Raw genomic sequence first — 101,930 nt, forward strand, 5'->3', positions numbered from 1 at the left:
CAAAACCTTCTGTCTTCTTAGAGCTCACATTCAAGTGTGGCTGTGCATGTTGGGGAGAGGGAGACTTAGCAGTCAGAGGTTCTACAAAAAAAAGTGAAACAAGAAGAATCAAGAGTGTCGGGGCTACCGTAGGATGAGTTTGAGTGAACTCGAAGGCAGTGAGGGAGGAAGAGCACTCCAGGCAGAGGGAACAGCCAGTGCAAAGGCCCAGAGGACAGGCAGGGCTGGTGTGGCCAGGGCAGTGTGGCTGGTGAAGGATGGAGGTGGGGTCATGGGAGATGAGTGCAGGAGGGTCCCCTGTGGGCCATCAAGGGTCCTGTGGGTCTCACCCTGGATGAGAGGGGGAGACAGGGAGAACTCTGCTTGCTGTAGGGTTCTTTCCACTTTATGGCTATTAGGGACATGCTGCCCTGGCTGGACACACAGATGCAAGCATTGCTACTGGAGTCTGCTGGCTGGGTCATCAGGTATGTACGTGTTCAGCTTCAGTTGATAACGTCAAATGTTCTTCATGAATCTTCACCTTCCATCAGAGATGAGAGTTCTTTTGCTTGGCAACTCTTGGTGCTATCAATAATTTAGCCATGTTGGTGAGTGTAGAACGGTATCTCATTGTGGTTAATTTTCATTTCCCTGATGATGGAAGATGCTGATCACTTTTTCATGTGTTTGTTGGTTATTCACACATCTTTTTTTCTAAAGTGTCTGCTTATATTTTATTCATGTGTTAAATTGATTTGTTTTTAAAAATTGTTTTGAATTGCAAAGTTTTTTTTTATATATTCTGGGTACAAGTCTTTTGTCAGATGTGTGGATCGCAAATATTGTCTTCAGTCTTTCTTGGGTTTTCATTTTCTTAATAGAGCTTTTTGAAAAACAAAGATTTTTAATTTTGATGAAGTCTACTTTATAAACTTTTTTTTCTGGTTGGTGACTTGTGTGTCCTGCTAGGAAATCTTTGTGGACATCAAGGTTGCAAAGGTTTTTCCCTATGTCTTCTTTAGTAGTTTAATAGTTTTAACTTTTGTTTTCAGCTATGTGATCCATTTTGACTTGTTTTCTTTTTTTTTTGTATGATGTGAGGTGAGAGCTGATTGAGATTATCCTTTCTACACCAAATTATTTTGGCACTTTGTCCAATTGGCCCATATGTATCAGTCTATTTCTGGACTTTCTATTCTGTTCTATAATCTACATGTCTGTTTTAACACTAGTACCACACTATTTGCAACTTTATTGTAAATATAAAGTAGTCTAAATCCTCCAAGTTCATTATTTTTGAGAATTGTTTCAGCTGTTCTAAGTCCTTTGCATTCCCATATAAATTTTAAAATTAAAATCAAATTTTACAAAAATAATGTCTGATTGGGTTTTGATAAGGATTGAATTTAACTATGGATGAATATAAAAGAACAGATACCTTAAAAACATTGAGTCTTCTAAGCCATAAATATGGTACATCTTTCCATTAAACTGAATTCTTCCTAATTCATCTCAGCAATATTTTGTAGTTTTCAGTGTACAGGACTTAGACACATTTTATAAAATTTATTCCTAAGTATATCATGTTTCTGGAGACTTTTATAAATCTTTGTTTTTGTTTGTTTGTTGCTGGTTTTCATCTTCCAATTGTTGCTGATACAGGTTGGTGCAAAAGTAATTGTGATTTTGGGCCACACATTTTAAATCATTATGACTAGGCTTGAACAACATCTTTATTAATCAAAATAGGAACCATTACAATCAACACATTATTTCCAATGAGAAATAAGTCTATTTATTTCTGTAGTGTAAAAATCTATGCTTTGGGATTTGGTGAACTCTTGGAAAGCATTTTCTTCATCCTGTTGATTGGAAGTGTTTTCCCTGCAAAAAGTTGTCCAGATGCTTGGAAAAGTGGCAGTCAGTTGGCAAGAGGTCAAGTGAATGTGGCAGACGAGGCAAAACTTCGTAGCCCAATTTGTTCAACTTTTGAAGCGTTGGTTGTGTGATGTGTGGTTGGGCATTGTGGAGAAGAATCAGGCCCTTTCTGCTGACTGAGTCTGGCTGCAGTTTTGATACATCTTGTGGATTTGCTGAGCACACTTCTTAGATGTGATGGTTTCCCGGGGATTCAGTAAGCTGTAGTAGGTCATACCAGCAGCAGACCACAGAGACCATGACCTTTTTGGTGCCAGTTTCGGCCTCAGAAGTGCTTTGGAGGTTCCTCTTGGTCCCGTCACTGAGCTGGAGTCCAGTTGTCGTATAAAATCCATTTTCCATGGCACGTCACAACCCAATCAAGAAATGGTTTGTTGCTATGTGGAGTAAGGTAAGATGGCACCTGTGGTTCTCAACCTTCCTAATGCCTCAATGTATTTTTATTGTTAAAAAGGGGTGGCAACCCACAGGTTGAGAACCACTGGTCTAGACCAATCTATGCCTTTAGATGATGTATTTAGTCCATTTTCATTTAATATATAATATATAATTATTGATAGTTGGGATTGAATCTTCTACCTTGATAATTTATCTCATCAATTATTTTGTTCCTTCTTCTTTTCCCTTTTTTCCCCTTTTGGATATCTTAAGTATGTTTAAATTCTATCTTCTCTCCTCTCTTGACTCATCAGCTATACCTGTCTTTAATGTTTTTTGTGTGTTCTGTTGAGATTATAGTATACCTCTCTGTATCATGGTCAACCTTAAACACTATTATACTACTTACAATGTAAGAATCTTCAATAATATGCTTTCATTTTTCTCCTTTACATTCTTTATGCTATTCTTTATTCTTTATGCTTTATTGTCACACATTGATTTCTACATGTATTATAATCCTCTACAGTAAATTGTTGTTATTTTTGCCTTAAACAGACAAATTCATTATAAGATATTAAAAGCAAGAAAAAAGGCTTTTATATTCACCACACATTTGCTGTTTACAGTGGTCTGCGTTACTTTGAATAGATACAATTGCTATGTGGAATAATTTTTCTTTTTAATATTTTTATTGTTGGGGATTCATTGAGGGTACAAGAAACCAGGTTACACTGATTGCATTTGTTAGGTAAAGTCCCTCTTACAATCATGTCTTTCCCCCAAAAGGTGTGGCACACACCAAGGCCCCACCCCCTTCCCACCTTCCCTCTCTCTGCTCTTCCTTTCCCCACCCCTCCCTCCTTCTTTCTCTGCTGGAATCATTTTTCTTCAGCATAAAGAACATTCTTCATTTTTTGTATCACATGTCAGCTGGTAACAAATTCTCTCAATTTTTGTTTGTCTGAAAATGTCATAATTTTGTCATTTCATGTTTAAAGATGTTTTCTGAGTATTGTGGATTCTAGATGTTATTCCACTTCTGCGGTTTCTGATAAGAAAGAACTCAAATAGTGCTTCTTATCATTATTTATCTTGTTTGTCATCATTGTGGAGGTCTGGTCAGACTTCATGTCCAGCCCTGTGAAGTTTTGAGAGTTTTTCAGACTATTGGACCCACTAATACCTCACAGAGTCTCAGACACCTGCAACTTAGAGATGAACCAGAGACTCAAGGAGACCACCATGCAGGTTTCTGGTACTCTTTTCCTATATGGTTGTCCCATCTCTGGTATTTTGTCCATGTGTGTCTGTAGCTTCAGCTGCTCTGAACTCTGGCATCCTCTCCTCAGCTTGATCAAACCATTGTGCTGTCTTTGAGCTCCCCACCTGCACTGGAGCCAGGATGTACCTCCATGGAGTAAGCCAAGGTGCACAGGGCTCACTTGTTGGCTGCCTTTGTCTCAGGGTCTCAACCCTGCACTGTCATCCATTATTTTTTTTAATTAAATCATAGCTGTGTACATTAATGCAATTATAGGGTACAATGTGCTGGTTTGATATACAATTTCAAATACTTTTCATGACACTGGTTAACATAGCCTTCACTGAATTTTCTTAGTTATTGTGTTCAGACATTTATATTCTACACTTAGTAGATTTAACATGTACCCTTATAAAATGCACCATATGTGTGGTCCCACCAATTACCCTCCATCTACCCATCCTCCCTCTCTCCTCCCCCCCTCTTTTCCCTTCATCTTGGACTGTGGCTGGGTTATAGCATTCATATGAAAGTGTGGGTATTTATAAATTGGTTTCATAGTAGGGCTGAGTACATTGGATACTTTTTCTTCCATTCTCGAGATACTTTGCTAAAAAGAATATGTTCCAGCTCCACCCATGTAAACATAAAAGAGGTAAAGTCTCTATCTTTTTTAAGGCTGCCTAATATTCCATAGTGTACATATATCATAATTTATTAATCCATTCATGGGTCAATGGGCATTTGGGCTTCTTCCATGACTTAGCAATTATGTCATCCATTATCTTAAAACAAGTGTTTCTTACTTTTTTCTAACGCTTTGTGGTAGGAGGAGCATCTCATACCAGAAAGTCTTTTGCAGACAAGACTGAAAGTTTCTTCTTCATGTTTCTTAATTTTATTTTTATAGTTTCTGTCTCTTTGGGTCTCTGGTCTGGATCCTGGACGAATTCTTTAGATCTTTCTTTAGGCTCATTAATTCTATTTTTATCTTTGTCTAATCTGCTGTTTAGTCCTCCAAGACTTTAATATTTTAGTTATTGTATGTAATATGCACTCTCCCTCATCTTGTGCAGACCACTGGTACTGGATTACTTGATAAGTCTGTGGTCATTTGCCTTTCCTGCCCTCCCAACTGTGTTTCTACATCCTCTTCCCAAATCCCAAAACCTACGCCTTATAACGAGCAGGGGCCTTAGGTCCCCTCCATATGAGGGAAGCCAAGGACATTAAGACAGGGCTTCTTTCCGCAGCATCCCCTATGGATGTGAACCCCAGGGGTATTCTGCATGATCCCTTTGTCCTCAAGCTTCCTTCTATGCCCAGATCCCCTTACTGGCCTCATCCCTGTGCTCAGCCCCACATGGTGGGTCCCTCTCTTCAGCCTTAGGCTAACAGTGGCCTTCTGGACTGCCTGGGCTTCTCTCCTGTGTCCTCCAATATCTCTGCCATTATATCACCCTGGCCAGCTGCTCCATTTAGCTCCAGTCACATCTTTTTGTGGCTGGCTCTGCTCTTCCTTGACTACCACCACCCACTGGTACCACATGACTTTCTCTTCATCCTGCTTGTCTGAAAACTAGCCTCACTCTGGTCCTCATGACTGTCAATTCTTGGCCAACTTGGCAGTGGCCCTTCCCTCCTAATTGTGCCTTGAAGTCTCCAGGTCAAGGGAGTCGCTTCCCAAGGCAGATGGAGTACTGGCTTGGGCAGAGGAGGGGCTGGGGAGAGAGAGGGGGCCATAGGGTGGAAGGAAGGTAGCTGCATGGCCTGGCAGTCAGGAGAGGCTCCTGAAGGGAATGCTGGCCATGAAGGGTCTGGGAGTGGGTACACATTGCGCAGGCCCAAACCAGTGATGGCCAGAGTGACCAAGGGAGCCCATGTCACCAGAGGGACAACTGCTCTGCCATGGCTCACAGCTTGGTCAGTGGCCAAGCTAGGATTCAGTTCTAGGACTCTGGCCCTGCCTCAGGCTTTGGTGTCTTTCTTCTCATATTCAGGGCCATTCAACTGTCCTCACACCCATCCGGGCAGTTGTTTAGGGACTCTGGGATTTCCCTACTCATACCTACCTCTTCTGGGCACAAGGACTCAATACTCCTGAGTTGTCCTCAGTGCCTGCCTCCTAGACACCACCAGAGCCACCTTCTCCTTTAGACCTCAGAGGTGCCTCCCATTTCTGGGTATGGTCACTCCTGGGAATGAAGGTTAGTCCACTAAGCTCTGGGTCTAGCCACTCTCAGGGCCCACGGTATACCCCCTGCCCCTGCCCTGTGCTCTCCATGATTGTGGCATTTGTCAGGGATTTTGCCCCAGATTCACGTTGTTTAGAGATGGATCTGTGGCAACTGTGCTCCTCTGACCCCAAGCTGTGGCCCTGAGCCTGGGAACTGCTGTGCTAGCCAAGTGTCCAGTGTCTGCGCCCCAGGGCAAGTCCCACACCTGCCACATCCCTCCAGCTTCAACTCTGTAGCCAACGGGTGATTTCTCTCTCTTCTTTTTTCTGCTCACACCCTGATTCATCATCTGTTTATTAAACACGTGGATTTTTTGATTCACAGTTTTGGGGCTGTGAAGGCCTAATCCCACAGCTGTTTACCATCTATCATTAGCACAAACAGCTCCCACATGGTCATTATGCTGGCTTATGCCTGGGAAAGAGAAGCTAGGTCTCCAAATATTGGACTTCCATCTTAATAAATGAGTGTGGTTTTCAGCATTCACATCCCCAGAGTGACAGAAAATTTGTATATTCTCCTTATTTGCTTGCACTCAAGGTTTGTATCACAGTCAGGATGTTATTCTAAGTAGGTGGCCCCCAAGAAACAGAATCAGTTGCTGTTACCTCAGCATTAAACTGGGGGAGCCAGGCACAGCTTTCCTGGAGAGGTAGAGAATTCAGGCTCTGATGCCATCCAGTGGGGACTGAGCTCGGAGGGCATCGCTCCACCCATGATATGTAGCCCAGGGCAGATGGAGTACAAGCCTGGGCAGAGGAGGGGCTGGGAAGAGGCTCCTGCCTTAGTCACCACTTCATAGCCATAGGCTTTTCCTGATAGACAAATGGGCAAAGGCCATGAGTAGATAGTTCAGAGCTATGAAAATCCAAATGGCTAATATACACATGGAAAAAAAAACTGTCTCACCAGTAATGAAAGAAATGTGAAGCGAAATAGTAGGACTCTGGCATTTTGGCTTGCCTGAAAGCAGCCCCTGTGCAAACCAGGGCGTGGCTACTGAGAGCCAATGGCACCACCTTTGGAGAAGGAACCTGCAGCACCCCGCAGAGTTGTCTGTTCTATCCTCTGTAAGTTCCCCAGGAGATGGCAGTGGCAAAGGTTAACGCACAAATGTGTTCTCATAGCGCTCTCTATGATCAGCAAAAATAAGACACATGTAAGTAAATTCCTTAGTGCCTCACAGAATAATCAGAGTTGTTGTACGAATGTATGGCAGAGCTTTATGCAGCACAGAAAAATCACACAGAGGCCAAGGTCTGAAGATTGTGGGAACATTTGTGAGGACATCAAGAGAAATGTACAATGGGAAAACCTTTCAGTGGTTCTCAGAAGCGGGTCAGGGGAGGGTGCCTGCCACAGGGGAGGAAGCTTCCAGATGTTGATGAGGTTAGTGCTGGACACACTTGTCAAAACTCAGCAAACTGCTCTTAAGATCTGTGCTTGTATTATATGTAAATTATGCCTTCATAAAATTGATTAAAATGTAAAACGATTAAAATTGATGTAAAATTATATATACAGACTTCCTTCGTATGAAAATATATAGGGCGAGGAGAATACACCAAAATACCATTAATGGTTCTTTTGGGACAAGGGGATTTGGAGAGCTGGACAATTTCTTCTTCACACCTTGTTTTCCATAATAGGTATTGTAGTATGTTGAACAGTGGCCCCCCAAAGATGCTCATATCTTAGCCTCTGAATTTGAATGTGAACATATTGGGAAGAAGGTCTTCATAGCTCTAATAAAAATGAGATCATCCAGGATTACTTGACTGAGCCCTAATGCAATGACAAATGTCCTTGTAAGAGACAGAAGAGAAAAAGACACAGGCACTGTGGAGAGAGGGCCACATGAGGAGAGGGTTCTCCTGGAGAGCCTCTGGGTGCAGTGTGGTCTTGCTGATACCTTGATTTTGGGCTTCCAGCCTCCAGAGCTGAGAGAGAACAAATTTCTAGTATTTTAAGCACTCCCTAGCTTATAGTCATTTGTTATGGCAGCCCTCGAAAAATAATACAGGCATATAAGACCTAGAACTAGAAAACAAAATGTACAACTGAAAAAGGCAGGAAAATATACAACTACACTATGTTCCAGGGATAAGAGGGGTGATATTCTGAGGCCACAGCCCACTGGAGAGGGTGGCCACCCCTAGAGCCCACCCCACACCTCCACTGGCTTGTGTGGTCCCTCCTTTGGGTGTCTGCTTCTTTTTCTAGCCTCTGCTATCTCTTCTCTCTCCCTCTTTTTCCTTCTTTTGTCTTTCTTATCTTAACTGATTATTATACAGAATAAAATTGTAGTTTTACGAGTACATTAAAATGGGGCGGCGCCTGTGGCTCAGAGGAATAGGGCGCCAGCCCTATGTGCCGGAGGTGGTGGGTTCAAACCCAGCCCCGGCCAGAAACTGCAAAAAAAAAAGTACATTAAAATGGACCACAATCCATTCACCATGATCAAATGGGATTTTATCACTGGGATGCAAGGAGGTTTCAACAAATGTAAATCCATAAATATGATGCACCTCATTAACATAATAAAAGAAAACAACATGATCATCTCAGTAGATGCATAAAAAGTATTTGACAAAATTCAAGGTCCTTTTGTAATAAAAATTCTCAACAGATTATATTTTCTTTTAAACTGTGGTTGCCCTTGAGTTTACAATATGCATTATATAGCCAATCTGTAAATCTACTTTTAAATAACACTATATGGCTGCATGGGTTGTGCAAGTATCTTATAATAACTAAATTTTTCTAATTCTTACCCTCCTATGCCTTTGGATCATGGCTGTCACTCATTTTATACATGAACATGTATGTCTAATGCATACACAAATACATGGTTGTTATTATTTTGAATTAACTGTTCTCTGTTAGATCAATTAAGAAAGAGGAAACTAAGGTTTTTTTTTTCTTTGAGACAGAGTCTCACTATGTTGCCCTTGGTAGAGTGCTATGGTATCACAGCACACAGCAACCTCAAACTCTTGGACTCAAGCAATTCTCTTGCCTCAGTCTCCCAAGTAGCTGGGACTATGGGTGCCCGCCACAACATCTGGCTATTTTTTGGTTGTAGTTGTCATTGTTGTTGTTGTTTAGCAGGCCTGAGCTGGGCTTGAACCCGCCAACCTTGGTGTATGTGGCCAGTGCTCTACTCACTGAACTACGAGCATCGAGCCAGAAACCAAAAAAATTTTTTTTAGAGACAGAGTCTTACTTTGTCGCTGTTGGTAGAGTGCGTGGCGTCACAGCTCACAGTCTCTAGCAACCTCCTGCTCTTGGGCTTAGGCGATTCTCCTGCCTCAGCCTCTGGAGTAGCTGGGACTACAGGCACCCACCACAACGTCCGGCTATTATTTTGTTGCAATTTGGCCAGGGCTGGTTTTGAACCTGCCACCCTTGGTATATGGGGCTGGCGCCCTACTCATTGAGCCACAGGTGCAGCCGGAAACCAAAAATTTTATTTTACCTTCACCTATTGATTCTCCAGTGCTTGTTTTTTTATTTTTTATTTTTATTTTTTTGAGATAGAGTGTTACTATGTCACCCTGGGTAGAATGTCGTGGAGTTATAGCTCATAGCAACCTCAAACTCTTGGGCTTAAGTGATTCTCTTGCCTCAGCCTCTCAGGTATCTGGGACTACAGGTGCCCACCACAATGCCTGGTTATTTTTTTTGTTGTTGTAGTTGTCATTATTGTTTAGCAGGCCTGGGCTGGGTTCGAACCCACCTGCCTCAGTGGATGTGGCCAGCACCCTAACCACTGAGCTACAGGTGCCCGAGCCAGCTCTTCTTTCTTTATAGAGATCTGGGTTTCTGACTTATAAGATTTTCCTTCTCTCTCAGGAACCTATTTTAACACATTTGCTAGGAAGGTCTACTGGCAACAACTTGCCTCAATTTTTGAGAAAGTCTTTATTTCTCTTTCACTTCTGAAAGGTAATTTCACAGGGTACTGAATTCTAGTTTGGTGGGTTTTTTCCTTAGCACTTTAAATATTTCAGTCTATGTCCCTGACTTGGGTAGTTTCTGCACTAAGTCAGATATAACACTTATCCCTACTTCTGTATAGAGGTGGTTGTTCCTCACTGAAAGGGGGGGAATGCACTCGACCGGCAGAGATCTCATAGACCACCAAGGCTTGTACGAAAGGTCATTATTGGTGAGGGAGGGATGTTGCAGTGCTGAGTGCTGGTTAGAGCTCCTTGGAGGATGGCCACAAGCTGATGTGGTGGTGAGTGCCGGGAGTGCAAGAAGAGGATAGGGAGCCCCCAGGAGCTAAAACCCCATGGAAGGGGTATTAGCTACCCTTGGGAGCAGTCCCTAATTTCATCCCGCTTCTGACACCAGATGAAATGGTGGGGATGCACTCTATTGTCAGAGATCTCATAGACCATCAAGGTTTGTACAAAAGGTCTTTATTGGTGAGGGAGGGATGTTGCAGGACAACAACAAGGAGGAGTGAGGGAAGAGAGAGAGTAAAGAAAAGTGCACCCTTATGTACGGTTAGGGGAAGTCTTAGAATGGTAATGGTTGAATAGCCAATAAGGATTTACTGCTCTGGTGGGAAGAGCTGTTAGGGGCAGGCCATAAGTTTGAAATTTTTAGTGTGTAATTGGGATAGGGAGATGAAATAAGTTTTGCGGCTGGGAGGCAATTCCCTGTTATTTAGAGGGCAACTTCCTGCGCTTAGAGAGCTGTAACTTTGTAGAAAGCAGGGAGGGCTTTCTGGGGGAGGGACTTTCTCTGGGGCAATTACCTAACACCCACCTCACTCTGGCTTCTTTCAAGATTTTTTTCTTTATTTTTGATTTTTTGAAGTTTGAAAATGAAATGCCCATGTATGATGTTTGGGGTTATTTTTGCATCTGTGGCTTAATGTTGGACATTAATTTGGGGAAGTTTTCGGTCATTATTACTTCAAATGTTGCTTGTACCCCACTCTTTCTTCTTGTCCTTATCATATATCACTGCGCCTTTTGCAATTGTACCACAATTCTTGGATATTCTGTTCTTTCATTTTAGCCTTTTTCTTATTTGGTTTTCAGTTTTGGAAGTTTCTATCACTATATCCTCAAGCTCAGAGTTCTTTCTACATTGATGTCCAATCTACTAATAAGCCCATCAAAGGCATTCTTTATTACTGTTACAGTGTTTTTGATCTCTAGCATTTCTTATTATTTCTTAGAATTTTCCACATCTTTGTTCACATTACCTGTGCCTTCTTACAATTTTTGGTTTGATAATTTCAACATTTCTGCCATATATGACTCTGGTTCTGATTCTAGTCCAGTCTTTTCAAACTGTGTCTTTTGTTTTTTAGTATACCTTGTAATTTCTTGTTTAAAGATGGATGTAATGTACTGAGAAGGAGAGACTGCATTAAAGCCCCCTTTAGTAATATAGTGGTGAGGAGAGCATTCCATAGTCTGATGATCAGGTCTTAGTCTTTTAGAGAACCTATGCCACCTAACGATGAACTTCACCAAACCTTTTCAGGTTTTACCCCCCTTAAAGGTTGGACAGGATGATTAGAAGGGCCAGGAGTTGGGTATTTGCCTTCCCCTAGGGCACTTGGGCTCTGATCAAACCTCAGTAGGTGAGGCTCTGGTTAAATAGCTTCTCTTGAGGGCAGGCCTTGTTAAGAGGAACAGAATGCAGTGGCATAATTTAAAATGATTCCTTCTTCCCTCTCCTTACTGAAAACACAGGGGACTTTTCTCAATATTCACTGTGAGAACCTCACAAAAGCAGGCCACCCCCTCCCCACAAATGGGTCTTTCTAGAGTTTTTAACTACAAGCTGTGCCCTGCCCCTCCCAGGCCACAGTGCATCAGTTATAGGCAGGGTGTCCTTGCCCCTCACCCGCTTCTCTGGAGGTCTCTGCTTGTGGCTTTGCTCTGCTAAGTTGTGATTCTCTGTATACATCAGTGGTTCTCTTCAATATTGAGGGCAGCAGATTTTTTCTGTGATCTCAGTTTTCTGAAAGAACTAGGAAGAGTTGACTTTTTAATTTATTCAACTTTTTAATTATTAGGACAGGGTGGCCATCTCTAAGCACATTGTATTTTTTGTTTTTATTTATTTATTTATTTATTTTTTGATTATTATTTTTATTGGTATTTCTCAGCTCTGATTTTAATTCACAAATATTCCCCTTGGCCATGCCTGTTCTGCCTTTTTTTTTTTTTTTTTTTTGCATCCAGGTACACAGTTATGATTTAATAAAAAGAAATAAAAAAAAAGAAAACTGGCCCCCTGGAATTATCCTTAAAGGGTAAGATATGGAGGCGCTGCTCTTCAGTGCACAAAAAGTGAGTAGTTGAGGCTGAATCTGCGTGACAAGGGACCTCCAGCTTTGTGAGGGCTGCAGGGCCTGGAGCTCTGTTCATCCTGTCCCTGTGATTCTTCACGTTTGATCTGAGAAGTCTGCTCTGCACCTTTCTCAGATTTTCCCTCTTTTGTAGCTTTGGCTTCATGGATCTGTTGGCTTTCTTTATTTTTTTTTTATTTTTTTCTTTTTTTTTTTTTATTGTTGGGGATTCATTGAGGGTACAATAAGCCAGTTACACTGATTGCAATTGTTAGGTAAAGTCCCTCTTGCAATCATGTCTTGCCCCCATAAAATGTGACACACACTAAGGCCCCACCCTCCTCCCTCCATCCCTCTTTCTGCTTCCCCCCCCATAACCTTAATTGTCATTAATTGTCCTCATATCAAGATTGAGTACATAGGATTCATGCTTCTCCATTTTTGTGATGCTTTACTAAGAATAATGTCTTCCACTTCCATCCAGGTTAATACGAAGGATGTAAAGTCTCCATTTTTTTTAATGGCTGAATAGTATTCCATGGTATACATATACCACAGCTTGTTAATCCATTCCTGGGTTGGTGGGCATTTAGGCTGTTTCCACATTTTGGCAATGGTAAATTGAGCTGCAATAAACAGTCTAGTACAAGTGTCCTTATGATAAAAGGATTTTTTTCCTTCTGGGTAGATGCCCAGTAATGGGATTGCAGGATCGAATGGGAGGTCTAGGTTGAGTGCTTTGAGGTTTCTCCATACTTCCTTCCAGAAAGGTTGTACTAGTTTGCAGTCCCACCAGCAGTGTAAAAGTGTTCCCTTCTCTCCACATCCACACCAGCATCTGCAGTTTTGAGATTTTGTGATGTGGGCCATTCTCACTGGGGTTAGATGATATCTCAGGGTTGTTTTGATTTGCATTTCTCTAATATATAGAGATGATGAACATTTTTTCATGTGTTTGTTAGCCATTCGTCTGTCGTCTTTAGAGAAAGTTCTATTCATGTCTCTTGCCCATTGATACAAGGGATTGTTGGCTTTTTTCATGTGGATTAATTTGAGTTCTCTATAGATCCTGGTTATCAAGCTTTTGTCTGATTGAAAATATGCAAATATCCTTTCCCATTGTGTAGGTTGTCTCTTTGCTTTGGTTATTGTCTCCTTAGCTGTACAGAAGCTTTTCAGTTTAATGAAGTCCCATTTGTTTATTTTTGTTGTTGTTGCCATTGTCATGGCAGTCTTCTTCATGAAGTCTTCCCCCAGGCCAATATCTTCCAGTGTTTTTCCTATGCTTTCTTTGAGGATTTTTATTGTTTCATGCCTTAAATTTAAGTCCTTTATCCATCTTGAATCGATTTTTGTGAGTGGAGAAAGGTGTGGGTCCAGTTTCAGTCTTTTACATGTAGACATCCAGTTCTCCCAACACCATTTATTGAATAGGGAGTCTTTCCCCCAAGGTAAGTTCTTGTTTGGTTTATCAAAGATTAGGTGGTTGTAAGATGTTAGTTTCATTTCTTGGTGTTCAATTCGATTCCAAGTGTCTATGTCTCTGTTTTTGTGCCAGTACCATGCTGTCTTGACCACTATGGCTTTGTAGTACAGACTAAAATCTGGTATGCTGATGCCCCCAGCTTTATTTTTGTTACTAAGAACTGCCTTAGCTATACGGGTTTTTTTCCGGTTCCATACAAAACGCAGAATCATTTTTTCCAAATCTTGAAAGTACGATGTAGGTACTTTGATAGGAATGGCATTGAATAGGTAGATTGCTTTGGGAAGTATAGACATTTTAACAATGTTGATTCTTCCCATCCATGAGCATGGTATGTTCTTCCATTTGTTAATATCCTCTGCTATTTCCTTTCTGAGGATTTCATAGTTTTCTTTATAGAGGTCCTTCACCTCCTTCGTTAGGTATATTCCTAGGTATTTAATTTTCTTTGAAACTATGGTGAAGGGAGTTGTGTCCTTAATTAGCTTCTCATCTTGACTGTTATTGGTGTATACAAAGGCTACTGACTTGTGGACATTGATTTTATATCCTGAAACATTACTGTATTTTCTGATGACTTCTAGAAGTCTTGTGGTTGACTCTTTGGGGTTCTCTAAGTATAAGATCATGTCGTCAGCAAAGAGGGAGAGTTTGACCTCCTCTGCTCCCATTTGGATTCCCTTTATTTCCTTGTCTTGCCTAATTGTATTGGCTAGAACTTCCAGCACTATGTTGAATAGTAAAGGTGACAGAGGACAACCTTGTCTGGTTCCAGTTCTAAGAGGAAAAGCTTTCAGTTTTACTCCATTCAGTAAAATATTGGCTGTGGGTTTGTCATAGATAGCTTCAATCAGTTTTAGAAATGTGCCACCTATGCCTATACTCTTCAGTGTTCTAATTAGAAAAGGATGCTGGATTTTATCAAATGCTTTTTCTGCATCTATTGAGAGGATCATGTGATCTTTATTTTTGCCTCTGTTAATATGGTGGATAACGTTTATGGACTTGCGTATGTTAAACCAGCCTTGCATCCCTGGGATGAAGCCTACTTGATCATGATGAATGACTTTTTTGATGATAAGCTGTAATCTATTGGCTAGGATTTTGTTGAGAATTTTTCCATCTATATTCATGAGTGAGATTGGTCTGAAGTTCTCCTTTTTGCTTGGGTCTTTTCCTGGTTTTGGTATCAGGGTGATGTTTGCTTCATAGAATGTGTTGGGGAAGATTCCTTCTTCCTCAATTTTTTGGAATAATTTCTGCAGTACAGGAATAAGCTCTTCCTTGAAGGTTTGATAGAATTCTGGAGTGAAGCCATCTGGACCAGGGCATTTTTTAGTTGGAAGCTTTTTTATTGTTTCTTTGATCTCAGTGCTTGAAATTGGTCTGTTCAGGAGGTCTATTTCTTCCTGGCTAAGTCTAGGGAGAGGGTGTGATTCCAAATATTGATCCATTTCCTTCACATTGTCAAATTTCTGGGCATAGAGTTTCTGGTAGTATTCAGAGATGATCTCTTGTATCTCTGTGGGATCAGTTGTTATTTCCCCTTTATCGTTTCTGATTGAGGCTATTAGAGATTTTACTTTTCTATTTCTAGTTAGTCTGGCCAATGGTTTATCTATTTTATTTATTTTTTCAAAAAACCAACTCCTTGTTTCATTAATTTTCTGAATGATTCTTTTGTTTTCAATTTCATTGATCTCTGATTTGATTTTGGATATTTCTTTTCTTCTACTGAGTTTAGGCTTAGATTGTTCTTCTTTTTCCAATTCCATAAGATCTCTTGTGAGATTGTTGATGTGCTCTCTTTCTGTTTTTCGAATGTAGGCATCTAAAGCGATGAATTTTCCTCTCAAAACTGCTTTTGCAGTATCCCACAGGTTTTGGTAGCTTGTGTCTTCATTGTTGTTATGCTCAAGGAAGTTAATGATTTCCTGTTTTATTTCTTCCTTCACCCATCTGTTATTCAACAGAAGATTGTTTAATTTCCATGCCTTTGGGTGGGGTTGAGCATTTTTGTTAGAGTTGAGTTCCATCTTTAGTGCCTTATGGTCTGAAAAGATACAAGGTAAAATTTCAATTCTTTTGATTCTGTTGATATTTGTTTTGTGTCCCAGGATATGATCAATTTTGGAGAATGTTCCATGGGGTGATGAGAAGAATGTATATTCTTTATCTTTGGGGTGGAGTGTTCTATATACGTCTATCAAGCATAGTTGGTCTAGGGTCTCATTTAAATCTCTTACATCTTTGTTTAATTTCTGTTTAGAGGATCTGTCCAGCTCTGTAAGAGGTGTGTTAAAGTCCCCTGTTATGATGGTATTATCAGATATCATATTGCTCAGACTGAGTAAGGTCTGCTTCAAGAATCTGGGAGCATTTAAATTGGGTGCATAAATATTTAGAATTGAAATGTCTTCTTCTTGTAGTTTTCCCTTGACCAATATAAAGTGACCATCTTTGTCTTTTTTGACTTTAGTTGCTTTAAATCCACATGTATCTGAAAATAAGATTGCAACTCCTCTTTTCTTCTGAATTCCATTTGCCTGAAAAATTGTCTTCCAACCCTTGACTCGGAGCTTTAATTTGTCTTTTGAAGCCAGGTGTGTTTCTTGCAGACAGCAAATGGATGGCTTGTGTTTTTTAATCCAGTCAGCCAATCTATGTCTCTTCAGTGGGGAATTCAAGCCATTAACATTTATTGAGATAATGGATAAGTGTGGTAGTATTCTATTCATCTTATTTGGTGAGAGTCCATTGCTTAGTTTTATCTTTTGCATCAGTGTGGAGGTTAGGTTCTGTCCTTTGGTTTCTGAGTTCTTACTTTGCTGCTGATCCATTGTGGTGGTCAGTGTGCAGAACAGGTTGAAGTATTTCCTGTAGAGCTGGTCTTGTTGTGGCGAATTTCCTCAATGTTTGTATATCCGTAAATGATTTGATTTCTCCGTCAATTTTGAAGCTTAGCTTAGCAGGGTACAGAATTCTGGGCTGAAAATTGTTCTGTTTAAGTAGATTAAAGGTAGATGACCATTGTCTTCTTGCTTGGAAAGTTTCATTAGAGAAGTCTGTGGTAACTCTGATGGATTTGCCCCTGTAGGTCAACTGGCGCTTACTCCTGGCAGCTTGCAGAATCTTTTCTTTTGTCTTGACTTTGGACAGGTTCATCACAATGTGTCTTGGAGAAGCTCGGTTAGAGTTGAGGCGACTCGGGGTCCGATATCCCTCTGAAAGCAGTGTGTCAGAATCTTTGGTGATGTTTGGGAAATTTTCTTTTATAATATTCTCTAGTATGGCTTCCATTCCTCTGGGGCATTCTTCTTCCCCTTCTGGAATTCCTATAACTCGTATGTTGGAACGCTTCATAAAGTCCCATAATTCTGACAGTGAACGTTCTGCTTTCTCTCTCTTCTTTTCTGCCTCTTTTACTGTCTGAGTTATCTCAAGAACTTTGTCTTCTACCTCTGAAATTCTTTCTTCTGCATGGTCTAACCTGTTGCTGATACTTTCCATTGCATCTTTAAGTTCCCTAATTGACTGTTTCAGTTCCTTCAGCTCTGCTATATCCTTTTTATATTCTTCATATCGTTCATCTCTTATTTGATTCTGTTTTTGGATTTCCTTTTGGTTATTTTCCACTTTATTAGCAATTTCCTTCATTGTTTCCATCATTTCTTTCATTGTTTTCAACATGTGTATTCTAAATTCCCTTTCTGTCATTCCTAACATTTCTATACTGGTGGAATCATCTGCAGTAGCTACCTCATGGTCCCTTGGTGGGGTTGTTCTAGACTGGTTCTTCATGTTGCCTGGAGTTTTCTGCTGATTCTTCCTCATGAGTGATTTCTTTTATCTGTTTGCTTGCCCTAATTTTCCTTTCACTTCCTCTTGCTCTTTAAGTTCTTGTGCCTGTGGACTAAAGGTTACAGGACCAGAAGGGTGAGAAGGTTGAAGAGCAAAAAAAAAGGGGATGAAAGAAAGGAGGACCGAGTGATAAGAAAAAAAGAAAGATAGAGAAAGGAGAGGGGGTGGGTATAAGGAATATTGACAAAAAGAAGAGAGGCACAGAAAGAGGGAGACAGGGCAATATAGGTGTACAGTAGGGTACTTTGACACAACCTTAAAAAACCCCACCTTCTGGGGGTGCCCAGTTGCGTGGTTCCCTTGAGGTCAGCAGCTCTTTGCTAACCTGATCAGACACAGTACCCCACCTCCACCAAGTAGAGAGGAAAGACAAAAATGCTATAAATCAAACCAAAAGAAGCAAACAGAAAACTTTACAGGGATAAAATTGGGTGAAAAACCAAATTATATCGGTAGAAACACTAGCAAAAATGAAGTTGAAGTTATTAAAAAAAGCAGCAATGGGAAATTATAATTAAACTAGGAAAATTGAGAAAGAAAAAGGGATCTGTGTGGAAAAGATTGAAATTAAAAAAACAAAAGAATATCAGCAACGTCAAAATAAACAAACAAAAAAAACAACCAAGCAAAAAAAGAAAGAAAAAAATACACAACCAAAAACAAAGCAGTTTGTATATGTTATTGAATATTGTCTGGGCAACACGTGGTCTTCTGGGGTATGAGATGTTAGTCACAGTTCAGATACGACTGGAGGCTGCTGATTACTCAAACCCCAGCAGGTAGACACCCTGAATCTCTCTCTCTTCAGCCTACTTAAAAGGCACTTCGAACTTGTAAACTTGTTGAGCAGAAGCTTTCCCAGCTTTCTTGCTAGAATGGCTGCTGAAGTGGCTATCCACTTACTCAGTGTGCCAAAACCGGTCTCACTCTGCCCCTGAGGGTTAGGGCTGCAAGGCGGCTCAGACCCCACCCTTAGGCTACTTGGTTGCTGGGTTACCAGCTCCCACCCGTTTCTAGCTCTGCGACCCTGAGGGCGGAGCTTGCCGGGGCAGATCGCTGACAATGGATCCGTGTGACCCACCGCCAAACACTATTAGCTCCGTCTGGCTCAGCGGCTCAGACTGGGGCCCTAGACAACAGCCAAAGTTCTCGCACTCCCGCTCAGGCCTTCCCCAAGGCAGTTCAACTCAGTGCCAAGTCCAAGGACATCAAAACAGTTCACAGGTAAGGCCTTTCTGGTTTGCAGTCTCGCTGCTACTGAACTTACAGTTGTGGGCGGGTTTAGACGGATTGAACACACGCGACCACTTGCCGGTTTTCCACGGATTTAGTCCTCCTCTTGGGGTCCAGAAGTCTCTCGCTGACTCCCTGTATCCTCATAGGAGTGGTGATAGGCAGTTCCCACCAGCCAGAGACGCCTGGAGTCCTATCTCCCCAGACTCACGGTGCCCAGATGCAAGGAAGCTGTTACTCGGCTGCCATCTTGCTCCGCCTCTCCTGTTCTGCCTTTTAATCTGCTCACTGAGTTTTTACTTTTAATGTCCATACTTTTTCTTTTTTTATTGTTAAATCATAGCTGTGTACATTAGTGCAATCAAGGGGTACAATGTGCCGGTTTCATATACAATCTGAAATATTCTCATCAAACTGTTCAGCATAGCCTTCATGGCATTTTCTTAGTTATTGTATGTAGACATTTGTATTCTGCCTTTAGTAAGTTTCGCCTATACCCATTCTAAGATGCGCTGTAGGTGTGGCCCCACCCATTACCCTCCCTCCACCCTACCTCCCCCTTCCCTTTCCCTTCCTTGGCCCTTTCCTCATAGTCTTGTGCTATAGTTGGGTTATAGCCTTCATGTGAAAGCTATAATTTAGCTTCATAGTAGGGCTGAGTACATTGGATACTTTTTTCTTCCATTCCTGAGATACTTTGCTAAGAAGAATATGTTCCAGCTTCATCCATGTAAACATGAAAGAGGTAAAGTCTCCATCTTTTTTTAAGGCTGCATAATATTCCATGGTATACACGTACCACGATTTGCTAGTCCATTCGTGGGTCGATGGGCACTTGGGCTTCTTCCGTGACTTAGGAATTATGAATTGGGCTGCAATAAACATTCTGGTACAGATGTCTTTGTTATATTATGATTTTTGTTCTTCTGGGTATAAACCTAGTAAAGGAATTATAGGATCAAATGGCAGGCCTATTTTTAGGTCTCTAAGTATTCTCCAAACATCCTTCCAGAAGGAATGTATTAGTGTGCATTCCCACCAGCAGTGTAGAAGTGTTCCCTTTTCTCCACATCTACGCCAACATCTCTGGTTTTGGAATTTTGTTATGTGGGCTACTCTTACTGGGGTTAGGTGATATCTCAAAGTAGTTTTGATTTGCATTTCTCTGATGATTAAGGATGATGAGCTTTTTTTCATGTGTTTGTAGATCATGTGTCTGTCTTCTTCAGAGAAGTTTCTCTTCAAGTCCCTTGCCCATCCTGAGATGGGAGCACATGTTCTTTTCTTGCTAATATGTTTGAGTTCTCTGTGGTTTCTGGTTATTAGACCTTTATCGGAGGTATAACCTGCAAATATTTTCTCCCATTCTGAGGGCTGTCTGCTTGCTTTACTTACTATGTTCTTGGCTGTGCAGAAGCTTTTTAGTTTGATGATCAGGTCCCAGTAGTGTATTTTTGATACTGCTTCAATTGCCTGGGGAGTCCTCCTCATAAAATATTCACCCAGGCCAATTCCTTCAAGAGTTTTCCCTGCACTTTCTTCAAGTATTTTTATAGTTTCATGTCTTAAGTTTAAATCTTTTATCCAGTGAGAGTCTATCTTAGTTAATGGTGAAAGGTGTGGGTCCAGTTTCAATCTTCTACAGGTTGCCAGCCAGTGCACCCAGCACCATTTGTTAAATAGGGAATATTTTCCCCACTGAATGTTTTTAACTTGCTTGTCAAAGATCAAATAATGGTAAGTACCTGGATTCATCTCTTGGTTCTCTGTTCTGTTTGAGACATCTACTTCTCTGTTTTTGTGCCAATACCATGCTGTTTTGATCATTATCGATTTATACTACAGTCTCAGGTCTGGTAGCATGATTCCTCCTGCTGTGTTTTTATTGCTGAGTAATGTTTTGGCTATTTGAGGTGTTTTCTGATTCCATATTCAACGAAGTATTATTTTTTCAAGATCTTTAAAATATGACAATGGAGGGTGGTGCCTGTGGCTCAAGGAGTAGGGTGCCGGTCCCATATGCCGGAGGCGGCAGGTTCAAACCCAACCCCGGCAAAAAAAAAATATGACAATGGAGCTTTAATAGGAATTGCATTAAAATTATATATTGCTTTGGGTAGTATAGACATTTTAACAATGTTGATTCTTCCCAGCCATGAGTATGGTATGTTTTTCCATCTGTTAACATCTTTAGCTATTTCTTTTCTTTAAGTTTCACAGTTCTCTTGGTAGAGATCTTTCACATCCTTTGTTAGGTATACTCCCAAATATTTCATCTTCTTTGGCACTACTGTGAAAGGAATAGAGTCCTTGACTGTTTTTTCGGCTTGGTTATTGTTGGTATATATAAAGGCTACAGATTTGTGGGTGTTGATTTTGTAGCCTGAGACATTGCTGTATTCCTTGATCACTTCTAAAAGTTTTGTAGTAGAGTCCCTAGTGTTTTCCAGATATACGATCATATCATCTGCGAAGAGTGAAAGTTTGATCTCTACCCTATGTGGATACCCTTATTGTCTTTTCTTCCCTAATTGCAATGGCTAAAACTTCCATTACAATGTTAAAGAGCAATGGAGACAATGGGGAACCTTGCCTGGTTCCTAATCTAAGTGGAAATGATTTCAATTTAACTCCATTCAATATGATATTGACTGTGGGTTTGCTGTAGATAGCCTCTATTGGTTTAAGAAATGTCCCTTCTATACCAATTTTCTTAAGCATTCTGATCATGAAGGGATGCTGGATATTATCAAAAGCTTTTTCTGGATCAATTGAAAGAATCATATGGTCCTTATTTTTTAGTATGTTTATGTGCTGAATTACATTTATAGATTTACATATATTGAACCAGCCTTGAGACCCTGGGATAAATCACACTTGGTCATAGTGTATAATTTTTTTGATGTGTTGTTGGACTCTGCCTTTAGTAAGTTTCGCCTATACCCATTCTAAGATGCGCTGTAAGTGTGGCCCCACCCATTACCCTCCCTCCACCCTACCTCCCCCTTCCCTTTCCCTTCCTTGGCCCTTTCCTCATAGTCTTGTGCTATAGCTGGGTTATAGCCTTCATGTGAAAGCTATAATTTAGCTTCATAGTAGGGCTGAGTACATTGGATACTTTTTTCTTCCATTCCTGAGATACTTTGCTAAGAAGAATATGTTCCAGCTTCATCCATGTAAACATGAAAGAGGATCTTATTGAGTATTTTAGGATCTTATTGAGTATTTTATCAATATTCATTAGTGATATTGTTCTATAATTTTCTTTTCTTGTTGGGTCTTTCCCTGGTTTGGGGATCAAGGTGATGTTTGCTTCATAGAATGTATTGGGTAATATTCCTTCTTTTTCTATATTTTGGAAGAGAGTTAGTAATATAGGTACTAGTTCTTCTTTAAAGGTTTGGTAGAATTCTGACATAAAGCCATCTGGTCCTGGGCTTTTCTTTTTAGGGAGATTTTGTATAGTTGATGCTATTTCAGAACTTGATATAGGCCTGTTCAACATTTCCACTTCATTCTGGCTAAGTCTTTGTAGGTGGCGTACTTCCAGGTATTGGTCGATTTCTTTCAGATTTTCATATTTCTGAGAGTAGAGTTTCTTGTGGTATTCGTTAAGGATTTTTTGAATTTCTGAGGGGTCTGTTGTTATTTCATCGTTACCATTTCTGATTGATGAAATTAGAGATTTTACTCTTTTTTTCCTGGTTAGGTTGGCCAAAGGTTTATCTATTTCATTGATCTTTTCAAAAAACCAACTTTTGGATGTATTGATCTGTTGTATAATTCTTTTGTTTTCAATTTCATTTAATTCTGCTCTGATTTTGGTTATTTCTTTTCTTCTGCTGGGTTTGGGGTTGGAGTGTTCTTCCTTCTCTAGTTGCTTGAGGTGTCCCATTAAGTTATTAACTTCCTCTCTTTCCGTTTTCTTGAGGAAGGCTTGCAGTGCTATAAATTTCCCTGTTAGGACTGTCTTTGCAGTATCCCAGAGGTTCTGGTAATTCGTGTCTTGATTGTTGTTTTGTTCCAAAAACAAATTTGGTGATTTCCTTCTTAATCTCATCTATAACCCATCTATCCTTCATCATAAGGTTGTTTAGCTTCCATGTTTTTGTATGGGTACGCAGGTTCCTGTTGTTATTGAGTTCAACTTTTATTCCATGATGGTCTGAGGAGATGCAAAGAATAATTTCTATTTTTTTAAATTTGCTGAGGTTAGATTTGTGGCCTAGGATGTGATCAGTTTTGGAGTATGTTCCGTGGGCTGATGAGAAGAATGTGCATTCAGTTTTGTTGGGATGAAATGTTCTGTAGATGTCTGTTAAGTCCAGATGTTGAATAGTTAAATTTAAATCTAAAATTTCTTTGCTTAGCTTCTTTTTGGAGGATCTATCCAGCACTGCTAAAGGGGTGTTAAAATCTCCAACTACTATGGAACTGGAAGAAATCAAGTTGCTCATGTCTGTTAGAGTTTCTCTTATAAATTGAGGTGCGTTCTGGTTGGGTGCATAAATATTAATAATTGAGATCTCATCATATTGAGTATTGCCTTCAACAAGTATGAAGTGTCCATCGTTATCCTTCCTTATTTTGGTTGGTTTAAAGTCTATTGCATCTGTGAATAGGATTGCAACTCCTGCTTTTTTCTGCTTTCCATTTGCCTGGAGTATAGATGACCCTCCCTTCACCTTGAGTCTATATTTGTCTTTTAATGTAAGATGCGATTCTTGTATGCAGCAGATATCTGGCTTGAGTTTTTGTATCCAGTCAGCCAACCTGTGCCTCTTTAGAGGACAATTTAAACCATTCACATTAATTGAGAATATTGATAAGGCTTTTGAGAGTCCGATGGACATTTTTAATCCTTTTGTGACTGTGGAAGTTGGAATTTAATCAAAATTTTCTGGGTGGGTTTACTTTTGTGGTGGAGGATTACACTGGTCTTTATGGAGAATAGGTCTGAGAATATCCTGGAGAGCTGGTTTAGTTATGGCAAATTTCGTCAACACGTGAATGTCATTGAAATATTTAATTTCTCCGTCATAAATGAAACCCAGTTTAGCTGGGTACAGGATTCTGTGTTGAAAGTTATTTTGTTTTAGGAGATTAAAAGTCGATGACCATCCTCTTCTAGCTTGAAAGGTTTCAGCAGAGAGATCTACAGTTATTCTAATATTCTTGCCCTTGTAGGTGATGGTTTTCTTTCATCTGCCTGCTTTCAGAATTTTCTCCTTCATATTAACTTTAGTGAAATTGATTATGATGTGTCTGGGGGATGTCTTATTTGGGTTGAGTCATGCTGGAGTTCTGCAACTGTCTGCTATCTGAATTTCAGAATCTCTTGGCATGTCTGGAAAGTTCTCCTTCATAATCTCATGGGGAAGAGACTCTGTGCCTTGTGAAGCCACTTCGTCACTTTTGGGGATCCCTATAAGACGAATATTGGTTTTCTTCGAATTATCCCAGAGTTCTTTGAGAGAGTGATCTGTTTTTGCCCTCCATTTCTCTTCGTGTTTGAGAGTTTGAGAGTGTTTGAAAGCTTTGTTTTCAATGTCAGAAATCCTTTCTTCTGCTTGCTCCATTCTGTTACTGAGGGATTCTGCTGTGTTTCTCAGATCTTTGATGGCTGCAACTTCTTGTCTTAATGTGTCAAAGTCTTTGGTCATTTGGTCTTTGAATTCGTTGAATTCTTGAGATAACTTTTGGGTTACTGCTTGGAATTCTAATTCGATCTTATTTGCTATCGAGATTCTGAATTCGATTTCTGACATCTCAGCTATTTGTGCATGGGATCTTGTGCTATGTCTGCCCCATTGATCCTTGGGGGAGTTGATCTACTCTGATTATTCATATTGCCAGAGTTTTTCCCGTTGATTTTGCCTCGTGATTGTTTTTCTCCATTGCCTCTGGCCGTCCTCAGTGTTGGGGAGGTGTCTCTCCAAGATTAGACCGCAGTGGGATCACTCTATTGTTGCTGGATCTTTGTAGGGAGTGACCCTGTGTAGTTCCTCTGGGGCTGCCCCAGCCAGGGAGTTCTGGTTGTGTAAGCAGCTCCGGAGTGTGACACACCTGGATCCAGCAACAGGGCAGGAGGTGGTGCGCATGGTTCTGAGAGTGCCTGGCGCCCAGTGACTTTGGCACAGAGAGCCCAAGCCTCCAGAAGTCTTGGGCCAGGAGAAGGGCTCTGCGCAGGGGCAGGGAGGGCTCCGGAGGGCACGTGGCTACCAGAGTCCCTGGCCAGACAAGCGGGCCAGTGTGGAGGCAGGGAGGGTAGAGGAGGGAGGACTCAGGGTTGTGTGGCTCCCATGGTTCCTGTTCAGGGCAGGTGGAGGCCTGGCGGACGCAGATCACAGATCAGGGGTCGTGGTGCAGCTGTTACGGAGGTCCGGGTGGCACCAAGCTCAGGAGTTTGAGGTTGCTATGAGCTGTGATGCCACGGCACTCTACCCAGGGCAACAGCCCAAGGCTCCAGTGTGCCAAAACCAGTCTCACTCTGCCCCTGAGGGTTTAGGCTGTAAGGCAGCTCAGTCCCTGCCTTTAGGCTGCTCAATCACTAGGTTACTAGCTCCCTCCCGATCCTTGCTCTGCGACCCTGAAGGTGGAGCTTGCCAAGGCAGTTCTCTCACAATTGCTCCCTGCGGCCCACAGCCTAATACTATTAGCTCCATCTGGCTCAGCAGCTCAGTTTGTGGCCCTAGACAATGCCAAAAGTTCTCCGCACTCCTGCTCAAGCTCTCCCCAAGGCAGTTCAACTGAGTGCCAAGTCCGAAAACACCGCAACAGTTCTCAGGTAAGGCCTTTCCGGTTTGCAGTCTCACTGCTGCTTGTACTTATGGCTGCCTGCGGGATTAGGTCGATTGAACACATGCAACCACTTGCCAGTTTTCCACAGTTTTTGTCCTCCTCTTGGGGTCCAGAAGTTCCTTGCTGACTCCCTGTATCCTCAAAGGGATGATTATAGGCAAATCCCCCCAGCCAGAGATGCCTGGAGTCTTATCTCCCCAGACTCACTGTGCCCAGTTGCAGGGAAGCTGTTACTCGTCTGCCATCTTGCTCCACCTCCATATTTTTTATTTTTAAAACTCCAAATTGGCTCTTCAACAAATCTATTAGCCATTTTGATAATTTTCTGTTACTGTAGGTATTTCTAAATTGGTCTTTCACTTTTTTAAGCATAATAATCATAGGTAAAGATAATCTGCTGGATAACTCCATTCTTTGAAGTCTCTGTGGATCCGTTTTTCCTTACTACTTTTCCTTCTGAATCTAACTTTTGGTGCCTTATTTCCTTATATATTTAGTTATTTTTGACTGTGAGCTGCTAATTTTCCTTATAAAATTATTTGAGGGAATTTTTTTATTCTGAGGGGAATGTACATCCCTTCAGAGAAGACTGAGTTTTCTTTCCCCAGGCTTCTGGAGCTCTGTCTGTTTGGGTTTTTTAAAAACTAAATTCACAACTTTAGTATTTTTGAACTCCCAGGAAACAAGGTCTTTGTTCCTGGAGGTGGCTGTCTCTTTCACACAAATGGAGCCCATGACCAAGGCCTCTTCTGGAGCTGAGTATGGGCAGGGAGAGATGTGATTACAGTGAGATGGGCCTTCCCAGATCACTGACTTTGCCAACACTGCACTTCGTCTTTCATGGGCAATGGGAACTTCCATTGCATCCTCATATTAGATTCAACATGGAAAAGCAAGGAGGGAGGCCCAAGGACCAGATCCTCACATAAGTGTTCCTATTTCCAAACCTCATTCCTGCCTTGGATTTCAGTGGTGCTGAGGCAGTGGGTCACCTTGGGCCTAAGCAGGGGAAGGGGGAAGGTCCCTCTGTCTGGGTGTGGGAGGCCTCAGCAGAGCACCAACACCTTCCTGACCCTGAGAACAAATGCAGGGGAGAGGGAAGCATCTCTGCACAGGTGATGCCACATTGCTAGTTGCTTTTTATGCACTCAGATTGGAAATGAAGAAGTAAAACTATCCTTATTCACAAATGGCATATAGAAAATCCTGAAGAATCCAGTAGAAACCTATAGCAACTAATAAATGAGTTAAGCAAAGTTGGAAGATATGGGATTCATGTGTAAGCATTTCTATACTCTGACAATCTGAAAACAAAGTTAAGAATACATCCACTTGCAATAGCATCAAAAAGAATAAAATACTAAGAAATAAATTTAACACAAGAAAAGCCAAGTGGCAAGGTTGTCTTTCTATTATCTAATGTATCCCTAGTGCTACTCTGAACACAAGAGAAGCAAGGAGTCCTTGAGAAGGCTGGAAGACTCCAAGGCCTTGGAGTTTTAGATCTGACTGCTGCATCCCTGAGGGGATCCCCCATTTGAAGTTAGGTAGATCTGGGTTCAGGCTTTTCCTACAGCCCAAGGCAAATGGTGCTTTGTTTGGCACAGAGGAAGTACCTGCACACATCAGCACTTATCACACATGGGGAGTCACTGTTGTGTTTTGTTTCATCACATGATAAGTATTTAATGTTTATTACATAAATGTTTGTTCATTGGCATCGACTGTAGTAACATCAGTTTCTATGTGAATGCTCAGAATGGCTCAGGGAGGAGCCATCATCATCATCAGAACAGAGGATCAGAAGGGGTTGGACTATGGGAGGAGGACAATGGCTGAAGCTTTGCTCTTGATTGGGCCTGACCAGGACACCTGTGGACCCATCAAACTTTTTCTTGTATTCAGCAGGGGCACTGGCCCAGGACACCCTTAGGGGACATCGTTTCTGACTCATTTTCCCACTCTGGGGGGCAGATGCCATTAGGACTATCTGTGAGTAGATAGTCATGAGTCATGCCTGTTGATCAAACCCAGTGCTGCTTCAGTGTGGTCCACTGGGGCAGAAACAGTGATGATGCCATTTGGTTTCTCCATCTTCCTAGGGACCCAGTGTAGGTCAGTCCAGAGCCCTGAGTGCAGATCAGTAAGCTGGACCTTCAGCCAGTGGACCTGGTCCTCATTGTCCGTGGAGGGCCTTTGAGGTCAGGACATGTGCTTGCCAAGGGTGGAGGTTTTTATTAAAACCTTGCTGGTTTTAGGTTTTTATTAACCTTGCTGTCTTCCTTTTGGCATCTACTTACAACCTAGTTTAGGGCTCACTACATACTCTGAAACCTGTACCTGTTTTAGGCTGGCTGAGTAGGTTACATCACAGCCCACCCATGGGCTGGCTGGCCTTGCTTGGCACCCTGAGCCCTCCTCACATAGCCCAGCCCTTCTCCTCCCTGTGATGCTACAGAGGAGCTCAGGGTTCTGGAGGATGTAGCTGCAGCTAGAGGCCTCTGCAGCTATGTATGTGGCCTGCAGCCTCTTGTTAGCCTAACCGGGTCCTTGAGGAGTCTTGGTGGTCTCAGTGGTTGCAGTGAAGCCAGAGAACCTGGGATGTGTGGTGTCTGGCTGTCTGTTTTCTCTGGTTCCTCTTTCTGAGTCACTTTCCTACCTGGTGAGCGTGTCTCTGTTGGCCCACTTGAACCAATGCTGGACATCCCCCATCCACCCTGCCACTTCTTCCCCTCACTTGCCCACCCCCCGGCATGTTGCTGCTTGAATAAAGCCCTCAGAGGCTGGTGCCTGATGACATACTGTTGCCCTCCTCATCTAGACACTTGAATTTATTTATTTTATTAAATCATAACTGTGTACGTTGATGCATTTATGGGTTTCAGTGTACTGATATGATTGATATACAATGTGAAATGCTTACACTGAACTGAGTAACACATCCATCACAATTAAACTCTTCTCTTAATAGTATTGAAATGTACCATTGCATCATGCACATTAGGTGAGGTTCCCCCAAATACACTCCCTGCTCCCATCTCACCTTTCCCCTCCCCTCTGTTTCCTCTTCCCTTCTACTTTCTGGACTATAGTTATATCCATACCATTCATATGAATGTTAAGTGATTATATATTGATTTCATAATAGTATTGAGTACACTGGATACGTTTTTTTCCCCATTCTTGAGATACTTTACTAAGAAAAATATGTTCCAGCTCTATCCAGGTAAACATAAAAGATGCGAAGTCTCGGGGGGGAGGAAAAGCAGAAAGAGGGATGAAGGGAGGGGCATGGGGCCTTGGTGTGTGTCACACTTTATGGGGGCAAGACATGATTGCAAGAGGGACTTTACCTAACAATTGCAATCAGTGTAACCTGGCTTATTGTACCCTCAAAAAATCCCCAACAATAAAAAAAAAAAAAAGATGCAAAGTCTCCATCTTTTTTATGGCTGCATAGTATTCCATGGTGTACATATACCACAATTTTTTTTTTAATACCACAATTTGTTAATCTATTCATGGGTCGATGGGCACTTGGGCTGTTTCCATGTCTTGGCAATTATGAATTGGTCTGCAATAAACACTCTGGTGCAAATGTCTTTGTTGTAAAATAATTTTTGATCATCTGGGTATATACCTAGTAGAGGAATTGCAGGATTGAATGGGAGGTCTACTTTTAGTTCCTTGAGTATTCTCCAAACTTCTTTCCGAAAAGGTCGTATTAGCATTCCCACCAGCAGTGTAGAAGTGTTCCCTTTACTCCACATCCACGTCAACACCTATAGTTTTGGGATTTTGTGATGTGGGCTAATCTTACTAGAGTTAGATGAAATCTCAAAATGGTTTTGATTTGCATTTCTCTGATGATTAAGGAAGATGAGCACTTTTTCATGTGTTTATAGGCCATATGCCTGTCTTCATCAGAGAAGTTTCTGTTCAAGTCTCTTGCCCAGATAGAAATGGGGTTATTTGTTCTTTTCTTATTGATTAGTTTGAGTTCTCTGTGGATTCTAGTTATCAGACCTTTGTTAGAAGCATTACCTGTAAAAATCTTCTGCCATTCTGAAGGTTGTCTGTTTGCTTTACTAACTGTGCTCTTGGCTATGCCACAGACACTTGAATTTAACAGGTAATATTAGCAACACAATCTAAGCCAAAGGAATGAATCTATAATGGTGAGATAGTGGCTGATTAGAAGGGAGATTTCTGAAAGGAGAGTCCTTCAGCCCTCCTCTTCCCCCTTGCTCATCTAGGGCCTGAGGGCATAGATAGGTCTAGGGAATTGACTTCCCAACTCTGAAGGGCTAGGCACATGTGTGATGGGCAGGCACCAGAGCTTGGCTCATTTTCTGCTTGGTCACTCTTTCAGTTTATGTGATTTATTTGTGACAATATTTGCATAATTCCAAATGTGGTGACATAGCATGCAGACTAAATGAAATTAAGGTAGAGCAGATGGTTTTGAAAGAGGAAGAGTCTGTAGAAAAGGCAGGGCTGAAAGTGACATAACTGGGCCCCCAGGCTAAGCCCTGAGGCTGCTGGCTGCAGGTCCCTGGACACTCATTTGGGTGGGAGGGGCTAGGATGGTGCTGGACCCCAGGCCTTCCCCAGGAACAGACCTCACAGCCACCCCAGTACCCACCTCATTGGGGGCAGGACACCTGGTGACCCCCACACGCAGGGTGTTCTGAGCTAATGCCATACTCCCTGGGCCCCAGATGGCTGGTCCTGTCCTGGGTCTAGCTCTCTGCCTTCTGGGTCTGAGGCTTCAGCTGTGATGTTGTCCTGCTTGCCTGGAGGCCAGAGGGGCATGGGGCTCTTGTGTGGCCAGAATTTCTATGGCTGCAGGGTTTCCATGATCAGTGAGATGCCTGATCCTCCCTGAGACTTGGCACCCAGGGTCAGAGACCCTGACCCTCCATGTGTGGTGTGTCCCCAGTTCTGGCCCCCAGCCAGCGTCTTGACTGCTTAGGCATATTCACGAAACAACAAATGAGGTTTGGAAAGAAGACAGGTCCACTTACACTTGACCTCTGAGAGGTAAAGGAGGGTATGCATTATAACCTTATTCCCTAGTGAGGGCAAGGAGGGGGGACGACGGCTTTCTCCTGAGGCCCAGTTGTGGCCCTTGTCCAGCTTCCCAAGCTCCCATTGATGGGGCTCCTTGGATTCTGGTCACCCAGGTCTGTGGCCATGAACTCAGGCCCTGTGAGTGCCTCAGATCCCACTGTAGCCTTTCTAGAAGCTGAGGGGTAAACTGTCTTCCTGTCACTAAGAGAAAAGGCTGGGCAGCCACCTCTGAGGAGGACCTGCTTGGTGGTCTTCATTTGGACGATTTAAGTGCAAGTAACTCAGAAACACTTGGGTTTTGCATCTTGACATGAGTGATGCAGGAGGCAAGGAAGGGGTTTGGCCCAATGAAACATGGCCTTGGGCTGAGTTGGCACGGGGAGCTAAGTAGGGGAGGTGTCCCGAGCCCATAGGCAGGCATCGGTGGAGCTTGGGTCACTTGGGACTGGGATTCTTTGCAGTCTCCATGGTCATATCCCATCTGCCACAGACAATAGTCAGGGCAGCTTTTTTAGCATTGCGTCTTTTAGCCCAAAATAGCACTGAGATCAGTTTCAGAAGCCAGGTTTCTGAGAGCTGAGGACCCACCCAAGGTCTCTGGCAGGTTGGTCAGGACATGGGGTCTTCAGGCATGATGCCTGCCCCTTTCTCCTGGGAGCACAGCAGTGTGTGCTGCAGCTGCAGGGGAAGCCGCTGTGAGGGAGACATCTGGTGCACATCCCGAGCAGGCAGCCCCATTGTGGCCCGTGAGTGCTGGTCCCTGGCAAGGGCTCAATGACCTGTCCAGCAGCCTGTGGCATCCTTGACCCCTAGAAGCCAATTTCCTTTTGTGTCCTTCATGGTCCATGAGAGCAGGCCCTGTGTGTGGGTGTATGTACCCTGAAGACCTGTGTCTGAGGACATGTGGGACTGGGGACAGATGGGGACTCAGGAAGATATGCCCAGCTAGGGCCTGGCACCCGGAGATGGTGGCAGAAACAGATGCTGGTCATTGAGCAGGAAGTCTGATGCTGCCCACCTTACCCCTGCTGACAGTGTACCCTGCAGTGCAGCTTGGGTGGGAAAAGCTGCTGGGGAGCCTGGGAAGTGGCTTTTGCTGGCAGCCTGCAGTTCAGGAAGGTTCTACAGGAGACCGCTGGCTCACACCAGGCTGCCCTTTGGCCCTTCCTCTGGGATTGCACTGGACTGAATGTTTGTGTCCCTCTAGACCCCCCAGGTGATGGTACTAAGAGGTGGAGCCTTGGGAGGTAATTGGATCATGGAGTGCAGCTTCAGAAATGGGATGAGTGCACATGGTGACAGAGTGAGAAAATGGAAAATGGCCCCACAAGAGCCCAACCACACTGGCTCCTGGGCTTCACACTGCCAGTCTCCAGAGCTGTGAGAAGCAAATTTCTATTATCTATCAGCTGCCTTGACCGTGGCTGTTGTTACGGCATCCCCCGCTAAGGCAGGGCTCTTTCGTTCGTTCCCCCACCTGGCCCTCCAGGACAAGGCCTCAGCAAGTGAGCAAGTGACTTCCAGCTTTGTGGGAAGCTAGTATAGAGTTGCCTCTGGGGTACCTGGTACCTGTGAGAACCGGGTGTGTCTGTGGGGCTGCACTACCGGTGGAGCCCCTGCTACCTGTGCATTGTGGGTGTGTTTTTTGGGGTGGCAGGGCAGCCTTTGAGGCCTCGGCTCCCGGACTTGGGCATGCAGGGCTGTGTCCTGAGCATCTACAGGAGGCCACCCTCAGGGCCCCTGCCCCCTATTGGTGGGGAAGGCTCAGGGGTGAAGGCTTGCTGTGGCCGCAGGGGTGCCGTGAGGAGTGCCCTAGTGCTTCTGTTTCCTGAGCAGATGACTCCAAGTGTGCTGTTTCCTGGCAGAATGGTACTCGATTGGTAGAAATGGTAGCACAGCTATGCAGCTCTGAAGTGTTTCTACTCTCAGTTTCCTCTGCTTCTAAATACTACCTCACATCTTTCTTTCATATGGACAAGGATAGATGAGGCTGCTGCTCTCCCAGCTCCCTCTTGGTATAGCTCCCTCTTGGAAGACATCATATTTGTTACCATTATTTTAGAAATTTTAAGCAACAATCTCCAACATCCCACAAAAGCACAGAAAGCTCGGCAGCCACTTTCCCTGACAAACATGTCATGCTGCCCCAGGTGTCCTCTGCCCCTGGGCCAGCCGCCTGTGACTCAGGCCCAAGTGCCAGACTCACTATTTCGTTCTGTCAGCACAGTGGAAAACATTGGCTTTCTGGGAGATTGACCCTGCTTTCAAGAGTCAACCTTTAGAGAAAATAGGACATGGACCCCAGTTTTGGATGAGAGGCCCTGACACAGAGTACAGGCTGCACGGGCCCTGCATCCCTCTCACACCTTCCTTTCTAGCTGGCTCAGGAGCCCCTGGGGCTTGAATCTGTCCAGAAACTCCCCTTTTACCTGTAAGAGAAACTCAGTGGCTTTTAGCAGTGGCGGCAAGGCTCAGCCACCTGAGTGCCCATGTCCCCCTGGCCACTGTGTTAATCAGCAGTGTCCCCCATGCCCATACTGTAGGCTGCTTCCTCTTCTGGGCACCAGCAGTGATTTGGTCAGGTAAGTTTGATGGCCCACAGTGGGTAAGGGACAGAGGGCTGCGGCATCCCATGCAAGGCCTGTTCTCCTGCTAGCTTTTCACGTGCACTGGGCTTTGGGCAGACAGAGGCCTGCTGGACTTCCCTCAGCTCCCCAGGGAAGTGGTGGGGAGGTCACGGACTGTGGGCCTCAGGCCTTGTGGGCAAGTCAGAATGAAAAGCAACACTTTCAGTCTAGCTGCTGACACGAGAACAATTTTAAGAAGTTGTCCCTGAATTTGGTCTTTCGGGCATTTCAATGAAAACAAAAGCTCCTTCTATAATGCCAGAAGCAGCATTCAATAGGTATTGAGCTTCCCTGTGGGCATCTCAGGGCGCATGGTTGTCTCCACTGGGGCATCATAGTGGAGCTTTGTAGAGAAGGGACCAAGCAAGGACTAACAGAGCCCAAGATCACTGAACTGCCAGGGACCTAGGGCATGAGCGTAGGGGTAAGACTGGCTTTGTCTTGGCTGGTTTGGGGTGAGTGGAGGGGACAGTGCAGCCCTCACATCTGAAGTTCTTATTTACATAACCAGAAGGCACTGGGGAGGGGTAGTTTTGAGGGGCTGGATGGGTTCAATTTTGTGCCATCTTGAGATTGAGGTATCTGTGGGGCCTCCAAATAGAGACATTTTTAAGTGGGAAGAGCTCTCTGGGGACCCTGCAAACCCTAAAGCTTGGGGAAACTCCTGGTCCTAGTGATTTCCACTGGGGTACAAATCCTTACCCTCCTGTGCCAGTTTTCCTAGGCCCACATGTAACCTTCCTGCGGCCCCAAATATCCCAGCCTACTGGGGCCCTTGTGCCCCTGACCCTCCAGACACCCAACATGCAGAGAAGAGCAGTGGGCCCTTCTTAGACTGAGATGTTAGACTCTCACCCTGCAAGGTCCTAGAAGATAAACAAGGCCTCCTGAGCTGCCTGAGCTGAGGGCTCATTTGGCAACTGGGCACCCAGAGTTAGCTCAAGATAGGGGCAGGGAAAAGCCTTCCATGCCTGGTGAGAAAAAGGCCTGGCTTCCATGCCTGGCAGGGGGTAGTGTCCAATACGCAAGTGCCAGCTCTGCAGCATTCCTGGGGGGTATCTGTCTGGACCCTCATCTCCTGGTTGCAGCTTCACCATCTTCCTGGGCCTTTCCTATGCTGGGGGACAGTCTCCAGGGTGGATTCCTCCAGGGAACTCTTGTCAAGTGACCACTGTGTGCTGGGATTGGTGAGGGTGACATAAGAGAGATGCCAGAGTCACAGCTGGGAGAGGACTCTGTCACCTACCATGAGGGCTACTTGGAGAGTTGGACAATCTTGTGCACCTGCCAGAGAGCTCAGGGCCAGGGCTCAGTGATACCCTTCTGGGTGCACACAGACTGCTGCCTGTGTGCAGGAGAGGAAATAACTTTGGCTAAGCCCCTTCCAAAAGTTAGGGCCTGACACGGAGCCCAGAGAGCCAAGAGCTCAGATGGACCAGAGAGCCAAGCTATGTGTTACTAGAGACAGGCTTTAAGCCACACTGCTCACCAGGAAGCAGTCGGGCTGTGCAGGGCCCTGGATTGATCACTGCCTTTGTTTTATATGAAGACATTGAGCTTCCAGGGGAGGGCACATGCCCTGGCCAAAGTCATCAGGCTGATGGGTGGGTGACTATCAGTTCACAAGGCCCAGGTGGCCTGAGCAGGGTCCAGTCAATTAGAGGAGCACAGCCCACCTGAAGGCTCATGGGGTAAGTTTGGGAGGCCTGGCCGGCTCTCAAGGCTTGGCCCTATCTGCGGACAAGGAATAATGAGGACGGCTCAGGACAAGGATGGGCTAGCCTCTGTGTTTGGTAAAAGTTCTACTTTCTGTGCCCTCTGGGAAGGTACCAGGGCCTGATGGGTGGGGGGTCAGTGGAATGGGAAGGATGTGTGAACACTGTTCGCAATGGCACTGAAGACAGGAAAATCCTATGTGTCTGAATCCTGTCAGCTTCCACTTGAATTTGCAATAATCTGGACAAAAGTGGATAGAAATTTTTTCATTAGCCATGAGGACAGAGGGACAAATTTGCTATGCAGAATATGAGTGGCAAAAACCTGCATTGCTGATGTCAACACTGATTTAAGATCTGTTCCAAGCAGGGAAATGCCAGCACTAGCAGCAGGGGAGTGATGCTTAAGGGGAGCGGGTTCTGAGCCTCCACACAGGGCCTCGTGCTGCCAGCTGTTGTTGGGGCAGGGGCCCTGGGTCTCTCCCAGTACTGTCCAGGATATGGCCCTCCCCATCCCAGTGAATGTATATCCCTGGTGTGGTTCCTGGGTGGCTGTGCTTTGACTTCAATTCATGTTTGGGACCTTGCTCATTTTCTAAGATTACCCTTTTTTTTAAACAAAGTAAATTCTATTTCTGACAATGCCACAGTTGTGTTAGGGTTTCTCAGCACATGGACCAGCTATGGCCAGGACTGTGAGTGATATTCCTCATCCACATAGCCACACATAGTCATGGAGCAGAGATTCTGTAGGCACTGGTCTCACATCCCTGAAAGTGCTGTCATAGGCATTGGTGTTGGCATCAGCATCTTCTTCCTCCTCTCTCTCTATTGCCCCAATGACACTTTTAAGGAGCCAGCTATTACTCAGGCAGCCTCAGAAAGTGTGCTTACCTCTCTCACCCTCTCCATAGCATTGTGACACTAACAGCAGATGCTTTTCTGGTGCCCATAAGTGCACATTGAGACTCAGAGGTATGAACTGGCTTCCCCAAGGCCACACAGTTATGAGGTGGCAGAGCCAAGATTTGGACCAGGCCTTGCTCCAAATGCAGCCTTTGGCAGGCTCAGAGCAATGGCTGCAGCATCCAACAGTCCCGAGCAGATGTGCAGGACAGCAGGCTCCTGAGGCCAGGAAAGGTCTCCTCACAAGAGTATAGGACTTCAGGATCCAGGGTACATGATCTTCTGCCCATTCTGCTTTGGGGTCACCTGGATGTAGCTGGTTTGAGATGAAAGTACTATTGGCAGAGAATCAAGACACAGGGAAGGTTAGCTTAGGGCAGGGATGTGGGTGTCTGCCAGCAATGACTTTGGCCTCCCTGGGGATCATGTTTCCCTCTTGGCATACCTCTGCTATTGTCTGTGTCAGCTCACACTCCCCCTTTCCCTCGGCATATTTCCTTCATAACAGGATGGCAGACTCGGTGGCTGCTGCAAGGCTGTTCCAACCACTGAAAACACTGAGATAAGCCTCTTGATGGCAGAAATCCCTTAGGCTCCAAAGGGTGCACACATCCCAGACTCTGGTGCTCTGAGAGCCATGCCTCCTGTTCTTAGGCGTCTGGGCGTTGACCGGCAGCCATCTGGGAACATCATCCCAAGCAGTCTGGAGGTGGCCTGGGGCCTGCACTTGAACCCACGGCCCTCTGATGCTACATTTGAACTCTTAAAAACCTTTTCTTGCTCAAGATTCTCCTTGATTTACTCATTATTGGTTCAAGAGGCAGTCCTAATTTTTAATTTTACAAATGCTGGAATTTCTGACCTTTACTTTCTCTCATTTCTATTGCAAACTATTTCTTTTCTGAGCTCATCTTTTATTCGGGAGGTACTTTATCAAATGCATCAAATGCAATAGTGACAACAAATTCACTCTGGTGATACTTTGCTTGGAAAGCTCTTTACCCCAAACCAGACTTGCATTGGGTATGTTTCCTGTTTTATAAGTTACTACAGGAGCCAGTTTTCATGATTTTTTTTTTTTTACTATTATATAATACAGGTTTTCATTTCCCAGCTTTCTAAAACAGTTTCTTTACCACTATCAGCCAGTGCCATATATTTTAGGTTTTATTAAGGGGCACCCTAATTTTAACAATAGATTCTTTATTAGTGAACTATTGCTGCAATAATGCTGTGTAACAAGTGGTCCAATCAATTCCAGTGGTTTCTCACTCCTATGTCTGTGTGTTGGCTGTAGCATCTCTGCTTTGGATGGCAGGTGCCACCTCTGGTATGCTGTTTATCATCTCCTGAGACCTAGATGGAAGAGGTGGCAGCTCCCGTGGGCATTTCCCAGGCACATACTACCCTGAAACCTCTGCTTGGAACTGCCCTACTATGTCACAGCAAGTCCAAAGCCCTGGTGCTGAGGCTGGGAGGGGAGGAGGATGGGAGCATGCAGCGTTCCGGGACTGGCAGAAGGATGAAACAAAATCAACACCATGCATTGCCCCATCCCTCTGCTCCTAAAGCACTTGGTTTTTCAAAGATGACAACACGCAGTGGTTGGGACTGGGCTCAGGGAAGGCCTATGACTCAGCAGGTTGTTCCACAGTACCCCTAGAGTGGTAGCCCCAACATGAGGGTCACCCCTTCCAGGGCACCCAAGATGGCGGTGCCTGTCTGGGAAGAGCCAGCTTGGTGAGAGGACAGGACTTCCCAGGTCTTTATCCGCACTGTCTAGATGGCACAGGGGGGCCAAAACCCACGTCATCGTCCTGTACCAAGTGTGGCTATAGCCCTGCCTTGCAAAGCACGCACACTGCCTGGTGGGAGGACTTTGGTGAGTGGGACTGGAAGAGCAAGCAAGGGTGAGGCCTGTGCACCCCAGCTTGAGGGAGGTAATTAAACACCTCAGGACTAGAGAAACATCCATCTGGCCACCCTCAGTCAGACAGGCTGGGGACTCAGTGAGGGCACAGTCCACTTACCAGCAGAGTGGGCCTCCCCTTGAAGCCCTGCTTCTGACCAGGAAGACCCATATCCTTGCCCCTTCTGGTGGCTTGAAAGAGACCACAGCAGAAGTGGACTCAGGCTTTTCTGGGGCTGGGGAGCCCAGGGACCAGTCTAGGGGGATGAGAGTCCTTCAAGACATTCTGTGCCTGTCCCATCGTCCCTATTCCTTTCCCACAGAAGAAAAAGGAGAGTAGTTCAGAGACAAAGAGTGAACAAAGAAAAGGGACATGGAGGGTGAAATGGAGTTAGTCCTTGCGACACACCTAGGAGACCAATAAAGTTCTTGAGAAAATTATATCATCAGAAACACTGCCAACTTGGATGATTATGGACAGAGAAAGGATGAAATGAAAGATGAAAGAATACTGTTGGACCCCTCAAAATTCTATGGGAAAGAAATAGGTTGATGAACTACTCAGCAGCAAACACATGCTACCTCTCATGAAGAAGCAAGAATGACTTGTGCCATAAACCCAGAGGGTGACTCTGGGAACCACAGAGAATTATCCTCAGGTCTTGAAACCTAACATTTGCTTAGCTGGATTTTGGAATTGCTTGGGACTGATAACTCCTTTTTTCCTTTCATTTTCTCTCTTTTTGAATGAGAATGTCCATAAATTATCAACGTATGCCTGTTCCAACATTGTATTTTGGGAGCAGATAGCTTGTTTCTTGGTTATCACAGGTTTATAGACGTAGAGGAATTATGCATTAGGATGGATTATACCCAGAGTTTCACCCATCTTTTATTTTTAAAGATTTGGGACTTTTAAATTTGATTAGATTTAGATGAGGTTTTTTTTTTTTTTTTTTTTTACTTTGAATTTATGTTGTAATTGAGTTAGATTTTTATAGGTGTTAGTGTGGAGTGAATGTATTTTGCATGTGGGAGGCATGTGAATCTTTGGAGGCCAGAGGACAAACTGTGGTCAACAAAATAATAATTCCCAAAGATGTCCACACCCTAATCCCCAAAACCTGTGAATGTGCTACCTATGTGTCAAGAGGGGTTTGGCAGATGCGATTAAATTAACCTTTTGCAATGAAGAAAGTATTCTGAATTATCCAGGTGGCCCAATGCAGTCATGAGAGTCCTTATGAGAATGAGGCCAGGCTTTCCGTATCAGAGAAGAGGTGACAGTGGGAGCAGAGGCCAGAACTAAGGTTGCTGGCATCAGGGATGGAGGGTGGAGAAAGGGATCCTGAGGCATGGAGCACCTAGAAGCTGGAAAGATACAAAAGTGAATTCCCCCTAGAACCTCCAGAAAGAAGGTAATTTTGCTGACACTGTAATTTTAGCCCAATGAAACCCACTTTTGACTTTTAATTTCCAGAACTGCATGATAATAAATTTGTGTTGTTTTAACCCATTAAACATGGGGCCATGGTGATGAGGAGAACCACAAAAGTAGCAGATCAGGATGTGAGGGTGTCCTGAGAGTCACAGAGGAACACGCTATTTGAGGGACCTGGGTCCTGTCCTGGACATGGTGCATCAGCCAGGACGAGGCAGTGGATTGACACCCAGATTTCACCTCTATAGGCAACCTCAGTGGAACCCGGGAGATAAAAGCTTGGTTTGAGAAGGTTCGGGAAAGAGTGGGGAGGAAGGGGTCTTGGCCAAGGGCAAAGAGGGTTAGTAAGGACCAGGTTGGGAGAGGGGCTGGGGCTAGCTGTGGGGGAACACATGGAAATTCTTATCTGATTGCTTCTATTTTCTCAGTGAAATGGGAAACAATCATCTCTTTTTCACTTGCTAAATATGCTGAGCAAGCTGGAGAGATGCATGAAGTTGGGCAGGAAGCAATAGTAATATGTAGCACATGCGGCTTCAGTCTTGTTTGGTTGGAGAAATAATATACCGCCCAACTAGTTTGTTTTAAATTAGACAAACACCCTGAGCCTGCCTGCTGCTGGGGAGGGCTGTGTTTGGAGTAGGGCTCTTGGCAGTGCTGAGGTCAGCTCTGTTTGACATTCCTGATGTGTGAAGGGTGCACTTAGAACAACAGCACAGCCGATGGCGTGCAGCCCCCTGGAGCTGCTCCAGGGCCCTGCCCGAGAAATGTGTCAGTGTTAGAAATTTCTCCCCAATTTTAAACATCTGTTGGTGCTTGTGGAAAATAAGGTTAGGATTGTTTTGCTCACAACCCATGAAAGCCTTCATCGCACCATTGGCAATGTGAGGCTGGCGGATGCTATGCACGCCGACAAGCTGAGTGGCTCAGCTGATGTGGACGTCCAGCAGGGCCCACCTGCAGCCAGCTCAGCTTTCCTCTGGGGCAGCCACAGAATTGAGGCACACATATGTGGGGATTCCTCAATGCCCTATCCTGCCTGCTCTGTCCTAAGGTGAGCTGTGCAGTGTCTGTTACCTTGATATGTTCAAGCCTCTTAAGGTCAGATACCCGGTGCCTGCCTTTGCTGGTGGCTGGTCTGACCTTTAACAAGCCTTTAGGGTGGGCCTGTCACCATTCTTTCCTGACTTCCCACAGTGCAAGTCAAAGCAAACTCTCCTGCCGGTCCTGAGTCTCATTCCACATCTTCAGTGGGCAAGAGATGACATACTGTTTTGTTTTATTTCATTTGTTTTGTTTCTTCAATCAAGCTGAGGCCAGCTTGGCATCCCCTTTCCCCCGGATGGTGGAAATGTGACTCTCAGGCATTTGGGGTGTCCTCCTGCCCTTGAGGGACTTTCCAGGTCCTGGTCTCCCTCTGCCAGCCTCCCCCAACTCAGCCTCTGCACTTCCCCTCTCTGGTGGCCTCTCCCTCCCAAAGGCCAGGGCCTGGGGCCAGGAACACTGTTGCCTGGGCTCCTTCTGGTCCCCTTCTCTCCAATGCCCCAGCTCTGCCACCACCTGACTCAACTGATGCCCTGTGGTCTGTGTCCATTTCTCACGGATCCCTGGGAATGATGTCCAGCAAGCAGCTATGAACAAGAACCTGGAGAGCCAGCTTGGGTCCCTTATTATAACAACAGATCTTCCAGAGAGGGTTATTTCAGGCTGACAGAGACCTTCTACAAATATGGCACTTTAGAAATATGAAAACTGACTTGGTGCCTGTAGCTCAGCGGCTAAGGTACCAGCCACATACACCAGAGTTGGGGGGTTCGAATCCAGGCTGGCCCTGCCAAACAACAATGACAACTACAACCGAAAAATATCCGGGCACTTTGGTGGGCACCTGTAATCCCAGCTACTTGGGAGGCTGAGGCAAGACAATTGCTTAAGTCCAAGAGTTTGAGGTTGCTGTGAGCTGTGATGCCATGGCACTCTACCGAGGGTGACAAATGAGACTGTCTCAAAAAAAAAAAAAAAAAGAAATACGAAAACTAAACTCTGAAAAATGTGTCCATGCTTATATGGCTGCTCCCTGGTAGGGCTGACCTGTGAACTCAGGTCTGTTGATTTGAAAAGTAGGCCCACAGAATCTTCACACACACACACACACACACACACACACACACACACACACACACACACACACACACACCTGTTTGTCTATTTTTCCAGCCATCTTCACCTCTCTGTACCTCCATTCATCTGAAGTACAGTGAGGCAGCCCCATGACACACCACAGTCCTGGCCGACGGCCAGTGGACAGTGTTGCTGGGTCTTTGTGGAAGGACACTGAGGCCAAAGAACTTACAAGATGTTCTAACTGGAAGTTGGAACAGGAAGCTTATGTGCTTTCTGTCCTGACAGGAGCCCTGCTGTGGAGGCTGGGGCAGATGCCAGGGTTAATGGGGCTTTGATCAGAGAGCAGCATGCCTTCTCACTTTGAGAACGTGGCCCCAAACAGAAGAGGAGGCAAGTGCAGCATGGTGCTGACTCCATAGACACAGCAACATAAACCTCCCAATGTGCGTGACCAACCTTGATTGGACAGTCATAACCAGGACCCAGAAGGGCTATAAGAGACAGAGCATTCTGGACTGAGTCCCCCCATTAGGCAACCACCCAACCTCAGCTCACACCTCAGCCCAGAATAGGGCTAGATGCACACAAGTCTTGGCCAGACTGAATCACTTAGAATTAGGCCCAATCCTTCCCCAAACTAGCTTGCCCCCACTCTGCACAGTGTACCAAGCCCTGGTCTGGGTGGACTGGGCTCCCTCCCCGGCATGGGGCACATCCCTAGGAGACATGTGTGCACAGCCTCCTGTCTACTCCCCATCCCCACTCCTGATAGGACTTGCCAGCAGGCACCTGCCCCCTCCTTGGCTGAGAGCTCAGCAGGAGGAGCTGCAGAGGCCATCCCTTGAATACACATGTGTTAAAATGCTCGAGAAAGGGCAGCCCAGGATGCAGGGTCTGCATGAGACATGGGCATGGGGTCATGCAGGGGCAAGTTGGGGGTGAGGCCACAGGAAGAGCCTTTTACCTTGGAGTGGGGGTGTTGCCTCTCAGGTAACTTATTTCCTATTTGAGCACATGAGAATGCCCTGAAATAAAAAGCCATTATCTCCCCAAGAGAAGGAGGTCACCTCCCTGCACCTACTTACCCTTCAACCTGCCTGGGAGACATGGAGTCCTCTGCCCCCAGTCCTTCCCAGGTTGAATCTACAGCCCCAGGCACCAGGCTGGGGGACCTACTGTGGTAGCAGACACTCCAGACACCCTGTGCTGGGTCAGCCCTGCTGCCAGGTGAGCCAGGACAGGTCTGGGCAAGGTCTTTTCCCCACAGGCCACCACCCACCAACCCCTCCCTGGGTTCCCTGAACCCTTTTTGAGGTCCCTGGAGAGGCTGGGGGCTGGCACCATCCCTCAGGAGGGCAGGTGTATTTCTATGTTGTTTCTAGTGGCCAGTGATCCTGCACCAGGCGAGGCCATGGAGGCCAGACTCAGCTGTGTTGCTAACTGGCCGTGGCTGAGTCAGGGCCCAAATCAGAGGGTGCAAATCAGATCCACCTCTCCTTCCTTCCATCCACTTTCACCATCCAGGAGCACAGATCCCACACCCCAGGTGGGGTGGGAGAGGAGGAGCTTCTGTGCTGGAGTGGGAATTCATGGTTGAGGGATGGTGGGGGCCAGCCCAGAATGACCAGGCCAATCTGAGGGAAGATCTGCCCCCTGGGATGGGCATGATGGGGACCTTATCCCTGTCTTAGGATGTGTTAGGGCAGCTGAGAAAAGTGGCTGACAGGGTTGTAGAGCCCAAGAACAGCTCAAGGGGCAGGAGGGGCCTGGGATGGCCAGGGGGTATTTGTTTATGTGCTGTGGCCTGGAGCAGCCACTGCTGGACAAGTCGTGGCCAGGAAGGGTGGACAATGTCCTCTGGGAACCTGAGCTCAGGGCGGGAACTCAGCAAGTCTAGAGTCAACTGCAATCTCAGTTTATTGTTCCTTGATGGAATTCAAGACTGTGGGCCAGTGTGGCCATCCAGGAGGCCTGGCTCTGGCTGAGCAGGGTTGCCAGCTTGGCTCCCCCTGAAGGACAGGGCACAGTGGGGTTGGGATTGGTCCAAGAGCTGGCCTAAGCCTGGCTGCTCACCTGGGGCCAGTGAGCAAGACAACTCCTCCTCCTGGCACAGGGCAGAGGCTCCCAGGCTGGAGTGTCCCTCTGACAGCCCATCTTGGGGGTGCTGCCGACCTCACCCTGTGGACCATCTTCAGAGTCCCCGGGGAGAAATGGACCCCAGTTTGCAGCTGGTCTTTGTAGACACATCCCCTGCTGGGGATGAGAGGGCCCCTTGGATGTTGGTTCTTTGCGGCAGGAAATGGGCTCTGTTCCCTCTAACCTAAATAGTGTTTTGCTCTTTGTATTCTAGTCATGTTCGAGGCCAGGCTATGCCTGCCTGCCCAAGTCTGCTCTCCTGATCACACTGAGTAGGGGACTTGGGTGCCCCCGATGAGGAGGCCCAGGGGAGGCTGGACACCCCTTTCTCTGTCACCCACTGAACAGAGGTGCTAAAGCCCTGGAGTTCCATGGGAGACAACATGCCTCCTCTGAATGATATGGGAGGCAGACCCCTTGGGAGGGTGACCAGAGGGTATCATGAAGGCCATCGGGACAAGGGACATGTGGCTTTGGGCCTGGGGGATGGACCCAGGTGTCCATGTGGTTCTTGTGGCTGCCCTGTGGAGGAGGGGGCCATGAGAGGGACTGGCCTTTGGAAGTGTCCAGGTGGAAGGTGAGGAAGGATCAGGGCTTCCCTAGTAGCCACTATGGCTATGTGGGCTCAGGGCTCTTTCTGGCCTGTTTAAACCTCATGGCTTGAAGTCAGGAGGGGCAGCCTCACTGTGGAAGGTGAAGGGCTTATCTAGCCCCAGCCCTTTGCCCCACCCCAGGGGCCCACAATGTCTGGGGTGTGGGCTGCAGCAGGAAGTCCCTGAGGTGTGGGTGGAAAACCACCTGGGAAAAGTCCATATTGTTTCCCAGGGAATGGGTGCACCCTTCTCAGACCTCATTGGCTAACTTGTTAGCTGGGAGCCTTGCCCGGCCACCCACCAGGCCCATTCCTGGGGTATTCCTGTTATGAATTTCTCAGGCATCTGGATCAAATAACCAGCTGACAGCACATATAAAATTAGAGATGGAACTCTCCAGAATAAGAGACCGCCAAGATTCATTCCAGTATGATGCACATGGTGGGGACAGGGTACAGTTCATGGAGACTCACTGTGAGAAGGGAACATTGAGGTCTCACTGGCGCTGAAGGCTGAGTTGGAGGGAAGAGAGGGGACCCTGGAACAAAGCAGGAAGGGGCTGGGCTTCTGTTTTGCTGGTTGGGTATGGGCAGTGTGCATTGGGGAGGAGCTGCGGGAGTGCAGCCTTCCACCAGCCCTCACTTAGCCCTTTACCTGCAGTCCCAAGCTTGGCTCAGCCATTATTTTTACTAGGTGACAATGGGCCCTTGGGGCAGCCACCCTTCCCCAAGCTATGTGTCCACAACCCCCCCCACCCCCAGGCAGCTGGATGTGGGGTCTACATGCTTCGGTAGCTACCTGTACCTTAGTGGCCTCCCTGCCCTCCAAGCCCAGCCAAGGGTGAACCTCAAGAGCCCACGCCCCGCAGGCCACCTCACCAGTCCTCCAAGTTCTCTCTATTAGTCTGGAGAGTTCCATCTCTAATTTTATGTGTGCTGTCAGCTGGTTATTTGATCCAGATCAAATGCCAAACCTCTCTGAGCCTGACTTCATTGCCTTTCAAAAGCTGTTTTCATTCATAACCTTTCATATCTCCATGCCCCCCTTTCTTCACGTAAGCAACACTAGATTTTGTCATAAAATATTTGGCAATTTTAATTTCTATGATTAATAGGGAAATTGGATATTTTATCATATTCATTTACTCATTTTAATGTTTTTTGTTCTTTTACCACTTTTCTGGTTTGCTTATTGTGCTATTTGCTTATTTCTTATCGATCTGTGGAAGTTCTTTATGTACGATGAACATTAGTACTTCATGTTTGCATTGCAGATCCTTGTTTGCAGTCTGCTTCTTAACATTTAACTTTCTAATGGTGTCTTTTTTCATCACACAGAAGTTTTTAAATTTTACACAGTCGAATTTGTCAATTGTTCCCTTTGGGACTTTGGATTTTACATTTCGTCTGCCTTTCTGAGAGTGTATGAATATGGTCTTGTATTTTCTTCCAATGCTTTTATAATTATGCTTTTTCCCTTTAATCTAAGTTTATTTTGGGGCATGGGGTAAGACAGAATGGAACCATTTTTTCCACATTAAATCTTAGATATCTCAAATGCTGGAGGACGAAAATTATAGGGTAGGGGCCTGGAGCATAGCTTTGGAGTCAGGCTTGTTGGCCACAGTCCACGCCTACCAATGCCAAACCTCTCTGAGCCTCAGTTTCCTCTTCTCCAGAAGGGTGACAGTGCAGAGTGGAAGAGTACTCTGGCTGACCCAGCCCAGTGAATGCAATACCAGAGGACCTAACAGAGCTTGACCAGGCCCTGGGGGCCCTTTACCTCCAAGCAATTCCCTGGGCCCTGGGGGGCCCTTCCTCTTTCTTGGCTCTTCTAGAAGAGAAAAGGGTGGAGATAGGAGGGCTGGGAGAGGAAGAAAATCTGTTTCTTTTTTTTCTTTTCTTTTCTTTTCTTTTTTTTTTTTTTTTGAGACAGAATCTCAAGCTGTAACCCTGGGTAGAGTGTTGTGGTGTCACAGCTCACAGCAACCTCAAATTCTTGGGCTTAAGTGATTCTCTTGCCTCAGCCTCCCAAGTAGCTGGGATTACAGGTGCCTGCCACAATGACTGGCTATTTTTTCTTCTTGTTGTTGTTGTTGCAGTTGTCATTGTTGTTTTAGCTGGCCCAGGCTGGGTTCAAACCCTCCAGCCTTGGTGTATGTGGCCAGCACCCTACTCAATGAGCTATGGGCGCCGCTGAAAACCTGTTTCTTAAAGCTAAAGGGTGCCCTGGCCAGAGTGGACCAACACCTATGCTCAGCTGCCACTTCTGGCCTGTCTGGTGGCTTCAGAACAGAGACAGAACCCCAGCTGCCAACGTCCACCAGTGCAGTCATGCCCCACCAAACTCGACAAACCCATAGGAGATCCCAGAAGCTGGAGTGAAGGCTGTACTGATGCCAAGGTGGGGCACTGGGTGCAGTATAGAGATGGCAGCCCAGAGTCTCAGGTGACATTGCCCCTCCTGCCCATGGCAAGCAGTATCTGCAAGCACTGAAAGAACATAAAAACGTCCCCCTTCCCCAGAGGCCTGCACAGGGTGGGGTGGGGGGCGCAGCTAGGCAGCTGTGAGCCCCTGCTCCAAGAGCCACCTTCCTAAGAAGAGGACCCTTGTGGTCTGGCCATTCTGTATCCCTGCCTGGCTTCTGCCCAAGTCTAGTTGGGCTGCCTCTGGCTATCCCTGAAGCCCTGACCCTAGCAGAGGGTTCAGGATTTCCCAAGAGCCCTGGGTGGGCCTCTCCCCTGCTTCTACTGCTCTTCCATGCTTAGAGCCTCTCTGCAGCCTGGAGCTAGCCTAGAGCCTTGTACCACGTAGCTGGTAAATAAGTGGGTTTTAATTTGTGTAAATAAGTGGAAGTTAAGAAAATGAAAGAAGTTGTGGGGTTGGCAAAGGGTGTGGGTGCTGCTGAGTGGTGAGTCCTAGGATGGGGCCTATGTGTTTCTGCAGTTGTCCACTCACCTAGGCCAAACCATTTGCACCCTGGGCTAGTGCTTGTCTGAAAGAGGACTATCTGTGTCCTCAAGAGACCCTCACTTAAGGACGGTACCTGGACTCCCACGGGCAGAAGACACTAGCCCCTTGTCACCCACTGACTCCCTACCTCCATAAGACTTGGGTTGTGCTGCTTCCCCCAGGTGGAATGGGTGTCCCAGTGCAAAGCCAGCTAAGCTAGCAGCAGGACTACATCTTGCTCTGTGGTCACTGCCTTGGGCATTTAAAGAGACAGTGTGCTGTTTCTCAAAAAGGGGGTTTGGATTCTACAGAAGGAGATAACTGTTGTTTCCTCTTTTTGGAAATGAGCAGCGTGGAGCCTGACTCACATTTCCAGCCTTATTAATTTTTGCAAAGCTCTGGAGGCTGAGCAGCCTCCCCAGCTGCTCCATGGTGCTCAATGTTGCTGAGCTGAGCACAGTTGCAACACTTTCCTGTAAAATAGACTGAAACAGAAGTTGATGTCTTCCTCATATAAGAAATACATAAATCAGTTAAAAATAGTTCTCAGAGCGGATGTGATGATGTCGCATCTGTCACAGGAAACACATGAATCAGACTCATTCTTGGTTATGGGAAAGTGGAGATGGCCAATGGTCTCCAGCCCCTCCTGAGTGGTTTGGGTTAGGCGGCTTCACCCTCTGGCTTCACCCTGCTAGCAAAAACTATACCGGAAGGACCACTAAAACCATGCTGGCTTTTCTTCTGGGTATGTTCTTCATTGCTGAGGATTTGTTTCTTGGATTTGGACCTACTTATCCACCAGAGGAGCTGGCTCATGGGATACCAGTGATGCATGGACCTCTACCAGTTGACGGGCTCTGAGTTGATTGCTCAGAGGGAGGGGTACAGTTTGTCCATAGGCCATTTGTTCACCTTCATCCTGGTGGGGAAGTTGTGGGCACCGCCCAGAGAGCTCGGGCACAGCATGGCCTCTGTCTCACTTATGAAGACGCAAGACCTATGTGGTCACTGGGTATTGAAACAGAAACTTCACACCCACCCAATGCAGTCACCCAAGACCCAGGGTGTGAGCTATGTGGCCCTTGCTGACTCAGCAGAGTGGGTACTAAGGCCGCTCCTCGGGGGCTGGGCAGTGGCGGAGAGCCTCTGGGCATCCCTCAGTCACCACAGGGAAGGGGACTTAGCTCCAGAGACTTCATCAGGTCAGGGAGCAAGTGGAGTAAAGGATGGAGGTCCACTGATTGTGGGGTTTGAGGCTGGGGCTATGAGTCAGTACACGCGTTTTCATAGAGCCTGAGGAGACCATTAGTGTTACCTAAACCCAAGGTTTCTATTTCTAGGGTGGAGAGCAAGGAGGAGCTCAAGCAGCCCAAGCCAGTCAGCTGTAGAGCCAGGAGGTAAAGTCTGCCTTTAACATAAAGCTCAAGAAAAACTCAGAGGCTGGGAGTGGGGGCTCACACCTGTAGTCCCAGAACTCTGGGAGGCTGAGGCGGGAGGATCACTGGAAATGAAAAAGAGAAACTCAGCTCAGAATCAACTATAGTATTGAGAGCACATGGTTTCCAAGGGGACATATACAGCCAGGCTGGAAGTACAGAGGAGGCCCCATCCCCTGGCGTTTACCTGGGCTGGGCCTCCTCCCTGCCCATTAGCCTCTCAAGGCCCCTTGGGAGCTCCAGGGGGGCAGCAGGGAGCTGAGCTGGGCAGGGAAGTTACCCTCTCCAGGAAACCCCTAAGAAAAACCTGTGGGGATCTCCTAGAAAAACAATTTTCTTTACCCCAGTTTCAATGTTCTCATAGGTTCCTAGAAGCTCTTGGACCCCCATACCCTGAGCTTTAAGGTCTAATGGCTGAAGGAGCTTCCTGGGGCAGGGGCCTTGTCCACTCAGCCTGGCCTGAAATGGGCAGTAGACACTCTGCTTACCTGGAGCACCCACTCAGCCAGGAGAGTCTGGTCCAGCCCAGGTACACATAGCATGTGACACACATACACATCCCCAAATGTGTGCATGAACACATGCCTACAGGCACATGCTAGCACATCCATGAGTGCACACACATGCACACATCTGTGTTCACACACACACATCACGGTGCACACACTTACTCAAATCCACACACATGGGTTAAGGAGGGGAGTGTCCATTCTTCACAGCCTCACAGCTCTTCTCCCCTGGCCTTGGGACCCAGCAGGTGGGCACTGGTTTTTGGCCGTGTGAGTGAGCTCAACCCCTCTGTGAGCAGGCCCTGGTCTGTGTGCAGAGGACAGAGCCAGTGTGATTGGGGCCAGAGGGTGGGTTCAGAGGGGTGTGGACTTGCTCATGGCTCCCAAGTTCCTCTCTGCATACACACATTTCCCCACAGACTATGGAGTGGGCATTGCTATTCCCATTGCAGAGGGGAGATTCAGAGATTTTCCAACATGTGGAGTAACAGCCCGAGTATCCCTGGGAGGAGGTGATGGCTCTGCTGTCCACCATCCTGCTACATGCACACCACATTACAGATGAAGAAGCAGGTGCTGACAGGTGGAGGCTCCTGCCTGTGACTGCAACAGGGACAGAGAGGGCACAGACACTGTTAACACAGGACGGCCCAGCCAGGACAACTGGGTGCTGCTCCCACTGCCTGAGCATCACTAAGTGTAGCCTCCCCACTTGGCTCCTGGCCAAGCTGTGAGGCTAGGGAGGCCACGAATGTTAGGGTAGCTGAAGTGGGCAGGCAAGGCCAGAGGCTACAGTCCTGGCTGTGACAGCCCTATCCTCATGCCTCCAGAAGCCATAACTTCACAGCATACCAGTTTTCCTGCTAGAAGAGACTATCTCTGAGTAACATAGTCAGGCTCCAAGCCTCCATGCCCCCCAGGGGAGAGGCACTGTGCTGTCTCGCCCATTTCTCACCAGGGACAGGGCCTCCACGGTCACCCCACCCCCATGTCCTAGAAGAATGCAGAGATAGTCCCTCCTCCCTCCATTATCCATGCCTCTTGGCCACACTTCTAGCACCTTCTCATAGGAGATAGCACCTGGAGCCTGCAGAGGTGATCCTTAGGACAGTCTGTGGCTGGTTTCTGTGGCTGCAGCTCTAAAGGATCCCATGCAAGGTTGGCTAACAGGTGCATATGATTTAGGCTCTGTCAGCAACAGGGCCATGCAGGCCATGCATGAATCTCTTCCTGTAATGGGGCCTAGATTAGGCCTGAGCATGGAATGACTACTGGTCAGCAAAGATGGCTTCGCTCTGGCCAGCAGCAGATCAAGGTGGGAGTAAGGGGGAAGCTTGGGCTCATGCAGGGCAGCCTTGCGAGGAGCACCCTCTGCCTCTGATGCTGTCAGCAAGGCCCTGCACAGCCCAAGGGGGCCTCCTTGGCAGAAATCAGTGTTTGTGGGTGAGAGGTCCTGCAGACATTCCCAGGCACTCGCCAAACTGGAATAACCCAGACAAAGGGGTGCTGACCCCTCTGTAACAACTGGACACAAGTCTCTCAAGGGGAGACCTGCCAAGCAAGCTAAGGCCTCCCTCTGTACTCACAGCAGGATGCAGGGAGAGAGAGTGCCCTGCCCTGAGAGGCACTGGAGGCTCTATAGGTGCCACTTCTCAGTGTCTGGCTAAGGGGGGCAGGCAGCGGCCTGACTCAGCTGCCACCAGCACTTGCCTCCTGACCACCTACTGGGGCCTTGGTGGGCTTGGCTCTGAGGTGCTGGGGTATCCCCACGAGGTGGACAAGCTGAGGCCCCAGGTCCTTCTCTCATCCCATCCCAGGCAAGACTGCCAGGGAACAGACCTGGCTCTTGGGCACAGAGGAAAAGTAGCAGCGTGGCTTGCTCTGAGGGTTGGGCGGGTGGGGTGCAGCCTGGAGTCTTCTGGGGCTGAGTCACCCTCTGGCTTAGGAAGCCTAACCACATGACTTCCAAACTGATGCAACTTGGACTTTCTGCTGCGTGTGAGCTGTTACTGTTGCTCCTAAGTGAGATAGAGCTCAGGGCTTCCCTACATACCCCATTCAAGGACAATTAGCCTCCAGGGTCACCAGGGATGGTGTGCAGGGTCTCAGAGGGGGAGAAGTCATAAGAAAGGGAAGAGTTGAGAGAAATAAGGGTGGGGAAAGCCATCTCAATCCCTGGCCAGTCCACCATCTGGACAAACCTGGGGTCTCCTCTCTGCCGGAAAAGGACCCTCATGCCCTCTACCCTGTGCAAGGTCCAGTCTTACTCCTGGAACCTCCCCAGAAACTTTGCTGCACACACCATCATCCCATACAGCACATGTGAGACCCAGATCCATGTGAGGGCCCCATAGGAAGCAAGTGGCACATAAATGGCTCCTTTTCCCTTTCTAAGGGAACTGCTAGTGGGTAGGAGCCCACTCTGGCTGGGATTCTGGGCAGGCAGGACAGCTCCTGCCTACTGAGAAGGGTGAGTTCCTGTTCCTGGTGAGGAACCAGCTGGCTCTCCAGGAAACACCACAGGGGTCTGTGCTCTGTCCTGTGTCCTGTCTTCTCACAAGGTTGTTACTAGGACCTGGGCCTCCTGCCTGGGTAGGGTGAAAGTGAGGAATGAATGAGAAAGGGTCTGTGCTGCTGCGCTCTGGCCCTTCCATGTTGATGATGATTCTTGGTGAGAAGAAAATCTTAAGATCAGGGCGGTGCCTGTGGCTCAGTGAGTAGGGCGCCGGCCCCATATGCCAAGGGTGGTGGGTTCAAAACCCAGCCCTGGCCAAACTGCAATAAAAAAATAGCCGGGCGTTGTGGCGGGCGCCTGTAGTCCCAGCTGCTCAGGAGGCTGAGGCAAGAGAATCGCATAAGCCCAAGAATAGAGGTTGCTGTGAGCCGTGTGATGCCACGGCACTCTACCCGAGGGCGGTACAGTGAGACTCTGTCTCTACAAAAAAAAAAAAAAAGAAAGAAAAAAAGAAAATCTTAAGATCAGAGTGGAGCCCCTCCACATCACTCAGGGAGGTGGGTCCAGAGCTGCATGTATGGGACAAAGCTGAGTAGCAGGACCAGGCCGTGAAAGACAGGGATGGGCCAGACACCTTTACCTGAAGGCACCAGCGCTCCTTGAGCAGGGGAGCTGGCACAGAACCATGTGGACACATTTGTGAGAAAACTTGTCTGAATATCAAAGAACTGGGAAGAGAGAAAGCTGTGTTCTCAGAGAAATACAGGAACACACACACACACACATTTAGGTCACACATGGAACGTGCCCCCAAAGATACCCTCAGACACTCATACTCACATAGGGATTGTGCCATGTCATACATGAATTGTCGCACACACAGAGAACACACTGCACACACATGCTTACACACACATGCTTCCGCTGCATACACCCCTGCTGGTGGATGGGCTAGAGACTGAGTGCTCAGGCAGACCTGGGGCCAATGGATGGAGTCCAGAGTCAAAGGGGTTTGTCCACATGGCCCCAGCTGGGGTGGCCTCCTGCTGTAGTGACCGTGGGTGTCTGGGCCCTGCTCCAGCTTGAGCCTCGCTGCCTCCTCCATGGCACAGGCACCCGGGGAACCCAGGTGGGGACCACACCTGGGGCATCGGCCCTGAATGTTCATGAAGGAGCAGGTGGGTGGATGGGTAGTGGAGGGTGGGGCCTGACCTCTGGCCTGTGGCCTCCTTCCCTGCACCCTGTTATTGCCACAGCCCTGCCTGCACTACGTAGCTTGTCCCCTGGCCTGGGCTCAGTTGCCCAGCCACTAGGAAAGGCCATAGGGAGTGGGGATCCCACGGGGAAAAAGCCCAGGCAGCCTCCCCTTGAGCATTCCTGTAGCACCATCTGCTGGCCATAGGAAGCCTTGTGTGCACCGGGCACCAGGCCTGGGTGGCTCTGCAGACCCTGGGCTCCTGCCTCCTCTAAGCCAGACATCTCCCCTCCACTCCTCCTGTCTCTATGCAGCCCCAGGACCCATTGACACCAGCCCGCTGCATGTAAGCCTCCTGGGTGACACAACAAGACTCTAGGGGCCAAAATAGGCCTCTGATTTCTAGAGGGCAAGGCAAAGAGTCAGCCCCAGGTGAAGTCTTAGAGGTGGCAAGCAAAAGGGCTGGCACTGGCCTGGCTCCACCCTGGCACACTTCACCTTGACAAAGCTGGGTTCTGGAGAGGTAAAATGTCCACCCCGGGTGCACAGGCTCTCAAGGGAAGGCCAGCTGGTCTCATAGGCACCCAGGAGCACCAAGGAAGGAATGGTGACCTGATCCAAAGGGTAAACTTTGACAGGACTCTGAGACAGGGACCAGGTTGCAGGTGGTTCAGGGTGGCAAATAGAAAATAGACACTTGGGAAGCCTGCTATGAAATGTGTGGCTTGCAGGGTAGGCCACACATGGCTGCTGCCTTCTCCCCACACTGCACAGTCCCCCTGCTTGAAATCTCTCCCCACCCATCCCCTTTTCAGCCCCACCAGCCCCTCTAAACCTGGTGACACTTCTGCTTGGACTTCCTAGGCTCTTTAGGGAATCTGTGCAATTCTCTGTAAAATCTGCCTATTGCTGAGAACAAGTGTGAGTGTGTAAGTTTACCCAGGAGAGTGATAGGAAGTGTTGAGAATGTATCTAGGACACTCAGATTCAACTTGTCATATTGTCCAGCTGTTTCCACTTATTCCTTCTCCCAGCTAGTTTCTCAGCCCAGCACCAGGGAGAGCGTTTCCCCTTACCTGAGATCCTGATGCTGATATTTGCCACTGTGACCTTCTCCTGCTGCTTTGCTGTCATTGAGACCCGCTGACGACTACCTTATGCTGAGTCCCCTCTGGGCTGCTGGTCCCTCCAGAGACAGCCAATGGTGCCCATCTTAGGGAAGGCAACAACATCCCTCACCCCCTCATTCATATTTTGGCTCTAAGATCATTTTTGGAAACAATCTGCTTTATAGACAAAGAGAGCGAGGCCCCTGGAGCAGATAAGATACAGTCCTTATTTGACATAATTACTTTGTCTCTTTTCCCCCAGCTCTGACCCTGGGCAGTCTGACCACCCCATCAGCACTGACCCTGGGTACCCCTGCACAGTTCCAACCATGAGAGTTGCATCCTCCTCTTGAGGTAGCTACTACTACCCCCAGCAGGCCTCAGCAGCCTCTGTTGAGGGGCCCTGTGCAAGGCTGCCTGTGAGGGTTGGTTCAGGGAAACCTGGCTTCAGTCCCCTCCTCCTGTGAAGTCTCTGAGTCAGCAGCAGGTGGTTCTTCCAAGGGGACTTGCATAGATGGCCTGGGGGACCTTCTCCACCTCTGATGGAGGGAGGCAGGAGAGCCAATAACATTCCTTTTATTTCTCTGACTTGTGATTTTTCTACCAAAAAGCTTGCATTTTCTTTACCCCCCATAGAGAGCCCTGGAGGGCAAGAGTTTTAACTGGCAAAAATCAACTGAAACCATCTTAGGTAGGTCAGAGGTGGACGCCTCCCTGGGCAAGCCCAGACCCCACAGCAGTGCTGAGTCCTTCTTCTGCCTCAGCACAGCCCAAAGCGGAACCTGGCTGAGACTGTGCCCAGTGTGTTGCAAACACATGCTCAGAGCACAGGGCCAATGCTTGAGCTGGGTCTTGCTGTGTGTCCTGCCGTGGGCGCAGGGACAAGCTTGGCCACCAGTCAAGCTCATGAGGTAGCTTTGTGGGGAACAAATTTGGATTTCTTTTTTCTGGTAAAGTTATATATTATTGATTTAAAATTTTAATTTGTATTTTGAGTTAACATTCAGTAAGATTGTTGATTTTTTGGTGTGCAGTTCTATGAATTTATTCATACACAATCCATATACACCCACGGATTCCTGTAACAACATTGTGGGTAGTTCTCCCCCTACCAACCCAGCAGCTGTTTGTCTTTTGCAAATAAAATCATGCAGTATGTAACGTTGGAGGCTGGCTCCTGCCATCAGTATGGTGAGACCCATCCAAGCTGTGTGTCAGCAACTCCATCCTCTTCACTGCTGGGCAGGGCTCCAGTGTGCTGATGACCACAGTTTGTTTTATCGACCTTCTCAACTGAAGGATATTTGGATTGTTTCTAGTTTGGGACAATTGTTGAATAGAGTTGTTTGTACCTCTGTGTGTAGGTTTATGTGCTGACTCATATGATAAATGAGGTGGCCCTGTCCTTGGGACCCTTCTAACCATGAATGAGAGTGCCTGCTGCTCTGTGTTCTGCACTTGATATTGTCCACAACTTCATCCCAGCCATCTGGGTATGTAAAAAATGGGGTCTCATCGTATTTTTAATTTGTATTTCCTTGATGGATAATGCAAACATCTTTTTACGGGCTTATTTGTTATTTATGTATCTTCTTCTTTGGTAAAGTATCTGTTAAATTCCTTTCCAATTTTTTTTTTATTATTAGATAGATTTTGATAGTTCTTAAACATTTTGGATATAGTTTCTTTGTCAGATTTGTGATTTGCAAATAGTTTTTCCAAATCTATGTCTTATGTTTTTATTCTCTTAACAGTGACTTTTGCAGAGCAAAAGTTTTTAATTTTGATGACATCCAATTTATCATTTCTTTCTTTTATGAATTGTGCTTGTGATGTCATATCTTGGTACTTGAGGCCTGACCTCAGTTCATGAAGATTTTCTCTATGTTTTCTTTTAAAAGTTTTATAGTTTTCTATTTAAACTTATGATTCATTTTAAGCTAATTATTATGTAAGGTGGGATGTTTGGATCAAGCCTAATTCTTTTTGCTTATTCATGTCCAATTGTTCCAATAACATTTATAAACACAGACATTTTGTTAGGGGATTCCTTTTCTTAAAATTCCCAAGAGCCTTTCCATTTCCCTTAGACAAAAGTCCTTTCCGACAGGGTTAGGGTCCCACTCTTCTCTGAGCTTCTCTGCACTCAATGCAAGCCCCTCAGCTCTTTTCCCCACTCAACCTTAATGTCCCCCCAATCCCCCACCAAGGGGTCCAGGGCCCTGTCCATAGATTGGAGCCTCTTAACTGTGAGGTGAAGCAGAAAGCAGCAAGCCAGGCAAAGTCAGGCTTAGGTCTGATGTATGCTTTAGGCAGGTTGTTTTTGCTGCATTCAGTGGACTGGAAGGACAAGGAAGAAGGGTGGGAGTGAGGGGAAAGTTCATTTGTGCAGGTGAGGATGATGAGGGCACAAAACAGAATGAGGAGAGACATGAAGGGTAGCACTCAGCAGACTGGGCCCAATATTGGGATGACTGGAATTGGGTGGATGTGGTTGATAGACCCTCTGCCTGGGACTGTCAGAGAGTCCATGTGGTCCTGTCACAGTGAGGAAACTTCTGCTTGGGAGTGCTGCTGACAAGGAAGCTGGTCAGCAGAAAGGAGAATGGAGCAGATGGTGCAATGGGGAAGGGGGGACAAGTGCTCACTGGCTGTACTATGCCGGGCCAGTCAGCCCCGAGTGAGCTCTGTCTGCTCGTTGTCCCCTGAGATGAGGCTGGTGCATGCCCACTGCCCTGGGCAGTGTAAGGGAACACACTGTGTGCTCATCCCAGCTGAGTCAGTAGTTCTCCCACCTCAAGGACTGCCCAGGTAGTGGGGGCAGGTGAGGTGTGCGACCAGGGAGAGGACAGTGGAGGACCTGCCCAAAGCGAGTTTTGGGGGCAGGGCAGCCTACCCTGAGGGAGGCTGTGTGGCCCAGCACTGACCCTTGGAGGGAGGAACTTCTTTCCTTCCCAGCCTCAGGTACTCTGCTTGGGCACAGCTGCAGCCACACCTGGAGACTGCTTTAAGCTAGTGAACTGAGCTATGTGCTCCCAGGACTGATTGCCATGGTTTCTGGGCTCCAATAAACTGTTTTTCAATTGAGTGTTGAGGAGTTAATGAGAGGTCTCACTTCAGACAGTAAACACCCTCCCTGGGTCTCTGTTGTGCAGAAACACACATCATCCCAGCCAGGAGATCACTCAGATGGGAGGGTCAGCATTGCTTATAAGGTCCAGAAATAGTTAAAAACCCAGAGGCCATATCAGTGAAAAGTAACTTGTTTCAGTGACACTTCTGCAAACCACACAATTCCTGTATCTACCTTTAAATTAAAAAACCTGAAACTGAGTAAACACCAGCAAGTGTTAGAAAAAAACCTCCATTCAGTTTGGTTGTGGCTGGTAAAGGGAGAGAAGAGGTAGATGCAGAGGGATGGCCTAGCAGGAGGCAGAGGGGCTGACTTGTGGAGACCCTGCCTGTGAGGCCGCTGCCCTCTGTTGAGGGGACATGGTCCCTGTGGGAAGTGGGGCTAGTGGTGAATCCTGAGGGACACAGGCCTCTTCCTGTTAGGGCCCTGCCTAGGATGCTGCTCCCCTATCTCTGGGGACTGGGACCTTCCCCTCCTGCTTGGCTGTGCCTGTCCCTGCTTGCCCAGCAGCAGCTCCACAAGGCCACTTCTGGATGTCCTGGTTGCTCTGTGCTCCTGAGGAGGGGGAGGGCTAACCTTGGGAGTCACACCTTGGCGATCTGGCCCTGCCCTGTCTCATCTCCCCAGCCATGTGGCCATGAGGGTCTCCTTTCACTGTGCCCCTGCGTCCTGTCTCCCCAGCCTATGCCCCCTTGGCAGGTCCATGTACCACTGTATTTTATTTTTTTGTGGAAAGACACATTATAAGAACAGAAAACAGATCAGTCTGCTGGGTTGAATAAAGGGAGGGGGATTTGCTACCAGGCATCTGAGCTAACTACATATTCAGTGTGGTTCTGATCAGAGGAGCATGATATATGTTGGACAAGGAGGGACTGGACAGCCCAAAGAACCCCCTCAGTTGTGCCAACCAAAAGGGCAGTGGTAACAGTCATAGAGGCAAGAAGACCAAAAGTCACATCTACTGTTGGGATGTGGGATGGCCCTAGAAGGTGAGGTGGACACAGGAATACAAGTAAATTTGGTGGCAGGACACAGTCTTATCAAAAGTTAGGCAGAAAGGAGCTGGCCTGGGTAACTTTGGAAAGCAATGTTTTGACTGGAACTGGAAAGAAAAAACAACTCTGGGCAGTGCCTGTGGCTCAAAGGAGTAGGACGCTGGCCCCATATGCCAGAGGTGGCAGGTTCAAACCCAGCCCTGGCCAAAAACTGCAAAAAACAACAACAACAACAAAACTCTACACAAGCACTCAACTCCAGGTGGTAAATTTATTTTCTGTGGTGGTATGGGTTGGTCATTCTAAAACTCCTTTTATGCATTATAGGATTTCACAACTAAGTCGATGTACTGTAAGGGATGAGAAGAGGTTTCTCCTGTTTGGATCAGAAAGTCCCAGATATGCCAGGTGAGATGGCCGGAATGAACCCCGGGATGTCGATATCATGAGGTACATCGGTACAAATATGTTTGTCTGTCCTGGCTTTGTCCTCTGAGAGGCCTGGAGGCACGTGATGCCCTGGCGGCACTGGGTGAACTCCATGCCCAGATGTCATTTCCATAAAGGGAGCCAGGACTCCTTGGAAAATGGCTCATACTTGGGCTGAGGTAAAGGAAATGCAAGATAAGCCTGGAGCATATTATGGTCCCAGAAAATCAGGAAATGCACACACACACACACACACACACACACACACACGATGTGGGTGTTTAAAAAGAGCAGGAGCCAAATGAAAGCACTTCCAATGGCCACACCCAGAGCAGTTAGAGCACATGAAATTGGATTATTACCCAACTGACAAAATAAGTACCCACGAATTCATACTGATATAAAGAATGATTGAATAAATTGAAACTAGGGGAAGGGACAAGCTTTTCTTACATGTGAATTCCAAACAAGTGTAGAATAAATGGTGAAATAGAAAATCACCATCAGATCCCACAGTGATAATGCTGCAGGCAAGATCCACAGTAGAATGCTGAAATCACTTTGTAACAGTTTAAAGGTGAGGATAGTACAGTCTTGAAGTGTCTCTGCCAAATATTCACCCCTTGTGGTGTTTTCAACAAACGTGCCCAAATCCTTAGATGTTCCTTCTCTTGGAGTTGGAATTCAGACTGGACTTGGTGACTTGCTTCTCCCAGCAGAAAAAGAGAGAGGAAAACAGTCTCTGTACTGTGGGGAAATCTGGCTGACCCCCATGCCCCAGCCCAGTGGTCAAGGTTGAGATGCCCAGTAATGAGGGTTGAGGGGCTGGGCCCTGACAAGACATGAGGAGGAGGGCACTTTGCCTCTGTGGTGCTCTTCCTCAAATCCACAGCCCCAGTCTAGTCTAAGAAAATGTTACAAGGACCCCAGTTGGGGGGCCTCCTGCAAAATGTTCAAGCAGTACTCTGCAAAGGTGCTATGGCTGTAAACTGAGATGAGTCGCAGGTAAAAGACTGGCTCTCAGAGCCGGCTTTCCATTGGTAGGACTGTGCTGGTGTCAGGGCCTTGCAGGCACGTCACCATGTGCTGAAGGGCCCACAGAAACCTATGGGGCTGTCTTCACAACTCTTCTGCATGTCTTCCCCCGCCCCCAAAATAAAAGCCTGCATCACCTCCATGGCTGGAAGGAGAGGCAGGGATAGGGATTCAGCCTGGGAGGAGCTGCGTCTGCTCTGTATCTTTGTACTCAGTGTAGGCTCCCAGTGGGCCCTCCTAGTTAAAGTCCTTGTTGCACCTGCTATCACACAGGGCCGCAGTCTCTCACTGGAATTCTTGGGACCAGATGCATTTTGGAATTCAGAATGTTTCTTAAGTTCGGAGAGGAGAGGGCTGGCTGTTAGGCAGCCTGGATGTGTGCTGCTGCATGTTGGCTATAGAGGGGGCCTGCATCCGTGGGTCAGTTTTTGCTCCCGTCTATTATGCCCTTCTTCAGTATGTACTTTTCAAATCATTCTCAGTAATCCTTACAAGATCCTGCTTTTTCAAGAATTTACCTGAGGCCCAGAAGGGCGTCCTCGGAGCCATCACTGTGGCAGGGTTACCTGGGAATCCATGTGGTGATGTGTTTTTGGTTCTGTTTCAGTCAAACCTCCTAGGTGAAATACTCTTTGATACTAGGAAGTCTTGCAGGAGGTCTGCCCCTTCTGGGGCATTATCAGCAACAGGTGGGAGGACAATTCACACAAAATGAGGGGGCAGCCAGGGTGTTTGGGGGATAGCACTTTCAGCCCCTGAGTCCCCACCTATTCCTGGACAAAGGGGCTGAGGCTCTGTGAGGTTAGATCAAAGTGAACACCAGTGCTGAGTTTCATCCCACATCTGCCTGATGCTTCTCCAGCATTCGCTGCACTGGCCTGGTCAGTTGTGAGGTGGACGGAGCAATGGCTGAGGTGGGGATGCCAAGTTCCCCCAGCTACAAAGGCACTGGGATGGCACAGGAGCCAATCAAAATCCTGAAAGATGTGGTCCCAAATGCCATAACCCAAAATACTGAAATCCCCAAATTACAATTCTGCCAAAACAACTTAAAAATTATTTCAAAGGTATTTATTTAGATTTTTAAAGAGGATTTATTTGAGAAACATACAAAGACACTACAAAACACCTCATAGGCCACTTTACACAGTAAAATGAGCAATAATAATAAACATGTTTGTGCATAAACACTCAGGTATACTAATGATAATCACACGGGACTAACAATTATGAACAGATTAACTGTATTTGTAAAGAAATAGGCAAAAAGGAAATGTGTAAGTGCATATCTTGCTGTTTATGTGATCTCTGCTGTAACTCAGATGTGTGTGTGCTAACTGCAGAGAGAGATGGGCAATACCCAGAGGGGCCACTGTCCTTTCCCTCCTGGATACTAATTTCAGGCACTTTGGCTTTACCATTACTTGCTTGGAGCAGCTCTGAGGCCTGGGACGGCCTTATCCTCTTTGTGGCCAGCTGAGCTGTGGGGTGGGTGAAGAGCCTGCTGGCCACAAAGCCCCATCTGTCTCCCTCGTTCTCACTGCAGTGTTAGACCAGCTGCCCACCTGCTCTTCATTTGCTGCCAGGACTAGACCTATGGCTAGCATGGAGAGCCAGGTGCTCTGTCTCCACAGCCTGCAGGGCTCAACCTTCCCTGGGCTGCCCATAGTGTGGCAGGGCTGGGCTCCCCAAGTCTGGAAACTTACACCTTTCTCATCCCCCTTCCTAAAGGTGGTTTCCTTTGTGTGCTCTCTTTCTGAACGGTTAAACCACACTCCGAATAGAAAACCATTTTGAGAATTGCTGTGTACCTATGTCTGATGAGGTCCCCTTGAGGCCATCTACACTCCCTAGTGGACAGGGGTGTTCAGCCACTGAGCTGTACCCTTATGTGGCCAGTGCAGAGTACAGCCCACCCCTCATCAGTGCGCAAAACATTTTATTTATGTATTTATTCCACAAATACATTTTAGGAGCCTGCCAGAGGACTCCTGACCTTAAAATCTAAGTTGTTCTTTCTTTTTTTTTTTTTTTTCCAGCTTTTGGCCGGGGCTGGGCTTGAACCCGCCACCTCCGGCATATGGGGCTGGCGCCCTACCCCTTTGAGCCACAGGATGAATAATAGATGTACATAGTTTTGCATACATATGACAGTTTGATATACTCATGTAATTTATAAGCATCAAATCAGTGTACTTGGGGTATCCACTACCTTAAATATTTGTCTTTCTTTATGCTAGAACCATTCAAATTCTTCTCTTTTAGCTATCTTGAAATATACAATAGATTAATAGAATATTGTAAACCACAGTCACCCTACTGATCTAGGTCTTCTACCAAACCATATACTCATACCCATTAGTCAACTTCTCTATATTCCTCCCTTCCCAGCCCCTGGGAACCACCAATCTACTCTATCTTCAGGAGATTCTCTATTTTAATCTCCACGTATGAGTGTTTTTCTGTGTTTACCTTATTTCACTTAACATAATGACCTCCACTTCATCCATGTTGCTGCAAATGACAGGATTTCACTCTTTTATATGGATGAATAATACTCCATCATGTATATGATATACATTTTCTTTATCCATTCATATCTTGATGGACACTGAAGTTTATTCTGTATTTTTTGCTTTTGTGAACAGTGCTACAACAGATATGGCAATGCAGATAACCCCTTGATATACTGGTTTCCTTTTTTTTTTATATACACCCAGCAGTAGGATTGCTGGGTCATGTGGTAGTCCTCTTTTCATTCCCACCAACCTTGCATGAGTGTCTTTTTCTTTTCATCCTTATTATTTTCTTTAAAGTCATTTTGGGTGGCGCCTGTGGCTCAAAGGAGTAGGATGCCGACCCCATATACTGGAGGTGGTGGGTTCAAACCCGGCCCTGGCCAAAAAAATTGCAAAAAAAAAAAAAAACAGTCATTTTAACTGGGGTGAGATAGTATCTCATTGGAGCTTTTTCTTTATTTGTTGCACTTTGTCACCCAGGCTAGAATGCAGCAGCATCATCACAGCTCACTGCAACTTCAAGCTCCTGGGCTCAAGCAATCCTCTTGTCTCAGCCTCCCTAGTAGCTGCAGGCACGCATCACCATGTCTGGATATTTTTTAATTTTTTGTAGGGACAAGGTCTTGCTATGTTGCCCAGGCTGGTCTCAAACTCCTGACCTCCAGTGATGCTCCCACCTTGGCCTCCCAAAGTGGTGGATTACAGGCACTGTGCCCAGCTTGTAGTTTTGATTTTAATTCCTCTGATGATTAGTGATGTTAAGCATTTTTTCACATACCTGTTGGTCATTTGTATATTTTCTTTTAATTGAATCATTTGTTTTATTCTTATTGAGTTGTTTGAGCTCATTATATTTTCTGGTTATTAATTCCTTGTCAGATCAGTGGTTTGAAAATATTTTCTCCCATTCTGTGGGCTGTCTCTTCTCTTTGTTGATTGTTTCCTTAGCTGTGCAGAAGCTTTTTACCTTGATGTAATACCATTTGTCTATTTTTGCTTTGTTTGTTTGTGCTTTTGAAGTCCTTCACAAAATATCTTTGTCCAGACCAATGTTCTGCATCATTTTCCCAATGTTTTCTTCTAGTCATTTCATCATTCCAGATATTAAATTTAAATTTTTAATCCATTTTTACCTGTGTGTGGTGAGCGATAGGGGTCTAATTTCATTCTCCTTCTGATGATTATCCAGTTTTTTCCACATCATTTATTGAAAAGACTGTCCTTTCCTCATTGTATGTTCTTGATGCCTTTTTTGAAAATGAGTTGGCTTTAAATGCATGGATTTGTATGTGAATTCTCTATTCTGTTCCATTTGGTCTATGTGTCTGTTTTTATGACGGTACTATGTTGATTTGGTTACTGTAGTTTGTAGTACCTTTAGAAGTCAGGTAGTGTGATGCCCGTAGCTAAGTCATTATTTTTAATGGGAAAATTATAGACGGAACAGTTTTTTGTTACCCTTTTACTTCTATATAACTCAGGGCTGCCCACTATTCAGTTGTTTAGGTCACTAGAATTTGGTATTCATAATCCCAAAAGTACAATTCTTAGCACTTGCTGCTCCTATTTGATACCTTTCCAGGAATTCCAGCTGTCACATGTAGCTTGTGGACATGCAGGGTGCCCATAGTGTCAGGAAGGAGCTTTAACATCAGTAGGTTTGGGGATTTGGTTGGCAACTGCCGCTATTCTTGCTTTGCAAGTATAAAGGTCCTCAGCTGTAGGACCTTTTTTATTTTCCTGCATTGTTAAGAATACATATTTTTATCACTGGTAATTAGGCCTGGAGTTTTTAATAACTAGATTCTATAGGTCCAATATGTATATATATCATTATTGTAAAAGCAGATATATTCATAGTTCACCAAAAATTTGCTTGTAGAATGATTCTTTTTTGTTTGTTTTTTTCTTTTCCTTTTATTTTATTTTTTAATTTCAGGTTAATATGAGATACAAACAACTAGGTTACAATATTTGCATTTGTTAGGTAGAATTCTTCTTGTAGTTGTGTCCTACACCCAAAAGGTGTGCCATATACCCTTACATTGCGCCATTAAGAGGGAGCACACCAATCCCCTCCCCTCCTCCCCTCTCTCCCTCCCTCATTCCCTCTCCCCTTGAATTGAGTTTTTTTCTTATGTGGGTATGTATTACATTGTCTACTGGCTTCATAGTAGTATTGAGTACATTGGATATTTTCTTTGCCATTTTTGTGATACTAAGAAGAATGTGTTTCAACTCCATCCAGGTTAATAAAAAAGATGCAAAATCTTCATCTTTTTATGCCTGAATAGTATTCCATATGTATATGTATATACCGCAGTTTGTTAATCCATTCCTGGATTGATGGGCATTTAGGTCGTTTCCAGATCTTGGTAATTGTAAATTTTTTTCCCTTTTTATTTTATTTCATTTTATATTTTTATTGTTGGGGAATCATTGAGGGTACAAAGAACCAGGTTACGCTGCTTACTTTTGTTAGATAAAGTTTATCTTATAATTGTGTTCCACCCCCCAAGAGATGTGTCACACACCGTGAATCCCCCTTCCCTGTCTCCACTCTCCCCTTCTCCCACCCTCCACCATATACTAACATCAATTATCCTCATATCAGAATTGAGTACATTGGATTCTTGCTTCTCCATTCTTGTGATGCTTTACTAAGAGGAATGTGTTTCAACTCCATCCTGGTTGATATGAAAGATGTAAAGTCACCGTATTTTTTAGTGGCCAAATAGTATTCCATGGTATACATATACCATAGCTTGTTAAACCATTCCTGGATTGGTGGGCATTTAGGTCATTTCCACAATTTGGCAAATGTAAATGGAGCTGCAATAAACAATCTAGTGTAAATGTCCTTATGATGAAATAATTTTTTTTTCTGGATAGATGCCCAGTAATGGGATTGCATGATCAAATGGGAAGTCTAGTTTGAGTTCTTTGAGGATTCTCCATACTTCCTTCCAAAAAGGTTGTATTAGTTTGCAGTCCCACCAGCAGTGTAAAAGTGTTCCCTTATCTCAACGTCCATGCCAACATCTGCAGGCTATGAGACTTTGTGATGTGGGCCATTCTCACTGGGGTTAGATGATATCTCAGGGTGGTTTTGATTTGCATTTCTCTGATAATTAGTGATGAAGAGCATTTTTTAATATGTTTGATAGCCATTTGTCTGTCTTCTTTAGAGAAGGTTCTATTCATCTCACTTGTCCATTGATATAAGGGATTGTTGACACTTTTTTTGTTGCTGAATTTGAGTTGTGTAGATTCTAGTTATCAAGCTTTCGTCTGATTGATAGTATGCAAATATCTTTTCCCATTCTGATGGTTGTCTCTTTGCTTTGGTTATTGTCTCCTTAGCTGTACAGAAGCTATTCAGTTTAATTAAGTTCCACTTATTTATTTTTGTTGTTGCAATTGCCACTGGAGTCTTCTTCATTAAGTCTTCCCCTAGGCTGATACCTTCAAGTGTTTTCCCTATACTTTCTTCGAGGGCTTTTATTGTTTCCTGCCTTAGATTTAGATCTTTTATCCATCTCGAATCTCAAGGTTTTCTATTTGGTACAAGATGTCAGTGTCTATTTTTGTGCCAATACCATGCTATGGTATTGATTACCATGGCCTTGTAGTATAGCCTAAAGTCTGTATGCTCCCAGCCTTGTTTTTATTACTAAGAATTGCCTTAGGTGTATGGGTTTTTTTTTTTTTTTCTGCTTACATACGAAATGAAGAACTATTTTTTTCCAGTTCATCAAAGTCTGCTGTTGGTATTTCAATGGGTATTGCATTGAATCTGTAGATTGCTTTGGGTAGTGTAGACATTTTAATAATGTTGATTCTTTCCAACCAAGAGCTTGGTATGTTCTTCCATTTGTTAATATTTTCTGCTGTTTCTTTTCTTAGAGTTTCATAATCCTCTTTGTAGAGGTTCTTCATCTCTTCTGTTAGGTATATTCCTAGGTATTTCATTTTCTTTGAAGCTACTGTGAAGGGAATTGTGTCCTTGATTAACTTCTCAATTTAGCTGTTATTGACATATATAAAGGCTAGTAATTTGTGGACACTGATTTTTTTACCCTGAGACATTACTGTATTTCTTAATCACTTCGAGGAGTCTCATGGGGTTCTCTAAGTATGAGATTATATCATTGGCAAAGAATAAGAGTTTGTCCTTCTCTGGCTCCATGTGGATGCCCTTTATATCCTTCTCTTGCCTGACTGCATTGGCTAGAACTTCCGGAACTATGTTGAATAGTAATGGTGATAGATGGCATCCTTGTCTGGTTCTAGTTCTAAGTGGAAAAGCTTTCAGTTTTACTACATTCAGTATGATATTAGCTGTGGGTTTGTCATAAATGGCTTCAATTGGTTTAAGAAATAGGCCACCTTGCAAGAGGGACTTTACCTAACAATTGCAATCAGTGTAACCTGGCTTATTGTACCCTCAATGAATCCCCAACAATAAAAAAATAAATAAATAAATAAATAGGCCACCTATGCATATTTTCCTAAGTGTTCTTGTTAGAAAAGGATGCTGAATTTTATCAAATGATTTGTTTTCTGCATCTATTGAGGGGATCATATAGTCTTTGTTTGCTTCTATTGATACAGTGAATTACATTTATGGATTTGCATATGTTAAATCAGCCTTGCATCACTGGCATGAAGCCTACTTGATCGTCATGTACAATTTTTTTAAATGTGTAGTGGGTATCTATTAGCTAAGGTTTTATTGAGTATTTTTGAATCAATATTCATTGGTGAAATTGGTCTGTAGTTCTCCTTTTTAGTGGAGTCCTTTCCTGGTTTTGGTATCAGGGTGATGTTCGCTTCATAGAATGTGTTGGTGAAAATTTATTTCTTCTCAATGTTTTGGAATAAGTTCTGCAGTATAGGTACAAGCTCTTCTTTGATGGTTTGATAGAATTCTGGTGTGAAGCCATCTTGTCCAGGCTTTTTTTTTTTGTTTTTGTTGTTGGGAGATTTTTTATTCTTTCTTTAATCTTAATGCTTGATATTTGTCTGTTCAAGAAATCTATTTCTTCTTGGTTAAGTCTAGAGAGAGGGTATGATTCCAGGTATTTGTCAATTTCCTCCATATTGTCAAATTTCTGGGCATAGAGTTTCTCATAGTATTCAGAGATAATCTCATGTATCTCTGTGGTATCTGTTGTTATTTTCCTTTCTTTGTTTCCAATTAAGGTTATTAGAGATTTTATTTTTCTATTTCTAGTTAATCTGGCCAAAGGTTTACTAATTTTATGTTTTCAAAGAACCAACCTTTTTTTTGGGGGGGGGACAGAGTCTCACTATGTTGCCCTCAGTAGAGTGCTGTGGTGTCACAGCTCATAGCAAACTCAAACTCTTGGGCTTAAGCAATTCTCTTGCCTCAGCCTCCCAAGTAGCTGGGACTACAGGTGCCCACCACAATGCTTGACTATTGTGTTGTTGTCGTTGTAGTTGTCATTGTTGTTTAGCATGGCTGGGCCAGATTTGAACCCATCAGCCCTGGTGTATGTGGCCAGTGCCATAACCACTGAGCTATCGGCACTGAGCCAGATCAACTTTTGTTTAATTAATTTTCTGACTATTTCTTTTGTTTTCAATTTCATTTATTTCTGATTTAATTTTGGTTATTTCTTTTCTTCTGTTAGCTTTGGGTTTGTATTTCTCTTCCTTTTTCATTTCCTTAACATGGTTCATTAGGTTGTTGATGTACTCTCTTTCAGTTTTTTGCATGTAGGCATCTAATGTAATAAATTTCCCTCCTAAGACTGCTTTTGCAGTATCCCACATGTTTTGGTAGCTTGTAGCTTCATTGTTGTTATGTTTGAGGAATTTAATAATTTCCACCTTCTCTTTCTTGACCAATTGTCATTCAGCACAAGGTTGTTTAATTTCTTTTCTTTTTTTTTTTTTTTTGTAGAGACAGAGTCTCACTGTACCGCCCTCAGGTAGAGTGCCGTGGCGTCACACGGCTCACAGCAACCTCTTAACTCTTGGGCTTACGCGATTCTCTTGCCTCAGCCTCCCGAGCAGCTGGGACTACAGGCGCCCGCCACAACGCCCGGCTATTTTTTGGTTGCAGTTTGGCCGGGGCTGGGTTTGAAGCCGCCACCCTCGGCATATGGGGCTGGCGCCCTACTCACTGAGCCACAGGCGCCGCCCAAGGTTGTTTAATTTCTATGCCTTTATGTGGGGATGAAAATTTTTGTTGGAGTTGACTTCTACTTTACGCATTGTGGTCAGAAAAGATATAAGGTATAATTTCAATTCTTTTGATTTTGTTGAGAGTTGAATGATCTGTTCTGGAATATGTTCTGTGGGCTGATGAGAAGAACGAATATTCCTTAGCTTTGGGATGGTGTGTTCTGTATATGTCTACTAAGCCTAGTTGTTCCAGGGTTGCATTTAAGTCACTTGCATCTCTGTTTGGTTTCTGTTTAGAGGATATGTACAACTCTGTCAGAGGGGTGTTAAAGTCCCTAGGTATTATGGTGTTACAGGATTTTATATTGCTTAGAGCGATTAAGGTCTCTTTCATAAATCTGGGAGCATTTAAATTGGATGCATAAATATTTAGAATTGAAATGTCCTTTGTTGTATTGGTCCCTTGACTAGTATGAAGTGACCATCTTTGTCTTTCTTAACTTTAGTTGTTTTAAATCCACTTATATCTGAAAATGAGATTGTGAACCCTGATTTCCATTTGCCTGAAATATCATTTTCCAATGCTTCACCCTAACTCTTTTGTCCTTCAAAGTTAGATGTGTTTCCTAAAGACTGGATATAGATGGCTTGTATTTTTTTTTTATCCAGTTGGTCAACCTGTGCCTCTTCTATGGGGAATTCAAGCTATTTCTGTTGCTTTTTTTGTTATCCTTTGCGCCATTGTGAAAGCCAGGCATTGTCCTTTAGTTTCTGAGTGTTTTACTTTGCTGGTGGTCCATGGTGATGATCAGTGTGGGAAATAGGTCTAAGTTTTCCTGTAGAGCTGGTCTTGTTGTCATGAATTTCCTCAATATTTGCCTATAAGTAAAAGATTTGATTTCTTTTTTTTTTTTTTTTTTTTTTGTGGTTTTTGGCCGGGAGTGGGTTTGAACCCACCACCTCTGGCATATGGGACCGGCGCCCTACTCCTTGAGCCATAGGTGCCGCCCAAGATTTGATTTCTTCATCAATTTTGAGTCTTAGTTTAGCAGGATATAGAATTCTAGGCTGATAATTGTTTTATTTAAGAAGGTTAAAATTAGATGACCTCTCTCTCCTGGCTTGGAAAATTTTAGCTGAAAAGTCCACTGTCACCCTGATGGGTCTGCCCCTGTAGGTCAGTTGGTGCTTATTCCTGGCTGCTTACAGAATTTTCTCTTAATTCTTGGAGAGGTTCATTATAATGTGTCTTGGAGATGCTCTGTTTGTGTTGAGATGACCTGGGATTTGATATCCCTCTAAAAGGAGTGTTCTGGAATCTTTAGTGGTATTTGGGAAATTTTCATTTATGATATCCTGTAGTAGGGCTTCCATTCCTTTAGGACATTCTTCTTGCCCTTCAGGGATCCCTATAATTTGGGGAGTCCTATCATTCTCTGATTGAATGCTGTGCTTTCTCACTCTTCTCTTCTGCCTGACTTAAGTTAACTGCCTGACTTAACTCAAAAGTTTTATCCTCTAACTCTGAAATTCTTTCTTCTCCATGGTCTGATCTGTTATTGATACTTTCTACTACATCTATAAGTTCCCTGATTGACTCCTTCAATTCCTTAAGCTCCCCTGTATCCTTTCTATAGTCTTCGTATCTTTCATCCAATTTTTTTTCGTTTTGGATTTCCTTTTGATTATTTTCCACTTTCTCATCAATTCCCTTTATTATTTTTGCCTTTCATATTTTAAATTCCCCCTCTGTTATTTCCATTATTTATAGGTGGAATCCTCTGTGATAGCCATGACATGATCCCTTGGGGATTGCTCTGTTCTGGTTTTTCATGTTGCCAGAATTTTTTGTTGGTTCCTTCTCATGTGTGCTTTTTCCCTTTTCACTCCTCCCCCTACTTTTTCCTCTCACTACCTCTTTCACTTTAAATTACCTTGTCTCTGGAGTGGGAAGGGAGGGGAGGGGGGAGGTTTCATGAGGGAGGGTAAATGGTGGGACCAAACCTATGGAGCATATTATAAGGGTTCAAGTCAAATCTATCAAGTATAGAACATAAATGTCTTAACACAATAATCAAGTAAATGAGGTGAAAGCTATATTAATTAGTTTGATGTAAGCACTCCAAATCGTATTAAAAAAACACATTGTACAAAAAAAAAAACACATTGTACCCCACATATGCATAAATGTACTCATGATCTATGTGTATGTGACTTAATAAAAAAAAAAAATTACCTTGTCTCTGAGCTTAGGTGTTGAAGTGGCCTTTTGGTATAAGGCCAAAAGAAAGAGAAGGGTAAAGAGTGAGAAGAGAGGAAGGAAAGAAAAAGATAAAGAAGAAAAAGGAGGAGTGAAAGGAAAGAATTGAAGAAAAGTAGTGAAGGACAGAAAGAGAGAAAGAGAGAGAAGAAGTGGTGATGTTTGGCAGCGCTTTGGCCCACACTCACAACTCTGGAACTTTGGGGGGCCTGGCTGGGTGTGTCCTTTGAGGTCAGGAGCTCCTTACCAGAGCAGCAAAAGCAAGACTCCATCTCTACCATTTCTTGAAAAAAATCAGCAGTATGTCACAGTGGAGACCTAGCAATACCATTTTTTCAAAGACCAGAGCTAGAAAGACACCCTAGATCCTGAGTTTATAGCGTAATTGAGCCAGACCAATACTATGACCCTCCAGCCAGATCAATGTCATGATCCCCCAGCCCTCAGAGAAAAGGATAAAAAAATAAAGAAAATTAAAAATGCAATTATATAAAATAAAGAAAAAGGGGGCATCTTAGTTGTTGTATGAGAAAATTATGTGAGAAAGATGAGAAAAGTAGAAAAATCTCTACCAAAAGAGAGGAAGAAATAAAAAAGAGAAAGAAAGAAAGGGAAAGAGTGACCTTTTCCTGCCACAGCTGGCCTGTGCAGAGTTCGCTTGTACATCTATGAGACCCAAGGATTGAGAGCTTCTTTGTAGCCCAGAGGCTGAAACCAGTGGCTGTGCAGCCATCATTATACCACAAAATGATTATATTAAATTACACCACAATTGCTATGGATATTGTTTGGATTACCATGAGAAAAAGAGAAAAAAGGAAAGTCAAGAGGCTCATGAATGGTCAAAGAAGGAAAAGAAGATGATTGGTCTGAAGGCTAAGCTCTATCATAAACAGTGCCATGCTAAGAAAATATAAATGAAAAAGACTATCAAGATGCATGAAAAGAGAAACACCAAAGAAAAGAATGATAAAAAGACTGCACAGGGAGAAGTACCTACCTATATGTTGGACAGAGAGGAACAGTCCCGAGCCAAAGTACTCTCCAATATGATTAAACAAAAACGAAAAGAGAAAGTGGGAAAATGGGAAGTCCCTCTGTCCAAAGTTCATGCCCAGGGAGAAACAGAAGTATTAAAAGTTATTCAACAGGAAAGGGAAAGAAGAAGGCATGGAAGAGGATGGTTACTAAAGTCTGCTTTGTTGGAGATGGCTTTACTAGAAAACCACCTAAATATGAAAGATTCAATAGGCCAATGGGCTTGCGTTTCAAGAAGGCCCATGTAAGACATCCTGAACTGAAAGCCACCTTTTGCCTGCCAGTACTTGGTGTAAAGAAGAATCCCTCAAACCCATTATATTCAACTTTGGGTGTTATTACCAAAGGGACCATCATTGAGGTCAATGTGAGTGACCTGGGCCTTGTGACACAAGGGGGCAAGGTCATTTGAAGGAAACATGTCCAGGTTACCAACAATCCTGAAAATGATGGATACATAAATGCAGTCTTATTGGTTTGATAACTATTTCATACAAGTAACTTCTTGTTGAAGATTACAAACCAATTGAGAAAACCAGTATTAGTATGAGGCTTCTGAATGCTACCAAACATCCTTACATGTCTGAAATCATTAAGAGAAATATTTATTAAATTGTACAAAACATTAAAAAAAGAATAAAAGGGGCTGTAAAACTGTAACAAAAATGGAGGCGCCCTGCTACTGAAGAAAGAAAAAATAAAAATACAACCAAACCAAATCAACAAACAAAAAAATACATAAGGAAAAACATTGAGAAAAGAAACAAAAAAAGAGGGCGATGCCTGTGGCTCAGTGAGTAGGGCGCCGGCCCCATATGCCGAGGGTGGCGGGTTCAAACCCAGCCCCGGCCAAACTGCAACAAAAAAATAGACAGGCGTTGTGGCGGGCGCCTGTAGTCCCAGCTGCTCGGGAGGCTGAGGCAGAAGAATCGCCTAAGCCCAAGAGTTAGAGGTTGCTGTGAGCCGTGTGACGCTATGGCACTCTACCCAAGGGTGGTACAGTGAGACTCTGCCTCTACAAAAAAAAAAAAAAAAAAGAAACAAAAAAAGAACGTGTGTGTGTGTGTGTGTGTGTGTGTGTATACACATATACATATATATAATATATTGTCTGGACACCAGGTGGTGCAGTGGTGTTAGGACATGGAAAACACCCAAGCTGATTTTGCCATATACGATGGAAGCTGGAAGCCACTATCTAATTGCCGAGACGATCCTGACTTATCCTGTCTTCCTGACTTATTTGTCCTCAATCGGGGCCTGGTTGCTTCATCAGCATTTAGTCCCTGTGGGACTGGGATCCTGAAGTTATTGCCAGATTTCTTAGGGGACACATCTTGACCTTCCAAACAGTGCTCCCTGACAATAAAGTGGCCTTCCTGGAGGTGCAGGGACCATTCACCTTGCCTCAAGGATGGCTGCCTGAGCTCAGCAGGCATGCCAAAGATGGTGTGCACTAGAACGCTGTGCATTGTTCCTCCCATGGCTTCCCAATGTCTGTGACCTGCTAGTAGCCAAGCCGATGGGGGTTCCACTCCGTCTGGTATTCAGTCCTGTCCGTTGGATGCTGTTTGAGTTTACTTGCTTGCTTAAGCCCAAGGCAGCTGCAGCAAATAGCCCAGTCCAAAAACAAACAAAGAAAAAAATGTGGGACAGGCCTTTCCTCTCTCTAGTCCTCCATGGGAGGGCTGGGCAGCCTCTGCCCTTACCCAGGCATTTGCTTCTTTGCTGGTCTTCCTCAGCTCCATATCTCCTCATTGGCTTCTGAGTCCCCTACTTTCACTGTGCCCCCAGAGTGATGTTTCAGGGGAGGATACCCCAGCCAGAGGTGGCTGAAGTCCTCTCTCCCTGTCTCACCATGAGTGGTTGGTAAGGAGATGTTTCTCTTCCACCATCTTCCCAGGGTCTTCCCAGACCCTGTAGAACAATTTTCAATGATTGTGTCTTCATTCTTTTTCCACTGGGAGAGCAGGTTAGCTGGGAGGGCCCATGTGTCACACACCCTTGTTCTGCCCAGACAATTCTCCAGGAAGTGCTGAGATTAGAGGCCTGGCAATGCCTGTGTGAAGATAGTCTCAGGAGGAGCAGGGTGTTGTGCCCTAGCACTCCTCCATTTCCAAGAATTCCTTGGCCTTCAACCTAATTCTTCCTGGCCCACAGGCCTCATACCAAGAGGTTATATTCGCACATTTGCCTAAATTTCAAAAAACACCCTGGTGTTTAAGGTGTTTGGCTGCTGCCCCAAGAAGTCTGTCAGCCAAAGTCCAGGCATGTGTCTATGGCATGTGTACTGCTGCTGTGATGTTGATGGTGTCTGTCCAGGGGTCACTGGTTGCCTCGAGGTTCATTCATGCATTTGTGGCTCTCTCTGAGCCAGACATGGCTAGAGCTGAAGTCACAGAGATGCAGGCACTCTAGTGTCAGACAGCACCCGCAGACAGGACAGCAAGGTGAGACATCTGAGCACTCAAGTCATGCCACACACCTTTGAGCCTAATGAGCAATCTCTCTCACATGCTTGTTAAGGATAATTCCTCACCAGATACATGTTCAAAACAGCAAGAAAGACTATTTCAGGCTCAGCGCCTATGGCTCAAAAGTGGTTAAGGCACCAGCCACATACACCTGAGCTGGTGCGTTTGAATCCAGCCCAGGCCCACCAGACAACAATGATGGCTGCAACCAAAAAATAGCCGGGTGTTGTGGTGGGCACCTGTAGTCCCAGCTACTTGGGAGGTGGAGGAAGGAGAATCACTTGAGCCCAGGATTTGAAGGTTGCTGTGAGCTGTGATGCCACAGCACTCTACCCAGGGCGACAGCTTGAGGCTCTGTCTCAAAAAACAAAGCAAAACAAAACAAAAAAACCTATTTCAATAGGGAAGAAGGATTAAGGAAGTAGCAGGATTCTTTGCTAAAACTGGGCTTGGCAGGCTGAGGTAGAAGCCAAGTTGAGAAAAAGACCCAAAGGGGCCTATGTGGAGTTTGGTCATTCTTGCAATGATTCATTTTAATAGGTGATTAGGGGGTTCAGAGAGGTCAAGAACTTGTCAAAAAGAGAAATGCTGTACACATGGCTGGGGTCTCAGGGGTCTAAAGCTGGTACCAGTAGTGACTTAAACTTAGACATAATTTAGAGTTGTGTCTCCTCCTGTGTATACTCTTAGTCTCTAAATCCCCCTCTCAATCCCTGTCTCTCTCCTTCCTGGTGTTAGTGCCTCCCTCTCACTGTTTTTGGAGATGTGAGCTGCTCCATCTTCCTGCCTACATCAGCGCCATCTGACCCCAGATCCTTCCCACCACATAAGTCCAACTCAAGTCCTGGTCTCCTCAGTTGTACCGCATTGTAGAACAAACGTATGTTCTGTGTGGGGTTTTTTTTGTTTTTTTTTTAGAGGATATGAGCACAATATTTTCCATAGGCGCCGCCCTATTTTACTTCCTTCTTAAATAAAGAATAATCCAAATGACCAAATTGATTGGCTCATCAGGCTTGTGCCATGCTGAGCCCTCTCCACAGGTAGCCTCAGAAAAAGTGGGTAAGGAGGGCACTGCCTCTTTGCTGGGGACTGGGGAGCTGCTACTTACCCCACCAGGCTGTCTCTGATGTCTTAGACAGTCTCTCAGATGACAGGTAGGGGAAAGCTTCCAGAGACCACACCTGAGACTATCTCCCCTCAGCACAGGGAAAACCCTGATTAATGGCCAACGAATTTCTCCTCAAGGCTCAGAAGGTGAAACTGTCTTCCCAGAACCAGGCCAGTTTTTCCTGCCTGTCTGGTTTGCGCAGCCAGGGGAGGCAACCAGAAACCCACAGGTAGTGTGGGGGTAGGGGTGCATGGTGTGGTGGTGATAATAAGTGAAGGGGGGATGGAGAGAAGGAGGAGAGAAATCAGATACTCCAGGTTTCCCAGGCTTCTGCTTTGAAGGGGTTCTGTCTTCCTGCACCATTCTGGGAGACTGGTGGCCACCACCACTGCCTGGGCATGGGGGATAGAGATCATGGACTATAGCTCTGGCCCTTGTAGTTGGGCAGCCTAGCACTAGCATCTAGGTGCATCCTCACTTTCTCCTGTAGTTACAGGACCCTCTTCTTTTTCTCCTCCAGCTCATGAAACTCCTTTTCAGTCTCCAATGCTGCTGGTGACTGCTCTTCAACTTTGAGTGTCGGGGAGCCCTGAGCTCACCTCCTGTGTGATAGCCCCTCCACCGATACCATCCCTACACTGGTGCCGCACCCCCGGCATCAAGCCGTGGCGGGATGGCTCTGTCCGCGTTGTAAAAACTGTGGTAAGGCGGTGGGTGCTCCTCGGAGCGTTGCCCCCAGTCCCCCTGGTTTGCGACAGCAGCGCATAAGTTGCCTAGCATGCCTTTTAGTGAACGTAGGAAGTCATGAGGTGCGGCATAAAGGCCTGAGTAACCTTTACCCTGAAACCTGTTTGAAACTTGTTTGTTGAGTTGAATGGTTAATTGTTGCTTGAATGTCCTCAGAAACTAAGAATAAACATAATGACTTACTAATCCATGACTTCATCTATACAATGGAGACTAAAAAGTCTCCAAGGGAACACGTTCCCACCATAAAGGTCAGTTAATTGAAACAATGTATCAAGAGAATGCAGGGATGATAAGTTAAGATGTTCCTACCAGATACCCGCTCCCTCCGGTCTCTTATCTCTACCTTATGTCCCTTTGAAACTGTTTCTTTGAAATAAGTTTTCTATGAAATTGCTTTCTCTATAATTTTGTCACTATACACTTAAAACATATACATAATTCACTATCAATTCACTAACAACATAAAAATCATAATCAAATATAAAAATATAAAAATACAAAATGTGAACAAAGCAGTTTTACAAAGAAAGAAGGTTTAAACATAGATAAAGAAAAGTAGAAGAGTAACTGCTGATAAGCAGCAGTCCTTTGTTCCCCCTTACGGGCAGAAGCATTGTGTAAAAAAAGACGGTTGACTACTCACATCTACAAAACTTGATAAAAACTTTGTAAGCATCAGCAGGTCATAAAAATATCTTTTGTAGTCTGTAACTCATTGTCAAAAATGTATAAATACCATGCCTAAAATTCAGTAAAGTACAACTGCTTTCTTCATCATCCTTGGTGTGTAGCAGTTTGTCATTTTCCTGCGTCGCCCTTTCAATCAACCTGAGCCGTTCTTGCCCTAAAAGCCCTCGGACTGAGACTCATTCGACTGGCGGTCCGCGGCAGCTGGCGCCTCGAACAGGGACCTGAAGGACAGGTGATCTTTCTTTTTCTTTCTTTCCTCTCTTTTTCAGATTGAAGGCGACTCTCACCAGGGAGCTGCAGTCCCGCCGGTAAAGGCTGACCGGTTAAGTGTGAGTAATCCGCAGGACAACATGGGGCATACATTGGGTAAGGAAGAACACATGCTCAGTGTCATGATACAGCGTTTATTAGAAAAAAATGGTTTTCATGTGTCTCTCAAACGGTTGGAGGAGCTTATACATTTCATAAAGTTGGTAAGTCCTTGGTTTCTGGAGGAAGGCTCTCTATCTCTCTCCGATTGGAAGAGAGTGGGACGCGAGATGCGGAAATACATGCAAGAACATGGGGAGAAGGTCTTGCCCCCTCAGGCTTTTCCTTTATGGTTACAAGTTAGAGAACTTTTGGCTGACAATACCTTTTTAGAAGCATTTATAAGAGAAACTGACTCGGAGGCTGGTGATCCTGAAACTAAGGTGGCCCCTATTTGTGATGAGGTTCCCCCCGAGGTTCTTAAAGATCCTGAACCGGTACCAAACACTGAGAGCGTTGTCCCCTCAGCTCCAACGCTCAAAGACATTTTACCGCCACTCCCACCGGTTGATAATTCCTCAGACAGTGACGAGTGGGATGTGATCGATGAACTTACTAAATCAGATGAGAGGGACGGAATGAATGATTTTATTCACCCCCGCCGAGCTTATCCGGCAGTTCGCGTCCCAAAGGTCGCATCTAAGACATCCTCACGAGCCCCGCTTCCCCGTGTGCCTCCTTGTCTCCCTCCACCGCCCGCGGGGTTTCAGGCGGCGGTGCGAGAAGCCCGTCAGCAGGGAGATTTTACATTTGCTTTCCCGGTGCGCTTTCCCACTGAGGAAAGGGCACCACCCACCTGGGAACCTCTGTCGTTAAAGACGCTTAAAGAACTGCAACAGGCTGTCCGTACATCGGGAGCTTCTGCCCCTTATACTTTACAAATTGTGGAATCAATTAGCAGTCAATGGCTTACCCCGTATGATTGGCAACAAACGGCCAAAGCCACGCTTTCCCCAGGTGATTATATTTTATGGAGAACAGAGTATGAAGATAGATGTAGAGAAAGTATTAATCAGCATGTGGGAAGAAAAGCGCAGCCCACACTATCCATGCTTCTAGGAACAGAAGAATTTGCCTCTTTTGAAAATCAAATTAAACTACCCCGACAAATTTTGGAAATAGTCAGCCATAACGCAGTCTCCGCTTGGCGAAAAATACCTCCTCCGGGAACCAAGGGCACAACTTTAGCAGGCATAAAACAGGATATGGAAGAGTCCTATCCTGCCTTTATTTCTCGCCTGGAAGAAGCTATTAATAGAATGCTTCCACCATCAGAGGGAACAGAATTATTACTCAAGCAATTGGCTTGGGAAAATGCAAATACGCTGTGTCAGGACTTAATACGTCCACTCAGGAAAACAGGTACTTTACAAGATTATATTAAAGCATGCATGGATGCCTCACCAGCAATTGTCCAGGGAATGGCGTTTGCTGCAGCTATGCGGGGTCAAAAATTTAGTTCATATGTCAAAGGTGCTTTTGATAGAGACCCCAATAATACATGTTTTGGGTGTAACCCCCCACATGATTTACCCACTTGTTATAATTGTGGGAAGCCAGGTCATATACAGAAGGATTGTAAGAAATCCACCGGTGCTAATAATAATAATAATAAGTCCCGTGGACTACCCCCGGGACCATGCCCTCGTTGTAAGAAGGGCAGGCACTGGAGAAATGAATGTAAATCTAAATTTCATAAGGATGGAACCCCCTTGTCAGACAAGGGTGCTAACTTTATTGATACCAATCAGACAAAAAACTAGATAAGGGGCGTTCTCCTAGCCCCGACTCCAAGGGAGAGACTCCTGCCTCTACCGCAGTACGGCCTAAGTTAGAACCCACATCTACTATTAATTGTATACCACCTGAATGGACAATTCATGATCTCCCACGTGGGACTCCTGGCAGCGCAGGCTTAGACCTTGCCAGTTCTAAAGATGTAATCATATCCAAACATGATGGTGTTGTATTAGTTCCCACAGGAATAAAAGGAAAGTTATTACCAGGTACTGTTGGTGTTATATTGGGACGCAGTTCCAATTACACTAAACATTTTGAAGTTGTTCCAGGAGTAATTGATTCTGACACTGAAAATACAATTAAAGTCATGGTAAAGTCTTTAGTAGAAACTACACAAATTCATAAGGGACAAAGAATTGCTCAGTTATTGTTGTTGCCATATATACCGCTCCCCACCTGGCACTTACATGATGCCAGGGGAGAGGGTCAATTTGGATTTACTGATCAGGATTGTGTGGCTCTTATACATGATTTATATGATAGACCAATGTTAAAAATGAAAATAGAAGGCAGGCCCATTAAGGGCCTAATGGACACAGGCGCTGACGTAACCTGCATTGCTGCCTCCGACTGGCCGAGATCCTGGCCGGTTCATCGAACTGGGTCTTCTTTAGTTGGTCTCGGTTCTGTTTCTGGTGTCATGCGTAGTACATCTCATTTGTTATGTGAATATAAGGACAAGAAAATTTACTTTCAACCTTATGTGTTACCCTCTCTACCCTATACTTTGTGGGGACGAGATCTTTTACATGTTCTAGATATGAAACTAGTTACAGGAGATCAGCTGAACGATCAGTGTTTTTCATAGGGGCCACTGCAGAAAACTATGCCTGTAAGATAAAATGGTTAACAGATGTTCCTGTGTGGGTTAGTCAGTGGCCCCTAACAACAGAAAAGTTACAGGCATTACAAATTTTAGTACAAGAGCAATTAGATAAGGGTCATTTAGAGGAATCCACTAGCCCGTGGAACACTCCTGTGTTTGTCATTAAGAAAAAATCTGGCAAATGGAGACTTTTACAAGATTTAAGAGCAGTAAATGCCATTATGGAAGACATGGGCTCCCTTCAACCTGGGCTGCCGTCTCCTGTAGCAGTACCAGAACAATGGTCACTTATAATTATAGATCTACAAGACTGCTTTTTTACTATTAATTTACATCCTGAGGATTGTCCTCGTTTTGCTTTCAGTGTTCCTTCTTTAAACTTACAGGAACCATTTAGAAGATATCAATGGAAAACTTTACCACAGGGCATGAAAAACAGCCCTACATTATGTCAAAAATTTGGCGGCTGCATTAGCTGCACTGAGAAAACAATTCCCTAGCGCCTACATAATTCATTATATGGATGATATTTTACTAGCTCATCCGGAGCTGCCAAAAGTACAACTAATGTTAGAAAAGGCTATAGAACAATTAACTAAATTTGGTCTAGTAATTGCCCCTGAAAAAATTCAAAGGGATAAACCATTAAGTTACCTGGGACAATGGATTCACTCTGATTATATCACACCTCAAAAGGTTCAAATACGAAGAGATAAATTACAAACTCTTAATGATTATCAAAAATTACTGGGAGAAATAAATTGGATTCGACCTTTTCTAAAAATTACTACAGGAACTCTTAGTCCTTTGTTTGCTATCTTACAGGGGAACTCCAATCCACGTTCCCCTAGACATTTAACTCCAGAAGCCTTGCAGGCTTTAGAAGTTGTTGAACAAGCTTTAACCCAGGCTAGGGTTAAACAAATTAATTATCAAAACCCATGGTCTTTACTCATCTTTTCTACTGAGTATACTCCTACAGCTTGCCTATGGCAGGAAGGTATTTTAGAATGGATTCATTTACCACATGTTCAGACAAAGATTGTTGCTGATTATCCATACCTGGTGTCTTTATTAATTGATAAAGGAAGAAAAAGATCACGGGAATTATTTGGTAAAGATCCTCATGTAATTGTAACTGCTTATAATAAAATTCAAGTGGAACAACTATTTCAAAATAATGATGATTGGGTATTGGCCTTACAAGGCTATGCAGGTCAAATCTTATACCATTATCCTAAACATCCTTTAATTGAATTTACAAAAACAGTTTCACTTATATTTCCTCTTATGTGTTCCAAACAGCCTTTGTCTGACGCAATGACTTTATTCACAGATGGTTCCTCCACAGGACGGGCTGTAGTTTTCAGTCCAGGCCTGTCTCCTATTATTAAGGAGGTTACACAAGCCTCTGCCCAACAAACAGAGTTATGGGCTCTAATCTCAGCTTTTAATAACTTCGAACAAAAATTTAACTTATATACAGACTCAAAGTATATTGCTTCTCTTTTTCCGGCTCTTGAGACTGCTCTTTTAACAGGAACCTCAACTATTTTACCTTTATTAAAGAAATTACAAATCTTAATTCAACAAAGAAATAATCAATTTTATATTGGTCACATAAGAGGACATACTAATTTACCTGGCCCTTTGGCCCAAGGAAATGCCACTGCAGATTTGTTAACACGTACTATGGTGGCATCAGTGGCTGAAGCTGAAGAAAGCCATGCCTTACACCATCAAAATGCTAACGCATTAAGAAAAATGTTTCAAATTACTAGAGAACAAGCAAGACAAATAGTCTTAAAGTGTAAATCCTGTCCTATTACCCATCATCCTTTAAAATTTGGTGTTAACCCTCGGGGCTTACGCCCCAATGTGTTATGGCAAATGGATGTAACACATGTGTCTAGTTTTGGAAAATTACAATATGTACATGTTACTGTTGATACCTTTTCTCATTATATATGTGCCTCTGCACGATCTGGAGAGGCTTACAAAGATGTTGTACAGCACCTATTTTACTGCTTTCAGCAGCTAGGTGTTCCTCATCAATTAAAGACAGACAATGCTCCAGCTTATACCTCTCGAGCATTTGAACAATTTTGTATACAGTGGAAAATTTCTCATTCTACGGGGATCCCGTATAATCCTCAGGGTCAAGCAATTGTTGAAAAAACTAATCAAATATTAAAATTACAAATTGAACGTCTACAGAAGGCTCATAAATATTTTTCTCCTCATCATATATTAACTCATGCTTTATTCGTTTTAAATCATCTCAATGTAAACTCTAACAATTTAACTCCTGCTCTTTCTCATTGGCAGCCGCAATCGGCTGCCACCCTTCCTAAAGTTCTTTGGAAAGATTTATTGTCGGGCCAGTGGAAAGGCCCTGATGTATTGTTAACCTCCGGACGAGGCTATGCTTGCATATTTCCACAGGATGCCGACTCTCCCATCTGGATTCCAGACCGGCTCATCAAACCGGCTCCTCCGGAGACCCCGGCGCAGAAGACAACGCCTGCGGCGGATAAAGATCCTATCTGCACAGATGAAGACGACTGTGACAGTTTCACCGAGACCCTCCAAGATCACGTGGACACAGATCCGCACCCTGGTGAAACAAGCTAAACAACTTCTCATATCTCAAAACAACCCTCTAACTCCAACAATGTACTTTGTTGCCTTTTTATCATTAATTTCTACTCCTACGGTAGAAACTGCAGCTTATTGGTCTTATGTTCCTAATCCTCCACTGCTACACCCTGTGGGCTGGCTAGATCCAGACCCCATAAAAATTCTTTCTAATGATTCTATCCGCTTAGGAGGTTTAACTGACTCAGAATCCAGACATCATGCTGCGGCTTTGATTAATTTCACTGGCAAAGCCGACTCCTTGCCTATTTGCTTTACTTTAAGAGGCAACACACCTCCTTTTTGTTTACCTACAAGTTACAGAGTCTTTTTATCTGATGCTCCTGATCCCCATGATGCCAATAGACGTTATATGTGGGAATATGAGATACAAACTATTGGAAGTCCTAATTATAATGAAACTTGCTTATCTGTTAACCAGTTACCTCTCCCTAATTGTAAAGAAAAATATAGAGATAAAAATCAATTCTGGGAATCCTCTTTAACAAAAACCCCTACTTGGCTTTCTTGCGGATTCCCAGACGCTGCTAACAAACATTCTCCCATTAATTCTAATACAATTATCTGGGACTATTCTCCTACCTCCTGCTATGATCATAACAAATATTTATCTAATCAATTAGAAAAATTTCATAAGTATCAATGGTCTGGTAGCCCTCAACCAGTACGGAGGTGGTTCACACCTGGTTTAGTTGAGCCCATATGGGTGGCTCAACATAATAATAAAACTCAAATACATTATGATTTATTCAGACTTGTTGCTGCATCCAACTTGATTTTAGAGAAGAAACCTAATATGCCAAAACCTAATCCAATATCTATAAGAACTTGTGTTGGATATCCATATGCTCTACTTTTAGCTCCAAATAAGTATCTAACTATCACTCAATCTAAGAATTCTTATCATATTTCTTGTACTGCTTGTAAAGTTACAAATTGTCTTACTTCTACTGACTTGTTTAATGAACGTTTATTTAATTCTGTTTTAATTGTTAAAAGACCCTCTTATGTATTATTACCTGTTGATTTACAAGATGATCCTTGGTATGATAATTCTGCTTTACAAGTTCTACATACTGTTAATCAGTTAATCCGCCCTAAAAGGTTCGTGGCTGCTTTAATTCTTGGTATTTTAGCTTTAATTTCTATAGTTACAACTTTTGCTGTAGCCACCACTGCTTTAGTTCAAGAAGTTCACACAGCTCACTTTGTGAATTCTCTCAGCAGCAACATCACTTTAGCTTTAATGACTCAAGCCAGTATAGATAATAAACTTGAAGCAAAACTCAACATCCTAGAAGAAGTAGTTTTAGCCTTAGGACAAGATATCAAGTTTATACAACATAAACTTCAAACCAGATGTCATTCTGCCTTTCCTGCTATTTGTGTCACTCCTTTACCTTATAATATGTCCACTTCCTGGGACAAAACTAAAGCTCATCTACAGGGTGTCTGGAAGGACAATGATATTACACATGATTTACATACTCTCCAAAAGGATATCACTGCCATCAGTGAAGCTCATTTACCTAGCACTTCTCTTGATTCACTGGCTCAATCCCTCTCTGACAATCTTAAATCTTTAAATCCTGTGTCTTGGATTCAGTACATTGTGTTTATTGTCATTATTGGTTGCCTGATATTCTTTGTTGTTTTACTGTTACCCTGTCTCCTTCGTTGTGTCTTTTCCTCCTTAAAGGCTGTTCGCCAAGACCTCTTTGAACTACGTTTCATTAACAAAAAAGGGGGAAATGCCGCACCCCCGGCATCAAGCCGTGGCGGGATGGCTCTGTCCGCGTTGTAAAAACTGTGGTAAGGCGGTGGGTGCTCCTCGGAGCGTTGCCCCCAGTCCCCCTGGTTTGCGACAGCAGCGCATAAGTTGCCTAGCATGCCTTTTAGTGAACGTAGGAAGTCATGAGGTGCGGCATAAAGGCCTGAGTAACCTTTACCCTGAAACCTGTTTGAAACTTGTTTGTTGAGTTGAATGGTTAATTGTTGCTTGAATGTCCTCAGAAACTAAGAATAAACATAATGACTTACTAATCCATGACTTCATCTATACAATGGAGACTAAAAAGTCTCCAAGGGAACACGTTCCCACCATAAAGGTCAGTTAATTGAAACAATGTATCAAGAGAATGCAGGGATGATAAGTTAAGATGTTCCTACCAGATACCCGCTCCCTCCGGTCTCTTATCTCTACCTTATGTCCCTTTGAAACTGTTTCTTTGAAATAAGTTTTCTATGAAATTGCTTTCTCTATAATTTTGTCACTATACACTTAAAACATATACATAATTCACTATCAATTCACTAACAACATAAAAATCATAATCAAATATAAAAATATAAAAATACAAAATGTGAACAAAGCAGTTTTACAAAGAAAGAAGGTTTAAACATAGATAAAGAAAAGTAGAAGAGTAACTGCTGATAAGCAGCAGTCCTTTGTTCCCCCTTACGGGCAGAAGCATTGTGTAAAAAAAGACGGTTGACTACTCACATCTACAAAACTTGATAAAAACTTTGTAAGCATCAGCAGGTCATAAAAATATCTTTTGTAGTCTGTAACTCATTGTCAAAAATGTATAAATACCATGCCTAAAATTCAGTAAAGTACAACTGCTTTCTTCATCATCCTTGGTGTGTAGCAGTTTGTCATTTTCCTGCGTCGCCCTTTCAATCAACCTGAGCCGTTCTTGCCCTAAAAGCCCTCGGACTGAGACTCATTCGACTGGCGGTCCGCGGCACACTGGCAACTCAGAGCTGCTTCCTCCACCTCGACATACCTTGGGCACCTCACCCAAGCTATGTCCAAGTTGGAGCTCCCACCCACCCCTGGAACCTGCCTCCCTGTCTCAGTAATGCCACACTCAAATTGGCTCTTTGTCACAAACCCCACATCCACCTTCAGTTTCCTGATGGCTCTACTTTACAGTGTAATCCAAATCCACTTCCTTGGCCACATGGCAGCCCCTCAAAGCCTCCCAAGACCCTGCTGTCCCTTCTTCCTAGGACAGCTTTGCTCTCTACCCAGCAGCCAAAGGGTTGTTTTAAAGGAAGCTCAGGTCATGACCCTCTTCTATCATCCCATCTGCAGTGAAACCTAAGTTCTTCTCATGCCCTGGGGGTCTACACGGGTAGCTTCTGTGGCCCCTCCATCCTCACTGCCCTCCAAACATCCTGGGTTCTGCCCCCCTCCGCCCCACCTCAGAACTGGCTGGTCTCTGCCCATGTTTCTTTTTTTGGTGACCATCTCCCACAAAAAACCAAATCCAGGACTCTGGGACCTCACTGTCCTGCCTCTCCAGGAGGTGATGGCTAATCAGTGAATGGCCTGAACTTCAGAGTGGGGACACTGTAAGCCCCAACCTCAAGCCCGTTTCTCCTGGAGGGGCCAGGCCTGAGTCCCACCTCTGCTTAGCTGTGTCCTGCAGGAACGAGACTTTTGTACCTGAAGCCCCAGCGCCTTCTTCCCAGGCCCCATTATGTTCAGCTCACTGAACGGTTCTGGGCTGCCAATAGGCCCTTGTCCAGAGGACCATGCAGCATGGCTGTCTGCAGGGCACAGGGACAGCTTCTTCCACGGCATATCAATAAGCAGAGAGATAGGGGCCTGGGAGATGCAGGGAAGAGCTAGGTTTAGGCAAGAACCTATTCAGGTGAAATCCATGCAGTAGCCCTTTTCCACAGGTGGTGCTCTTGTCCCCAGAGGCACCTGCTGAAAGGGGACCTTGATCATCAGTAGCAAAGTCCCATGTGTTTGGGACTTATGGGGAAAGATGAAATCCTCCATGAGACTGACTATCCTCAGGTGTGTGTGCCCCATCCCTGCCCCCCCACCCCCACCCCCCGCCAATCTCCTTCCCTGGTGACTGGCTCTGGCCAGCCAGCTGGAGCAGCAGCTAGAGCAAGGTTATGAGTTGGTTCAGGTCTGGTCTGAAAGACACTCTTTTGAGAGACAGCATGTGTCCAGAGGTTGCTCCTGCCAGCCAGGGTGCCAAGTGTGAATGCAGTGTCCTGAGCTCCAGGAGGGACACAGGTGCTGGTTGTGTTTCTACGCTGACAGCTCTGTTAGTGCCCAGCATGGCCCTGCACTTCCGTATTTTCCAGTGGGTGTTTTAGGAGTTCTCATCCCCACTACATCCAAAAGTTTCAAGTTCCTGGAACACAGGTGCCTATCCAAGAGTTCCTCCTCATCCCTGTGTGCCTGATAAAGAGCTGGGAGGAGATGCAAGTACAGCTAGAGGGACTACATGAAGAAAAGGAGATTCAAGTTCAAGGGTCGACTGACCACTGAGCACCAGTTCTCCACGCATTGCATCCATGCTTATTGGGGACCACACCCCCACTCTATAGTTAGGCAATAGCCAGAGACTTTGAGTAACTTTCCTAGGATCCTACAGCCAGATGGTCACGCTCCTTAGGTCGTCTGTGTTTGTTAAAGCTGTGCCCATAGTCACTTCCCCCAAATTGTGGTCCCAAGTCTTTCCTGATGAAGCACACAGCTGGAGGAGCAAACACAAACTAAACAAGAATCAAACAAAACAGAGTTAACTGGCTATGGTAGAAGCCTGGATATACTTGGGTCCAGTCAGGCTCGGAGCTTGGTGTTGCTCTTGACTCTGCTGCCACCAGGTGCCCATACAGAAAAGTGGACCAGAAACCACAGCTGAACATTGTGGGGCCAAGTCACCCTTTCAGAATCTTCTAAATGTGGGAAAAGCTTTCCACTCTGGAAAATGCACATACCCCACCTAAGCCAGAGACCGGCTTCCTAAGGCCCAGAAGGGGGAGGGACTTAGTCTCAGGCACCGGCAGCTCATGCAAAGACCTCCCACCTGAAGGCACCTAGAATTGGGTTGTGGTTGGAAAGCTACAAAGCTGCCTTGAGGTGAGAACTCAACAGAAAACAGATAACAGATCCCTGATTCTGTTAAAATGTACTGGGTTTAGTGGGAACATTTGAGATCAGTGGGTAAAAGCCAGAGGGCATGCTAAACAGTGCTGGGATGAATGCTCAGCTCTTGCTCCTTAACAAACCACTCCTAACATTAGAGACTTAACATGTCATTTGTTCACTCATGATCGAACCGTTTTGGCTGGATCACAGGATGGTGGCTTTGTTTATCTCACCTCAGCTCATTGGCATGTTTAAGTTAGCTGGGATGATAGAGGTGAAGTGGCCATGTCCCTCCAGCCAGCAGCAGGTGGGTTCTGGCTCCTGCATGGAGCAGGTAGTCTCCAAAGACAATGAGAGGTGTTCAGCCCCAGTGACATATTCTCAGTGCTCTTAGGAATTCACACATCATAAGCCTCATCACACTTACTTACCATTTGTTTCATGGCAGTCTTTTTCAATTGACTGCAAGATAAACAAGGCAGGGGCAGGGTGTTTCTGGTTTATTCTTTTATCTCCACTGCCAAGCACAATGTTAACAAATAGTATGCAGTAAGCACATATTTGATGTGTTATTTCAGTAAATGAATTGTTAGTCTTTCCAACATATCAAAAGGATCCTGGATTTAAGCTCCCTTCTCTGTCCCTATCTTTCAATACATACTATTAACCCCTTTGAGAATATCTGCATGTGGATCCTAGCTTATAGTAATTTCTCTGTTAACATTATTTTATATTCTTCTCAAACTTCTAACTTCTCAACTCCCTACCAAACTCTTAAACTGCACATTTGGGAGCTCATGCTCTAAAATAGTACTGCTTTCCCAAACATTCTCTATAAATACTTGTGTTAGGGGAAAACTTAGAGCTCTGAGGACAGTAGACGTTAAGCTCAACTAATGAGAAGCAGGTAACAAACTTACAATTCTATACCTAGGGACTTTATGGGAGTTCAGAAAAATAAAGCAAATTTATAACTATAACCAATAAAATATTTTCTTTGTATTACTTCCACATTCACTCTATAAAAGCATATTTGGATTGATGCATTCTGATTCATGAATCACTGCATAATTAAAATAATTAAAACATCACAGTGTATATATTTTTTGGTTGTCAAATTATGCTTTATTATATTCTTTTACATTGTAGTTTTAGCTGGATGATGAGAAAAAATGAGAACATATGAGAATATATGAAATATTTGCAAGAATATGAGTGCATATATGTATGAGAGCATATAAAAGCACATTAGAGGATTTGAGAGTCTATGAGGGTGTATAGGAGTGTATGTGAACACAAGAGAATGTATAAAATCATAAGAGAGGATGTGAGACAATATGAGAGTGTAGAGAGCATATGAGAGCATATGAGAGGATATGGGAGCATATGAGAGTAAATGAGATGGTATAAGAGCATAGGAAAATGTATGAAAGAATATAAAAGCATATGAGAACATATGAGGTCATATGAAAGCATATGAGAACATATGAGAGTGTATGAGAGCATGTAACATCATATGAGAGCATATGAGAGGTTATAGGTCATATAGGGCATATGAGAGCCTATGAGAGCATATGAGATAATATGAGCCCATATGAGAGTGAATGAGAGCATATGAGCATGTGTGAGAGAATATGAAAGTGTATGAGAGCATGAGTCCGCATTAGAGCTTATGAGAACATATGAGGCTGCATGAGAGCATATGAGAACATATGAGAGCATATGACAGAATATGAAAAGGTCTGAAAGCATAGGTGACTACATGGGAGTGTATGAGAGCACATGAAAGGACATGGAAACATATGAAAGCAAATGAGACCATTTGATAAGGTATGATTATACTTGAGGACAAATGAGAGCATATGAGTGCATATGGGAGCATATTACAGCATGTGAAAGCACATAGAGTACATGAAAGCATATGAGAACATATAGGTGTATGTGAGACTATCTGGTGTATGTGAGAAAACATGAGACTGTATGGAAACATAAGGGAGTGTATGAGAGAATATAAGAGCGTGTGAGAACATATGAGAGGGTATGAGAGGATATGAGCGTGTATGAGAGCATATGAGAGGTTATGAAAGCATATTAGAGTGTATGAGAGCCATGAGAGCATATGAGATTTTACAAGACCATGAGAAGGTATAAGAGCATATTTACATTTATGAGGGCATATGAGAGGGTATTAGAGCATATAAGGCCACATGAGAGCGCATGAGAACGTATGGCAGCATATGATAGTTTATAAGAGTATATGAGAGTTCATGAGTGCCTATAAGAGTATATGAGAACATATGAGAGCACATGATAGCACATGAAACACATGTGACATCATATGAAAGCATCTGAGATCGTAGGAGACTATATGGGATGGTGCAAGGGCATATGATATCATATGAGACTGTATGAGAGCCTATGGCAGCATATGAGACCATTTGATAGTGCATGAGAACACAAGAGAGCCTATTAGAGCATATGAGAACATTTGAGAACATATGAGTGCATATTCGAGCATATAATAGCATATGAGACCATAGACCATATTAGAACTTATGAGAGCATTATAGTTTAAAAAGAGAGCCTATGAGATGGTATGAGACCATATAAGAGTGTATGGGAGAGTATGAGTGTGCATGAAAGCATATGAGAGTGTATGAGTCTCATGGGTCTGTATGAGAGCACATGAGATGATATAACAGCATATGAAAAAATATAAAGAATATAGAAGCATGTGAGAGCTTATGAGCATGCATGAGGATGTATGAGATTGTATAAAAACATATGAAAGCATATAACAGCATAAGAAAACATCTGTGAGCAAGGAAGACTATATGGGAGAATATGAGAACATATGACAGGATAAGAGAGCATATGAGAGGGTATGAGAGCATATGAGAACATATGACAGCATATGAGAGCATGTCAGAATATATGAGAATGTATGAGAGCAGATAACAGCATATGAGAGCACATTAGAGTTTATGAGAGCTTAAGGGCATGTGTGAGAGCCTATGAGAGCATACAAGTTTGTATGAGACCATATGAGAGTGGATGAGACCACGTGAGTGTGTATGAGAGCATATAAGGCCTATGAGAGTTCATGAAAGCATATGAGAGAATAGGAGAGCTTATGAGAGCATATTAGAGTGTATGAGATCTCATGAGAGTATGAGACCATCTGAGATATTATGAGAGCATATGAGGGTATATGAGAGCCAAAGAGAGTATATGAGAGCATATGAAGCTGAATGAGAGCTTATGAGAATATATGAGAGCATATGATCGCACATGACAGCATATGAAAGCATCTGAGAGCATAGAAGACTATATGGGAGGGTATGAGAGCATATGACAGCATAAGAGAATGTATGAGACCATTCGATAATGTAGGAGAACACATGAGAACAAATGACAGCATATGAGAACATGTGAGAGCATACAAATGCACAGGAAAATATATGATAGCATATGAAAGCACATTAGACCACATGAGAGCGTATGAGGTGTATAGAAGTGTATGAGACTATCTGAGAGTGTATGGGAGGACATGAGAGCATATGACAGCATAAGAGAGCATATGAGACAATATATGAGTGCTTATAACAGCATAAGAAATCATATGAGAGAATATGAGAGCGTATAAGGACATATGAAAGAATGTGGGTACATATGACAGAATATGAGAGCATATGAAACTATATGAAAGAATATGAAAGTATATGAGTGTACAAAAGCATATTACAGCATATGAGAGCATATGAGACCATTTGATAGTGAACGAGAACACATAGAACAAAGGAGAGCATATGAGCACATATGAGAGTGTATGAGATCATATAACAGCGTAGGAGAGCATATGAGAGCATATGAGCACATATGAGACTGAGACCATAAGAGAGCACATGAGAGCACAAAGCATGTATGAAAGTGTATTAGAGCATATGAGGACCATGGGAGTGTATGAGAACATATGACAACATATGAGTACATATGAAAGCATATGAGACTGTATGAGAACATATAAGAGCATATGACAGCATATTAGAGTATAGAGGACAACACTGGAAAATATGAGCGCATATGAGAGTGTAAGAGAACCTATGGCAGCATTTGAGAGCATATAAGACTATATGGGAGGGTATGAGAGCATGTGAATGTCTATGAGAGAATGTGACAGCATAGGACAGCCTATGAAAGCACATGAGACCATTGGAGAGCATAAGAGAGCAAATGAGAGCACGTAAGAGCATATGAGAACATTTGAGAGTATGCGGGAGCATATGAGTATGTATGAGAGCATATGACTGAATATGAAAGCACATTAGATAATTACAAGATTTTAAATAGGAACACAGGAAAAATGATCAGAAGGAAATGCTAACAACATCAGGGTTAGGGGTTTTATTTACAATTATCAGTGATTTTTTTTCTTTTCTGTTGACTTAAAATATTCTGTAATTTAGGCATATTTGTTTTATTAATATATTTGAGAAATGAAAGATAAACAACTGGCTTTCCACAATATATTTAGCAACACACTGCTGTCACTTTTTGTTTAATGGTAAGAACAATCATAATATGAACTTACTACAGGTCGAGCTCCCCAAATCTGAAAATCAAGAATCTGAAATGCTCCAAAATCTGAAAATTTTTGAGCCCCGTATGAAGGTCAGAGTAAATGCTCACTGGAGCATTTTAGGTCTCAGATTTTTGGATTTGAGATACTCAACTGGTAGGTAGATATAATGCACATATTCTAAAATGTGAAAAAGTCTGAAATCTGAAACATTTCTGGTCCCAAGCATTTGGGATAAGGAATACACAACCTGTGTTAACTATTGAATTCTCTTCTTAGACCATGCCTAGTCCCAAGTACTTTACATGCATTAATTAACTTCATCCTTACAAGTCACATGAGGATGCAATTAATAACAGACCCATTTTCCTATTGAGAAAATTGAGAATGGAAAAATCTTCTCCAGTGGTACAAAAGTATCATGTAGAAGAACCAGGATGTGAAGCTAAGCATTCTTTTTTTTTTTTTTTATTGTTGGGGATTCATTGAGGGTACAATAAGCCAGGTTACACTGATTGCAATTGTTAGGTAAAGTCCCTCTTGCAATCATGTCTTGCCCCCATAAAGTGTGACACACACCAAGGCCCCACCCACCTCCCTCCTTCCCTCTTTCTGTTTCCCCCCCATAACCATAATTGTCATTAATTGCCCTCATATCAAAATTGAGTACATAGGATTCATGCTTCTCCATTCTTGTGATGCTTTACTAAGAATAATGTCTTCCACGTCCATCCAGGTTAATACGAAGGATGTAAAGTCTCCATTTTTTTTAATGGCTGAATAGTATTCCATGGTATACATATACCACAGCTTGTTAATCCATTCCTGGGTTGGTGGGCATTTAGGCTGTTTCCACATTTTGGCGATTGTAAATTGGGCTGCAATAAACAGTCTAGTACAAGTGTCCTTATGATAAAAGGATTTGTTTCCTTCTGGGTAGATGCCCAGTAATGGGATTGCAGGATCAAATGGGAGGTCTAGCTTGAGTGCTTTGAGGTTTCTCCATACTTCCTTCCAGAAAGGTTGTACTAGTTTGCAGTCCCACCAGCAGTGTAAAAGTGTTCCCTTCTCTCCACATCCACACCAGCATCTGCAGTTTTGAGATTTTGTGATGTGGGCCATTCTTACTGGGGTTAGATGATATCTCAGGGTTGTTTTGATTTGCATTTCTCTAATATATAGAGATGATGAACATTTTTTCATGTGTTTGTTAGCCATTCGTCTGTCGTCTTTAGAGAAAGTTCTATTCATGTCTCTTGCCCATTGATATAAGGGATTGTTGGCTTTTTTCATGTGGATTAATTTGAGTTCTCTATAGATCCTAGTTATCAAGCTTTTGTCTGATTGAAAATGTGCAAATATCCTTTCCCATTGTGTAGGTTGTCTCTTTGCTTTGGTTATTGTCTCCTTAGCTGTACAGAAGCTTTTCAGTTTAATGAAGTCCCATTTGTTTATTTTTGTTGTTGTTGCAATTGCCATGGCAGTCTTCTTCATGAAGTCTTTCCCCAGGCCAATATCTTCCAGTGTTTTTCCTATGCTTTCTTGGAGGATTTTTATTGTTTCATGCCTTAAGTTTAAGTCCTTTATCCATCTTGAATCAATTTTTGTGAGTGGGGAAAGGTGTGGGTCCAGTTTCAGTCTTTTACATGTAGACATCCAGTTCTCCCAACACCATTTATTGAATAGGGAGTCTTTCCCCCAAGGTATGTTCTTGTTTGGTTTATCAAAGATTAGGTGGTTGTAAAATGTTAGTTTCATTTCTTGGTTTTCAATTCGATTCCAAGTGTCTATGTCTCTGTTTTTGTGCCAGTACCATGCTGTCTTGAGCACTATGGCTTTGTAGTACAGACTAAAATCTGGTATGCTGATGCCCCCAGCTTTATTTTTGTTACAGAGAACTGCCTTAGCTATACGGGTTTTTTTCCGGTTCCATACAAAATGCAGAATCATATTTTCCAAATCTTGAAAGTACGATGTTGGTATTTTGATAGGAATGGCATTGAATAGGTAGATTGCTTTGGGAAGTATAGACATTTTAACAATGTTGATTCTTCCCATCCATGAGCATGGTCTGTTCTTCCATTTGTTAATATCCTCTGCTATTTCCTTTCTGAGGATTTCATAGTTTTCTTTAGAGAGGTCCTTCACCTCCTTCGTTAGGTATATTCCTAGGTATTTCATTTTCTTTGAGACTATGGTGAAGGGAGTTGTGTCCTTAATTAGCTTCTCATCTTGACTGTTATTGGTGTACACAAAGGCTACTGACTTGTGGACATTGATTTTATATCCTGAAACATTACTGTATTTTTTGATGACTTCTAGGAGTCTTGTGGTTGAGTCTTTGGGGTTCTCTAAGTATAAGATCATGTCGTCAGCAAAGAGGGAGAGTTTGACCTCCTCTGCTCCCATTTGGATTCCCTTTATTTCCTTGTCTTGCCTAATTGTATTGGCTAGAACTTCCAGCACTACATTGAATAGTAAAGGTGACAGAGGACAACCTTGTCTGGTTCCAGTTCTAAGAGGAAAAGCTTTCAGTTTTACTCCATTCAGTAAAATATTGGCTGTGGGTTTGTCATAGATAGCTTCAATCAGTTTTAGAAATGTGCCACCTATGCCTATACTCTTCAGTGTTCTAATTAGAAAAGGATGCTGGATTTTATCAAATGCTTTTTCTGCATCAATTGAGAGGATCATGTGATCTTTATTTTTGCCTCTGTTAATATGGTGGATGACGTTTATAGACTTGCGTATGTTAAACCAGCCTTGCATCCCTGGGATGAAGCCTACTTGATCATGATGAATGACTTTTTTGATGATAAGCTGTAATCTATTGGCTAGGATTTTGTTGAGAATTTTTGCGTCTATGTTCATGAGTGAGATTGGTCTGAAATTCTCCTTTTTGTTTGGGTCTTTTCCTGGTTTTGGTATCAGGGTGATGTTTGCTTCATAGAATGTGTTGGGGAAGATTCCTTCTTCCTCAGTTTTTTGGAATAATTTCTGCAGTACAGGAATAAGCTCTTCCTTGAAGGTTTGATAGAATTCTGGACTCAAGCCATCTGGACCAGGGCATTTTTTGGTTGGAAGATTTTTTATTGTTTCTTTGATCTCAGTGCATGAAATTGGTCTGTTCAGGAGCTCTATTTCTTCCTGGCTGAGTCTAGGGAGAGGGTGTGATTCCAAATATTGATCCATTTCTTTCACATTGTCAAATTTCTGGACATAGAGTTTCTGGTAGTATTCAGAGATGATCTCTTGTATCTCTGTGGGATCAGTTGTTATTTCCCCTTTATCATTTCTGATTGAGGTTACTAGAGATTTTACTTTTCTATTCCTCGTTAATCTGGCCAATGGTTTATCTATTTTATTAATTTTTTCAAAAAACCAACTCCTTGTTTCATTAATTTTCTGAATGATTCTTTTGTTTTCAATTTCATTGATCTCTGATTTGATTTTGGAAATTTCTTTTCTTCTACTGAGTTTAGGCTTAGATTGTTCTTCTTTTTCCAATTCCATAAGATCTCTTGTGAGATTGTTGATGTGCTCTCTTTCTGTTTTTCGAATGTAGGCATCTAAAGCGATGAATTTTCCTCTCAAAACTGCTTTTGCAGTATCCCACAGGTTTTGGTAGCTTGTGTCTTCATTGTTGTTATGCTCAAGGAAGTTAATGATTTCCTGTTTTATTTCTTCCTTCACCCATCTGTTATTCAACAGAAGATTGTTTAGTTTCCATGCCTTTGGGTGGACTCGAGCATTTTTGTTAGAGTTGAGTTCCACCTTTAGTGCCTTATGGTCTGAGAAGATACAAGGTAAAATTTCAATTCTTTTGATTCTGTTGATATTTGTTTTGTGTCCCAGGATATGATCAATTTTGGAGAATGTTCCATGGGGTGATGAGAAGAATGTATATTCTTTATCTTTGGGATGGAGTGTTCTATATGCGTCTATCAAGCACAGTTGTTCTAGGGTCTCATTTAAGTCTCTTATATCCTTGTTTAATTTCTGTTTAGAGGATCTGTCCAGCTCTGTAAGAGGAGTGTTAAGGTCCCCTGTTATGATGGTATTATCAGATATCATATTGCTCAGACTGAGTAAGGTCTGTTTCAAGAATCTGGGAGCATTTAAATTGGATGCATAGATATTTAGAATTGAAATGTCTTCTTGTTGTATTTTTCCCTTGACCAATATAAAGTGACCATCTCTGTCTTTTTTGACTTTAGTTGCTTTAAATCCACATGTATCTGAAAATAAGATTGCAACTCCTCTTTTCTTCTGAATTCCATTTGCCTGAAAAATTGTCTTCCAACCCTTGACTCGGAGCTTTAATTTGTCTTTTGAAGCCAGGTGTGTTTCTTGCAGACAGCAAATGGATGGCTTGTGTTTTTTAATCCAGTCAACCAATCTATGTCTCTTCAGTGGGGAATTCAAGCCATTAACATTTATTGAGATAATTGATAAGTGTGGTAGTATTCTATTCGTCTTATTTTGTGAGAGTCCATTGCTTAGTTTATCTTTTGCATCAGTGTGGAGGTTTGGTTCTGTCCTTTAATTTCTGAGTTCTTACTTTGCTGCTGATCCATTGTGGTGGTCAGTGTGCAGAACAGGTTGAAGTATTTCCTGTAGAGCTGGTCTTGTTGTGGCGAATTTCCTCAATGTTTGTATATCCGTAAATGATTTGATTTCTCCGTCAATTTTGAAGCTTAGCTTAGCAGGGTACAGAATTCTGGGCTGGAAATTGTTCTGTTTAAGTAGATTAAAGGTAGATGACCATTGTCTTCTTGCTTGGAAAGTTTCATTAGAGAAGTCTGCGGTCACTCTGATAGATTTGCCCCTGTAGGTCAACTGGCGCTTACTCCTGGCAGCTTGCAGAATCTTTTCTTTTGTCTTGACTTTGGACAGGTTCATCACAATGTGTCTTGGAGAAGCTCGGTTAGAGTTGAGGCGACCTGGGGTCCGATAGCCCTCTGAAAGCAGTGTGTCAGAATCTTTGGTGATATTTGGGAAATTTTCTTTTATAATATTCTCTAGTATGGCTTCCATTCCTCTGGGGCATTCTTCTTCCCCTTCTGGAATTCCTATAACTCGTATGTTGGAACGCTTCATAAAGTCCCATAATTCTGACAGTGAACGTTCTGCTTTCTCTCTCTTCTTTTCTGCCTCTTTTACTATCTGAGTTATCTCAAAAACTTTGTCTTCTACCTCTGAAATTCTTTCTTCTGCATGGTCTAACCTGTTGCTGATACTTTCCATTGCATCTTTAAGTTCCCTGATTGACTGTTTCATTTCCTTCAGCTCTGCTATATCCTTTTTATATTCTTCATATTGTTCATCTCTGATTTGATTCTGTTTTTGGATTTCCTTTTGGTTATTTTCCACTTTATTAGCAGTTTCCTTCATTGTTTCCATCATTTCTTTCATTGCTTTCAACATGTGTATTCTAAATTCCCTTTCTGTCATTCCTAACATTTCTGTATAGGTGGAATCCTCTGCAGTAGCTACCTCATGGTCCCTTGGCGGGGTTGTTCTGGACTGGTTCTTCACGTTGCCTGGAGTTTTCTGCTGATTCTTCTTCATGGGTGATTTCTTTTATCTGTTTCCTTGCCCTAATTTTCCTTTCACTTCCTCTTGCTCTTTAAGTTCTCGTGCCTGTGGAAGTTGCCGGCGGGTTTAGACGGATTGAACACACGCGACCACTTGCCGGTTTTCCACTGTTTTAGTCCTCCTCTTGGGGTCCAGAAGTCTCTCGCTGACTCCCTGTATCCTCTCAGGGGTGATGGTAGGCAGATCCCACCAGCCAGAGATGCCTGGAGTCCTATATCCCCAGACTCACGGTGCCCAGATGCAAGGAAGCTGTTACTCGGCTGCCATCTTGCTCCGCCCTCTGCCGAAGCTAAGCATTCTAATCTCATAGTTTAGCTTCAATCTTTTTATTACATTATTCTGCCATTCAACAATATTCCACTTCATTCTGGTTTGCCCTTACTCATTACACTTTGGAATCATTCAGTTTCACTATTCTAAAGCAGATCCTAGTTTAGGTAAAAGAGATAGTAATATGTGTCACTTTGAAGGAATCCAAAAGATTAAGATAAAGATATCTGCATATTATACTCACAAGTTTTTGCTCAACTGCCTCTTTCTCCAAACTCAACCTCACACAGGTGAATGCTCAATACATATGGGTAGAATGAATGAATAAATTGAATGTTGAATCTTTAAAAAAGAATACATTTTCATCAATATACTAAAATGACTACCTAGAAAATAAACTATTACTTGATTTTCAAAAGTAAGAAATGGGAGAAATAAATTCTATGTTGAGAAAATTCAATTAAGCCAGAATGCTTTATTCTCTAAGCATTCCAGATAATCAATATTTATTAGTTTATCTTCAGTAGGTCATGAATAGAATATTGCTGAGCCAGTCTAAGTGGTCAAAGCAAGTTTCACTGGAATATTTTGTTTTAGTGTGGAATGAGAAAGGAGGGTTTTCAAGGGTTAGAAATTACCAAACACTGAGGCATACTTCTAAGGACTGTGGGTCCAGAGAGTTAGTGTGGCATTTGGGAAATAGGAATCCATTTGAGGAGAGGAGAAAATCCTTGGCTTAATTGTTCACTGGGTTTGATGTCAACACTTAAAAAGGAGAGAGCAGCTAGCACTATCAGAAACAAAGGATGAAGCTGGACATGTTAAGTTGTAGTCACTTGCTTCAAGGACTGTTTGGTATGAACAGGAAATGGAGTTAGAAGCCAAAAGAAAATCTGAGACTATATTTTTATTTTTATTTTTCTAAAAATGTATTTATTATTAAATCATAGCTGTGTGGGGCCTTGGTGTGTGCCACACCTTCTGGGGGCAAGACATGATTGCAAGAGGGACTTTACATAACAAATGCAATCAGTGTAACCTGGCTTATTGTACCCTCAATGAATCCCCAACAATAAAAAAATTAAAAAAATTATTTATTATTAAATCATAGCTGTGTACATTAATGCAATCATGGGGCATGCAATCATGGGGCACCATACACTGGTTTTATAGACCATTTGACATATTTTCATCACACTGGTTAACATAGCCTTCCTGGCATTTTCTTAGTTATTGTTAAGACATTTATATTCTACATTTAGTAAGTTTCACATGTACCCTTGTAAGATGCACCGTAGGTGTGGTCCCAACAATTACCCTCCCTCCACCCATCCTCCCCCTCCCCTCCCCTCCCTTTCTCCTTTCCCCATATTCTTAGGCTATAATTGGGTTATAGCTTTCATATGAAAACTATAAATTAGTTTCATAGTAGGGCTGACTACATTGGATACTTTTTCTTCCATTCCTGAGATACTTTACTAAGAAGAATATGTTTGGGGTGGCGCCTGTGGCTGAAAGGAGTAGGGCACCGGCCCCACATGCCGGAGGTGGCGGGTTCAAATCCAGCCCCGGCCAAAAAGTGCAAAAAAAAAAAAATATATATATATATATACATATTAGCTTTTTTTTGGCCGGAGACGCCATCATCCAGTAATTCACCAAAATGACAAACACAAAGGGAAAGAGGAGAGGCACCCAATACATGTTCTCTAGGCCTTGTAGAAAACATGGAGTTGTTCCTTTGGCCACATATATGCGAATCTACAAGAAAGGTGATATTGTAGACATCAAGGGAATGGGTACTGTTAAAAAAGGCATGCCACACAAATGTTACCATGGCAAAACTGGAAGAGTCTACAATGTTACCCAGCATGCTGTTGGCATTGTTGTAAACAAACAAGTTAAGGGCAAGATCCTCCCGAAGAGGATTAATGTTCGTATTGAGCATATTAAGCACTCCACAAGCCGAGATAACTTCCTGAAACGCGTGAAGGAAAATGATCAGAAAAAGAAGGAAGCCAAAGAGAAAGGTACCTGGGTTCAACTGAAGTGCCAGCCTGCACCACCCAGAGAAGCCCACTTTGTGAGAACTAACGGAAAGGAGCCTGAGCTCCTGGAACCCATTCCCTATGAATTCATGGCATAAGAAGTATATAACATAGCACACAGGAGTACTAGTGGACCCATGTTTTTAGGCGCAAGAACCTATTTATTCCCCATGAGCTCATGGCATAATATGCGTACAGCATAGCACACAGGATAACCAATAGTCCCCATGTAACAGTGATATGGGTGCTGGTCCCACGAATTCCAAAGTCAATCAACACTTTGTCACATTCAATGGCAAGGTGCCTCCCTGAGCTACTGGAACCTCTTCCCCTATGAATTCATGGCATGGTAGATACAAATAATAGCATAAAAATGTTTCTTGTTCATTCACTACAAGTGTGTTTTTCCCCCCCAAAGAAGTATTAAAGCAAATTTTAATGTGTCAAAAAAAAAGAAGAATATGTTCCAGCTCCATCCATGTAAACATGAAAGAGGTGAAGTCTCCATCTTTATTTAAGGCTGCATAATATTCCATGGTGTACATATACCACAGTTTATTAATCCATTCATGGGTTGATGGGCACTTAAGTTTCTTCTGTGACTTAGCAATTATGAATTGGGCTGCAATAAACATTCTGGTACAAATAACTTTTTTATAATGTGATTTTTGGTCTTCTGGGTATATACCTAGTAGAGGAATTGTAGGATCGAATGGCAGGTCTATTTTTAGATCTCTAAGTGTTCTCCAAAGATCTTTCCCACCAGCAGTGTAGAAGTGTTCCCTTTTCTCCACATCCACGCCAATCTCTCTGGTCTTGGGATTTTGTGATATGGGCTAATCTTACTGGATTCAGATGATATCTCAAAGTAGTTTTGATTTGCATTTCTCTGATGATTAAAGATGATGAGCATTTTTTCATATGTCTGTAGGCCATGTGCCTGTCTTCTTCAGAGAAGTTTCTCTTCAAGTCCCTTGCCCACCCTGAGATGGAATCACTTGTTCTTTTCTTGCTAATATGTTTGAGTTCTCTGTGGATTCTGGTTATTAAACCTTTGTCGGAGACATAACCTGCAAGTATCTTCTCCCATTCTGAGGGCTTTCTTCTTGCTTTACTTACTGTGTTCTTGGCTGTGCAGAGCATTTTAGTTTGATCAGATCCCAGGAGAGTATTTTTGAAGCTGCTTAAATTGCCCGGGGGGGTCCTCCTCATAAAATATTCACCCAGGCCGATTTCTTCAAGAGTTTTCCCTGCACTTTCTTATAGTATTTTTATAGTTTCATGTGTTAAGTTTAAATATTTAATCCAGTGAGAGTCTATCTTAGTTAATGGTGAAAGGTATGGGTCCAATTTCAGTCTTCTGCAGGTTGCCAGCCAGTTCACCCAGCATCATTTGTTAAATAGGGAATCTTTTCCCCACTGAATGTTATTGGCTTGTCAAAGATCAAATAATGGTAAGTAGCTGGGTTCATCTCTTGGTTCTCTCTTCTGTTGCATACATCTACCTCCCTGTTTTTGTGCTGGTACCTTGCTGTTTTGGTCACTATTGATTTATAGTATAGTCTGAGTTCTGGTAGTGTGATTCCTCCTGCTTGGTTTTTATTTCTTAGTAATATAAACAGAACTATTTGAGGTTTTTTCTGATTCCATATAAAATGAAGTATTATTTTTTTCGAGATCTTTAAAGTATGACAGTGGAGCTTTAATAGGGATTGTATTAAAATTATATATTGCTTTGGGTAGTGTGGACATTTTAACAATGTTGATTCTTCCCAGCCATGAGCATGGTATGTTTTTCCATTTGTTAACATCTTCAGCTATTTCTTTTCTTAGAGTTTCATAGTTCTCTTTATAGAGATCTTTCACATCCTTTGTTAGGTAAACTCCCAAATATTTCATCTTCTTTGGCACTACTGTGAAAGGAATAGAGTCCTTGACTTTTTTTTAGCTTGGTATATATAAAGGCTATCGATTTATGAGTGTTGATTTTGTAACCTGAGACACTGCTGTAGTGTTGTATGTTTTATATATGGGAGGGAGGAAAGGTGCACAATGTCTAATAGTGGAGGGCCCACCACTGTTAAATAAAATTTGATATATTTATTTTAGTGTGAATTAAATAAATTTATATATTTTTATCTTGATGAAAATGTAGAATGTCTATATGTTGAGAAATTATTATAGTCTAAGTTGATTAAGAAGATGGAGGGATGTATTGTCTTAACTGGAGTCTGGTATCTTTTTTCTCTGTCTGGCCCTCACATGCCAGTCAGGCATTTGAGGGTAGTTTATTTAGGAATACTATTATTTTATTTGTGTGTTTTAAAGACTTTTTATTGTAGACTAAATATTTGGTTAGTTTTGGGGGACCTTTTTGATACATTATTTTTTCCATGGGGGTGAGTCTTCTCCCTACAGTCTTAACTAGGCTGTTTAAAAAAATATTTTCGTATAACACGTGATTATATTTGTCTGTCTATGTCAGTCTTTGGGACATTGATTAGTTTTTTTGTTTGTTTTTTTGTAGAGACAGAATCTTACTTTATTGCCCTTGGTAGAGTGCTATGGCATCACACAGCTCACAGCAACCTCCAACTCCTAGGCTTAAGCAATTCTCTTGCCTCAGCCTCCCCAGTAGCTGGGACTACAGGCGCCTGCCACAAT

General features: G+C 43.9%; 1 pseudogene; it reads left to right on the forward strand.

The window, feature by feature from the left end:
- Positions 1-402: 402 nt before the first annotated feature.
- LOC128571156 (ribosome biogenesis protein NSA2 homolog) lies at positions 403-71,711 on the forward strand (annotated as a pseudogene).
- The last annotated feature ends 30,219 nt before the right edge of the window (positions 71,712-101,930 follow it).

Source organism: Nycticebus coucang, chromosome 18, assembly GCF_027406575.1.
Source record: "Nycticebus coucang isolate mNycCou1 chromosome 18, mNycCou1.pri, whole genome shotgun sequence".
Taxonomy (NCBI): Eukaryota; Metazoa; Chordata; class Mammalia; order Primates; family Lorisidae; genus Nycticebus; species Nycticebus coucang.